We start from the raw sequence: 138,901 nt of genomic DNA, 5'->3' as shown, positions 1-138,901 counted from the left end.
TAGAAAGGATAGAGAAGAAAGCGCTTATTATTTCTACATTTTCTGCTTTCCTTCCATGTTTTCAGTTATCATGTCCTTTTGACCCGTCCTTCCAAGCATGTTTCTCTATTTCCTCTGTGTCTTAGCCTCATCGGGTGATGGTGCTGACGTGCTGAGGTAAGCGTATCGTCTCACTTCCTGTTTCTGGTTGCTGCCTTACGAGTAGTGTGCGTTTGTCGCTCTTGTTCCTCTGAGTGTAATTTGCTCTGTGTTTTGTTACAGCGGCCTTTTATCCGCGCTCTAGAGTAACATTAGTTCTGCTCAAGCACCCATAAGTCTGTTTATTTAGCGACCGTCAATTTTATTTGTCTACACGCTTGTCTGCTCTGCTAGCTATACCAACTTAGCCTAGCAGCTAGCGATGGCTTCTCTCTGTCCCTCTCCAGCTCTCTCCTGCTTGGTGTGTCACATGTTTAGCTACTCCTCTGCCTCCTTTAGTGATACTGGTACGTGTAATAAATGTAGTTTATTTGGTGAGTTGGAGGCGAGGTTTAGTGAATTGGAAGCTCGGCTCCGCACCATGGAAACAAAACCATTAGCTATAGTTAGCCAGGCCCCCGTAGTCGGTGCGGACCGACCAAGTGCAGCTCCGGCTAGCCGTCCCTCGACAGCTCCCGAGCAGCCGGGAAACCAGGGAGGCTGGGTGACTGTTCGAAGGAAGCATAGTCCCAAGCTGAAGCCCACGGGTCACTACCAACCGCTTCATGTTTCTAACAGGTTCTCCCCACTCGGCGACACACCCGCTGAGAAACCAACTCTGATTATTGGCAGCTCCATTTTGAGAAATGTGAAGTTAGCGACACCAGCGACCATAGTCAAATGCCTGCCGGGGGCCAGAGCGGGCGACGTCGAATCAAATTTGAAACTGCTGGCTAAGGATAAGCGTAAATACCGTAAGATTGTTATTCACGTCGGCGGTAATGACACCCGGTTATGCCAATCGGAGGTCACTAAAATTAATGTGGAATTGGTGTGTACATATGCTAAAACGATGTCGGACTCCGTAGTTTTCTCTGGACCCCTGCCAAATCTGACCAGTGATGATATGTTTAGCCGCATGTCATCGTTCAATCGCTGGCTGTCGAGGTGGTGTCCAGCAAACGGTGTGGGCTTCATTGATAATTGGCAGACTTTCTGGGGAAGACCTGGTCTGATTAGGAGAGACGGCATCCATCCCACTTTGGAGGGAGCAGCTCTCATCTCTAGAAATCTGACCGATTTTATTCATGAACCTAACCCCTGACAACTCAGAGTTGAGACCAGGAGGCAGAGCTGCAGTCCAACACGCTTCTCTGCGCCTCCATTAGAGCAGTTACCCACCCAACACTCCATAGAGACTGTGTCTGCCCCCCGACCACGTAAACTAAGTAAACCAAAAGTACAGAGAAGAGGAGTTAAACATAAGAATCTAATTAAAATTAGAACAACCTCTGCAATAGTACAACAAGATAGGAGAATTAAATGTGGACTCCTTAACATCAGATCTCTGTCCTCTAAAGCTGTTCTAGTAAATGAGTTAATATCAGACCATAATGCTGATTTATTTTGTCTGACTGAAACCTGGCTGTGTCCTGAAGAGTATGTGAGCCTAAATGAAGCTACTCCTCCGAGCCATATTAATACTCACATTCCTCGAGGCAGCGGCAGAGGAGGTGGAGTTGCAGCCATTTTTGACTCAAGCCTTTTGATCAACCCTAAACCTAAACTCGACTATAACTCATTTGAAAGCCTTGTTCTCACTCTTTCTCATGAGAAATGGAAAACAGTGCAGCCACTTTTATTTGTTGTAGTATACTGCTCTCCTGGTCCTTACTCCGAATTTATAGCTGAGTTCTCTGAGTTTCTATCAAGTTTAGTTCTTGAAGCAGATAAAGTAATTATTGTAGGTGACTTTAATGTACATGTCGACGTTGATAATGACAGCCTTAGCACTGCGTTTATCTCAGTATTAGACTCAGTTGGCTTCCGCCAGAATGTACATGAACCGACTCACTGTTTTAACCACACCCTCGACCTTGTTCTGACATATGGCATTGAAATCGAAGACTTAATAGTCTCCTCACAGAATCCTCTTTTATCAGACCATCATTTAATAACTTTCGAATTCATATTACCAGACTACCAGCCACTAGGCAAAAATTCTTATACCAGACTCCTGTCTGATAGTGCTCTAGCTAAATTTAAGGATATGATCCCATCAGTATTTAATTCAATGCCATGTCTCAATACAACAGAGGAGTCTTATGCTAACGTTAGTCCCTCCCAGATTGACTTCCTGGTTGATAGTGCTACAGGATCGTTGCGTATGACACTTGACTCTGTTGCTCCCCTAAAAAAGAAGAAAATTAAACATAGGAGGTTAGCTCCATGGTATACTCCTCAAACCCGCAAATTAAAGCAAACTTCATGGAAAATAGAAAGGAAATGGCGTTCTACCAATTTGGAAGAATTTCGGTCCGCCTGGCAAGACAGTCTTAAAATATACAGGAAAGCCCTCCGCAGTGCCAGGGCAGCCTATTACTCTGCACTAATAGAGGAAAATAAGAACAATCCCAGGTTTCTCTTCAGCACTGTAGCCAGGCTGACAGAGAGCCATAATTCTGTTGAACCATGTATTCCTTTAGCTCTGAACAGTAATGACTTCATGAGCTTCTTTAATGATAAAATTCTAACTATTAGAGACAGAATTCATCGACTCCTGCCGTTAACAGGTACTGTTTTGTCTTCAAACGCAGAAATCGTAGAAACTGTTACTCAGTCTGTCGCAGTTTTAGACTGTTTTACTCCTGTTGACCTTCACCAACTAATTTCAATAATTTCATCATCAAAATCATCTACCTGTATTTTAGATCCTATCCCGACTAAGCTGTTTAAAGAAGTATTACCTCTAATTGACTCTTCAGTTTTAGACATGATCAATCTCTCTTTATCAACAGGCTACGTACCACAGTCCTTTAAAGTAGCTGTGATAAAACCGCTACTGAAAAAGCCTACTCTTGATCCAGGGGTTTTAGCCAACTATAGACCGATATCCAACCTTCCCTTTCTCTCAAAAACTCTTGAGAAAGCAGTTGCCAATCAGCTGTGCGACTTTCTAAACAATAATAGTTTATTCGAGGATTTCCAGTCAGGATTTAGAGTGCATCATAGCACAGAGACAGCACTGGTTAAAGTTACAAATGACCTTCTAATTGCATCTGATAAAGGATTTGTCTCTGTACTAGTCTTACTGGATCTTAGTGCTGCATTTGACACCATTGACCATGGCATCCTATTGCAGACACTGGAACATTTCATTGGCATTAAGGGAACTGCGCTAAGCTGGTTTAAATCCTACTTGTCAGATCGCTCTCAGTTTGTACGCATTAATGACGACTCCTCTGTGCTAACTAAAGTCAGCTATGGAGTTCCGCAGGGTTCTGTGCTTGGACCAATTCTATTCACCTTATATATGCTTCCTTTAGGTAAGATTATCAGGAAGCACTCAATAAATTTTCATTGCTATGCAGATGATACCCAGCTATATTTATCAATGAAACCGGAAGAAACCAGTCAGTTAACTAGACTACAAGCATGTCTTCATGACATAAAGACCTGGATGACCTGCAATTTTCTGATGCTAAACTCGGACAAAACTGAAGTTATAGTATTAGGCCCTAAACATCTTAGAAAGTCACTTTCTGATGACATAGCAGTTATGGATGGCATTGCGCTGGCCTCCAGCAGCACTGTAAAGAATCTGGGAGTTATCTTTGACCAAGACATGTCCTTTCACTCCCATGTAAAACAAATTTCAAGGACTGCCTTTTTTCACCTACGTAATATCGCAAAAATCAGGCATATTTTGTCTCAAAATGATGCAGAAAAACTAGTCCATGCATTCGTAACTTCCAGGCTGGATTATTGCAATTCTTTACTATCAGGCTGCCCAAATTCGTTGCTGAATATTCTCCAGTTGCTCCAGAACGCTGCAGCACGTGTTCTGACAAAAACCAGGAAGCGAGATCATATTTCTCCAATACTCGCCACTTTGCACTGGCTCCCTGTAAAGTTTAGAATAGAGTTTAAAATTCTCCTCCTTACTTACAAAGCCATAAATGGCCAGGCACCTTCTTATCTTAAAGAGCTCATAGTACCTTATTGCCCTACTCGAACACTGCGTCCCAGAATGCAGGTCTACTTATGGTTCCTAAAGTCTCAAAAAGCAGAACAGGAGTCAGAGCATTTAGCTATCAAGCTCCTCTCCTGTGGAACCATCTTCCAGTCTTTGTCCGGGAGGCAGACACTGTCTCTACATTTAAGAGTAGGCTTAATACTTTCCTTTTTGATAAAGCTTATAGTTAGGGCTGGCTCAGGCTGGTCCTGGACCAGCCCCTAGTTATGCTGCTATAGGATTAGACTGTCGGGGGACATCCAAAGATACACCGAGCTCCTCCGTGCTTCTGTCCCTCTCCATCCGCACGCTCTCATGTCCTACCACGGCGTGTTACTAACTTAGCTCCTTCCCCGGAGTCTCTGTGCTTTGTCGTCTTGCAGGTTCCCATGGACAGTGGCTGAATCTGGATTGTGGATTTCAGCAGCATCTCCTGCCTTGGCCCTGCCTGACATCCACTGCAACTGCTACTGCTGTTATTACATCCACTGTCACTGTTACTGTGACTGCATGTCTGTCTCTCTGTCTCTGTCTCTGTCTCTCTCTCTCTCTGCTTTTCTGTCTGTCTGTCTGTCTGTCTGTCTGTCTGTCTGTCTGTCTGTCTGTCTGTCTGTCTGTCTGTCTGTCTGTCTGTCTGTCTCACTCTCCCTCTCTTGCTCTTCCTCTCTCACCCAACCGGTCGAGGCAGATGGCCGCCCACCCAGAGTCTGGTTCTGATCGAGGTTTCTGCCTGTTAAAAGGAAGTTTTTCCTCGCCACTGTCGCCAAGTGCTTGCTCATGGGGGAATTGTTGGTTTCTTTGTAGATAAAAGAGCTTGGTCTGTACCAGCTCTATATAGAAAGTGTCCTGAGACAACTTCTGTTGTGATTTGGCGCTATACAAATAAAATTGAATTGAAAATTGAATTATGGACACATGGAGGCACAGGTCGCCTTAACAAAATGAAGTTTGAGTTTGTCAGAAATATGAAAACATGTTAACAGAGGAAAAGGGTCCAAAAATAGGTGACGTCAACAAAACATACACTTTAACAAAAACACATTAAGACCTTGACTACACATATACAGATATGCTGCAAAGTCAACATTTCCCCTGCATTTAGGCCTCAAACCTGAAGCAGTGTTTTAGGATACTGAAATGGAGATTTTTTAATATTTTTCAGAACTCCAGCTTAATTTAATCTTTGTGTACATGTAAAATGATGGGAATGAGAAATGCTAACTCGTCATCACCTTAATGCCCATTGTAACTGTGTCTAATGAACATACAACTGAATTAAAATTGCTTTATTTACAGTAAAACATAAAAACATTAAGACATGATATAAAAGAAGTAAAATCAAATAGAAGATAAAAATAAGCTAAAAGAGAATAAAGACAAATAAACAGAGGAGTAATAATAAAAAAAAAAAACACAGTGCAGCCACAGTGCAGTGCAAGATTGGATTAAATAGTCCCAAATTGTAAAGATCTCTGTGTAAGATTTAACGACATCTAGTGGTGAGGTTGCACACTACAACTAAGTGAGTCCCCCTCACCTCACCCTCCATTTCTGTGGCTGCTAAAAGCAAGGAGGCTCTCTCTGGAGCCAGTGTTTGGTTTGTCTGTTCAGGAGTAAAGAATTAATTCTAAGTTAACGAAACACAACAGTTCTTATTTTCAGGTGATTGTACACTAATGAAAACAACACAACAATGAATTTAAGATTCCATTTTTGCCAATAGACCCCCCTAATCTTACACTCTAGACCTTTTATCTAATAAACGACTGTGGGAAACAGACACCTCATGCTCTGTTTTGTTTTAACAAGGCCATCCTTCTCTGGGCTGGATTCAGTCAGTTGTCACACTTCATTAAATGTGTCCTCTCTCTTGCACTTTCTGTCCAACATATCTCTTGTTTCTCATTCAACTTCAACAGAAACGTCGTGCCTCTCAGGCCAAAGCCTCTCCAACTACTGACTCCCTCTGCTTGTGATTCACTCTGTATTCGACACAGCTCCAGGGGTGAAGAGGAGCCACCTTTAGGGACAGAAAGTGGAAATAAAGTCAGCATTATTAGAAAGAAGAGAAACAGATGGGCATGAAATAGGAGAGACTGCTGAAAATGCTTTTGAACTTCATAGTTTGAATAATGAAAAAGTTCCTCTGACCTCTCCACACCTCAGTGTCCTGCTCCAGACTAAGTCCTGGTTTGGCGTCTTGGTCCGACTTTTTCTGCAGATATAAAATAGTGACCAAAAATGAGACCCAACAGCCCTTTCCAGGTGCTTCAGTCACATAATTAAATGAGATTGAGTAGGTTCAGGTCACTGTCACATCAGACACAGGAGGGCAGAAGATCTTCAAAATTCTGGCTTTAGAATATTCTTCAATTATGAATTCCTGATGATGAACTAACTGATTAATCGACAGCGTTTCAGCTCTAATTACTAGATTGTTCATACTGATGTTCATACTAAATAGTAAGTGTACATGTAGCATTACTGTTGTAGGGTCAGGCCTCTCCTACAGGTCACGAGACAATTATAGTGGTAGAAGGGAAGAACACAATTCTGATGCAGGAATCTGTTTTCATCTTTTAGACTTGTGTAATGTGAGGTGGCACAAGTCGATAATACGCTTTTGTAAGGAGTCACAAACAAGAAAGGAACATTGCATTGTATTTGCATCCTGTCATCATGCCACAGCAGCAGACCCTCCAGTGTATCAGTGTCACATGAAAGGAACAGTCTGTGGTCAAGTTAGCAGCAATAAATATTGCAGTGATCGGTTACACTTTTAAAATAACGCGTCTTGAGTCAGGTGACAGTTTGGTGATATTTAGGCATCGAAACTACAGGTCAGGTTTTTGTCAGGACTTTCAGTTTGACATTTGACATGAACCCTGGCCTGCAGGGTGACAGTCCTTTATTTGACCCATCCGTCCACCCTGACCTCCTCCACACAGTCACTTTTTATGCGACGTTCGTCCTTTACTCTCATCATTATCTGTCCCTGTTGATACTGCACTTTCATACAGGTGTGTACTTTTGAGGCAAACCGTCACACTGACATGATATTGTCTAGTGGATCAGCGGGTCTGTTAGACGTCGGCATGAAACTGGGCTGGTAAGTCATCCATGTGTTTCATGTTAACCCTGAAATTTAAGAAGTAGCTAAATGGAGTGTAAATGCATACAACCTCTACAGGATGACAACAGAAAATAGCCAATACCTGAAAATCTGCTGTTCTTCTGAGTTTGTCACTGGAGCAAACATCCAGCTGGAACTGTGACTGGGTCATTTCTTTGTCTTTTGCTTTCTTCATCAGTTTCTGGTTTCCTCTCTGATTCTGTCTCATCTCCCTCACTCTGTTCTTCATCTATCACATTCACTCTGTCCTCTTTCTCTCATGTCCTGATCTCTGTGAGTTTGTCGCCCTCTGTCTGTCCTCCCAGGCTCTTCATGAAACGATTCAATGAACAGGAAGTTTTATTTTAGATCGGCTAAGATATTCATATTCTGACATTCATGGACGCAGCCTGTTTGTTGTGCAGACTCGTGCTCTGATTAACAGATGGAGGAAGGCCACTCTTAAATATATGTCTATGGTAAACACTCAACTCAAGTTCAGTATTCCTGAACCTTCCTGATTCAAACAGTGTCACTCTGTTTCTTAAACACTGCATACCTGCAGCTCGTTGACATTAAGGCACTGACTGGATCTTTTTCTTCTTTTAACAACACATGCACGTTTCTTGTTATAACATACCAACTTCTCATATTATAATGAGAAAAAAAGTCTTGTTTTAATGATACACGTCTGTTTGTCTTAATAGGAAGAACCTTCTCTGGCTTAAAGACAATTTTGTGATTTAAAAGATTCAACAAGATAAAGTGGCATGTTGTTAAAACAACTATCATGTAGTGATAGAGAGAAAATATGCCATTATAAAGTGAAAAGAAAAAAAACGGACTAGAAACTAGAAACTGAGCAACAATAGACTCTTTTCACAGCAGACATTTTGACTTGTCAAAGCAGGATAGTAGCAGAGGTGGAATTCATCACATTAATTAAGGTTGCATTCCATTTCGATGAGCCAGTGCCAGGGCTCTGGTGTTGTGCGTGCTCACTCACTGACGTGCTTTAGTGGGGAATGAAGCCATTGTTAACAATCTTTACACTTGTGTTTTTCCTGATTTGAGGAGTCAAAATGTGCGCTGTGAAAAGGGTCTCTGCAGTAACTGACATAATATCAACTTCCCATGATGCAATGTAAATAATTTACAGTTAATGTAAAGAGTATTGACAACATCATACTGTGTTAAATATATTTAGTAAATGTAGAAAATGGAAATGAGCTCACACTTTGGTTACAATACAGCAAGAAATGGTGGAGGGAGGAGAAAATCATCGGTAGGTACATGAATTAGTTTGTTTAAAGATAAAGCACATGCACAATGTGACTTGTGTATTAATGGCATTAGGCTACAAGTATTCACATGGAACTAAATCACTAAAACCACGAAAATCACTCACCTGCAGAGGCAGACAGCTAGAGCAATGGCACATAGAAGCAATCCAATTACAGATGTGAGTATGTATAGAAAGCTCCACGAAGAACTGATTTCTGCACACAAACAAATATGAATGAATTTATGTAGCATAGTACGCAGTGGGAGCTCTGAAATGCTCTGAGCCTGGTGCAGAGGTGACTGCTTTATGCTCTACCTACCTTCAGGTTTCTCAGACACCATTAAATTCCACTTAATCATCTCTTTACCCTTTCTACCATTTACAGTACATGTATAGAGTCCTTCGTCATCACTCTGAGCATTAACGATATTCAGCTTTGAAGGCAAGTTTAGGTCTATTCTCAGTCTGTGAGAGGTCAAATTTGAAAAAGTCAAATTCATTGAGACTGCATGAGAAAAAACAGATGTGCCTTTGGTCCACCGGATATATGTCATATTTGCCTCTGATGTGTTGCAAGTGAAACTGATAGATTCTCCCCTTGACACCAGTATATTCCTTAGGTCGTCTCGAACAATCCCTGACAGTGAAGGAAACAATCAATCAATATAAAATGAAATCTGTAATTACATCTGGAAAAGGCATGCATCGTAAACACAGATCTCCATTGTACCTGCAAAGACTTGGCCCAAAGCTAACAGCTGCAGAGCGAGCAGAGCTGCTTGGTTTAGGCTGAACATGATGACCATCAGACAGAGAGCGTAAGATGGAACTTCACCACCTGCTTTCAGATGTCTGTGTGGAGGAGGCGCAGAGAAAAGGATGTGGTTAGTCGCTGTTTGACTGCTCAAAATGTGTCACACCTTTCACAGAACATAAAGTTTAGTCAAATGAAAGTCCAGTAGACAATAATTTAATTCAAATTGAAATGTCCAGAACTCAGACTTGCTCTCTCTTGAAAATAACCTGTTAGATGATTTAATTAATAATCACGATGAACTGAAACGTAAAATGCATATGATATACATGTTCAGCTGCAGGAAAACCACCACCTGCACAGCTGAGCAGACTTTTGGGACCCTGCTGCTGACTGTGCTTTCAGAGCATGTCGAATACTTTTTGATGCTAAGAAGAAGAAGAAGAATCAGCAGGTCTTGTTGCTCAGTGAATTACACATGCATTTCCCTCGAGGAGTCAACGGCTTCTAATTTGGAATAGTTCACTGTTTTGATCACAGGGACATTTTGACACTGTTACAAGAAGCAAATCTGTTACCTTACATTTATAAAATGTCCTCTCTCTCTCTGCGGGTATCCTACACCACACTGTATCATTTATCAGAAAACATCATTTTGTACGGTTTTCTGTGGCAGCATGATTAGACAATAAATCTTGTCCATGTCTTATGTCCACTCAGGGAAACAGCAGAGCAGTCACATTTGTTCTCCACTGTAGTAATTGAAAATAAAGCTGCACTTCTTTGTAGTCAGCATCATTTGTTTTAATTGAAGTGGCCCCCTGTCATTCCCTCACACAACCCCAGGGGGCACAGAACGCCTATCAGCTGAGTTCACTTCACTTTATTGCCATTACAACAAACAATATGAGGAACTTCCTTTGCTGAGGACATAGTGTATGACAGATTGGACACATTCATAATAAAACCATCATATACATTAGAACACATTGAAATACACAAAGCAGCATAAATACAAAAGACAATCTAAAAACAAAATCCTTTAAAAGTGCTTGTTCTCATGTGTTAGGGCACCAGTGACCCAGTTGTTCTCCCTCTGATTGCCTTTCCTTGAAGCACTTGGTTTGAAATTGAAAAATGTAATTCTGGTCAAATTTGATGTCTTGTTTAACTTTCATTTGAATGACTTGTCAGGTCCTAGAAGCCATAGATTGAATTGAGCCTCTCCATGTACTGTCTCCTCTGCTTGTTATTTGTCCTTCCGTCTGTGTCAGCCTGCGGTTGAGGGACCACCTGTAGAGACAGAGAGTGAAAATAAAGTTCAGCTCTTTCTCTAGAAAGAGAAAAGAAAAGCAGAGAAGTGTCACAACCAGCTTCCTCTGACCTCTCCTGTCGACTCGAGATGAAGCTGGTCCTGGACTGGGTTCCGGTTCAGCGTCCAGGTCCTCAGTTTTCTGCAGAGAAAATGCTGTGACCACTTCATAGCACATGCCAGGTGTTTCAGGTGCATTGTAAGAGAGTGAGTTCACACATGGCACAATGGAGAATACACCAAAATCAACTGTTCAAAAGTTAAACACATGAAAGATGCACTGTATGAGAGGTTGCGATGTATTCACAAGTAGTTGTGGGACGAGTACCCAGATCTTTTACTTAAGTATAAGTATCAATACCACAATGTTAAAATCCTCCATTGCAAGTAAAAGTTCTGCATTGATTGATGTCTTTATTTCGAACATGTAAAATGAAACAGAAGGTAGTTTAAAAGAAAAAGAAAAAACAAAAAAACAAAAAACATGATTAATTACAACAGTAACATAGACAATGAAATTCCATTCACAAACACTTAAACCTCTTAATTTACATGCGCGAAAAGGAGGAGGAAGAAGTGTAAACTTATTTAATCCTACCCCTTTATACAATGCATTCAAAATGCTTATGTAAAAGTACTGAAGTATTTTCAGTAAAATGTACTCAAAGTGTCTAAAGTAACAGTACTCATTCTTGAAAATGAGCCCCTATGAGTGATATGTCATCATAAGCAGTGTGACATTATTAAGTTGTACAAAACACAAAGGAGCCACTGTGTCAGGTGTCACTGTGAAGTATAACATAGCGTACTCCTACATAGGACTGCACAGGAATACTTACTGGTTACCAATGGCAAATTAACCAAATATATTCTAGTTTGTCATTATTTTCATAACACAAAGACCACAGACGTGGAGCTATGTGCAGTGGCAGACTCTCATAAGTCATACGGCTGCATTTACTAACATTTGGTTCTGCTTGAACATGGCTGTAAGCCTTTTGCTGTTATGGTTTTGAGGCTTGCTTAGCCTGTTTCCTGTTTTATTATGAAAGTTCACTCTTGTCATTTGTTATGTTTTGTTTCACTTCCTGCCTTTGTCCTCTCCGCTGCCTGTTCTGTGTATCACCAGTGTTTCATTAGTTCATTTGTTCCTTATGTTTTTGGGCAGTGTGTTTTCCCTCTTCCAGCTGTCAGGTCGCCTGCGTCTGTTCCATAGTGCTGCGTCTGTTTTCCTTCCTGTGTTTCTTGTGTCATCCCACTTTGTTCCCAGGTCAGTTTTAGTATTTCTTCTGTGTTCTTGGATTTGCCTCAGCCTGTTACTTCCTTTTTTGTTGCTTCCCTGTTTTTGTTTTTTTTTTTTTGTTTTTTTTTTCACATCAGCTTTCTGTTATTAAAGCTTGTTTTTTTGCTTCTTCTCCCTGCCTGCCCGGTGTTCTACATTTGGGCCTTTTGAACTTTTGAAATTTGCCAGCATAAATTAAAGTTCACTGCATCAACTGTCAATTCTTTACAATAATTCTGTTTGCATGACTTTTCATTGACATCCGAACATCTGTACATTCTCAGTGCATGTAGCTGCCCAGTATAGCATCAAAACTTTGGCATTTCTAACTACGAAGCTCTTCAGCAGCCAGGGCCAAAGCCAGGAGTTTGGTGGCCATGAGTGGAGCCCCCAATCCAATATGTTTTGAGGATTTCAATTTTTCTTTTTTGTTCAATTATATTCATATTTTATGTTACATTATTTGTGCTTCCCAGCGTTTCGGTATAAATACTATTTCAAAGCCTTGCACTGACAGGTACAGAAATTATGGTGGAGAAATACTGATAATTGCAGGGTTGGATATCAAAATTCAAGCCTCAATCCATGAGCACTAGACAATGTGTTGATTTCTAATGATAGGACATGTTCTTGTAAAAAACCACACACACACACACACACACACACACACACACACACACACACACACACACACAAAAAAAATAATACAAAGGACAGGAGCTCAGTGTCCTCATTCACAGCTATGGCGCTGACCTCATTTTCACTCGCATTATTTTGTGCATTTCCTCCCAACTTTGCACTGTCCTCTGTGCATTACAATACCCTGATGAAAGACATTTCAAGGTCAGTAAAACACCTTATGCTCCTTTTTGTCGTGCCATAAAAATAAAGCCACAGAGAGTCAGTTCACCCAGGTTACACATTTTAAGATTTCTGCATCACCTTGATAAAATGCAGATAAATGGTCCAACGTCTGTTGGCTTCCCAGAGTTTCAGGGACCGCTTTCAGAAAAAGGTGCTACATGTTATTTTTCAATTTACAAAACAGTCTCACCACGAGGTCCATTCAAAAGCTGTTCTCAAGAAGTTAATTTCAAAAGCAACACACTCTTTCTCACTTCAGTGCACTTAGCGCTGTAGCACCTACTGCCTCCCTTGGTCTGCTATGACCAGTAGCTCATACTGGCTAATGTATTATGTTAGCAAGCTTTGGATAAATATTTCTGTTTGGAGACATTCCCGAGTCATTTCACTGACTTTATGACTCTGTTCTACTTGTGTTAATATTACACTAAATTTCAACTTTTACCATTATCTTGTGATTTGTGGCAGCAGTGGCAGAGAGGAGTGAAATTCATTTGTACATGCTTCTTAACCTGAAATTTTAAAGGCGTTACTCACCTGCAGAGGCAGACAGCTGGAGCGATGGCGCATAGAAGCAATCCAATTACAGATGTGAGTATGTATAGAAAGTTCCACGAAGAACTGATTTCTGCACACAAACACGTGTGAATGAATTTATGTAGCATAGTACGCAGTGGGAGCTCTGAAATGCTCTGAGCCTGGTGCAGAGATGACTGCTTTATGCTCTACCTACCTTCAGGTTTCTCAGACACCATTAAATTCCACTTAATCATCTCTTCACCTGTTCTACCATTTACAGTACATGTATAGAGTCCGTCGTCATCACTCTGAGCATTAACGATATTCAGCTTTGAAGGCAAGTTTAGGTCTATTCTCAGTCTGTGAGAGGTCAAATTTGAAAAAGTCGAATTCGTTGAGACTGCATGAGTAAAAAAAGATGTGCCTTTGGTCCATCTGATTTGTGTCATATTTGCCTCTGATGTGTTGCAAGTGAAACTGATAAATTCTCCCCTTGACACCAGTATATTCCTTAGGTCGTCTCGAACAATCCCTGACAGTGAAGGAAACAATCAGTCAATATAAAATGAAATCTGTAATTACATCTGGAAAAGGCATGCATCGTAAACACAGATCTCCATTGTACCTGCAAAGACTTGGCCCAAAGCTAACAGCTGCAGAGCGAGCAGAGCTGCTTGGTTTAGACTGAACATGATGACCATCAGACAGAGAGCGTAAGATGGAACTTCACCACCTGCTTTCAGATGTCTGTGTGGAGGAGGTGCAGAGAAAAGGATGTGGTTAGTCGCTGTTTGGCTGCTCAAAAATGTGTGTGTCACACCTTTCACAGAGCGCAGTCACGTCAAAATCATACATTTATTCAATTCACCCTGGACTCCTGCGAGACAGAATAGCATTAGTAATTATTTTCCTGTGTAACTTATCCTGTGAAATATATATATAATATTATTTTATATGCTCTTTGATTATAATGTACATAGCCTCTATCTTTTTTATTGTCTATTTGTTCTACTTCTATTTTCTTCTTTGTTCTATTTTCTCCCTCTCCTTTTTATTCTACTGTTGTAATGAGAATTTCTCAGGCATATGATCACTAAAGTCTTATCTCATCTTATATATGAAACTGAAATTAGAAAATGAACATATAAATTTGTGATGTTCAACTGCAGGAAAATCATAAATGAATGGAGCTTGACACACGTAGCCCACACAGTGTAATCTGAGATTCATAATGTTGAATGAGATTTTACAGTTGCACGGCAAGTTGAGTTCTTTCCACTGCTTATCGTAACCATGATCGCAGATCTTGACAAATGTTATGTTGCTCAGTGTGTGGTAAAAACATCTGCATCAAGACCGTGAAAATCACAAATCTTAGGCATCAATAGGCCTTTTTCACTGAAGACAGTTTGACATGTTGCAGCAGGAAAATCACAGGTGTAGATAATAAAATGAATGAGTCAGCTCAATGGCTGGATTCCATTTTGCTGCTTCAGTTTCAGGGTCCAGGTATGATGCCTGCTGACTCACTGTCACCCTATCATGACATACTGGGACAAATGAACAGAGCAGAGCTATCATTATTATCATTAGTAACATCTCTGCCCCACATGCTACTCTGTAATAGCCCTGTGTCTTAGAAATTATGTTTATATAGAGCTAATTAGCAACAGCAAATATGGTTTGAAGGAAACGTAATGCTGACTGAATTAAAAATGTATTAATATTATGAGTAAATGCTGACAATTAACATACCTGACAAGTCACAAAAATGTTGATATTGAACATATTTCATGTGTTTTCTGCCAAAATCAGCAGTCTTGCACGATGCACTCGTAGTGACGACAGCATTATTCAGCTTTTTTATGGTTATGTTTAGGCACTGACAGCGGCAAACATGATCTTTTCCTACAAAGTGCTTTTGCTGCCTAAACCTGACCATAGCATGATCGTAAACCCTCAAAGTTGGCATTGTGGTTGTGCAATTTCTACCCTCGCCATGCACCCTGACCACTTCCCTGTGACTCTGGCACAGTGCATAAAGGTGTTTCATTCACTCAAACAAACGTTGACTCCAAGCCACGATTATAAGCACAAAGTAAAGGTGAATACAAATTAGTTGTAATCAAACAGAATTTCTAGGGGTTGTGGTTGCTGTAATTAACTGTTTGTTTGACAGTTTCTCTCTGAAATACAACTAAATTTCCAAAACTCCCACCTTGGAAAAATTCCCTGTTTTGATCACAGAACACCTTAACACTGTCACAAGAATCAAATTCATCTTCAAAATGGCTTCTCTCTCTGCAAAGAGACAACGTGTATCCTCAGATGATGATTCTCAGTGACATCATTGTTTACTCTTTGTGTGCCAACATAATTAGATTATAAATCCTAAGAAATGTACTCTGCCACACGTCCTGCATTGGAATGACTGAAAATAAAACTGAACTTTTATTTCTTCTTCTCAGTCCTGGATTGTGCTACTGCTAACCTGCACTTGGGGGCACAAAAGTCTGTTAGAAACACAAAGGTGAACTTACAACCGTCCAGATAAGGTCAGCTATATTTTGATTGGCAACCCCCACCTCACCCATGTTTCCCTCATACAACCTCAGAGGGACAACGACCTTCAGCAGTCGGTTGCAGACTAAAATTACAGAACAAATATCTAATGTTAGACGGGTCAAAGGCAGCAATGTTTCCTCTGATGGCCTCTGAAAGAATAAAAAAGTGTTACAGGAGCTGAGCCTGTTCTGTTGAGCCCTTTGCTTTAGTGATGCAGTTGTGCAGAAAGTGGGTATGTCTTTGTTTTACGCATAAAATGGTTTCTCCGATGTAATAAAAAAACACATTGCACAGAAAGTGTCTGAGTATACCGTATTACAAATGACGCATGGAAAACATGTTATATCTTATCATTGTTATGCATCAGTCACAGCTTCCTATTTGTGGGCTCCCCTTAATAATGTGGTGAACAAAGCATCGTCATCTAGATATGAGCATGGAGAATGCTGTGTATAATTTTTTTGCCAATGCACAGGTGCTGGAACTAGCTAAGAAACGGTACCTAATAGGCCGATAAGATAAAGGTGAGGTAGAAGATGATGACCAGCGTCATGTGAGTATCATTTATTTCAGTCTGTGTTGCAGCCTTGCTGGAGCGTAGCACCTTGCAGGTGTTTTCTGCTCCACTTCAGCTTGATGGTAACAAAGAGAACGGCTGAAGAAAAGGTTGAAGAAATCATTTTAATGAGCTTGAAATGTCATCATCTGCGAACCTGTAGATCCAATTTGGATTCTTCTGTGTGACAAATAAGAACATATGTAGATGAGTTACAGCAGACTGTAGCTTAGCGTACCCACATTCATGTATATATTCACCACCCACACACACGAACAAAGGCTCAACCACTATATGAGGTGACTCTTGTTTCCTTTATTTATACACACACCGAGAGGCCACAGACTCAACCGTCAGAAAAGGATAGGAAATTCAGACATTTCAAAGGTGACACATGATTAACAGCACACTTCAAATAGATTGCATTTCTGATGGGATTTGCACAGCCTCCGGGGAGATATGTCACAACCATGTTGCTCTGCTCTCTGGCCTGCTGTTCAGTTTGATTAGTAATCATAGTGTCTGTCATTATGTTCTGCCAGGAAGGGCTATATATAGCATGAAAAAGGCCAGCCTGTGCATTTTCCAGGCTTTTCAAAGCCGAGTTGATTATGTTTGAGGAGAGGGAGCAGTGGTGGAGGTGGATAAAGAGCAAAAGCTGAGAAGGCTTTAAAGCAGTGAGGAAACGCTTTAATTGTACCGCGCACCAGCAGGGGCTGCTGTAATCGCCTTTTTACTTCTTGCTGCTACACATCACAACAGCAAAGCAGTAGGCATATGCAAAGAAAGCGTGTGTGTGTGTGTATGTGTGATTGTATTTTGACAGCTGGAGGCATAATGTCATTTGCATTGCTAAAGAAGCTCTGAGTTCTGTCAGGCAGACAATAAAGTCAGTTAATGAAGCCTTAGTCTTCCCTGTGCTTCCACAATGGCTGATTGGTGCCTTGCTGCCGGCTGGTATGAGCAGTAACACTTTGTAATACAGCCCATGATTTACAGTTTGTCCTATTTCAATATGTTTTTTTTATTTATTTATTTACTGTATCAATATGGCGATGGATGGGACATAAATGTTGGTCAGGGTTCTCCTCTTTAACAAGTATATTACAGGTTTTCACCAACATGGAGAGTCAGATCAGGAGACTAGACTTGAATTCTGAAAATTTTATGAAAGGTTTAAGGCATCAGGTGCAGAGGCAGTCTTTTCATTCCCCTTTAAGTGCATTGCTGTACCCCAGCATTAGTGAGAACTCCATATATTTTATGTGTTCTTCAATCATACCCTATCTCTGAGAGACTTTCCCAAAGTCCCTTTCATCTTGGTAACATATTGTAACTGTGAATTACATTATACCAATAATTACTTTATAGGTTCTGTAAAATTATTGCTAACTCTGCTTTTTCCATTTTTTTTTCCACAGAATTGTACCCCATAGCTCCCCAGTATTGACAAAAATAGTATAATTTATTTCTCATTTCTTTTAAAATGTCAAATTGTCACTCCCTTGTTCCCTGTAAATTTCCTCTGCTGTATCTACATTTAAGCACCACTAAAACTCAGCAAGTATTTCTCGTACCTGATTCGTAGGATAAAATTATGCTGTAAATCTCAGGATGTATTATGAGGTGCTACCATACAAGCTTCTTCACTGTCACAGGTCTTCCTCTGCATCTCTCTCTCTCTCAGTGCAAGGCTGATGGAGCAGAATTTGATTATTGGCTGAAGATCTGTTTAAAAGGTATAGGTTGACAAAAGGTCTGCAGAGGGCTGTGACTGCCAGAAGGAAAAAAAGAAGCAAGCTTAATCAATTTATTTGACGGCTGGGAAAAAGGTCTTTTGAATGTGTGTGTGTGTGTGTGTGTGTGTGTGTGTGTGTGTGTGTGTGTGTGTGTGTGTGTGTGTGTGTGTGTGCATGCATGGTGTGATCAGTGCGTCACTGCTTATAGATGTTACACGTCTGATGCAATATGGATGTGTGAGCGCTTGTTACGCGCCCCCTCCCAGCTCACATGCCATGCAAGTGTATTGGTTTGTTGTTACAGATCACATTTGCAAATGTGTGTGCGTACATACATCGAAGGTTTTCTTTGTCCGAATGCCAGGTTAATGAATGAGGTCTTCAGAAATAACAGACAACAGGCGCCCTTGGCCATATTCACCAGAGACTGAGTGAGAGGAGGCCGCACTAACAAGCAAGAGAAGAGAACATTGCTTTTCACCAACATCAGCATAAGAAAAACCTCTCCAAACTGCATGTCTTAACTATGATGAGCACCGATTAGCTGTTTAGATTGCATTCGCTGCCCCTCCTTCCTTCTCTTCAGTATTTGCAACTGGGAAATTATGAGGGCAAAGCAATATTGGAAGCATTAGAATGAAATGGGAGTCCTTAGGCATGATCGTAATGTCAGATTCTGCAGGGCCCTCACACACACAAATAAACCTACTACAAGAAGCCTCAACCCTCAAATCTTATCCACACACTTTGAAACGCATATGTATGTTGTCACATATACGCACAAGATATCAAGAATATATCTCTTTGCAAGACACTCGGAGCCCATGGGATGTACCCACACATGCATGCACACACAGATGCACACACACTCCTTCTGCAGGCCTCAGAGAAAGAGATGGTTGAAAAAACGTGATTAAAGAAAACTCCAGAAGCAAAGAACCTAATTGAATGTGCATGCTACATTTGTGTGTATGCCTTTTATTGCCTGTGAGTGTGTGTGTGTGTGCATGTGTGTATGACCACAGCTAGTCTCTGACCCTTTCAGGCATTGATGGATCTTTGTGAATATTTGAGATGCCTCTCGGAAAGCCCCTGGCAGAACGCAGACAGATATCAGACGAGCTAATACCTCTGTTCTCCATCCTGAACACTGTACGATTCGCTTGCATGTGCATGCACAGTGCATGAATTTAAATCAGCGGTAGCAGAGAACAGATCTTACATTGAAGGCTTGGAAAGGGAATGTGAATTGTTTGTTGGACGTTGCAGCAAGAAGAGGGATTAAACAGTTTGTCTGATTAAGTCTTCATCTTGTCGTGGCCCCTTGAAGAACACGGTGAAAGCAAATCTGCTGTAAATTTTCTGAGTCTGTGTTTACAGTATATTTCACGTGTATCTGTATGTATTGTCTTGTGTGCATGTGTGTCTGTGTGGGTGTGTGTGTGCAAGTGTGCATCGGAAAGAAGATAGAAGAAAGCCAGACAGAAGTGGCAAAAGAAATCAGATGACAGGATGTACCATCAGTCAGCTTTTGCACTGCATATTAGGCAAGCTGCTCTTAGTGGCATTCTGTTTGCATTATTTTGTATTGACAGTAGAAGACATAGATATAGAAAAAGGGCATTAAATGGTTTGTCGGGGGTGAGTAACAGGTAAATCTAGTGCTGAATTCAATTAATCTTGTATTTTCAATTAATTCATGTGAGAAAAAAGCTCATTATAGTGCTGTTGCAACCCTTTCACAAGAAGTTATGTTTATATACCAAATTCCTTCTCACAATACGCTTTGATGGACACGTTCAAACTGCAGCATTTTGTGACCAGACACCAGGGTTTGCATCATGACTCAAGTGTGTGGTTAGGTTTAGGCAAGACTGTAGTTTCAGGTAACTGTTCAACAAAACCGCAGCGTCTCAGGTTCGAGTCGCTTGAGACTGTTTTGCAATTTAATCAAAGTGACAATGTGTCCCTTACCTTAACAATGTGATGGGACTATAAAATCAAAACATAAAATGCACTAATCATGCTTTAGCTGCTACAAGGGATTGCTTTATTGCATGAGCTTGGGTTGCAGGGAAAACAAAATGCACATATTTGTCTTCCTTGTGAAAACATGGTGCCTACATGAGCCGTGATGCAACTTGACTGCAGATGGTTTGGCCACAGATTCCGCTGTGTTATGCTTGTACTGGCTAATGTAGCTTCGAGCCATTCGAGCCTCGAGTTCATTCGCTTTTGAGCTTGTAGTTTTTCAGCCTCGACCGACGCTGTCTTGAGTGACATCTTTTGAGGTAGTTTATCAGACTTCAGACATCTCTCTCTGGAGCACAGATGGTTCTATACAGCTTTTTTCACATATTGCATGGAGAGGTACTCCCACAGACCTGATGTGTAAAATCTAAAACCCTTTAAGTATTAATACTTTGAGTCTTGGAAAATACTTTTCTTTAAAAATGTTTCTTGGTAAGAGAATTTAGACTGGGTTATAACGTTTAACCTGGAAAGTAAGTAGCAACAGTATAGTCATCTGAGAAGCATGCTAAATTAAGTTTGTCACTGCTGCATTGGTTCACTTCATGCAGCTTCCTCAATGCCAGCAAAACAGGCAGGCAAACAAAGGTCATTTAAAAAGGGAAACATTAATGAAAAATAGTCAAAATGCCTGACAACAATTATATTCATGGGACCGTCTTAAGAGCATGAAACTAAATTCGGCATGTTTTTCACTGCTTGTTATTCTACATCAATACAAGTAGGATGAGAAACACCAGAACACAAACAAGCATGCACACACACGCGTACACACACACCTTCAGAGACACACACAAGCTCATACAAAAAGCCCTGGGGTGTCAAATAATCACAGCATCTATTTAAATAGGTAGATTTCCTCAGAGGGGATGAAGTTATATATAATTGATAGCTTGCAGTGGGAGAAATTCATTCATCGTCTCCTTTCTATTCAAAATTCAGTGTGCTGGAGTGTTCAGTGCCTCAGACCGTCCTTCTTAATCACTCTTTAATTACACTTCGCTGGAGCATGCACACCAATAGTGGTTTGTAATCCTGAAATACTTAAAACCTAACAATCATTGAACGCTAAGCTTCCAGTATATGGAGGAAAGGTCTTTCTACATGAGGTGTCTGGATGTTTCTGACATAGATCGATGATGTAACAGCCTAGTTACAGCTGAGACCACATAGAAACAATAAGAAATATCAAGGATGTACAAATGAACTCCCAAACCTGATCCTCCTGACCTCAGTCGGTGTCATTTTCTTCTGAAACTGAACTTCTCAGCTGACAAAAGCTCACTTACTGTTAATGACAAAAAAAGAAAACAAACCAACAAAAAAAACAAGTCACCTTGTTGAATTAAACATGCTTAAAAAATGGTATCATAATGGTCAAATTTCTAGAGACAAAGTCAACCAATAGCTGGATAAGAAATCTGACAATCAGACCAACACATTTTTCTGTAGGCCTAAAAGGAGAGTGAATCCTGGACTTACAAATACAATATATAATGGAAATGTAATGTTGCATCATGTTGGCTGTGTCAACAGACACAGAATGTTTTTTTTACTTTACCCATGACACGTCTGTTTAAAGATGCGCATCTGTCACTTGGTTTTCTTCTGCCCCCTAGTGACCAAAAATCAGCAAACACAGCCTCAACTGGTTAAACCCTCTTAAACACTGGATTGTATGTGGTCCATGCGACAACTTGGGCCGCATAGTTAGATGGAGTACAAACTGAAGACTGCGTGGGCTTCTGTAAAAGCCTCGGGACGTGAGGGCCGTTGGTGTCTTCTCAGTTTGACAGAGCGACAAGAAGTCAGGGTCTTTAGCATCTGAGCAGCCTATTGCTGTATTCTGGGGGGCATACAATGGTGAATACAAAGATCGGAGGGATGTTAATGCACTGGTGATGGATCCACACACACAGCTGCATTAACGTCTCTTGCAAAAAAAAAAAAAAAATAGTATATGGAGCAACCGTTTAGTATAATGTAATGTTTAGGAGACTATGGTTGCATCTACACCACACATACACACACTTTCGTCGGTTCCTCCCCCTCCTCTACTCCTCTGTGTACGTCCTCGGAGGACTCCCGACGTTTTCATTGGCCACGGCGGAGAGAGAGGAGGAGGAGAGACTGACGGACTGGCACGAATTCCTCAGCGCTCCTCAGATTTCTTCAGATCGCGGACCTCCTGCTCGCCTCCGTCCCAACAAAAATCCAGACCAACTACCCTCCTCCCAGCACCTCCGAGCGGAGCAGCTTTCTCTCCTTCTTTCCAAAATGGTAACGCAGAACATTAAAAGTAGCCTCTCACCTTAAGTTTTCTCAGCCTGCTGAGGAGCTGGTGTGTCTATCTCCGCTTGATTCTTACTTTTTCTCCTTCTCTGTCCAGATGTCGCGAAGGGTCGCTGCGCTCCTTCTGCTGGCCGCGGCTGTCTGTAACGCCGAGGTAAGTTTGGCTTAGAAAAACTCAAATTGTTTTCTTTGTTGGGTTTCAGATGTTTATCTAATGCTGTTTTCCATCTGTAGACTAAGTTAGTAAACGCTGTGTAACCTCCCAGCACCAAGCTGTCCGCCTGGACTCACATGAACACAGCAGCTTTGTTCACAGATGAGCTAGAAAACATCTGGAAAGGGTCTGAGTCACTCTGATATCCAACACAACACGGTGCTGTGGGGAAAACTAGTCATTTAAAGCTGTGTTTTCTAAACTGTACTCTGCATATAGCTTGTTATAATGTTTATCCTTTTAAGAAGAACCAATTATGCCTTTATTTTTAGCACAATTATGAGCTTCATTGTGGAGACAGTGAGGCTCACAGTTGAACTAAATTGCCACTGGAGCAGTTTTCTTCAATAGGGACATCATTCTTAATCCTAAAAATCATTGCACACATAATGTGCTTTGATATGTGCAATTTTCTTTCTTTCTTTCTTTGGCCTTTTTTTTTTTTTTTTTGAGTCGTGAAGTCAGCAGAGGACCAGAATGACACAAGAGTGACAGACAGCTGTGAAAAGCAAAGATGGGAGGGCTAGTGTTTGTGTATATCTCACAAAGCCCCCTGCCTTGGGGTTTGATGGCCCCTCATCATCAATAGTGTAAGATGCTCCGGGTGCAAAACACTCTGCCAACTGGCAGCTGCTCTAATGGCATACAAACAACATGTTTGGGTGGTCAGTCAAGAGAGTGTGTACTCAAGGGTTGTGAGAATACTCACCTTATGGGTCTCGCACTGCAGCGCTAAGTAGTCCAACCTCTGAGTAAACACAAAGATAATGGGCTGTTAAAGACTGGTGGCCTGATGGCACACAGGGAGACCACCTCCAATATTCTCATCTGACTCTTGGTGAGGAAGCAAACTTCAAGCAAAATGTTAATCCATTCATTTTAGAAACAGCAACACACACACACACACACACACACACACACACACACACACACACACACACACACACACACACACACACACACACACACACACACACACACCAGGTGGTGGTTGATGGCTCTGTACCCTCACAGCTGTTGAACACCTGGCTTTGTGTTGACTCATTTGTTGACCTGCACAACAGTTGCACGGTGAGAAAATAGCTGCAGCCTAATTAGAGGATAGATTTTTCAAACACTTACAGCTACGTCAAATGTGAAACACAAGATAAACCAATTGTCTGCTGCCTGGTCTATCCTTATTGCTTCACGCAGATGGCCATTACAGCCTCAACTGCCACGACATTACTCATGGCCCGACATGCGGGCCCCATCCCCCCCTGACCTTCTCCTGTCGTCCCTACCTTTGCCCGCTGGCTGGAAAATGTTCCATTGTGTGCTCCTTTATTGGATTCATGGCTGTGATTTGTGAGCTATGGTATGGTGAAGGCACAGCACACAGCAGAGTCTGTACCCACCAAGTTAATGGGGAGGCATTAGAAAGACATCTATTCTCCAAAGGTAATTACGCTGATAATATACGGCCTGTTGACTGGCCGTGGGAAGGGCCTGAACTGGCATTCCAGTGTGCTGTCTGAAGGAGGTCAACAAGTTGCAGCAAAGCTATCGCAGGAGTCGATCTGATGAGCCTGCAGGCTGTGCATACAAGTTAATTTCAGGGGATGTGCATTAGATGTTCTGTACACACAACATGAAAGAGCTGTAAAGACTGATGAAAACACTTTGCGTGTGAATTGTGTTTATTCTCTGGCATGAAGGCAGGGTATTAAAATCTGGACACTAACTCCTGATTTATTATGAAGGACGATGCCTTTGTGCTTCCTGAGGTGAGAGATTGCAGCGTCTGAAGACAAGCAACTCAGAGATGTGGTGTGGCAGGGTGGCCAGGCTCGGCACTCTGTGTGGATAACTGTGTGTTTGTGTGTGTGCTGGCTGGAAACGAGATATGCATCTTGTGAATAAAATGTTGGCGTCTTACTCAAACGTACCGGGAGCTTGGTATGCTAAGGAGGGCAAGATGCAAGTATAGTGAAAGCCATAAGAGTTTGCAGCCTCGGGGGACATGTGCACACACTCTTGCATATAAACAGAGAGAGAGGAGTGTTTATGTTTCTGTTTTTAAGGCATGCAGTGTTATTGTGTTATCCAGCATCGTCCGTCGTGACAGGGTGGAATGACACAGTGGTTAATTTGGTTATCTGAACTGGCTCTGGACCTTGAAAAATACAGACATCAAGAAAATGAGTCCAACAAGGCGAGCACACAAGCTCTGCTCTCACAGTCCAAGAGTTGAGTGGATAAAGAAGACAGGTTGAAGGGATGAAGAAGAAGTCAAGAAGAAGAAGCTGGTTCCCTTGCTGATGCCCTGGATTTGGAGCAGACTGATTGAGCCATAGCCTCTCAGGCACCCTGCCATGTTGCCATGTTGATGCCTGTTCTCTCTCATCCAAGGTGGGCTAAAAATATCTGCCCAGGTGTAGGGAACGCGAGCATGAGGGGACGCTGTGTCCTCTGCCTGTATCAGCCTGCTCTAATTAACTGTAGCCCAACATGCAGTCATGATCCTGCGCAGGGATGGTGGAGGACGGCGAGATAGAGTGATGTAAAACAGAAAGGAGATGGAGCCACAGTCATGCAATTATAGCAGGGAAGATTGGGGGGTGAGGTAAGACTTGGCGGTGTAGTGAGGGGGTAGAGAGATAGAACGAGGGGGGTGTGCTGTGTTTCATGTCCCTGCAGTGTGTTCTCTTCACTCTTGGCTTGGCATAAAAGGAGTCCTCATTTAGCTTAGCAGCTGTACTGGTGTCTTATCATTACCGGCACGCTGCACTCAAAGGCACTACACACATGAGTTAACACACACACACACACACACACACAGGCACAGAAATGACAAGGAGCAGCACTAAAGTCTACTCAAAGGGCTTGTGAGTAAAAGATAATGAATATGTAACACACTAACTTACTCATGCATGCTAAAAGTTAAGCGTACATATAGGTGGCGAGGCTCGAATCAGTTCGCTCGGGAGACGAGGACTCAGCGATGCATCTCGAATGCAGGTTATAAAGGGCGACAATTTCCCTTTGTTTTCCACTTTTTAGCTCACAGTCAAAGGTGATAAATCAACATCATTAGTGTGACATGTTGAAAAATTGTTTGAATTTCAAGGACAATTTCAAGGGAGATAAAACTGGCACATAAAAACAACTGAATATGGAGATCGTCCTGCATCCAGCGGCCTGTGTAGGTTTACCTTGAGATCAGGCCCTGCGTCTGAAATGCAGCCTGCTTGGTGAGAATGGAGGCACTTTGGGATGAGTGATTAACTGGCTGCCATTGTTCTCTCCGGTTATAATTGTTCAGTTCTACCACCATTAACCAGAAAGCCTTGACAACTGCTGCAGCGTAAAAGTGGCCATTTACACCGTTTTAAACCGTGAAGCGGTTTATCTAACAAATGTAATTGTCTTGTGACGTCTGCGATCTGAGATTTGTTTTATGCAGTTATTGTTATTGTTCTGTGTGTTGCATTGCCCATCCGCCAATGTTCACCAATCCACAGAACACACTTTTAGAGCAACGAAACAACTACTTGGTATACTGTTTCAGTTTGGGAGTGATTTGATAATGCTGGGTACCATTTTAGTGTCTCTTTTTTAGGAGCTAAAACAATCGGTCCATTGGCAGGAAAACAAAAGGCAACTATGATGATAATGATTCATCGTTAAAGTGATTTTTCAAGCTAAAAATTTCTTTGTTTCTGCCTCCAAATTGTGAGGATTTGCTGCTTTTCTTGCTTATAGAAATGAATATCATTCAAGCCCTTGTCAAACAAGCTCACGCAAAGCTCATTAAGCCCATCAGCGGCAGGTTTGTCTCCTTGTGTTTTGCAGTAAACCAGAGTTTTTAAATCTGGTGTCTGTGGAGACATTTGCTCACTGGTGCACCGTAGGGATGCGTTCTAGCCAACAAAGATTGAGTTGAGTTGGCTACAGCAATTAGTGTAGTATGGCAAAGGCTATGGTGTCACAAGCACATCAACAGTGTTTGTGCAATGACTCTCACTACCAGTAGGGGGAGACAGAAGCTCTGCACTCCAGCTTCAAATAAAAGTCGCAATATCACAATGTAAAAATGCTGTAAGTGAGAGCAGGGTGGCACGGTGGCGCAGCAGGTAGCGCAGCAGGTAGCGCGCGTGCTTCACAGCAAGAAGGTCACCGGTTTGATCCCCTGGTCAGGCAGGGCATTTCTGCGCAAAGTTTGCATGTTCTTCCCGTGCTTGCGTGGGTTCTCTCCGGGCACTCCGGCTTCCTCCCACAGACCAAAAACATGCTCATTAGGTTGGTGACTCTAAGATTGTCCTTAGGTATGAGTGTGAGCGTGAATGTTTGTATGCGATCGACTGGCGACCAGTCCTGGGTGTAGCCCACCTCTCGCCCGTCGACAGCTGGGATAGGCTCCAGCCCCCCCGCAATCCTGAAAGGGATAGTTGGGTATAGGAGATGGATGGATGGATAAGTGAGAGCCTTGCATTGTATTGCATTATTTCTTCAGTACATAGGTATTATTAGCAAGATGCACTAAAAGTAGTAATTAAAAGTAGTTATTATAATATTGGATTATTGTTATTGATACATGAATGTGTAAGTAGTGCTACTGTTGTCGAGGTGCAGCTAGCAATAACTTCTCTACATACTGTTGGGTAGTTGAATCTATGACAATGCATCTTATTTCAAAAGCTACTGTATGCTAAAGCTAAATAAGCAGAAGGTTTGTCTGTAAAGTATCCAGTAAGTCAAGAGTCAGTCAGAAAAAACAAGCAGGTTGACATCACTTTGGGCTTTAGGTAACTGTGATGGATGTTTTTTTTGTTTTTTTTTTTGCTATTTTCTGTCATATTAGACGTCTCTAAAATAATCAAGAAAATTATCTGCAGATTGATTAATAATCACTTACTTTTTAATTTTTAAAGTCCAGGATCAGGTTTTAATGTATTCCCTGAATAAAATAAACAAATGCATCACAGGGTTTATGTGAAGCACTGACCAGTCTGTGTCCCTTACCTGTGTCTTGTGTAGATGACTTGAAATGGGGATATTACATGTCAGCAGGTTTGGTGTTTCGGCAGGGGTCAGAGTGTTGTTGGGAAAAGCATGTTCAGCACAGGTCCTCTGAGAGCATCTGTTCACAACACTGAATTAACAGGCTGTCCCCTTCAAGCCATTTTATTCGTTCATTCTTGACCTTTGGTAACAATATATTTGATGCGCAGTAGTCTAAGTTCAAAGGTCCACTTACTAGCTTTTCAACCACATATCAATGTCATTCTCTCAGATGAAGTTATTTCGTTATTTATTACATTGTTGCTTTAGTGTGTATTGAAGTGAGAAAGTGTAAAAGAAAAGATATAAAGCTGAACATCAAATACAGAAGAAGAAGAAGAATGAATGAATGATTTGCCCGTAAAATCAAAAGTTGTGATCAAAAGACACTGAATTAAGGGTTTCATCATCAATGAATCTGCTGATTTTTGTCTTGATTTATCGATTAGTCTTTTTGTTTATAGATGTCAAAAATTGCAAAGAAAAAAAAAATCCCATTATTTTCCGGCTCCCACAGCCTGAGATTGCATCTTCAATTAGCTTGTTATCTGACCAACTGTCCAAAACCCAAATATGTTCAGTTTACTGTCATACACGACAATGAAAAGCAACAAACCCTCTCGCTTGACAACCTCTTTTTGCTTGAATTACAGTTCTAAAAGTAGTTGCAGATTTTCTGTCATCAGCTAATTGGCTAAACGTTTTAGCTCAGCTTGAATCCTGACTGACATGAAAGGCAGAAATCTGACAGGTCTTTGATGAACTGTGAGGAAAAATAAGATATAAACATGCCTATTTAGAGCTTATGAGACCTGGTCTGTGTCCCATTTGAAGCTGTATGTATGTATCATCTTGATGCCACTGACAGATTTTTAATGGCTGCACACACTGAACATATCCTCCACTCTGTAAATGGGCCCTTTTCCTTCTACAAACATGTTCCAGCCCTCAGCCCCAATACTGGCCTCAAAGAGGGAGCAGAGAAGAGGGCAGGGACTCTACTCAATCTCCTGGCCTGCATGCCCCCCCCCCCCCCCCCCCCCCCCTTCCTCCCTCCTGTCCTGGCAGTGGAAAAATGCCCAGAACAGAGCAGGGGGTGGGAGAGAGGGAAGAGGGGAAGAGGAAGGTGGCAAAGTGGATGAAGAGAAAAAGGGAGGAAAAGCTTTGGGGAGAATTGTTGGATCAAGAATAAGAGAAAGACAGACATTGATGCTGAAAGAGATGACAAAATCAGGACTTTATGAAGAAGAGGATGACAGGACAGACATGTAGTGTAGAGGGCTGGATGGATAAAGGTGGAATGGTTCTGTATGGGATTGATGTGGGTCAGGTGGTGGGGACACTTTTGTCCCAGCAGTGTGTCAACAGGGTGCACAGGGAGGGGAGGGGTGGTGCTGTGTTCATGGCATTTTATGTCCTCTGGTGACGTTTTTAACTGCTAGCAGATGTGGCTCTGCCCAGACTGTGACTTATTTCCTGCCTTTCTTTAGGCTCTCGCTTTCTCTCTGTGACTTTCTCTGCATCTTTCTTTCTTTCTTTCTTTCTTTCTTTCTTTCTTTCTTTCTTTCTTTCTTTCTTTCTTTCTTTCTTTCTTTCTTTCTTTCTTTCTTTCTGTCTGCATTCCATTTTATTTCTTCTTGTTGTTTCTTTTTGGGTGTAGTTGTTAGATTTCAGCTCTTGACGGGCCTGGTGGGTGTAAAATAAGAGGCAGCAGACTGGGGTGACATCATCGTGTCCGTTGGTGCATTCCTTTCACGCTGAATAAGAAACAGAAGAGGAGAGAGAAGAATAACAGGCAGTTCAGTGTAAACTGGTCGTTACCACGGGTCCTTTTTGTTTCTGCAGGTTTAATCTCAGACTCGGCCCCTCAGAGAGCGTTCGAGACCACCCACAGAGCTCTTACAAAGAGCTCATATCTTTACAACACTCAAATTAGTCTTACTTTGGCCTCATTTTTCCAAGGACACTGCCAGTCCCACTATCAACTCGTTCTCATTCTCATGTAAATCCAAGAAATACAAACCAGGCATCTCAGCTCAGAGGGAGTGTGTCGGTAGTGTTTCTCAGTGGAGGCTTTACTGTATGTCTGATCTCAAGAGGCTGTCAAGTGCAGAAGAAATGTGACCGAACCTGTTTCGATATGTATGAAGATACAGCTGAATAGATTCAGAATGAAGGAAAGAATGGATGCACTTTAATTATTGAGGGCAAGTGCGAGAGCTTACTGTAATGATTCACAACCATGGCTGATGATGGTTTGTTATGTTTCTCCCCTGTGAAATAATTTCCTTAAAGGAGGAAACTGGTTCATGATTAGCGTACAGTGCGTGGAGTAAGAGCGCTTCTCGCTCTTCTTTGGCTGCGCTCCACTTCTCTTCTGGTAAGGCCCGGTTAGAGGGAAAGAGACATGGGAGGGAGGTCTTTGTGGATAGAAGGACACGAGCTGTTCGGTTTGAGTCCTCCCTGTCCCTCTCGCTCCTGGCGCTGAGCCCACGTCTCATGAAAGCTGACAAGCATTGGACAATCCGGAGCCGGAGAGACAACACAGGAGGAAAGCGGGAAATGCTGGAGAGGGGGGAGAGCAGGGGCACCTCTCTGACCTAAATACTGAGGAGATTTTGGCTCAAGACGAACTCTGTTGGACCCCAGCTGAGGCACAACATAGCTCAGGAATGTAACCCCTGCCTCCTGATCCTGTCTCTTGTCTACATCCCTCCCCTTCAACTCCCCCCCCCACTATTTTACCTCAGTGTAATTAGAAACAGGCTTGTGAAGTGCTGGGCTGCTTTTTGAGGTTGTGAGGGTAGAGTTGCCTTGCTGTGTGCGCATTTGGCCATCCATCTGTCAGTCTGAGACTCTCTGTTGGCGGTGGTGAAGTACATGATGTAGGGAATGGAGTCACTGTTGGTAAGAAGGAAACAACATTAGCCTTCAAAAGGAAAATACAGCATGTTTATACATGAATATACTCTGCACATACTGCACACAACTAGGATTGCAACTAATGATTATTTTCAGTGTCAATTAATCTGTTTTCTTGATTCATTGATGAGTTGTTTAGTCAGTGTCAAAACAATGGTGAAAAATGTTGATCGGTGTCTCCTAAAGCCTAAGATGAAGTTCTCAGATGTCTTGTTTTGTCCACAACCCAAAGATATTCAATCACAAAGATGTAAAAACTCTTGCTTTCATGCCTTCATATGTACATTCTGCCCCAACAGTTGTATAGTCCACCCTATGCAGTACAATGTTCAGTATTACACTTCTGTTTTAAGCACAAAGTTTAAGTTTTGCTAATTATATACGCCAGCTCAGAAGTCTCTAAATGGAGACAAATTGTTGCCTTCAGGACACAGTTGGGGTCTTTAATGTCTGCCTAGAATTGACTGCCTCATCTGTTCGTGTCTGTATCATTGTTATAGCTCCCTAATGGGTTCTGAAATATAATTTCTTTGATGAATAACTGTGTGTTTTGGGGTTAAGTGACCAAATAAAACATCTGAGCAGTTTTTAGTTTCAATGATTTACCCGTTTTCTTTTTCTTAATTCAGCAGTCATTGTTTTTGATGTTTTGGATTTTTACAGTTTTTGCTTTGATAAATCTGATTGAGAAGGAGGTCAAAGAATAAAACCACACCTGAAAACACTATTCTAGTGAACAAAATGAGCAGAAACAACCTTTTATTGTCATGCAATCATCAGGAATGATTTTGTTTTCATATTGCAAATTGTTAAATAGCATAATATCTTATTCATAAAAGTACTTCGGGGCAAAGAGGAAAATGTTTTGTCAAGGTTGCAGCTTACTCAGTACATCTAGCTACATCATAGAGATGTTGACATAAAACGAGCTGAATCACCTTTCACCTTTTTGTAATTCAGAACGATTCAACAGCTCCATAAAGCGCAACCCCCACAGTGATTATCGTGCTGAATCAACATCTCTCTAAGACAGTCTCAACAAAAGCTAAATGTGAGAAGGATTTCATGTCGGGTTGTCGTATTGGACTGCATTAAATGAATCTCTGTGTGCCCAATAAACTGATCAAGGTGATTAAACTGGTATAATTCATTAACAGAATATTGCAATACATATGCAATATCTAATACGTTTATTTTCTTGAGTGACCTCCATTATGCTGTTTGTCACTGTCGACATATTCAGGACAGGGTGTTTACGGTCGGTAAATCAATGTTTTCTATGCTAATGAGAGGCATGGTGCATTGTGGGAATAGAATCCACGGTGGCTGTAAAGTGACACCCACAGGGGAAAGGCATTGATTGGCCTGCTAGATCAATGGAGCATCACCGAGATGCACACGTACACAAACACACATATGCGCAAAACATGCAGTTGAAGGCGGATAGGCTCCATTACTCATACTGTTATGTGTATCGACAGATGCAGAAAGACGTGGAGAACGATGTTCTAATGCGTTTTTTATGTGGTAGTGAGTACAGATTTTGCCTTGTTGCTGTTGTACTGCCTAGATCCTTATCGGCAGTGGAAAATAAAAGAGACTTTTTTCTCTGAAGTGAGAATACATTGCCCTTTAACTCCAGTCTGCCTCAGCATGGAGCCATTCAACACATAGCAGGGGAGAAATTCACATCCCCGCCTCTCCTCTTGTGTCTTCACCATTTACCTGTGTTTTAATAGTCAGACTTACTGCACAGCTTCCTCCACTTTTTCTTCATCTCTCTGCTCACTTAGGTTTCTCCTCAGACTTCCATCTAACTCTGCAAAGCTGGTCTCGACTCACTGGCGTGTCTCTTGCACCCGTAAAAGGGCATGGCACTGGGAATAAGACAAGACAGAGAGAAATGAAAGTAGACTTGAAGATGAAGATAAAGCACTGAGGGTTTTGAGAGATATCACTAAAATCTTTTAATCTTCTTAAAACCTTTAAATAATATTAACCTCCTGACAAAAATATTAAAGTGGAAAAAATGGAAGAGGAAGGGCAGGAATTGAGGAAAAATGAACTTTGGATTGTGTGTATATATGCAATCAGTTTAATGCTAGAGGCCACTTGTGGTATGAAAGGCTCTGCTTAGTCTACTATGATTCACTAGTCACTCATCAGAGCTCCAGCTCCTTTGATTGTTTTTAAATGGGAGAGATGGAAAATAAGGCAGCATTTGTTGCTGCAATGAAAAATTTATGTCATTTAAGTAGGACACCCACAGCGGGTGTGTTTGTCTTTGTTTGTGTTGCCATTTGTACATTTTTTCTATGTCTGCACTGATGGTGGTTGGGTTAATGAGTATGTTCACATGCACTAGTGTGCCAGTTATGGAGGCGTTTGTGGAGAATCCTGTGTTTTTGCATGTAAACATCATATCTTGGTTTCTGAAATAACCGCTATTACTGTGATAGAAAATGGGATATTGGGTGTTTAGACACCTTATTCAGTTTTTCTGCTATGTGTGCATGAATGCTCTCAAATGGAGTTGAATAGTAAAAACACAAAGATACAGTGGTAACCGATGCAACAATCATGATCTAGATGCTACAATGAAATGATGTCTTAAAACTGGTTTGACGTTTTGGTAAATACATGTATTCACTTACTTGCTAAGAGGTAGATGAAAAGATTGATTCCACTCATGACTGTGTACAGTACATAAGCTACCACCAGTGGCTGATTAGCTTAGGTTAGCTTAGCTTAGCTTAGCATATGGCTGGAAAGTGAGTGGAAACAGCTGGTCTAGCTCTGATGAAAGATAACGAAATCTGCCTTGAGGCACTGCTAACACTCACTCATTAACATGTCTCAAAGAGTTATGACATCACTGTAAGTTCACCAGGCAACCGGCAGAGACTCCAGGAAGTCACTGCTTCCGCCAAGAAATAGTGTAGCACACAACCCACTGTTCACCTGCAAATTGTATATTTTTTTTGCAATTTTTTCAAATAGACTAAACAAACAAGATCACATCTAAGAGTGGTATCAATGTGTCTGAGCAAGAAAGCTAATTTCTAACTTGGCAACAAATACATGATACTGGTAGCTAAGAGTTAATAGCTAATATCAGCGAATATAGGAGCTTGGCGAATTTTATTGGTGTAGGTCTAGGAATGAGTGGCAAGGATATGGCGAAATAAGATGACCATCCAAACACCATGCCCTGAATTATGATCAAAACCAGACACAGGTGGACAGGTAAATGTCCTCAATGATTGTGCATGCAATAGGGTGTTTCTACCCAGTCCTGTTCATGGCAACAATGAAGGCTACATGCAGGCATGATTTATGACACATAAGGCAGCCAGACTTCCCTGGTTTGTTGAAGGTCCATTCTTTTCTGCTGTCTGTGCCATAAATCATATAATTTGATCAACAGGCTCTGCTGTGATCTCATTATGGGGCTTGGTTCCATTTGCCGCTTTTGATTGACACTTCTGTGATCTTGCCACAACAGGAGCCTGTACATGTTCTCACCATAGCAACAATCCACTCGAATCAGCTGAAAAAAAGAGCCGTGTGCCTCTGTGTTCATTAGCTAAATGTCAGGAATCCTCTGCTGGTTCTAGTAGAAGAGAGGTGGACAGACAGAGCTCTACATTTATACCAGATTTACTTAAGGAGTCCATCCATTATTCATGTTCTCATTGGAGGTTTCTACAGGTTTCAACAGGCTCCTGGCCCATCTGTGTCTAACAAACTGAATTGTCCAACATGCTCAAAGCCACGGGGATTGCTTTGAAGATTTTCCATGACCTCAACTTTGGAGTGCAAGGGTGTGTGTGTGTGTGCAAGTTTAAATCATGCATAGAAATGAACTGAAACCCTACAGTCCCTCTCCTCTCAGCACTTTGGGGTTAAAGCTGCTACACCGCCGTGTTTGCATGTGACCCCCCCCCCCCCCCCAACCCCCACTCCCTGCATCCATCTTGTTATATTCTATCATTAGTGAGCTTAGTGAGTTCGGTCAGAAGAATCCAGCTTCGTTTTAACCTACATACCAGAACCTGGGCTCACAAACACACACACAGCAGCTTGGAAGCCAACTCACGTGCATTTGTGCACAGAAGGCCAACTCTCTGTCTCGCTCTTACAGGAAACAGCAGCTTAAGGGGTGGGGGGAGTCTAGAGAAACAGGGAGGAGAAAAGATTTCACAGAGCATGGGAATGAGCCCAAAGGAAAACACAGCTCAGACTCCAGATGTGGAAACACCCTGTACACACACACACACACACACACACACACACATATAAAGACACAGCAGATAGGGAAAGGAGGAGGTAATGAGGTTCATAAAACAGCTCTTGGAGCGCCGCTTGGCGGCCTGTGATTGGTCGGTTTGTAGGTCCAGTGAACTCATTTTTTTGGCAATCACGCTGGTAATCTTTTACAACAAACAAGGAAAAGATAAGAAACTAAGGCATGAAAGTGTCAACAAGCAAAAACGAGACTGACGACATATACTAGAAAGTTAAACTGCCACAGAAACATTAGAAACTTTGGCTTTTAGAGCTGACAGTTTGGCTATACTCTACTAAGGTCTCATCCTGTTTGCTTAAATGGTTCTCATTCTGTGTTCCCACAGCACGCATACACACAAAGATAATGCTGTTGTAAGCGTCCCAGCTGTTTTAATCTGCACCACTGCCTTTTTGTATCCACGCTAAAAACATCAGCTTCACCATTTACATTATTTTTTAAATCAAGTGTAGTCAGCTGTCACCACTTGAGCACAGACTGGCCATCGTTGACATGGCAACAACTGGCAAGCATAAGTAGGTCTCTAGAGACCTCAATAAACATGTAGACATGAGAACATAAGGTAGGTGTTTTAAAGAACAGGGATGGCAGTAATAAGGAAGCATAATAATCAGGTTTTGTTGTTTGAAGCACAGAAATGTAAAAAAAAAAACAAAAAAACAAAACCCTGCATCTTGATCGAGATCTGAATGAAATACACAGTGATCCTGTCAGTAATAACGCTGGTTTGGAGATTGCAGTCATATGTGTTGGGGAATAGCCAAATCACGCCCAAGAGTATTAGGACTTTGTGCAGGGATGATGTGTGCAAAATGTCAAGTGAGTCAGAATAGTGACCACAAAGTTGTTTATCATGTTAGTGAGGTGAAACCACAGAGAGGTGGGATCTCATGAAACTTTGCAGAATGGCTCAGTTTTGACACATCTTTTCAATTTGGCCCGAAATTAAACAATGTGTTCAAGAAGCAGTTAAATAGGCCACATGTATAGTTGGATTTGTGGTTGTCCAAGTATGTAAAGTACCAAATTTGGGGTTGAAGATTAGATGAAATCTGTTTTACATTTCACAGTTAAGGCGCTTGAAGAGAAAGCAACTTTAGATGACAACAAAAATGAAGCTAAGCACTCGTCCTCTGCCCTTGGCCGAACTTTCCCCTAAATCTGTGAAGTAGTTTTTGACATATCTTGCCGAATAACAAAGAAAAGTGCTAAATCGGTGCTCCTTTTTGGATTTCATCAAGGGAGATTCCATACTGTCAGTACAGTGAGGAGGAAACAGTCTCTGTAGGTCTGTGACAGAGGCTCAGGTTGATTAAACATGATTGAATGTGAAAGAAAATAGGGTGTGTGATTTGGATCCTATAGAGAATTTATGTTTGGTGTGTCTTTTAAAATCTGGTCAACGCCTTCGCAGCTCTTTCCGAATGGGCCTGTTAATAGGGGAACAGCGCCGCCCTGTGAGTGAAACCTGTAGAAACCATTAGTATTTCTAAAACAACAATGACGACGTGTTTCCTGTCTTTCAGGAGCTGCAGAGCAAAAGCAAAGTGTGTGCCAATGTGTTCTGTGGGGCCGGCAGAGAGTGTGCTGTGAATGAGAAGGGGGAGCCCAGCTGTCTGTGCATAGAGGTGAGTGTTGGCTCTGCAGAGACCAAGCGACATGACTTCAACACAAAGCTGGAATGTAAGAAATAAAAAAAAAGACTGACCCGAGATTAAATTTTCCACTAATTCTATTTTCTCCCTCTCTGTTTCCAGAGCTGTAAGCCCCACAAGAGGTCAGTGTGTGGCAGCAATGGCAAGACCTACAGGAACCACTGTGAGCTCCACAGGGATGCTTGCCTGACTGGCTTAAAGATCCAGGTGGCCCACGATGGACACTGCCAGGGTACGAGCAGGAGGGACACAAAATATAACTACATGGTCCATTAGCAGCTGTTTCAGAGTTTCCACTCAAATCACACAATCGTCCTCAGCAGGTGGCTTTAAATGACATTTCAAGTTCCCTCGTCACCTTGGTAATGGTATTGTCATCTTCTGTTTCCAGTATCCCTTTTACAATCCCAGTGGTTTATACCTCCAAGTGTGCTTACGACTATAATAATATTGATGTTATCATTAATAACACAAAAGATTTTCTTATCAAAGGCAATAAAATTTTTAGAGGAGGTGCCATATCTGAACAGCGTGGAAGACTAGATTAGAAATATATTCCTACAATTTTACAGGGATGTTTGGAACACGTTTTACGCTGTGATGCTCGATATGTTGAAGACTTGAGAAACTTTCCTGCGGTTACTGTGCCTTCAGTAACTTTGGCAGGATGAGATAGGGCTTAAAAAAATACCCTTCACCCTGTTTATGCTACTATATGTATATATTATGCTGCTATAAATCTATATATGTATGTATGTGTGTGTGTGTGTGTGTGTGTGTGTGTATATATACATATATATGTATACACACACACACACACACACACACACACACACACACACACACACACACACACACACACACACATATACATATACATACATACAAACACACACACACACACACACACACACACACACACACACACACACGCACACACATATACATATATAGATATATACTTATACATTATAAGCTCATGAATTTATTATCCCTGCATGCCTTTCTACTGACACTAAACTTTGTCATCAGACCACATTTAATGTAAAGTATTAGATCACGAATGTCAAGATCTTGCCAAATTTTGAAATAATAGGTATGAGGTAGAGAGTCAAAAAGCCAGACATTTAGCTCACCTGATAAACTGATGTCAAGTGTCATCTGGTGCAAGTGCAGATAATACTCTCTATAGCTTATTGAACTGATTAGTGTGTGATCTCTGATCTAGCACGTGCAACTGATATGAGAGGACCAGGTTTATGGTTTACCACACAAGGTCTCCCGCGCTCCTGGCTTTAACATATGTATCACTGCATCTTATAGTCTTGAGTGAGCTTTCACTGCTCCCACTTGGTGATGTCACACTCTTTGTGTCGGGCTGAACATTGATCAGAGCTGTGGCAGAAAAAGTAGACGGAGAAAATAATTATGCCACATCATCCTTTGTACAGACCTTTGACCGAGTGCTCAGTGACAGCCACGTTTATTTCCGTTTATCTGAATCAAATCAATGCTGTTCAATCGATTGATTTTTTTTTTTTTTTAAATCTCAAATGTTATACTCTTTCTCTCTTTTTGATCACCTTTAGAGAAGAAAACAGAGCAGGCAGCTGCCAGTCCAGGTGAGTTTGTGTGTGTATTTGTGTGTGCTGTTTTATAAATTTATGGTCTTAGGATTTAAAGTCTTTACAATCTTAGTGAGATAAGAAAACCCCCCAATTTAATTATTTTTATTGATGCACACTTTAGTCACTTAAATTCAGTGTGTGAACTCAGGTTGCAGTTCACTGATGGGTTAAGCTAGGTCTTGTATAGAGATTGGTATGTCTGTGGAATAACAGTATTTTATGGTATGATGGAACGGACAGGATGAACATGGTTGATATATTCACAAAAGACCAGAGTCAATTGTAAAATAGCTTGCAAGGCAGAGTGCTGTATTTTATCTATTGGATTATGCACTAATGCTGTTGACCTATGGATCTGTTCCCACCCCTGCAGTGGTGTGCTATGCTGCTGACCGCAATGAGCTGAGGAGTCGTGTGATCCAGTGGCTGCAGACTGAGGTTGTCCCAGACGGCTGGTTTGTCAAAGGATCCAACTTCTCTGATGTCCTGCTCAAATACTTCAAGGTGTGCTTCCCTCCTCTGCAGAATGGACCTTGGTCTCAATTAATGTACACAATCTCTCCAGCATCAGTCTTTTTCCAGAATACTCCGGATTATTTATCCATGCGGGCCTCCTCCAACCACCCTGATCCTTAAAGCCGCCTCAGACTGTGTCTAATTATTCATGTGACAGATCTTTCAAGTGTGTCAGCTGATGGTCATAATTCAGTTTAATGAGGATCTCTGTCCTGCAGAGGAGGACCCCTGCCACTCTCTGGGCTGACATGAATGACATTAAAGCAGACGAGTAGATGCCTCTTTGAACAGTTTGTTTGAACATCAGAATTCATTTGTCTGGTCTTTCCCATCTTGAAAATATGCTGCACATTTTTTAGAACACACTTACTGCCTGCTCACTTACTTTCTATCGCATCTCATATTTTCAGTTCATCTCCTCCACAAACACGTGGTCATATAATGGGTCTTTAGTCATCTGAAAAGGTCTACCAACATAACTGCCAAACTATGTCAACAACAGTGTTACAGAGCTTAAAGATTAACAAGCGGCACTGATTAATTCAGTGTGAGTATTTCTATTAAGGTGTATGCCTAAAATTACAATATGTATAGAACTGTTCATACTCGTGTTCAGGTCTGCTCCAGTCCCTTTATATAATATTAAAAAAATAAGTACATGCTGTCAGCAGAGCTGGTACAACAGAGCTGTGGAAGGTTTTGTCATGGCAACTGGTGCACTCTTGGTATTGTCTGTGGCTGTAACTGCACTTTCACTGACAGCCCAGACTGACCTGTCTATCAGAAAACACCACTGATTTCTTTCAGACTAATATTTTCAGTACACACACGCACATGACACAAACTGATCAAAATGCACCGTGACCCCTGAAGATGTAAAGTTGTGCATGTCCATGCTTCCGCAGTCATATGACAACGGTGATTCTCAGCTGGACTCATCAGAGCTGCTCAAATTCATCCAGCAAAATGAGTCGGTTGTGGAGCTGCAGTCTTACGCAGACCAGGAGAGCAACAAGCTGCTCAGGTCAGTGAGTGTGGATTTCAGTGCTTACGTGTGTATTAGTATTAGCAGTATGTGCATTCTCCCTTGTTTTCGCACAGTTTCACTTCCCACCAAACCTCTGTAGTCTTACATTTACTTCTGCGGTAATGCTTGCACATACAGATGCATATCAATGTGCTGCAGTGCCATTTTAATGTATGAGGTGCAAGTTATCGAAACTATGCAGCCAGTGCAAACTTTACTGAAGGCATCCTGTGGGAGTCTGCACTGGCATAAACAGCTGTGCTCTGTGGAGTGTCACACTCTAACCAATTATCATTTCCTCTGTGTGCTTGTTTTTGTCTGTAATGTTCTGCTGTCACTGTATAGAGCAGCTAATATTTATTCTGCATGTATGTTTGTGCCTCCCAGGAGCCTGTGCGTTGATGCCCTCATTGAGCTCTCTGATGAGAATGCCGACTGGAAGCTGAGCTTTGATGAGTTCCTCAACTGCCTGAAGCCTGGCTTTAACCCACCAGAGAAGAGTGAGCTTAAAGTGACCATTTGTGTATTTTGACATAATGTAACATAAAGTCGCACACCAGTAGAAATGGTATATGGATTCACTGAAATGAGCTTCGTCAGACAGTCCTGACACCCAGCAAACTGTGATAATGAGCCTCAGGTTGCTTCTCTATTCAGCGTTTTGTGGTGTCACTTCAATCTGCACAGTCATCTGATGTTGATATATCTGGGATAAAGTTCATAGGAAGTGGAGAGAAAACATTCACTACGGAGCACTGAACCCTGGAGCTTTACCAGACTCAAGGACGCGCGCACGCGCACACACACACACACACACACACACACCCCAAAACTTGCTTAGGACACTTTTGGAGACATAGAATTACATTCATTTCCTGGATACCTGCCTAACCCTAACCACTATGTCCAACTATTGACTCAAAAATCTGGAGTTTTCCAGTTTTGGAACATGGCTCGTGTGCGTGTGTCCCCGATTGCCCCAGCTCTCCTCAATTAACTGGTCTTGAGTCTGAAATGTCATACCCACATACACATTTGGCTGGCTTTGTGTGGTTTTGTATTTAGAAATTCCACACTTACCACATACACAGAACTCCTTTGGTCATGAGTATTGCGACTTTCAAGCCTGGACATTGTAAGATAATGAAACACATCTTAAAGGTTTTGGAAATGGCTTGAATTTTTCTGACACTTCAGACTTTCTGCTTAGCATGGGTGTTGGCAAATTTGCTGACTGTTCATTAGTAAGCTGAAATTAGCCAAAGGCATGTGATTTTAAAATTAACATACTGGATGAATTACATGGCATTCTGAAATGCTGACAAATCTTGGTCATGGCAATTGATTACAGTGCAGTGCTGTTTCTGTTATCATTCTGCTACAGTCGATTATATGTGGTCTTGGCTGAATTGTTAGTCACATGTCTTTCTGCAGAGTGTGCCTTGGAGGATGAGACATATGAGGATGGAGCAGAGACCCAGGTAGAGTGTAACCGCTGTGTTTGTGCATGCGGCAACTGGGTCTGCACTGCTATGACCTGCACTGGTAAGTTAAAATACCAGAGGTGATTTATTCTTTTGATTATTTTTTCAACTTACACATTAAGGCAAATGCCCCCTGAACATTAATAATGATTTTGTTATCTGTCCAGATAAAACGGCAGCTGTGGATGAGTCAACAGACGCTGGGGCAGAGATGACTGAGGAGGAGTGGAACCTTCGTGTGGCTGAGCTCAACAAGCACCAGGTTGGTCTTTGCAATCTGAAAACCCCTGTAAATAATAACAAAAATGTCATGTCAGCAATCATGTCAATGTCATCATAAATCAAAACCAAAAGTGCCTCTCAGAACTTGTCTACCCAGTCACAACTTTTAGCGTACTTCAAAGTACCATCATTGCCCACAGCTCATAGGATTCCACTTGGTTATAAGGTCCATGAGATATCACTGACATGAGCCACAACCCAATTGTCTGCCTTTAGATTCCTTCAGGATATAACCCTGATGACTTGCAATGTGTTTCTGGACAAAGAGCATTTGAAATCAAACTGCTCAGCCAGCACAAAACAATTCAGAGAGGAATTGGTAGGTGTAAATTTTTATGTCACTGTGTACCAACCTAACACAGCTCAGTGAGCCAGTGTATCAACAGTTTTATGACTTTTGGCTCGAAGAGTGAAACAATAAATCAAAAGATGTGAAATAAAGATATGTTTTCTAAATTAGTTCAATAAAACTTTGAAATGGGCATGGATATGATAGAAGGCAGATGACAGAAAAAAGTGCCAAATGATCATTAACCTTTTCTCTTTTTATTATGGATTGTAGCAGGGAGGGGTGTCATCAAGATTTTGTGTGGATGATTCAGAATCATCAAGCTTTATAGATTGTTATTCCTAGTGAATGTCAAGTAGCTTACACTTCACTGCTGGAATAAGGAAAACAACATCACTACGTGAAGCTAGCGACTTGAGGCTAAATTAGCCGCTACTAGCATAACATACCAAATGGAACTCGTGAGCTAGGCAACAATACCATGGAGGTTACTGTTGGTGTCTAGAAGCAACCAAGGCTAACAGTTTAGCAAGCTAACAAGCAGGTCACGTAATGCAGGAAGTACAAAGTCATAATGACAGAGGCAAAAGATGAGGCCACTGGGAATATCTGAATTTTCCATATATGTATTAGAACATTACAAAGAAAAACACTATATGACAAAAATTACAATATATTAAATTACCGTACACTGAAAAAAGTACTTCCGTGGCTTCCAAGTCAAAGTTAGAGCGCTCAGAAAACTTCCACTAATGAGGGTGTGGAAACCACAAGAGGGATGCGTTCAATGGGTAATGAGGGTGCCAACTTTTTCACAAGGAGGAAGAATATTTCTGGTTCTGCTGCATCGATTTCGATGTTTTTATGACCTGTGCATTGTGAGTCCAACAATGTTACGATGATGCTAAATCAGTGAGGTACTCTTCTAATTACGTAGCCTATTAAGAGGTAGAACAATAGAAACACTTTGCTACAGAAATGCTAAAAACAGGGGTTGGTATTACTGTTGGCTTACTTAAAACACAATGCGATGCTTGTTTATATGTGTATGAGAGCATGGGGCTCACAAGATAGAATGAGGGCTCTGGCTTGAGGCCATGGCTGAGTCAGCAACGTCATGTGCTCTGTACTCCAGAAGGGCAGCTTATAATACCACTGTAAACAAAGTATGGTGTGGCCAGCTGTATGCAGAATTCAGACAGGATGACCTTGCATCAAAATACAATGTTGCTTATACAGGATAAAGCATTCAAGTGATATGTGAACTTCCAAAGATGTTCAGAACAAAATTTAAAAAAACCTCCAGATGCTTATACAAATATGTCCTCACATTATTAACTCATTATGCTAAATGATACACTAGATGTCACTTTTCTGACAACTCTTTTCATTGTTTGAATACAGGAAACAGTTGAGAAGATGAAGAGCAGCACAAAGGAGGCCTAAAAAAGGACACGATAAAGGAGAGGATGCACGTCATCACCCTTCCTCCATACTTGATTTACCTTGTGGCCATTTGTTATTAAACTGACTTTTTCATGTTTCTCTGCTATGTTAATTATTATACTTTTTTTTTTTTTTTACATGGTTTAAGTGTTTGTGTTGATGTTTGTTAGATTCAGGGGCAATCAAAGAGTATTAAAGGATTCCCTCGTGTTCAGTACTGTCATATTTGATTGCATTACTGCGCCTCTACGCTAGCCCTGGGGCTATTTTTACTACAATCTTTATATTTTTACAGTTATTATGGAAAAACAATGAAGTTGTCACTGTTTGGGAATATGGAAGGTAGTGAGGTGAGGAGCTTGGAGAATCCAGCTGTTGAAATGAGGGAACAGTGGGAGTATAGAGAAAGCTGACCACTTGACATTTGGCACAGCATGTGTCTCTGCACTGTCATGTGTTTTCACCGCTAGGATGTTGTTTAGAGAAGCTGAGATAAGAGGGTAAAGCTATGAGTGAATTTTGTTGCCATTTTGAACTGCCACAGTAGGCCACTACTTGACCAATGCACTTCTCTTTCTTTCTCTCAAGCTTTCTTAGGCTTTAGTTTATCACAAGCTTGAAATTTGTTTATATCTTAGTGCTAAAGTAATTATTTTGCTGCAAAACCATTTGTTTCTGTGTACAGTATGTTATTGGCTTGAGTTGGAACTCAATCTTGTTCCCATGTTATGCTCTGGCAAGTCTCTCTGGTGCTCTTCAGTTAAACATGTCTCTGTCTTTGTCTTACATTGCTGAGACAAAGACATTGTGGTCGATCTTTCATCGTGGAGAAGCACAACTGCACCCAGGTGAGACCTGATCTGAACACAGCATGGTGAATAGTAAAACCAAAGTTTTGATATTTGAATGATGTACAAAATTATCCAGGTAAAACATTACTCTGGACCCAGCAACAACACTATACCTGTGCTTCAAGATCACTCTAACAGAAGGACTAGCCTCATTGTCTGCTAAAGTAGCTTAGACGCATCAATAACCGGGTGCATATCAATTGTTTGTTTGTGTGTGTGTGTGTGTGTGTGTGTGTGTGTGTGTGTGTGTGTGTGTGTGTGTGTGTGTGTGTGTGTGTGTGTGTGTGTGTGTGTGATGCTGAGAGTAGTTTGTTAAATGTGTTTATTTGTTAAAATTCTCTGTCTAAATTGGGAGGTTTGACAATATCAATCAGTGCCTTAGACCTGCAAACAGCATAGGTCTCAACCTTTGCCTGCTATTATGCCATGTGGCATAGCAAGAATGAGTGTGCTTTGCTGATGTTTAGCAGTAAACTAGTGCTGTGTGACTATCCCTGATAAATGTCTGTGTGAAAGTTGCATTACTAGGTTCAGGCTAAATCTTTATATTCCACTAAAAGTGCAGAGACTGTAAGGAATACGTATGTATGCCAATAAAGCCCATACACCACAACACAGCTTTGTCATTTGGTACGTGTGTGTGCTTTTATTTGCCAAATTTCCATTTCAGATATTGTGAGCGCAGTAAGTTTCTACTGGACAAAAATAAATAGGTGTCTGACTGAATTTGAGAGCATTATATAAAGCCATACATACCCTTACCTTACTTACCCTTAACTTTATTAACTGACATTTTACTCTTTGTGTTATTTTATTCTTTTTTGTTCTTCTTGTGTGCATTACTATCCTGCTTGTTTAATATTGGGCTAACTGGTTTTCATTGAGAAGCACTTTGAAATTTTGTATTAGAAAATTTCGAAACAGGTCTACCCTTAAATACATACTCTATTAAAACACTTAGAGGTAATGTAATTGCCAGTGGTATAAAGCATTTTCAAGCCTACAATGTAAGCATGTAGTACAAGTCTATTTTCATAGTTTGAACAATCATAATGCATCTTATCTGCATGTCATGTTTTGATTCTAAAATCCTAGTCTGCACATTAACAAGTAATGCCAGCTGTCAGAACCAGTTCCTTGAAACTCTTAATATACACTTCTGAAGTAAATCTCACTTCCCATTCACAGAATTTATCTGAGTTTTCCCCACAAAGTAACATGAACTGAATAGAGCTGTGTCAGCCTCATGGATGGATCTGAATACGGTGGAATGAACCTAGTTATATCCAAACTGTTTCTCATTCTATGCACGTCTAAGTCAGCAGAGTATTGCATAATGTAACAGAGGAGTGGTGTTGCACAATGACAGAACGAGCTGTGCATTTGGCATGGTGGATCACCGAACAGCATTCTCCCATTGTTGCAAGACTTCAAAACATAAACAGGGTAATGGCACACACAGTGAAGTTGTGTACAGCTGTAAAATTGCAATAAAGTGCAATAAACCAGAAGCAAATCCCTTAATTAATACCTTTGTCATATGACAGACTGAGAGACTAACCAATCAACGCCTGTGCGGGCGGGGTTTGTCTCAAGAATTAGCCAATCTCTAAATAGGAACGCAAACATTCCTCTCAAAGAACGGCTGCATTGTGGGATTACGACCCAGCATTCAATGTAGTGACATGTAGCTCCAGTTGCTTGTCCTCAGTACGAAATTAGTGACCTGGACTTGTAGTAGAGATGTGGTTAAATGTCTCGGGTGGGTGTGTAGAAATATTTACCCTCTCCATGTCGAAAACAGACGAGTCCTGAGCTAACTCGCTGTTTACGGAGCGTTCAGCAAAACTTCTGCAAGAATTTTTTCTAGAGTTGAAACTGACTATTAAATTGCCGAAATGGAGATTCACGAAGGGGCAGCGGCTGTGGGCGACTGCGTGCTTGACTTTTCTCGTTTGAGCCTCGGCACTTTCAGCGCAGACACAATCAGCGACGAGAGGAAAAGGGACACCAGACAACTCTACCTGAACTACAACCGGCTAACCTCGCTGCCCTCGTCAGTCAGCCTTTTCTGCAACCTCGAGTTTTTGGACATTAGCAACAATGGTCTTTCAGCCATCTGTGAGGGCATTACGCGACTGACCAGGCTGAAAACACTGTTAGCTAAGAACAACCGCCTGGACGAGTTTTCGTTGCCCAAAGAGTTCGGCTCCCTGCAGCTGGAGGTGTTGAACTTTAGTGGGAACCGCTTTGAGGAGATTCCACTTCAGTGCACGAAACTGCTGCGTCTGCAGTCGCTTTCACTCGGTGGAAACAGACTGAAAAGTATACCTGCAGAGATAGAAAATTTATCCAGGTAAGTCATGGAGGTCAATGCCTCATTAATAGCGGCTACCTAACTTAGAACCAGTACCAAAATAAGTAACAGGGCCAAGCGTTTAGCAAGGGGCCGCCGACAATTAACCTAGCTAACGTTAACGTATAAATTAGCTTACTTGTAGCTAACGCTAGTTGGCAATTTAACCCAATTCACGACATTCCATAACTAGCTGAAGTTAATAAACTACTAAATATGTGAAGACGGAGGAGGCTACCAAGCTTCATTCCGGTCTATCAAATTTTAATAGAAGAGCAACTGGAACCCAAGTGCCGTTGCTATGGTTACCAGTTGCGCTGTACGATTGTGCGCTGCTGAGAGGCAACTGCCTTAGCAGCCAATCAAAAGAACTTTCGAATTAGAGCCGAAATGATGGGTCGATTAATCGGTTAGGCAAGTGTCGCTAAATGAATGTGCTTTTTATTATTATTATTATTATTATTATTATTATTATTATTATTATTATTATTATTGTTGTTAGTAATTCATTTGTCCATGTCGTGTAAGTAAATGGATTCCATGCTTTGCTTGTGTGAGTTAACTATACATCTGAAATGATTAATCAACAAAAATATTTTTTGGGTTTTTACTTTTTTTTTTCTTTCCCTTTGCGATTTTGATAATATAGCGATTAATGGTTAAGCCCTAATTCAAACATGTCCCCTTCATGATTGGCAACTTAAACAGATTTTTGACTGTTAACATTAATGGACAAAATGATTAATAGAATAATTAAGAAGATATTCAAAAGTTTGAAAGTAATCATTTGTAAGTAACAATCAGTCACTAACATAATGACAGACAAAAAAAGTAGCCATACATTAGTACCTATCTTCTGAACATTGCAGAAGTTGATCCTGATATTTGAAATGTTTGAGGCTTTCATGGTTTGCATTTGCCAGCTTCAGCTTTTGTCTGTTGCAGATCTTATCTGCATGCTACATGTGCCCCATATGAGAAGCTTTTATCAGTGATGACGTAGAAAGCACCATAAACCCACTTTAGTCAAGCTTCACCTGTTGTTTCACATGAGCCAGAGTAATTTATCCACCTCTTTGAATATATAATTTAAGTATCATCAGTTGTTTTCACAGGTTTAATGATTACTGTTACTGTAGCTTTTATGTCTGTCTGTCTGTCTGTCTCTCTGTCTGTCTGTCTGTATGTGTCATGCTCATTTCCAGTTAGTTTATCATGTAAACATCATGATTCACAGTGTGTGCAGGATAATTATGTACTCATGGTGTTCCAGTAACTATCTCGGCCTAGTTTTGGAGATATACAAACTAAATGGCTTGCAGGAAAGTGGTAGTGTCATGGAATATGGACACATTCAACAACAGGTCTTGTGTCAGTGAATTTAAAGCTTTTGGAAGGTGTATGACCAACAAGCTGGCCAGCTATGACATTATTTCTATCTTATCATGTCGTTTAACAGTAGCAAGTCAGAGTGACCCAGTGCTGGGCCAAGGATCAAACGTATAAACCTCTTCACTTTATCACACACACAAACACAGCAGTGTGGCTCATTCTCTAAAGAAGTGAGTAAGAGGCAGAGGATGAAAAGTGGCAGAGAATGAAAAGTGCCACTTTTGTGATGAAAAGTGGCACAAAAGTGGCATCACCCGATTATCTACATACATTTTTGCTGCCTGGAACTGGTCAGCTGTTGGCACAAAAATCTCAAAAAATCAATGCACATTAGGTATTAGCTTGCATTCACTACAGTATATAATTATACAGTATGTCGATGAGTAACCTTCATGCTGCAGTGTGTAATGATAATCATCAAACTCTAGTTTTTAAGTGCAGCCTATGACAAATTGACCTTTGTGATAGAGGACATTTTGACATGTCACAGGAAGAGGGCTATAGGTGTAAATAATTAAATGAATGATGGCTTAATTCCATTTAGGTACTTCAGTTTCAAGGTCCTGTTGTTGCACTCACTGGCTGTTTGTCACACTGTCATAGCTTACTAGGACTCTTGAACAGAACAGAGCTATTGTTAATGCTACTAGTAACACCTGTGTTATATCTAGGGACACACATAACTGTAATGCATGTGTGACCAAAATAAGACATATGTAATGTCAGTTCTTTCAAAACTCGTCTTTCTGAGAGTTTAGAATTCAGACTTCCCTGAATTTATTGAACCGAGTACTGACCAACAGTGCAGGCCGTAACGGATGGACCCGTGAAACTCTTCCATGATGCCCACTTGGATGACTGGAGGACAGAGTTGGTGCATAGACGGTACTGCTGTCAACTAGTGCATTGCAGATACTCTTGAGAGCTACGCAAAATGAGTTGAGGGCAAAATTCTTTACTGTGAGACCAGGCCTGGAATTAAGTCATTTTTAGGGCAAGGCCACTTTCGCCTTTGACAAATACAAATTTACTGGGGCATTGCAGCCAAAATGTAGGACAGCAAGACCAAAACCAATGGTCCAATAACAATAAGTAATAATTATCACAAATAAGCAATAATTAAGGGTTTTATTTCGACCAAACCAAAGTTGATTGTGATTGTTGAAGCAGAGGAAAGATGAACCAGAAAGGTTTTGTTGAGTTTTATTTTGTTTCTGTCGAGTTTGAATGAAGTGTGTTTTACATAGATAAAATGACAGTTTCTGTGAATGGAGTCTGGTGGCTCTGGTGAGATCGATTTTAGTGGCTGTTTCTGGTTAAACAAGGGTCTTACTCTGAAGCTAAAAAGACATTTAGAGTAACAATCTGAGCCTGTGAATGATAAAAACAAACACTAACACAATCACTATAGTTGTAGTGCTCTCTCAATACTGAACCAATTCCAGAAATTGTTATCTGAAGTAGTCATTTGGACTCAAAAGAAAGGTTCATAAACACAGATAATATTTCACCATGATTTTTCCCGTTTGTCCAGGACACTGAAATCTTCAAGGACATGCGGACGTCACCACGTCACTTTCATTGATTGAAAATGAAATGTTGGTCAAGCTAATAAGAGCAAATAATTCAACAACACGGTTTAGGACATTATTTTGTAATCTGTAGCTATGTCGATCTTTTAAAAGACGTGTTTCTGTTGAAATAGATATACCAATACAAGTAGCATGCCTCTACGGCAAACAATACTGCCATGCTGAAGAAGAAGAATTTCCTCTTCAGTACCTTGCAACATATTTGCACGGAGAGTTTTCAGTGTTGTCTGGCAACATTTTGAAGGCCACATTCACAGGACACACTGTCTCTAAAGCTGATGCTGACAGGGGCAAAACAAGTCTACCCTGGGGTTTAGCTGAAGAGTTTGACATCCGAGTCATGTAATGAATTTTCAGTTTTTGATCCCTTACTGGCGCAGCAGGTAGTGCGCGCGCCTCACAGCAAGAAGGTTGCCGGTTCGATCCCCGGGTCAGGCGGGGCCTTTCTGTGTGAAGTTTGCATGTTCTTCCTGTGCATGCGTGGGTTCTCTCCGGGCACTCCGGCTTCCTCCCACAGACCAAAAACATGCTCATTAGGTTAATTGATGACTCTAAATTGTCCGTAGGTGTGAGTGTGAGTGTGAATGTTTGTTTGTCCTTGAATGTGGCCCTGCAATCGGCTGGCGACCGGTTCAGGGTGTACCCTGCCTCTCGCCCATTGTAGCTGGGATAGGCTCCAGCCCCCCGCAACCCCAAAAGGGATAGGCGGTATAGATGATGGATGATCCCTTACTTTGGCCTCAGAAAATGCAAGACTTCCACCGTTTGGCAACACACTTATGTGCACCATTCTTCAGAATTATGAGGCCACCTTGCAACTTGACAGGAACTCCAGTGTGACAGAATAGATGCACTTAAGGCAAGAAGGAAAAGTCTTGGCAGCGTCCTCTGTGTATGACTTGTTCCAAAAAATAAGCACAAGCCTTTGGGTGGTGCAGCATGTGAGGGGGGAGATTCCCACATCTCGACATAATGAAAACCAAGTCCAGATTTTGTCTGTCACATACTCATCTCTTGGATCTGATGCACATTCACCTGTCAAAGATAACCACAGAGACGTTTAATCCAAAGCCAGCTGCTGTTCTGTGAATGGAGACAGCTAATCAGAGGCTCAGCTGGGGGCTGTCAGGTGCATCTTCATGATCTACCATGTACAAAGCTGGAGCAGAGGATATTGAGGGAGTCACAGAGGACGATTGCATTTATTAAGGCCACGCTATGAGACTGAGCGCACCCCCGGTTATATCTACTTTTCCATTTTGACAATTATAAACGGCCGCTGTGAGAAAGGCACATTTGTATGCAGTTTGCATACATTTTTAGAGATTGTTTTCAGTTTGACATTCAAAAGTTTATATAATGTCTTTATGTCTGTAGAGAAGCAAGCTCGACCCACTGTTTCTTGGATGGAATGGCCCAGAAAAAAGGCATTAATTTGTCTTGTGAAAATTACTTTGTATATTGCCCTCGATACGCACCATAACTAAGCATTTCTAATATCTGGTGGCTGATTTGTGTCATGTTGTAGGTGAGGGCAGTCAGCAGACCCTGAATGTCTCAGTTCCCATCACAGAGAGGGCTTGCTCAGTGCTCAGCCACCAAGGACAGTATAATGGCTTCCTGTCTCGCAGCCGCTGTGTCATCAGTTCCAGCAGGCAGATGGCCTGACAGCTTACTTTCGCTGACCAGCCATCCATTGCTCTCCCCCTGTCTCTCTTTTTCACTCCCAATTACCCCCCTGTGTACTCCATACCACCATTAACCTACCAGGGTCCTTTGTTGTCTTAATAAAACAAACATACATAACATTTTGTTATCTATTAAACTTGGAAGCAGTAGTTTTCCAGTTATACATGTGTAGTTATCTTTGTTTAGAAATCAATGTGGGAGGTAAAAATATATTGCATATATAATCTTACATACTGACACTTTTCCTGTCAGTGGGTGATGTGTAAATCTGTGTACTATACAAAAAATGTCCTCACGATCTGAGATCATTTTATAAGTCTTGTTGTATTGGCTCACCTCTGTCTTAACCTCTGCCGTTTTGATGATTTGTAAGAGTGGACCCACAAACAGATTTCAGCACTCTAACTCACAAGCACATGCATACAAGCTCTTCAGCTTGAAGCCATGCATCTTTAGCTCCCCCTTGTGGTATATATTAGTTTTAACCACTCCGCTTTGTTGGCTTCTTAGAACACCTTTATCTTTCATGTTTGGCGACCTTGACTGTACCACTGCAGCAAATTTAAGAGAAAACTGCAAATGCAAATCCTCTAAAAACATGCATTCTGCCAGCAGTCATTTGCTCTTAATAATAAATTCACACCTTTTACACATCCATACTTTATGCTGAAGTGCTGAAAGTGAACTTCTGTTTTCCTCTAAAGCTGAGGAAGTTACAAAGAAGACAATATGATGTCAGTTAAATGGGAATGGTTTGGATATCTCTAAAGCGTTGACCAATCAAGGCAGTCTTCAAAAATGCCATCAGTCAGTGCCAGGCAAGATGGAAAACACAACAAATCTTTTCCATCTCTTGAGGATCAGTAAAGTTTTCCTTTTCCAGACTGTAGTTCATGCTAAAACCAATTCATTGTCATGCATCTGTTTAATTACACTGCTTTACAGTCAGAAAAGGGCTTACTTGAATTGAATAGCATTAAGTGGAATAGAGGTGGGACTCCTGGCTGGCATGCTTAAGATTTTGACAGTGAAACTGAGTTTGCATTTGAAAAACATTTGAAACATAAAGATGTCTTCCCTTTTGATGTACGGATGCTTGTGTGATGTTATTCTGTCCTTGAATATAGAAAATTCAAGCTGGACTCTTTTCCTCTCTTCTTCTGTTAGTCTTGAACTGTTGTATCTGGGTGGGAACCTCATCTCAGCCATTCCTCCAGAAGTGGCTAACCTGCCCTACCTCAGCTACCTGGTCCTGTGTGACAACCGCATCCAAAGTGTCCCCCCGCAGCTCACCAGGTAACTGCACTTTCACCACCAGTGTCTCACCAGTGTAACATCCAGTGAACAGTATCCTGAAGCTGTATGTGTTTGTGTGACTGCCCTGCTTTGATCTGATACTCCCATTCCTGTAGTCACATTTTGTAGGTGACAACATTTCAAAATGCCTCTTTATCTCACTCCAGGCTCCACTCACTGAGATCTCTAAGTCTGCACAACAACTTACTCACTTACCTGCCAAGGGAGATTCTTAGCCTTGTGCACCTGCAAGAGCTCAGTCTCCGTGGCAACCCGCTGGTGGTGCGCTTTGTCAAGGAGATGACCTACGACCCCCCGTCGCTACTCGAGTTGGCAGGACGCACCATTAAGAGCCGAAATATTCCCTACTATCCCTGTGACCTGCCCGCAAACCTGCTGCGTTACCTAGACCTGGCCAGCAAGTGCCCCAACCCCAAGTGTGCCGGTAAGACACTTTTCTACAGTAGTTGAAGGAAATGCTGTTGTTGAGTTGTTAGCGTTAATGTTAGGCTTTTTCATTCTTTATTTTAACATTTGCACTGGACCTTTAAAATGAGGCATTGTCCACTTGTGACCCCATGATGCCTGTTGCATATGTCTGACAGTTGTGATCAATCCAAACAAAAACCGATTTTTGAAGTAAAACAGTTATTTTTAAACAAAAAAAGGGGAATGTCTGATATATAAATAAGCATAACTTGATGATCTGGCGACACCTTAATTTTGTCTTGTGTCCCTTTGTGGAGGTCACACTCCTCAGGTTGAGAACCAGCCTGATAACATACCCAATATTTGTTCAGTTGAGTGGTTCAGTATGCAAATATAGCTGTACTGTGTTGATGTGTACACAATGCACAAGCCGCTGACCTGAACGTGGCTTTGTTTTATCCATCTCCAGGCGTCTACTTTGATTCATGTGTGCGCCAGATCAAATTTGTGGACTTCTGTGGAAAGTACCGGCTGCCCCTCATGCACTACCTGTGCTCCCCTGAGTGCACCTCTCCCTGCAGCTCCAACCCACAGAGTGACGCGGACTCGGAGGACGAAAACAGCGTGCCCGCTTACCGCCTGCAGAGGGTGCTTCTGGGATAGTACGACATGAAGGAGTCTGTCGCTCTGTTCAACATTTATTGAGAGATGATCTTGGCTGTCAGACTTCTGCAGACTACTACACATAAACACACATACTCACATACATACACACACACAGACACAGACACACACACACACACACACACACACACACACACACACACACACACACACACACACACACACACACACACACACACACACACACACACACACACACACACACTGTTTTCCAGAGGCTGCATGTTACGCACAAAATGTGGGACTGTGGTCCTTCCTGCCGTGGCCCTGAACACATCTTCTTGGAACAGAATCCGTTCCTCCTCGCCACACATCACTCTATATAATACAAGGAAACCTCACATTTCCCATGTAGCCATGCAAATTCACAGTCTGCCAATCATGACCACATCACAGTGCTGGTCTCATGGTTGAGCATAAGAGGGCAGTAAAACTCAGTGAAGACTGAAGGAGCTGCAGGATTTTTTTTTTTATCAGGGCAACATACTTTATCTTTCATTTATCTTTTTCACAGAGCGTCATTCTGCATATTCTGAAACTTTATAAAAGAGCATTGTGGTTTTTGGCTGCTACGCCAGCTAGGAATAACAGTCAGGGATTTTTGAAGTGTTTCAGCAGAAGCTATGACATTAGTTTTACACTAAAGCATTCAAAATTGATTGATTACGGTGTGTGAGATGGCCTTATTTACACTGTGTGGGCCTTCTGGGCAAAGGTCTTGTGCATTAAAGCTGTCCCACACAGTACTGAAAGATGAAGGTCTATCTGTTTTTGGTCATTGCACAGCAGCCCTGAAACCTTTTGCCATGATGGCATAGCAGTTTAAAATTAACCCAAAATATGGTTTATGTGAGTATGTGGAAGAAAGCTTGTCCAGGCGTACTCACAGGAAGCGTGAGGTGGGGTGGACCAGGGGAAACCGTTCACTGGGCTAGCACTGAAACAATAGGTATTCAGCAAAACACAGCAGCAGCCTTCATGTTTATGTTGAGGGCTGTTGGTTTTCTCTGAGCAGAAGAATATAGGTGTGTGTAAATGGAACCCACGGCCTGAGGGTTTTTTTTTTTTTTTTCTGAACTGATTCTTTTAGAGACAGAAATGGCTTCATTTTGAACAGGAAATGAGCGTTTCTGTTCCTGGTTACATCTCTGTTTGGAAAGCTCGGAGTCTTTACAGCCTCACAGACAGTTTGTGTCCATTAGTGAGGAGAAACACTTCCTGCTGGCTTCACATTAGTCCTTAAAACAGAAGAGTGCTCCTCCGTTACAATAACACCTACACTAGAATGTTAAGTGCCTTACTAATGGTGACTTCTAACAGCTAAACTGAGTATGAAGAAATGTGATATATGCATCCTGAAATGTGACAAGGTAAACATGAATTATGAAGTCCTTTCTGAGTGATTGTGTACTTAGTAGCTTACAGCAAACAAAGAGAAAGGGTAACCTTTTTATAACAAAATGAACTGCTTTTATAGAAATCCTTTTTTCAAATGTTAAACACTATTTAAATGACCTGCAGAATAGATGGCACTTAAGCAGAAAACATAGTGAGATATATTAATTGTATGTACTTGTACCCCATTCAGATAATGTAAGTAGACTGTACAGTATATAATAACAATAATAAAGACTGATTGTAATATCTTTATAACGTGTTTGTGTTGGGACCTTTTCTTGTGTACAAAAGATGTACCACTACTGTTGGAGAGTTTGAAATGTGTTGTTTTGTGTGCACGTTGACATGAACCAATCCAACCGTTTTGTGGTTTGAATGTGTCCAGGTTTCATTTGCATATGAAGGTGAGTTCATTCTGGAGGCTGAATACTGAGAGACCTTTTCAGTAACCCAGAACCAAGAGATGCCAGGACGAGTGCATTATGCCTCGCACAATCTGCTAATCCCTTAACGTCACCTGCCAAGAGCCACCAGCTACTTTGTTTCCTCTCCTCTGGTCTCTTTTCACACTCTCTGTCCCTATCTCGGCATCTCATTCAGTTTCTTTTCACCTCACTGTTTCTTTCAGCCTGGCTGGCAAGAACGGTGCTTTGGGTTGCACATATTTTGTTTGTTTTGAATGGTAGTTGACCAGGTCACAGCTGGGTTCCAGTGTTTTTGCGGTCTTTCACTATCATTCAAACACGTGCACGTAGGACCCCTCTACCAACAGCAGGCACCAAGGGAACTCTGCAGCACATTGTGTAGAGTTATATTACACCTAAGGCTTGTGTGCACATGCGCTGACACGCTTCGGCTTTGTATGTGACACAGGAGGATGCTGCCACAGATGCAACCTGAGATGCAACCGTGAAGATGTGGGAGCAATGAGTTGTGACTGGCAGATGAGGAGAGTAGCTGTCACCAACTCAGAGGAGTCAAATCAGCTTCAGTTGAGGGCACTAAATGTTACACATAAGTCTTGAATTTGGACCTTGAGATCTAGGATTTCCAGTAAGATTGGTTTCACAGATGGAAGATGCTGCCTTTGTTTTAGCCGTCTGCAACTGAGCAAGGTAAATGAGCCTTTGTGTGGTCATATTTTTCATAGGTCTCATTACCATCTCTGTTAAAATCCATCTAAATTGCTTTTCTCTTGCTGAATTTCGTGGGGGCACCAGTTTCTTGGCCTTCAGTGAGTATGAACAATACATGCAGTATTGCAGGTAATCAGCAGATCAAAGAGCAAAATGCTTTGACAGACGGGATGTTTGATACTCTAAGCCTCTTATCGGTCTCAGTCAGAGGCGCACCGGCTCATTTCAGCTCACAGTATAGCCGGTGCATTACCATGCATGCCAGACCTCACACATGACCAAGTTTCACATTTACACTGAGCTGAGCCTTTACACACGACAGACACACACTGCAGACACCCTCACAACAATCAAACGTTGTCTCCGGAGTTAACACTGCTAATCCTGCAGGGAGAAAGTCTGGATGGAGCCTACAGCCAGGAGGAGGTAGTGGAGGTGCTCACAGGGCGGCAAAAAGAAATGTGGGCAGAGAAAGAGATCCGCTCTATCTGAACCTGAGAGGTTGTCTTAGCCCCTAGACTTCTGTGACACCCAGCATGTAATATATTTAACTGATAATGTCACATTCACTTGGTTTCAAAGACAATCTTCCTCGACTTTTCCTGGGACTTTGATTGCATCTTCTTGCTCAGTTGTCATGGAGATCAAAAAACTTGGTGAAAACTCAATGAAAAAATGTAGTTAAAAGCTGTGGAAAAAGCTAGAAAGTGGACATTGAAATAAAACTTTTTTTTTTCTCAAACTGGTGTTGTCCTAATAAAGCTAGTAAGTGGAGCTTGATTTAAGATTTTTAATGGGGGTCAAACTACTGTTGAAAGCTCTGGATAAAGCTAATAAGTAGGACTGCTGCATTATTAGTACTCATTGTTATTACAGCTTCATTTTAAATACTTAAAATCTGCTTCAGTCAGTATTTTTCTATTTCAAAGAATCAAATCATGTTAAAAGCCACTGCATGCTACCTGGCCAGCATGAAACAGCTGACAGACAAAGCTAACAACCAACTAATGATCATAGTGGAGCATGTTGCAGCTAAAGAGCCGGAGAGAATAATGTGGATACACACAACTGTAAATAAATGCTGATGTGGCAACAAGTTTCCCACATTCATGTTGTGCTTGTGTGACCAAAAAACTCAGCGAATGCAAGTTTAAGTCAATTTGTTTATGTAATAAATACTGGTATCATATGCTGAACTGCATAGGAACTTATTTCAGACCAGTTTGAACTCAATCAGTGGGTCGCCCATCACATAATAGATACGGTTATTGCAGTTGCTATGCTTTTTCAACAACTGCAAAATAATTTTTCAACATAGTAGACTGATGCTCTTCCCCCACTTTTATTATGATCACTGCCTTTCAGTAGAAACACCATGACTGGAGCCTGCTAGGGAGCTTTGATCCTCCTAATCCAGGTCCATAGCAACACCACAGGAGGAGCCCCAGTGCTCCAGAGAGGGATTTGTCTCTGGGTATGTTAGTGGGCAAACCTGGGCATGTCAGGGGAGCGTCCAGGCTCTGGCAAGGACAGGGGTTGCTGATGCTCCACATACAGAACAATGTATTTCCACCCACACAGTCTTAGAGAATCGTGGGACTCACTGGCACTGTGGTCAGATGTTGAATCACAGCTGCAGATGCTTCCATGTCAGGAAACAGTGGTGCTGCCTGTCAGGAGTCGTTCAACAGGAAACAGTGCGTCACATGGTTTAAAAGCTGTACTTGTTTTTTATTTTGGTTGGTGGACTTCCAGCTGAGACATGTGCACAATACGGTAGCCCAGAAAAACATGGCGACTGTTAGTGACACCTGTATTTGGTAATTATGACATCTTAACGTTTGATTCCTGGTAACCTCAGTCGAATGACACGTGTCTTGTTTCATCCAGCTCACCCTCCCTGCCAACTGATCCTCTTTGACTCCTGCTTTCTGAGTAAAGACCTCGTCTACCCAGATGAAATATTCAGGCTCACAGTAATCTGAGCATGGGTGCAGTCCATCTGCTGCTGGTGCAGTCTATCTTGAACCTGATCTTGAGGGAAACCTAAGAGTGTTTGCCACGCTTCTGGTGTAACAGAGCCGGCAGCAGCGTTTCAGTCCTTCAATGGGCTTCTGATGTGGTGTCATATGATCTGAACAGACAAGTGAAAATGTTGAGTTTAAAGGCCATTGTTTCATTTTCTTCTAGAGTTTGCTATGTCTGTGCCACAGAGTCTTTCATCTTCCATTATTGACCAATGAAAGCGGATTAGTTCAGTGTTTGTCATATCTGTTTTTTTAACCTCATAACATGATTGGAGAGGCCACATTAACAGAGGATCCCACCAGTTACAGCACTGCCATCAGTTAACAGAGATCCTGTTGTCAGGCTGCTGTCAGTACCTTCTTAATAAGTCATACTCTCTGGACTGTTTAACAGTGCTACCATTTGTTTTTAGCTTTAAAGCAGTGTGTATTTTGCCAACATGCAAAAGTCTCCATGTATACATGCAGTGCAGTGTGTATTTCATTGATTATGATGCTTGACATGATCTGCCTAATGCTTATGTCTTAAAACTAATAAGTCTTTGATCATTTAATGCAGTAAAATCCTTCATAAAAAACACTTTGATAGCTTTACTTTTGAAAAACCTTTTTGCATTCTGCTGGAACTTCTCACTGGGCTTAAATGGGCAATTAAATGGGGTTACAGTTTAGAGTCTAAGCCATAACAAGTCTAAACTTTAGACTTTCAGTCTTTTACAGAGCTCATATACATATTTGTCCTCCAGTAATGAAAAGATGACACCATGCTTGCTTTGCCAAAAACTGGAATTTGTGCTAAAAAACAAAACAAAACATATGATTGTTGACTGTAGGTGAAAAGATTTATCATAAAGCTGGTGATCAGTGGCTCAAGAGGTTTTTATTTCAATCTGCACAGGCTCCAATTTTTTTTAAATTTACATTTAAAAGAGGAAACAATTTTAGTACAGTCTGATGTGAAGTGTATCCAGGAGAAAGAAAACTTTGTTTGTGCGTGCGTGCGTGCGTGCGTGCGTGCGTGCGTGCGTGTGTGTGTGTGTGTTTGTATACTTTTACAGCTATCTTAGTGAAAACCACTTTGAGTTTCTCTTTGGAAGTGAGGACATTTTGGCTGCTCCTCACTTTGGGACAGACCTTCAAAGGGCTGTTTGAGGGTTCAGACTTGGTTTTAAGGGTTAGGTTAGAATTTGGTTTCAGTTAGGCTTGGGATTAGACATTTAGATGTGATGGTGAAGGTTTGGGTAAAGGGCTGCATTATGTCAATGCTTGTCCTCACAAGGATAGAATTATAAACGTGTGCGAACATGTATTACTCATGACGTGGGACTCACCTTCCTTATGGGGACGAAACGCAAGTCCTCTTAACGTGAATCATTAAGTTTTAGGGTGATGACTTGGGGTAAAGTTAGGTTAGGGTTAGGCAAGTAGTATTTATGTTTATAGTTAGGGTAAGTGTGTGTTTGTGGGGAGGGGTTGGTGATGGATAAGTGAATTTCTGCATATGCTCCTCTTTAACAACCTCTTCTTCTGTCTCTGCGCCTCACTCACAGCTGTCAGTGGTGGTGACACTCCCTCATCAGGAATGACCCTGTGTGTTGGCTCACACTATAAATCTCTGTGACGTCTTAATAACACCTTTATGCCTCTGATGGCTGGCGGAACAAATGCTGAAATATTTCTGCTGGCTCACTGCAGTCAGACAGAAGCTCTTTTTGTTGTCTTTTGATGTACCATCCCTGGTGCAGGCCTGCTTTTGAAAGACAAAATACAGAAGATGTGTGTTTCTCTTTCCACTCAAACGAGTGCTGTTATTCACTGTATTTATTTGCACTGTGGACACAGAGTGTGCCGCCCTGTCCCATATGCCACCCAGTCCCCTGGGCCTCCTGCAACATGTTGCACCAACACTGTCACAACTCTCCTGCACCACATGGGTCACATCAGGCTCTAAAACTCATTTGGTGGGCAGTTGGAGCTGGAAATTTTACAGAGAAAGAGAGAGAGAGAGAGAGAGAGAGAGAGAGCGAGAGAGAGAGAGAGAGAGAGAGAGAGAGAACCCATTAACGCGCCTCCTAGTGCTGACACACACGCGCCTCCCTCCTCCTTCAGCGCGTAAATGACGCTTTGGCACTCTGCTGTACTTTCCTTGAGTGACAGGATCTACTAGGGCTGTGGGTAGTTTGGCAGACGGATTAAGTCGTGGGATTCCTCACAAGTCTGCAGCTATGGCACCTTTGCAGCTATGTTAGATAACACACTATTCAGTCATTTTTGTTCAAGTTTTACTGTAGCGTTTCTGAGTCTTGCGCCATGGAGCCTGGAGCGGGACGAGGCGATGGGATCCTCCACGCGCTTTGGAGACCGAGGTTTGCTTGTGTCCTTTTTTTTTTTTCTTTTTCTTTTACGATTTCTTTTCTTTCCTCCTTCACTGGTCTGGTCTTAGTTTCCTCTGAAGCGGTCTGACTGGCACGTCTGCTGTTTTACCATGCAGCTGCGTTGATGCAGCCACATCTGTTTCACCTAAGAGGGTCGCTTAAATTAATTCGCTGCTGACGGGGACCCCACATTTGTACAGATGTCACATAACGTTCAATTTAATGCTTCAGAACGTTACTAAGATTACAGTATAAGATTGAGATCCTCTCTTGTAATAGTTCTGTAACTACTCCTATGTTTCCTCTCAGGTGTCTTTTCTGATTAGTGAACATTTACTTTCATTTCCATATCACCATCCCCACTGTCAGGTGTCGTCAGGTGTTTTGCTTGAAACAGTCACATGGTTGTATCCCTACACTGACAAATTGGGGTGACTAATTGTAGACTGCAAAACCAGTCTGTAAAATACACCATGTGAAATGACGTGCGCCGGGCCTGCGGCAGGATTTCATTGCCAGTAATTGCATTCTAACTCAGCTTAAAGAATAAACTTATAAACGGATTACTGACTGAGGAGGAATGTTTCAATATTGGCCCCTGAACCGGGTCTTACATCTGGCAGCCTGTGGTTACACAGCGCTAATCTTAAAAGAGAAACAGAGAGATTGACAGCAAAATGAATGAGCTTTAGGCCTACTCCACTTTTTATTATTATTATTTTTATTATTGTTAAAGTTTTATGTTAAACGGCAGGTAAAAATCTTGTCTCTCTGAGCACAGAGACTTGTCAGAAATATTCCACATAGCCATAATAAATAGAATTAAAAAAAATAGGATTTAAAGAGAGGCCGAAGAACAAATGAGCAAGTGAAAGCTAAAATGCACACAGGTTAGGCCCGCCCACATTTAAGTAGGCTAAGACATCCAAGGCCACAGGTAGCTCAGGTATTACTTGCGGTTTAGCCTTCAGGACTTCAAAAGACACTCCTCATGACTATTCTGAACTGTCAAAACATGCCCATAAAACCCAGCTCAGCCCGGGGAAGGGCCCTGTTCTCGCTGCTTGCACAGTGACCCCCACGGCTGGATGTTGGCCGCCCTTTGTTGACCTCTGCAGGGCGGCGGGTTTCGTCCCAAACTGAAACCTATGGAGGTGGGATTTTTGAAAAACGGGCGGAAATGCCTCTCTCTGCCGGCTTTTCCTGCAGGAAGCAGCAGAACTGTGATCTAAACTTGGAAAGTGACGAAAGGATATGCACAGGAACTCCAGACATTTCCCAGATATACTGCTCGGTGGGCTTCATTGTTCTGTTGACACCAGTAATTTCTGAAAATGGGTCACTGTGGCCTTCACTTAACAGCTCACATTTAGGAGATCTTTCAAATATCTCATGTTGGGTGGATTACCATGCAGTTTTTCTTCCAATAACGAAATTGGTTCACTTTTTTAATAGTTTTCCCACACTGTTCTAATTCATTCAAGTAACTCAGAGCCTCGCTGGTATCTTAGTCATTGTACAGACAATGACAAGACATGTGTTGTCTAATAACACGCTACTCACATAAACACTCACCTGTCTGCCGGTTTCTATCGATACAAGTGGTCTTACATTATCTCAGCAAAATGAAGCTGAGTCACTGCAGCATTTACAGCTCAGAGTATCAGGTGATACCATACAGCATAATTAAACTGCAACATGTCAGTGCAGCGTGGGTAGACTCATAAAAATGCCTGTGGCAACAGTGACAAACAGTCGTTTGTGATATTCTCCACAGTTTACGTAGATGCATTAGATAAGCATACTGATCGGAGATGATGTGGCCCTTGGTGAAGGTGCAAATAATAGCTTTGGTACATTGCAACTGTGGCATTTTCTTTAATTTTGCACTGTTTTCTGCTTTGCGTACAGATGTGTGTCACAGTAGAGTGTGATCCTGTGCTGAGTGGTTTACCTCAGTGATGACGTAGTGCTAGTGGAAACTGACGATAAGCAGAAACACACAGACTTCCTCTCACACAGGCAGGATCCTGGCCTCTCAGTTTTTTTTGTGGTGGTAAATAATTTATGCTTTATTTTGGTGTTTTGGCTTGAGCATAGTTTTATCCTAACCTTATTGTCTGTTGGTTGTATCTGTGTTATGATCTCTAGGTTTAATCTTGGTGTAATATATCAGTGTAGTGCAAAATCACATCCATGCTCCCATCACCCCTGCTCTGAGAGGTTTCTGTCAGAGCACCACACAGTGGCCGCTGCAAGTCTTACAACTTGTTAGTGAATTATAGACAGAGGCAGAATAAAATGGGTTTCCTGGTCTTCAGTGCCCTCTGCTTTGGAGCTCAGCGGCTGCTCTCATTACTGAGGTAAATAAAGGAGTAGTGAAAATGGTAGAAACAAACAGCAATGAATAAGTGATGGGTTTTCCCTCTGAATGGCTGCAGGTCAATTTTAAAAAATAGTTCATATTTGTCCCTCATTGTATCTGTCATATCACCTGTTTGTTCCTCAGGATGCGTGTGTGAAACTGGACAGACTGGGGTCAGTCATGGAGCCTGAGCTGAACTGCAGCTCCCAGTGTGATTCCCCACTCTGCTTCATCCACTCAGGAGTCAACAGGCAGGAGGGTCTTGACGTTCTGCAGAGACTATGTGGTCTCAGCACGGTAATCACATACAAACGCACACACATGCACTTACTCAAAATATGCAAATCCAACATTAGTATATAAATATAGTGCACACACAGTCTGGTTGAACCACTGTACAGCATTTTGTTCCCTGTGTTTTTTGCAAACCTTTCATACAAAATAATATCGATTTGTAAAGAGGATTCTCTCTCTCTCTCTCTCTCTCTCTCTCTCTCTCTCTCTCTCTCTCTCTCTCTCTCTCTCATATATGTATATATATATATATATGTATGTGTGTGTGTGTATGTATGTATGCATGCATGCATGCATGCTTTACATGCACACTTGTGGTTGTTATTTTTGGCCTTCCAAAAGGTTAAAGGGTAAAAATATATCCCATGTAGTCCACATTTAGATGGAAACATTTAAACTGAGTATTTAGTGTAGTGTACAATTACATGCAATATAAATTGCATTTTCAAATGACTTTTAATGTTTTCACTTATATGCCACCAAAAACATTCACACAAATAAAATATGTGTTTTATTTACCACTGAAGAAGCCAGCTCAGTAGTAGAGATCTGGAAACTGATGGACTACTGAAGCCATGTTTAGTATCGTCTTGGTCTCTGGTGCCTTTAAGAGAAGAGTGAGCGGAGCCCAGCAACACGAGGCGGGCACTAATGTGACTTTCCAAATAGACACTGAGGTAGCAGAAGCACTGTGTCAGGGAACTCAAACACTCTCCTACAGACTCCTTTCCTCTCTGTGTTGCACGACATAGACTTGAGGTGAGTTATGTTTTTGATTTCTTTCATGCTCCATGATGTTAATTTATGCATGCATCGGTCTAACTGTGCAGACATCATCTTCGCCTAAGGGCAGAGAAACAGTGAGCGGCACTGTGGTTGCTGTCTTCTGGTAACTGATATGTCACGAGATTGTGTTTTGATGTACCGTTTTATTTTATTTTAATATCAGAAAAAATCCTTTTCATTATTATCTGTTGAACTTAGTAGACATAACAGCTGTTCAGCTAAAACGAAATATTGCTTGCAATGAAATGTAACACCATGCATTTGTTGCTATTTGTAGACATAGACAGCTCACCAGGCACAACTGTTTCTAAACCTAATAGTACAGTGGACAGAAAAAAAGGGCTCTGGTGCAGGGACTTCAGCCAACTCATTCCATAAAATCCCACCTGCTTTTCTTTCTGGATGTGTTCCCAGATATGGCTGCAGCTGGCAGTGTGCTGTCTGAGGAGCAGCTTCTTTGCCCCATCTGTCTGGATTTGTTCAACCAACCGGTCTCCACTCCTTGTGGGCACAACTTCTGCAGGGGCTGCATACAAGAATACTGGCAGAGCGCTGATCTGTCACAGTGCCCCATGTGCATGCAGAAGTTCTACAGGAGGCCCGAACTCAAAGTTAACACCTTCATATGCGAGTTGGCTTCTCTGTTCAAGAAGTCATTGGAAAATAAAGACGAAAATGAAGCTAGGACTGTTGACCAGTATTCCGGCCGTAAAGGGGAGGTTTCATGTGATGTGTGTGTTGGTAAAAGAGTCAAGGCTCTTAAATCCTGCCTGGAGTGTTTGGCTTCCTTCTGTGAGACTCACCTGGAGCCCCATCATGTTCTAGGCACTTTCAGGACACACCACCTGATCAACCCCCTGATGAACATGCAAGACAGAGTGTGTAAGACGCACGAAAAACTGCTGGAGCTGTTCTGCAACACTGACCAGATGTTTGTGTGCCAGATCTGCATTACAAAAGAGCACAGTGCTCATCACACTGTGCCTCTAGAGGATAAGAGCAGAGACAAGAGAGCTCAGATTGGAAAGATAAACGCAGAGGTGGAAGAAATGATCAATAGCCGACTGCAGAAAATCAGAGAAATCAATCAAACCCTTCAACTCAGCAGAGGAAACACAGAAAGAGAGATTGAGGAGAGTTTGCAAGTCTTCAACAAACTGCTCCATTTAGTCCAGAGAGGCCACGCTGAGGTGCTGGAGGTGATTGGTGCAAAGCAGAGGCAAGTTGAAAGCAGGGCCAGCAGACTTATTGTGAAGCTGGAGCAGGAGATCGATGAGCTGAGGCAGAGAAATGCGGAGCTGGAGCAGCTCTCACACACCAAAGATGACCTCTACCTTCTCCGGACCTTTCCAGCGTCCTCCACACTGCCAGCCAGCAAAGATGAGTGTGACACCTGCGTAGAGAGTGCTGTATATGTGGGCACAGTGAGGAGAGCAATCAGGAGAGCAGCATTTCAGCTGGAGGAGACAGTAAAGGCTGAGGTGAAGAGGCTATGTGAGACCGAATTTCACAGGGCTCAGCAGTTTGCTGTGGATGTGACTCTGGACCCTGATACAGCTCATCCCAAACTGGTGCTGTCTGAAAACAAAAAACAGGTCCATCATGGTGACGTAGCGCTGAACCTCCCGGACAACCCAGAGAGATTCTACCCTGGTGTCAGCGTTTTGGGAAAGGAGGGTTTCTCCTCTGGCAGGTTCTACTATGAGGTCCAGGTGAAAGGGAAGACAGAGTGGGATGTTGGAGTTGGGCTTGAATCTGTCAACAGAAAAGGAGGGAATATACTAAACCCTGAAAGAGGCTACTGGGCTCTGGGGATGAGAAAGGAGAAGAGCTACTGGGCCCTCAGCAGCACTCCTGTCTGTGTGCCGCTGGACGAGAAGCCCCAGAGAGTCGGGGTGTATGTGGATGTGGAGTGGGGGCAGGTGTCTTTTTACAACGCGGACACTGCGTCTCATATCTACTCATTCTCTGGATACTCATTCAATGAAAGACTTTTCCCCTACTTTAACCCCCGGCGTAATCATTGCGGAGTCAACTCTGCTCCTCTGATCATCTCGTCCGTCAATGGCCAAAGTCTTCCTGTTTCTTAAATGCGTCCAACTATTTTATCATTTCTCATTTTCAGATAAAAGTGTTTGTAAAAGCAAAGTTTGATTTTTGTTGTTTGCCTTAATAAAGTTTGTTTACTCCTCTAAATTCTGTGTACTTCTTTTTGTTGCTTTTTCATCTATCATGTACAAAACTGAGACTTTAGAACCCAAAAACAATAATCAAACTATGCACATTTGTGTGAGCTACATCGGCACTATTTTAGGCTTGATTTAAAGAGGTTTGCATGTGCATGTGTGTGTGCAGGTGGCAGTGGAGCTCCCAAGGCGGACTCTGTCCCCCGTGTTAAGTGCTGTGGTGTGGACACTGCTCTCCTGTGGCATCCTGCTGGCTTTCTGCTTCCTCCTCTTCACCCTGCGCTTCAAAAACAACAGGTAGACCACAAAGTGAAACACAAGAATAAGCATGAAAGAGCTATCTACAGAAATTAACTGATCAGTTGTGTGCGTGTGTGTGTGTGTGTGTGTGTGTGTGTGTGTGTGTGTGTGTGTGTGTGTGTGTGTGTGTGTGTGTGTGTGTGTGTGTGTGTGTGTGTGTGTTGTATTATCAGGATAGTGAAGATGTCCAGTCCCAACCTGAATGTCCTGACTCTCTTTGGAAGCGTCCTCACCTACAGCAGCGGCTTCCTATTTGCCTTTGATGAACGAACGCACTCACAAGGTGGAGCGTCGACAGCTGTGCTGCAAGTAAGACTCACAGTCTGCCTCAATCCTCTGGAGTATTGTTGGATAAGTCACTGTTGGATAACTCTGCAGTGCTCTCTCCCACAGGCCCGGATGTGGACGCTTTGTGTCGGCAGTACCCTGGTGTTTGGCCCAATTTTGGGGAAGACATGGAGACTGTACAGAGTGTTCACCCAGCGAGTGCCCGACAAAAGAGTGGTAGGCATGCTCCACCAGCCTCATGGTGTCCCTGTGCATTACAGGCATTCACAGCCTTCTATTGAGTTTATGTTTGAAATCCAGTCGCTCCAAGATGCATTAATCACACTCTAAATGGGTTTTCAGAGGCTAGTTTTAAGTTGTCTGTTGCTTTAATAGTTAGCAAGATATCTTGAAATAATGTCAGGAGAGTTCAGTAGACATTTAAGCTATGGGCCATAGGCAAAGTCATCAGTTTTCGTACCACTGCAGACTTTAGAGGGTTGTTAAGCCTTGGTTTGTGCTTTCTGTGAGCTTTTTAGTTCATTCTGTAACTTTCTTTTTATGTATCACTTCCAAAAGAGAATTAAAGTATTCTGCAAGTGGCATCTGGCGAGTGTAACGCAGAGGCTCCCAGATTGAAAATGCTGTGTAAGGACTAAATTGGTTTTCTAAATGTGTGACACTGACGTGATTGGCGACTTTCTGTCTCAGATCATCCGAGACATCCAGCTGATGGGGATGGTGGCTCTGTTGATCCTGGTGGACATGCTGCTTCTCACCATCTGGAACCTCACAGACCCCGTCAGGTGTTCACGGTCTGTCGCTGCAGCTGTCAAGGTAGAATTCAATGGGGATGATTTAAAGCACGTTTTAAAACAAGTTAAGATTTGGTTTTGTTCGATTACAGAGCAACATTCAGAGGATTGTGCCAAACATGAAATTGCAAGGGAGTTTGATTTTGTGACTGCAAACTCACAAACTCCATCTTCCTAGGTTAATGTAATTAAGTGTAGATGTTTGCTGTGGGTTAAACTCACTGATATGGTTTTCTTCATCGAGGTGGTGGAGAGAGACATTTCCTACTCTCTGACCCAGCTGGACACATGTGCCTCTCTGTACTCAGATCTGTGGGTTATCATCGTTGCTGTTCAGAAGGTCAGTCATTTCTGTTTGATTGAAATCACACTCGCACTTTTTTGCAATCGGGTTTGTAATAATTTTACATCCATGTAAACATGTAAACCTTTAAAAATAATTTGCAGACACAAATCTATCCTTTGTCTTCTGCTGGTACAAAATGCAACAGCTCTGCATTTAACAAATGCTAGATGCAAGATCGTATCAGCCCTGTTTTTCAGCCTCCCTTCACTGGTTAACAGTAGGTTTGGTTTAGCCCCCAGTTACATTGGTGAATTGTTGCTCTCCTCCTGAATCTGGATTTTCTTTGTCCTTTGTCCTTATTTTGTCCTGGAATTTCTCTGTAGGGTTGCCTTCTCCTCTATGGGACTTATCTAGCTGGGCTGACCAGCAATGTCAGCCACCCTCCAGTCAACCAGTCTCCTACCATTATAACAGTCGTCACTCTGGTCACCCTGTCCTCCGCCGTGGCTGTTCCTGTGTCCATCTTTCTCCAGGCCTGGCCCAACCTGGTCTACAGCACTGTGGCTGGAGCCATTTTCATCTGCACATTGGCTACCAACTGCATGCTGTTTGTGCCTCAGGTAAGAATTAAATAACTCCAGATACACATACAAGATGCATGAAAAAAAAGTATTTCTAAAGCAGAAACGACCATAAAGCGGGGGATTTTATTTTTGAGTCAGAACTGTCAACTCATCGTAGGATAGTATGTCCGGAAACCAGCATTAAAAGCAGACAGTCAGTCAATCAGACAGGCAGAAACTGTAGATACGCAGACGTATGACAGACAGATGAATGAATGACAGATGCTTGTTCAACTTTCTCTTTTTCTTTTGACAAAAGTAGTAAACTCCAGGAGTGACTCTGGTGTCCACACCTCCATTTTCCTTATGCTTGTCAGTTTGCCATGTCTGTCAGTGGAGTGACTCACACAGAAGGTGTTCGTGAGTCAAAATTACGTAGGCTGTTGCGGACAGGTTTATGACTCTCAAAGTGTCTGGTGGTGGGTTTATGTTACAATAAAGGAATGCATCTCCAGTGGAAAGGAAGGAAATATTTGAGCAGTGAGCAAAACGCTCAAACACACCTGGTCAAAAGGTCTACTATCAAATGGTCCTGTTAACATTTACTACTTGTGTGTGTTAGGAATCCCTTGGTGAAACTTAGTGAAATGTACATTCCTTTACTCCTCTGAAACATCACACTCACCACCATGCAGCTGACCCAGTGGCGGCAGTTTGAAGAGGATCAGAACAATCCAAGTCAGATGGCCAAGTATTTCAGCAGCCCCAGTAAGAGCCAGCCCTCAGTGTACAGCCAGGATGAGATCTACTACCTGCTGGGGGAGAACAACTCCATGAAAAAACTCCTTAATGAGGTACTGCCTTGTTTTTTTTCCACAAAATATACAATTCAATAAGAAGATCTATTAGAATATTAATGTAATTCCACAGAACTCAGGTCATCAACTGTCATAATGATACACATTTGTGTTCTGATGTATTGGCAGTGATCTGGGTTACCCTTCTACTCCCAGTGATACCTGCATATAGAAAGCATAGTCAACAGTAACAGAGCTTCTTTTCCTACTTTTAGCCTTCAGCTAACAGTTTTTTTTATGGATTGAAGATTAACATGTGCGTAAGTGAGATTAAAAAATAATGAATATGCTTTAGGTATGTTTTGCTCATCAAATTATAATATTATGGCATCAGTGGACTGAACTACAAATGGTTACCTCTTACTAATGGGAAAAGATTTAGGAATGTAAAATGGACTTTTGATAAGGTGCGATTTGTTTGTGGTGTCCCACAAGGGTCCATACTTGGACCCCATTTTTTCATCATTTACATGAATTACTTGGTCACTGCATCTCAACAAAACCAAATTTACAATACTCGCGAAGGTAGACATGCTGAAATACACATAAATAAGAAGTCAAAATTAGGTGGAATATGTGTGTGTCAGTACACACACATATATATTATAAGAGGTTTAGATGAAACAAGACAGATAGTTTCTCATTAAGTCTTCATGACACTAACTGTTTAACAATATGGTGACAGCTATCTTCCACAGCTTGACTGCTCCGTTTATGTTTTTTGAGACTACTAAAAGGCAGCATGTGACTGGTGTGTGCAAACCTTTTTTGAGACTTACATTTTCTTTGTACATCTCAAAATGTTTAAGCTTCTCTTTGTTGTGGCCATTTTCAGAAGAACGCTGTGATCGACAGTCTGCAGGAGCAGGTGAGCAACGCCAAGGATAAACTCCTGCGACTCATGTCAGCCAGCCAGCCCCCGGAGGACCAGGACATGGACTCCTCCAACACCAACCTCAACTCCTCCTCCACTCAGACCACGGAGCTCCAGTCTGACGGCCCGTCTTCTTCTTCTCTACCTCAGAGAGACACTGAATCCCGGCTCTCACCCACTCACGTTTCCCCTCACCATGCTGCTGTGGTTTCATCATCTGCTGTTACACCATCCTCTGAGCCTTCATCTTCTCCAAACTCCCCAAACCCTGTTACTGCTTCCTCTCCTCTTCCTAGTGATAACTATACAGGTGAAAACCAGAGAGCTGTCTGTAGCACTGGCCCTACATGCAGAGACACAACTGAGTTCAGAACAGGGGAAGATCTCAAACAGCCCTTGTCCCCCCAGTCCCCTGGCTTACTCAGAACAGCAGAAGAGACAGTTCACTTTGTCACTTCCCTACAATCCTGTAGTCAGAGAGGCCTAACATCCCATCTGGGACCAAGTGTCAGACCGACTGGTTTTGTTAGCAGCGAGCAGTTGCAGGAGATCCTCCAGGAGCTGAGTGTGGACGCAGTCATGGAAACCACACTTCGATCTCCTGGTCAGCTGTCCAGACCGACATCTCAGCTAAAATTTCCCGAAGCCGCCGCACTTTCCCCCCTGTCCCTGCGAACACCACGCTCCCCTCATCCACCTATTCTCTTCCGATACCCCAGCATTTCCCCTTATGCGATGAGGAAACGTCGGCCGCCCTTTCACTCCTCCAGAAGAGGTTTGGCCTGCTTCTACACAGGTTCGGAGGCTGCTGGTTGTGGGAGGATAAGGGACAACTGTGGGCACCAAAATCCATGCAAGCACCCTGATGGGGTCACTATGGATGGTACCATCCTGCAGGTTCACAACCCTGACCTCGAGCTGGAGGAGGAGGAGGACGTGGAAGGGAATGAAGTTATAAGAAAATGTCGGAGGTGTGCTTCAAGGACCCACAGATGTTCAGTCTTGCCCTGTGCAGAACGAAATCACACAGCTCCACCTGATGTGGAAGCGGGTGGTGATAATGAGCAGCACCGTAGACACATTAGGGACTCCTGTGGGTCCTGGGACTCTGACTCCAGCAGCTCAACAGACTACTGTTACTACCACCGTCCATACTGTGACTCCTGCCTGCAGCGAGGCTCTCTGCTGTCCTCAGACAGCTCCTCAGACTCCTCTGACAGCGAGTATGAAGGCTACACGAGCCTGTACCGCTCCCCACACCCTGTGGTATTCAAAGAAGACATCAAACCCACCTTTGTATGAGCACAGGTTTACTGCACTTTACTTGTTCATCCATTTCCACCACATGTACTCGTGTCCCAAGAAATGTACAAAATTAGCATTGAGGATAAAGCAGACATGAAGTTCATTTTGCATAAAGCTAACGTGCCTCTAGAATGGGAGGTACTTTGACTGTAGCTTTCAACAGGAATGTCTCTTTCATTCTGTATGAAAAGGGCGTTGATATTCTTGAATCGTGCACCGTGGGACAAACTAGGTGCTTCACTCATGACACCATTAGGATTCAGATCAAAAGCACAATGCTGTTTCCTTTTTGATATTACTTATGGCATTATTTGTATATGTATGCTGTCACATAGAAACAGATTCCAAAAATATCAAAGTCAGACATTTAGAGTTACAAGTAAAAAACCCAGAATGCAAAATTAAAAGGCTTTACAGAACAATTAAAATGTGCTTTGTACTGTGCAAATGCTGTATTTATTATAATATTTATTAGTGGATGTTGTGGTGTACAAAATTACATTCTATCTCACTTTTGCTGTTTTACACTGTCAAACACATTCCTTAAAATGTTAATCTTCCATTATATCATTGTATGTCTGCATTTTGTTGTTCAAGTTATGCTTTAGTTTTCAAACCTCCTGCATTGTCTTATCAATGCTCTACATTGAATGTCAGACGCTTCCAGTCTGCAGCTGGTTTACGAGACTCCATGCCCACATTGTCAGGCAATTTATGAAAGCAGGTCACTGTTATCAATTTTATTACACTTTTTTTCTTTGCACAATTTCTTCTGCAGTATTATTGTCCTGAGAGCATTCAGTGTGCAAAGGTCATATTTTTGTGGGTGAGAGTGCCCTGCGGCCCTTTGATTTTCTAAAACTAAAACCAAACTCCACATCATTTCATGTTCATTCTGTATCTTCTCCTTTTTTAAACTACAGAGGACTACAGGGTACCACAGCATGAACAGCCAAACAAAAAGTGCATAAGCACTGGTTTGATGTAGGCCTGGATTAACCTGCTAGGGGACCACGAGGAAAAAGTGAGTCCCTATTAAGCCCCTGCACTCACATCATGCAGCTTATTTTGCCCAGAGTCCCACAAACCAACCAGTATGTCTATGCTTGCGCACAACCCTGCCCCAGGTTTAATCTGTATGTCAGTTTGTTATGATTTGGGCTATTCAGCATGTAAACGTAATACTAACTCAAATATTAAAAGTAGATTTTTACACAAAACCCCTCCTTTGTACTACAAATCCTCAAGTTTAGGTAATGGAGTTACCTTCAGTTCTTTCAGTTTTTAAGTATATATATATATATATATATATATATATATATATATATATATATATATATATATATATATATATATATATATATATATATATATATATATATATATATATGTATGTATGTATGTATGTATGTATGTATATGTATATATATATGTATGTATGTGTATGTATATGTATGTATGTATGTATGTATGTATATGTATATGTGTATATATATATGTATATATGTGTGTGTGTGTGTGTGTGTGTGTGTGTGTATATATATATATTTATATATATATATTTCTTTGTATATGTATATGTGTGTGTGTGTATATATATATATTTATATATATATTTCTTTGTATATGTATATGTGTGTGTGTATATATATATATATATATATATATATATATATATATATTCCCATCTTGGCCTCCCCCCCTCTCTGTATTTCCTTTCCTTTCCCCTCTCTGTCACTCTGTATTTCTTTCCTCTGCTAATGGGAAACTGTGTGTTTGCCGGGGGAGGTGTTGCTATATGAAGGGAAAAACAGTGTCTCACATTACTTATGCTCTGCTGCCTGTTTTTGAGATGCTGCTCTCTATTCTACATATGGACCACTGAAGGGCAGCCTGGGAGAAATTCCCTTTAATATAGAGCATAACAGAGTATAAATAAACTACACAAAAGACAGAATACCAGCATCCCAAGGCTGGAGGAAAGACTCTCCTGCCAAGCTCAGATGAGTGACCTGCATTCTGCTCACAATGAGGAATACTGATGTACTGAGGAATTTTGAAATAAAAATAGCCGTCAATCAATCACACATACGTTTCTTTTTCAAAAAAACACACTAGTCCAAAAACATTTATTATAAAATGAGGGAGACAAGTTCTGACAGGCCTCACCTCAAGTGACTTTAGGTCACTGGAGAAGCATAAAAGATGCCACTTTGTTATAAGTCATTTTTATGATGGATGTATGAGTTATAACTGGCTTTATTAATGGTTAATAAATCATTTACTAAGACTTTGTTGTTCAGTTAAACAGTTTTGGGTTGCCAGATTGTGGAAAAATTCATTTGGACTGTATTATGTAATTGACCTGTATGCAAAAAAAGGGTATCAGATATCGACCAAAGTTAATTTATTAACAACTTTGCTATTAACTATAGCTGCCAAGAGGAGGTTTTTTTTGTTTTTGTTTTTTTTGTTACAAGCTGGCAACTCAGAATTTGTTCTTACAACTGATCTGTCATTTATGAGTAAAGGTTCAAAGTTCAGCTTTATTGACACACAAAACAGGGACAGACAGACAGACAGACAGACAGACAGACAGACAGACAGACAGACAGACAGACAGACAGACAGACAGACAGTGAAATGCCATTGTACGGCCTTCCAGATGATAGAGGTTAAAAAACAATAAATAAAAAAATATGTGATAAAATATAACAGTAGTATATGAAAAAAAAAAAAAAAACGTCAGTAATAGTAGCCTCAAAAGAAGAATCTGGTGCACTTCAGTTATAGAGGAAAACATTCGATTATTCATATGTACACATATGTGTACGGTGTGGACGGCATCACTGCATTATGCATTATATTACTGTAGTTGTGGTGCAAAGAATTGGGGTAATAGTGGGTACCTTATTAGAAAAGTGTCGCCTACCATATAAACCCTAATGTAGAGGTGAAATGAACCTGAATGAAGGGCTGTTGTGACATGGCAGCCTTGCACATATACACACACATAATTATAATTACTAAGAATTAAGACAATAATTAAATGGATGTGCCAGAGGGTTTCGTGTATTAAAAGTGTGGAAGAGAGAGAGAGAGAGAGTGGGCTTTTGTGACTAACATAGCAACAGTGCTGCATGACCACCAGTGCTCTGTGACAGCTGAGTCCATTTGAACTGACAGTCGGGTTTTGGAGCTCCATTGGCCAACAGAGTCATCAATCCTGGGAAAGGTCCCGCCCATTGTCCCTGTCGCGGCATGGGAAAAAGCCTTTGAAGTCGTGAGGGCGGTGCCAAGAAAATTATGCCATGTGGTGCTGAAGAGCGGCGCTGTCATTGGACAGCGGGAACAAGATCAACGCCTATTTCTGAAGGATATCATCTCTGATTGGCTAAATCGTCCACCCCAGATTCGCCGTTTGCGCGTTCACAGTTTTCCTATTCTCCATCGCAGTTTACGACAACAGCGTGAGCCTCCTCCCCTTACAGCGGAGCAATCCCCGTAACTCTTTACGGAAACGGCGTAGCTAACGTGCGCAGCGACAAAGACAGCGAGCCCGAAACCTATGGGGAAGGAATAAAAAAAGAAATTCAGTATCGTCGCACTCTGTACTTAAAGACCATCATTTTTTGGAGAGGTCGGTGCCCCGGGGCCTCGGTAAAGACACCGAAATTTGACGGCGACGAGGGCGGATTAGGAGTCAGCGCAGAGCCTTTGAATTCGCTGAAGAAGACTGTGGCAACTGGCAGATTTTCCGTTGGACGGTCTGTAGGCTAGGGTATAGCGAGGGAGCCGCCATGGCAGTCGGATCATTGAGCCTCCACATCGGGATATGAAGAGGAACTGCATGTGTCCCGAATTGTCCTGAAAACGCCGCATTTCCATTTGATCCGCACCGGATCGGCACTCTTATCACCTGATCTCACCATTCTTCATCTGTGTGAAACTGATTCCGCATCCAGAAAGAAATCGCAATTGGTTTTAATCGGGGGGCCACAGGGAGAGGCCAGATTCATGACTATTTCAGTCGGAGACGTGTCTTCAAAGGCCCGCTGAAAGAAAACCTGGGGCATAAGGAATAAATGATGCTGTGATTGGCCGCCGGTGGGAAATAAAGGGTAGTTTATTAGGTGATACGAACTAGAGTGAACGATCGCGGGATAAAGGGGGTCGCTTTCTGCCCGTCTTCCCTGTGAATTATAGTGTTATTCATTTACTGTCATCCTTTTTGGATGAGAAGGTTCGGCGAATCGATCAGCCCTGCCGTTTAGCAAGTCACAGTCTCCCGAGTCGAGAGAGAATCAAAGGGATTGGAACATGTCGGGTCGGCCCAGGACCACATCCTTCGCGGAGAGCTGCAAGCCAGTGCCGCAGCCCTCGGCTTTCGGCAGCATGAAAGTCAGCAGTAAGTACACCCCTGTTAATTCTCGTGTAGCCTACCTCTTTCTGCATGCACCAGGCCCACTGTGGGCTACATATCCTCGCAAAATGTCCCCTCGCTAACCAGTCTGAAAATGTGTCAAGCGAGCGTGACGTTAGCTCCGGATAGCCTAGCCCTGTCATGTATCTGTGTCACTGGCTGAGATTGGCCGGCGCTGAGCGGTGCGCACGCTGCTCGCCTCGGAGTGAGCGCACACCGCTGCCCCGACGCGCCGCCCCGGACCGGTCAGCCAGACCAGGGTTAGCAGGCCGCGCCGGGGCAGGGCCGGGCCAGAGGAGGGTAGCGTTGGCACCGGCCCAGGTCAAAAACCAAGCCTTCTCCTTCTACTGCAAATCCGGTGTGATTATGGTCCATCTGAATGCAGATTAGATCTCATAGCGGCGTTGCTACATAGCACCAAGCGTCTGCGTAACAGAGTTAAAGCGATATGGCCGGTCTATTACGCAACTGTCAAAGCGGAAGGTGCGCCCATGGTTGAAACTGACGTGATCCTGGAGAAGGCTGCTCAACTGATACTGGAGCGTGTAGGCCGTGTCGAAATCAGACATCGCGACGACTGGAGGGAGTGTGACAGAGTATCCCGTGGATGAAGTGGCACCATGCCGGAGGCTGGTTATAGACGAAGCACATGCGACTGAGAGGGCCTAAAGTTACCTGCAGAACGAGGGAGCCCGGCAGTGTTGGCACAGTCACATCTCCTCCTCTCTCTCTTTGTTTTTAACATCTCTGCTTAATAAGACCTCAGCTACTGTTTGAAGTCACACTCTCTCACCTTTCCACTGCCTGTTTTACGGCAAATTCCCTCTTTACGAATACATCTAAAACCATTTTATCACCGTGTGTGTGTGTGTGTGTGTGTGTGTGTGTGTGTGTGTGTGTGTGTGTGTGTGTGTGTGTGTGTGTGTGTGTGTGTGTGTGTGTGATAAATTGCAGATAGTACTAATTCAAGAAATATTTAATCCTTATATCTGCAGCATTAATGACTAATGACTGTCCAGACTAGAGACATCTAGCTACACCCCTTTCTTATCATGCGTCTGTGAGGGGAAAAAATGAGGCTGTTCAGGAATGTTGGTGGTGCTTCAGGGCTGTGATGTGATCATGATGTGTGTTAGTGGGGTGAGGCCTGAGGCTGAGGCTCTCCTCTGGGCCTTGGCACTGGAAACCACTCAGTAGACTAGGACACACACATGAACACGCACGGGGAGATTCACTCCCATCCCAAGTCTGATACTCAACCTTGGCCCAGATATGGGTGTGTTCCTGTCAGTGTGTAACATTCACGGTTATGTTGCTGTCAAAGGAAAAAATGCCGCGTACTGTAAGAAACCTTGTGTTAGGCAGTAATTCGGCTAAATGTGAGACCTGGAGGACTCTTTAAGTCTTTGGCCTGCTTGTTCTTCAGACATAAGCTACTGAATTAGCAGGAAATGCGAGGCTGACCATGCAGACTTAGCATTACATGAGTTAAACAGCCTGAAATATTTCTCTCCCAGAGACTCATCTGGTAAGTCAGTACATCATTATCAGCCATTAAAGGCCGGAGCCGGAGTCGCCCAATTAATTGTGTGTTCAATAATTTGATTTCTGCAAGCAGGTGGTGTTCAGCTCTGTAGAGGAAAGAACTTGCTCGTGCAGATGTCCCCTGTGATAATCAGTCAATGCACGCTTGCAGAGGTTTTCTATAGGAGGCATTGAGAGAATGTAGCAGAAGGTGAGAAGTTGTTAAAGCAGAAGGAAATTGGAAGTTTTGAAGAACAAGGAAGGATGATAAGATTTGGGTTCAGAAGGCACCTGTTGAAATGAAAAGTCCTGCAGGGTTCATACAAAGATTTGAAAGTTATGCAGTATCAGATTTTCAACCTAATCTGCTGTTTCATCGCCACAATCACTCATTTAAACCAAAACTCTTTTAATATTTGACATGAAACAATGTCATTGTCCTCTTTGTTTGTTGCCTCCTCCTCCAAAAAGAAAAGCTGTGTGAACGCTGCTTCTGTCTCGCGTTCAGCTGACAGGGACAGGTTTCAGGAACTTGGTCCTGATGCTGGCCGGCGGGATGCTCTGGGTCTGAGGATAGATGGACTTACTGAATAGAAACAATTATACTCGCCGGCTTAAACCAAACCTGTGAGGTAGAGCGGGGTGAGGCTCCCCCTTGATATAATATGAATAATGAAACATCAGGTAACAGCTTTGGCCATGCTAACATTATGATGCGCTGTACTTTAAATTTAGTCTTTTCCTGGTATTTTGGACCACATTTCAGTGAAGAACGACAGTTTTTCCCCTTTGCAGTCACATTCAGATGCTATCACCACTGCCCTTAGTGTGATTTAAATGCAGCATGAAAGCACCAACATAAACATTGTGTTATTATCACTGCTGAATTGCCCATTTTAAAATATTGTAAGGCCTGCTTTTGTCTGAAGGATGTCGCTCAGCTCCAATGTAAGCCTGCCAGTAACATTTTCACTATCAGCTAATCTCCAGATATGTTTTTGTTTATTAGTCAGTAATTGTTCAGCGTATGAAAGTAAACATAAAGTGTGAAAACCGTCTTTCACAATCTCTGATACGGATTATTATTCAAGACAATGGAAACTAGAGTTTGTTTGGCACTTTTGGATTAAAAAATATTTGTATCAAAAGTATTTTCTATCATTTTTCTAATCAGTTAAATGAAATGAAATGTAAGGACTGCTTTTGTAAGAAATAATGGTTTTTCTATCAACATGTGACTACAGAAGCATCTGAAATCAGAGGTAACAACTTGCAATGTCAGCTCCATCATGTTTGGACTTTGGACTGAATTTATATAACTCTGTGTCACCTTAGACTTGCTTTCTCTTCCTGTCCACTGTCATCTCTAGTGTGTCATTACTCTGATCTCCACCACCTCAGTACACGTTACATAGACTTGCATTCATTTCCTGGAGACTTACTGCAACCCAATCCACGTCCATTGCACGCCTCACCATGACACTCACCCTAACCTCAACCAGTGATCCAAAAATCAGCTGTTTTCCAAATGGGGACAAAGCTTTTGTCTCCATTTGGACAAGCTGTCCCCAGTTAACTGGTCTTTAGTCTGAAATTTGTCCCTGAAAGAGTAGCTTATGCCAGAAACGCACGCGCACACACTCATATGTGTGTGAATAACTTTTTTATCTCAAGCAGCTGTAGCTGGTGTGCGTGATCCTGGAGAGTATGCTCTTACCCTTCCTACACACACACACACACACACACACACACACACACACACACACACACACACACACACACACACACACACACTTAGACACCCATGCGAGCACGCTTTGGTTTTGTTTTTTGGGGTGGGCAGCTGGCCAAGAACAACGAGCGGCCTGTTTAGCATTTCAAAGCCCCCCCCCCATTTCCCATCTTTTCTCCCCTTTTCCTTTCTGTCCCTGTCTCACATTTTGCAAGTGATGATGGGAACAAATGAACTAATTAGACTCTCTGATTCCAAATGAAACAGAGGGGACTTGCAGACAAGACAAGGACCATCAGAATCGCTCACAGTGTTGAAAAGGGAGCCGAGGTTTGACGGACAGAGGAGACGATCATGCTGTGGACAGTCTGTTGGGTGTGTGCAGTGTGGTCTCTGGACTGGGAATCATGGCTGTGCAGCATGCACGCCAGTCTGATATCTCAAATCTATGCACCCTCATCGTGCCTGGTCCGAAACCTGACTGATTTCTCGATGTCTTGACATTCCTGTGACTGGATGTTCCAGTAATGAATTATCTCATCGGCTTTGCACCAGCGGTGGAACACTTTGCACTTTGTGTTGCGTGTGCTTGCGTTTCTACACCTGCACACATTTGCTCATACCGCAGTACGTTTTGTCGTCCAGGAATTTAGCAAATCTCTTCATACATTCCTCGCAAACGTCACTTGCGCCCTGCAGTTCACAGCTGGCATGCGCTGAAGCCATTTCACTTACATTCTGTGCATTTTACCTCTTCAGAGCCATAAATATGCCCATCATACTGACACTGCCTTGACCCATGTGACTAAGTGCTTCTGACAGTTTGAAATGACTGAAAGTAATATCAATAATGAGCCTCAAGGTTTGAAGGCACAGTGTGTGACATTATCAGCAGTTAATACACGCTGCGTACATGCTTGTGTGCGTCTTCAGAGAGCAGCGAACACACGGACAGCCCGGCATGTGCACGTTCTGTGACGTTTAATCGGAACGATTCATCGTGAATGGGATGAAAACAATCCCTCCGCTTGTAGAAGATGCTTGAATAATGTTACAACCGCAACCTGGTAGTGTCTCATAGACTAACGCTGCACATTTGTGCCCTTTAGAATATCTTGAAAGCCAATAGAAGGCTCATGTCGGGGAATCGAGTGTTCCTTCTCTGTTTAGACCCCTAAGACAGACAAAATGCATGCGCATAAGATGCAAAGGGGAAAATTACTCCCATACAATCAGTGGTCCTCTGCATAGAAATGAAACTTGTTCAGAATCGTCTAATTCTAGTGTCGCAGTGTCTGACTTTAAGCTGAATCAGTCAGTCTGAAAACACTTGTAATTTGGTTCAACGCCCAGTCAAATTTACTGATAACGCTGGATTATTCGAGCCTGTGTGGTGAACTGTAAACATGCCAGAATGTCAGTGTACAAATGATGTTCAGAAGTAATTTCAAATTGCGATTGTGCGCCTCAGTTCTTAAACCTGTGAGAAAATGCTGCACGTGAAATTACACTAAGGGTCAGGTTACACAGAGACTGAAGAGGTTGCGCTCTTGGGAACGTCTGAAACAGCTTCAGAGCTGAAAACTGAGAGTGAAACCCGGTACTGAAAGTTCCCACGCTGAGTGCGACACGGATGGCGCACGTTGACGACACGCACATACTGTGTGCAAGCATTTGAACAAAATGTGGGCTCAAAATTATTTCTAAAATACAGTTTTGAATTTTATTTCCCCCCATGTCAGCCTATAATACCAACACTGTGTCTGCCAGTAATTGTGTTGTTAATTTCGCACTGATTGTTTGTGCTTCTTTATTTACACTTGGATCATATTGCTGATTAATGCAGAGTTTTGTAGTCTGTATTTGGCCAAACACGAATCAATTTCATCGTTTATATATTTATATTGTTACATCTTTTATAGAAAAGCATGCTAGAAACATGTTGGAATGATACACAGCCCCACATGTGTCCTGAAAGTGCTCAACACTGCTGCTGTTTTGGCCCCTCTGTGAACACGTTCGCCATATTCAGCTGCGGCCTGAACTAGTCTGGTGACCTGAATTGACTATTGACGCTCCCGGCTAAAAGCTGCAGCAGCTGTCTTGTCTGTGGCACTTTGTAGCCGAGTGGCACATCATGTGTACATGAAATTGTGCTCTGTGATAAGTCACAGTAATTATATTCTTGTGGGAGAGTGATTGACAGAGTGACTGTGGTAATGCTGCATGTTGCAGGGTGTTTGTGCTTTGGGCTGTGATTTGAATTGTTTCATCACATCTTTAAACAGGGCCCAAGCACATTTCTAACACTTTCTGATGGTCCACTTGGGGATAATTTGTTTTAATGGCGAGGTGCGTCTAGCCGAAGAACAAATAAACAGTCCTTCACTTGTCATTGGTTGTGACAATTTCCAGGTATGAAACGGAGAGAAATCTGCATGAACGTCTGCAGCTGATGGCAAAGTTTTGAGTGTGTGAATGACCGTGCTTCACGCAGGCCTCCAGTCAATCACTCGAAATGCAAAAAAAATGCCATTTGACGTGCGGTCTGAGCGCTTGGTCATTCCTCATTTGCACCAGTGTGAGATTGCGTGTGTGTGTGTGTGTGTGTTTCTGTCTACGTGTGTGTGAGCGTGCACAGACTTTTCTCACGGTTTGAGGAAGTGCAGAGGCGTCATGGAAGTGGCCCTGCTGGAATATGTAGGCAGACTCCTATTCCTCTCTCTCTCTCGCTCGCTCACACTCTCTTGGAAAGTCTATTTCTGTTGTTATAGAATCCGTCTTCAGTTTCTCTTTCTAGACTCGGCCTTCGGCTTGCCCCCACCCCCACCCCCTCCCCTCCATTTCCCTTTGATCTTAATCACATCGTCAGTAATTGGACCACTCGCTGGTCACACAGTGGCAAAAGGAAACACACAAACACACACAGACACGAGTGCATCAAAATCAATAACCCTGCTTGAAAATAAGCCCAGTGAGCCGGTGTGTATGAAAATGGATAAGACCAGTAAACCTCTGCTCTCACATGCAGGCCGGTCACACGCTGGTGCTTTGCCAGAGTTCAGCATCAGATGGTTGCTTCCTCCTCGTATGGAAAGGATGGAAAGGACACAACGGCAGTGAAGTTTCTATTAGACGACCCTCGATCTGGAACTGTCGCGCTTATTAAGCAGCACTAATCCACCCATCAACATGATTTTGTGCCCACTGTGAGCTGGTGACAAATGTGTTAAAGTGTCTCAGCAACACGCCCAAACTTAGACTTCGATTTAACAAAGATATTTAGATTCTTTTAGTCGCATGGGACGTTTGGCTCATGCGCAAACTTTTTCCGCTGCAGTTCGTGTTAAAGATGAATATTTGGATGAGAGTAGTGAGTAGATTTTAAGGCGAGAGCGGTAGCTGTCAGGATTTAGTCGCATTTAGCCGCACTGTGTGGAAGGTTTGGGGTTAATTGGAAAGCCTGTCAGAGAGTGGATGTGAGGAGCAGGGGCTCACATGTGCGGCACGCGACGCACACTCTTGCCTTTAACTGCCAGCTCATGTGAATTTTGACCATTTGACACTTGTGTCAGGGATGAGGAGGGGAGGCAGTGTGAGACAGAAGGAGAGAAGCCAGTTAGTGACCAGAGAGGAGGAAGGCATGAAGGGGAGGAGGGGCATGCAAAAGCAGATTCTGATCTATAGCGCATTAGCATGTGATATAGGCTCTTATTATAATTGTAGGTGCTGCACAGGTCTGTCTCAGAAAGCTAGGCCATGCTAATCCCTGTTATCTGATGCATTGATATGGATAAAAGCTCCCGTGCTGCAACTAATGACTGTTGTGATAACCGATTAATGTGTCGATTATAACTTTGATTAATCAGTTAGTCATTGGATGAAAAGATAAAAGCTAAAAGTCACAAACTCCAAAATATGACGTTGCACCCCAGCATCTCTACGACGTCATTTCAGCTAAATTTGCCGTCTCTGGCAGATTTGTGTCCGTCTTTTTAAAATGAATCCTTAATCATGCGTTCCTCTGCTCTGTAGGTGCTCTCTGCCTCAAATGTCCCCAGAGACAAAACAGATGCTGTCATTTCCTGCAATTCATCACGTGACGTACGCAAGGCGCGGCATTGGCTGCCTTACTACCCCCACCTTAGGAGACGTTACCACAGCGCGTCGTGCATCATAACAAGTAGTAACAAGTAACTGATGATGAAATTCTTTGCCAGATATTTTTATAATCATTGTAATCAATAAGTTGTTTTAACCCTGAACAGGATGCATGCTGCCTGATTAAAAAAAAACAATAATCTCTAGCTCTTTAACGGGCCTCGCACAGTAGTCAAGTGTCTTTTTAAGATAACAGCTGAGTCAGCGTGATTGTTCCCGCTAGATATTTCATAATAATGTCCGACAACAAGCTGATCGGTGCAGCCAGAGCCTCAAGGAAACGCTGCTGGAACGAATGGATGGTGAGACTGGCTGCAGCTGAAGGAGGAGGCCTCACCGTTCTGTTTCTCTCAGCCAAGAAATCAGCAGACATTCAAAACTGCTACTTGTCAATCACAGATCTCTAACAAGCAGGCTGCCGTGCCCTCAGACGCCCCAGTCTGACAATGGTGAGACGGTGACTAGCAGGAGAGACAAGCAAATGATGACTTGGGCCTTTTTCACAGGAGACGTTTTGACATGTCACAGTGGGAAAAGCACAGGTGGAGGAGATAAAATTAATGATGGCTGGATTCCATTTAGCTGCTTCATTTTCAGGGCTCTGGCGTTGTGCATGCTGGCGCACTGTCACACTGTCATGACTCACAGGGACACTTGAAAAATTGATAGCAACACCTGCGCTTTTAATCGAGTACAACCCCGATTCCAAAAAAAGTTTTTACGCTGCGTAAAACGTAAATAAATCCAGAATGCCATCATTTGCAGACAAACTGTGTTCTCATATACCATTCTTGCTTGTGAACGACTGAGCCTTTCCAGGATGCCCCTTTCATACAATCATGATGCTATCACCTGTTACCAATCAACCTGTTTACCTGTGGAATGTTCCAAACAGGTGTTTTTGGAGCATTCCACATCTTTCTCAGTCTTTAGTTGCTCCTTTCCCAACTTGTTTGAAACATGGTGCTGCATCAAATTCAGAATAAGCAGATATTTACAGAAATCAATGAAGCGATCAAAGTTTTTTGTTATATCATTATAAATGAAATGTCTTTGGACTCTTGGTTGGACGCTACAAGCAATTGAAAATGCTGTCCTGGAAATGGCGATGGATATTTTTCACTATGATTTGATGTTCATAATGCTTCACATTACTTTAACTGCCAAGTCCTCTCTGATTTCCGACTCTTCTCTCCCCCATACTCGTTGATGTACAGAGCTGAATGTGCTCTCAACATTTGCATCTCTCTTCTCTTTAGGGGACAAAGATGGCAGCAAGGTGACAACAGTGGTGGCCACCCCAGGCCAAGGCCCCGACCGGCCACAGGAGGTGAGCTACACGGACACCAAGGTTATCGGCAACGGCTCGTTCGGCGTCGTCTACCAGGCCAAGCTCTGCGACTCCGGAGAGCTGGTGGCCATCAAGAAGGTCCTGCAAGACAAGAGATTTAAGGTAAGACAAGCACACACGACATATCCTCCAGCTTATCTGGCTGTCTCACAAACAAAAAGGACCGAGTACAGCAGCATGCATTAAAGATGCCGATGCACACAAACATGCCCGTGCGCTCTCTTTTCTCCCAGTCATCCTTTTGTCCTAACATTGTAACCAAAGTGGGGATTTGTTGCATTAATGAATGTGACTGAGTAACTGTGAAGGAGACATGAATGGAGTGATCTTTCACAAGAACAGTGAGATCAGCGAAGCTGCGAAACAAGAGAAAACAAAGGCAAGACATCTTAGCATTCAGCAGTTGACACGTCCTCGCTTTAATGTGCGTGTTTTCTTGCAGGGAGTGTGCGTGTGTTGCCTTTAGTGGTGGAGAGGGTTTTTCTCCCACAAACAAACTCGAACCTATTGATACTCAGCTGTCTGTCATGTTTAGTTCAGTTGCCACCGTGGAAACGTCATATTTCCTTCCAAGCAAAGCTCTGCTGGAATCCTCCTCCTGTGCTTTGAATAGATTTGACTGTCCTCTGACTGATGGCTTGTTGGGGGGGCAGGGGGGGCGGCAACATCCCTGCTGTCAGCTCACAGATCAAAGAGCCTGCAGGACAGCTGTTAAGATTCTCATTAAGTTTGTAGTCTTCAGAGTTGAGAGTTATGGGTGCTCTGTGTAACAGTCATATTATTGGCCTTGGGTGATAGCATACATATACATTATGGACATCTACCTGTTCTAATACAACAGCCTTCAATAAGTCCTCCCTTAATGAAGGATGCATGAAGCAGAGTGGCCTACTGCCATTGATATAAACAGGATGGAGAAATTATTAGTAACGCCTCTCAGTGCCATACGATATAATTCAAAACCACCACAAACCGAAGCCTCCAAAAGGGCCATAAAGTTGAATCAACACCTCACTAAAGCATTTTCAGCAGCTGAGCATTACAACCTTGATGAAGGTAAGATTTGCTGCAGGGTTTTTGGATTAGGCTGTGTTAGTTTTAGACGTCTGAGCAGCCTGACGGATGATTTTCTGTCTTTTTTTTCATGAAGGTTGTCAGAAGGTATTCCTGTCTTCATGTAACACGCACTTGTCGATCCCTGATGCAGTCCAGATTCCAGTGTGTCCGTCAACGTTTGTCCAGAGAAACCTGGTGTAGAAAAAGCAAGAACAAAGATTTTTACGCTTTCATTTGTTGTGTCCATATCACACATACCCGTGCACATGTGCGCCGTTAACATGATGCAACACAGTGTGTGACTTTAATGTGTTCCACATGTGCGCTGAAAAACATACACACCATGACTCCATCCTGCACGAGATCTCTGCTCATTTAAACATCTTCTAATTCAATAGAGGGGACTGGAAATTGGTAAAAGGCCCCTTAAGAGACAGTTTGAGACGTAGGCTTTTGCTTACTTGCTGAGAGGACTGACACCAGTCTTCATGTCTGCGTGGCGAATACGGAGCTGCAGCTTAGCCTATCGATGCTGTGGTATGTGGCTTTGGTGTTATGCAGCTTGACGTCTGCTTTGTCCCTTTCAGGAGAGTCAGGGTGTGTTAGCAAGAGGGGACGAGAGGAGTGATGGCAGGACAAGCCTAGGTGTCTCCTTTTGTCTCCTGGAGTGCCAACCTCCAGCTCCGTTTCCCGTGAGAGTCACTGAAGTTTAGTCAAAGTTTAGTCAGATGTTGTTGCCTGTAGCGATTTCGCCCTGGGAACGTTGCGCTGAGCCAACCGGTTCAGCTAAATACTTCAGCGGCTCCGTGCCCTCGGTTTAACCTTTCGGAGGTTCGGCACAGTTTTGCCAGCAGGTGCTTGTCCTTCGCTTTCTGAAAGCAGACAAGATGAATGATGTCACCCAGTGTGTGTGTGTGTAGGGGTCGACCATCTGTCGCAAAACACACAATGTTTGTCCGGGACTCGCTTTGTGGCTGTGTGTGCCGGCCGTGGTGAAGTCATATCCTGCGCTTCCTGTTAGCCTGTCGTTAGCCTGTGGTTAGCATGGCAGCAGGTTGCATGTTCAAACAGAGGCTGGCTGAAGATCACACTTACTGTTTTCTTTCTTTGTGTTCCTCTTTATCGCAGACCCTCTACCTCAGCTGTCTCCCGCACCGTCGGTCTCCTTTTCTGTCCCCCTGCTTCTACTCGCCCTGCCTGTTTTCCTTGTGAACAGCTTGTTACGAAAAATGAAGCAAATGAGCGCTAAGACTCCTCACATGACCGCCAAGCACACACCGTAAAGTGTGTGTGTGTGTGTATGTGCCCCTCACACACAAACAAACCCAAACACCTGCGTTCTATTTTCTTCTTCTTCCCTCTCCTCTTCAAAGGCCGTTTTTTTCTACACTTCTGCTTTCTTTTCGCTGTGATGTGAGACTGGATCAGCAGAACCGTGCTCGTCCAACATGCGTGAACTCTTTCTCACACGTACACAAGTCAAACAGGGCAATCATGTGTATAGGCTCTGTGCTAGGGTACAGCTGATGTGTCTTGGTGGGCTCACAATCCGCTCCTGGTGCATTATGGGATAGGTCCTCCTCCACTCCCATCAGAGGGATCACGTATCAGCCTATTGGAAAATGGATACTTGCACTAAAACCAGCTCACACACACTCAGAGTGAGAGCATGTCTGGGGGTAGTGGTGCTTACTCAACGTTGTTAAAGGCCGAGTCTGGTGATTTTCTCATCAAGTCCAATAAAAAGACAGAAACCACCTGTTAATTTGTCTAATTAATGAGTGTTATAAGCCCGATAAAGCTTTCTCCTCTTTGTCTGTTGAGCCGCATTGTTTTGTTGTTTCATTATGATGAAGATGGTCGCTGTTTATTTTTAGTCACACACACTGTCCTGCAGCTGTAAATAGAAGAAGAGAGAAGAGAAGAGACGTACTTTATTAATCACTCCACACAACCACATGCATTACATGCACACGCCATGCTTATGTGTAATTAATTCTGCCGCGTTTGACCCATCCTGGTGGTCCTTCCTCCGCGGGAGACCAGGAGCGGTGGGCTGCCAGCCAACAGCGGCGCCCGGGGACCCAGTTCCTGTTCGTCACCATTGGTCAGGTGGTGATCTTCTTGCATGTTTTTAGTGGGGTTTTTTTATGGAGGATACCCCAGGTGAACACAGGGAGAACATGCAAACTCCTTGAGCAGCAGGCACCGAAGGCATAGTGGAAGACACGCTCCCAGCTTTAGCCCCAGATGGGAATCGAACCCGGGACCTTCTAGCTGTAAGGTGACAGTGTTAACCCTGTCCCACCGTGCCACCAGCTGGAGACCCAAATGTGTATTCATCCGCTGCTGAACTTAGTTCCCAAGAAAAGTACCATGTGTTCGAGAGCTCGGGGAGCTCTTCCCCCTCATCATTTACTCGTAATTGAATGAAATAATGTGCAATCCAAGAGCAAAATGCCAGAAGGGGTGAACAGCCAGTACAGAGGAAATCAGAAGAAGCTCATTGTGACTGAGTGGTGTCAGCCTGTCAGCTGTCTGCTGGAAACCTCTACAATCACACAGTTTGTGTTTTTCTGGACTGTAGTGACAATAAAAATAGAAGAATATAGAATAACACTTTTAAGTTTCAAGTGCTTACCTCAGCAGAGCAGTGAAGCAGCGTGTGTGTGAGTCTTTGTGTGGGTGGTGTGCGATTGTTCTGATGCTCTTTAGCTTTTTAGAAACTGGATGTGGTTTTGTGTGACAGCACACATCAGCACCGTGAAGGTGTAGCGCCTCTAGCAGCCTGCAAGCTGAGGTATTCTCTCCCTCTGTCTGTCTTTCCGTCTCCATCTGTGTCTCTCTGTCTCTGCTGGCTGGGCTGCTGACACACTGGAGGATGACAGGTCAGCAGGAAGGACTGCAGCAGAACTGGAGCTGGGCAGGGCTTTACTGAACAGCCTGTCTACTCCTCCTCCATATGGTACCATCTTTCTCACACATAACGACGCGCACACGCACACACACACACACACACACACACACACACACACACACACACACACACACACACACACACACACACATGCACTCTCTCTCTCTAAGCCACTGCAAGAAGACGAGGGCGTTGCCTGCAGTGCGCGATGGTTCGATGGCTGGTCTGCGACCCACACGCGATGATGTCACTTTATGATGTGGGGGTTGTGTGTGTGCGTCTGTAGTACTTGTTTAAAGGTTGGAAAAACAGGGGGAGGACTGTGGGAACCATTCATGTGTTTGCCTGTAAGTGAATTAGTCTGGGGGAATTGTCTAAACCAGGCTGTTGAGCTCCAAAATGCTGCCGTCGCTGCTGCGATGATGAGGTCTTGTTTAGTGGACGGGCGGCTCACTCTGCTCCGTTAAAAAATGAATGAGAGGGGATTAAATCGTCAGAAAGTGGCAGAAAAGTGCGGATGGACAGCAGCATATCTCCCCGCGCCAGCCAGCGTGGTACTGACCCACATAACAGCAGATCTCATTAGTCACCCAATCAGTCAGTCAGCTCGCCCCGTTCTTCACTATCTCGTCAATCATGTTCAGACCCTCGGCGAGCTGCTGAGTCGGCTTGTTTTCTTAATCTGCCATTCACTTGACCGCTCATCACCTGCACTCCGGCAATTTTTTTTTCTTTTTTTTTGTTAATCTGTGGATTATTTTGTCCATTTAATTGTTTCGTGTATAAAATGCCGGATGATAATAAAATAATAAGAATGTTCCTGAAATCCAAGGTTATGTTCAAATGTCTTTTTTCTTTTTTTTTTTTTTTTTAACCAGTAATCCAAAACATAAACTAGCTAAGCGATGAAGTGATTTTGAAATGTGCTGTTCGTTACGGCTCCACATAACTAGTCACATAACACTGATTCTAACACTGTTTTCCTCTTTGGCTCAAAGCTGCATCTGTGTTCCAGATGAACAGCTGATATCAAATTAGGATTTCCATTTTCAACTTGCAGTTGCTTTTATTTGTGCAGACACTGGAGGATTTGTGCTGGGTTTAATTATTCATTTCCATACACAAGAATAAAAGCTTTTTTTATTCCACATTCCACACTTCCTTTTCCCTCTTGGGTTGGGTTAGTTGATCATTTTGCCGGCTTCTCATTTAGCTACTCATCAGCTCAGTCTCCCTTTACGTCAAGGCTTGTTGAACCCACTTTAACAGTACAGGGCTGGCATGGTGATATTATTTTACACCAAACCTGAAGCCTGTGTTTGCTTAAAATGTGGGTCAGACGGTGCATCGGATCACTCTGTGGTCAGCCAGTTAATTGCATGTCCTGTAAGAGCCCTATGGACCCTTTTCCACCTAGAAACCTGCACACTGGGACAGCCAACGACTCAACCTGTCCCAGGTTGAGTCAGTGTAAAAGAGGCAAGACAGTTGGTCATTAAGGGTGCAAGGTTTTCTTTTTTTGTCATTTTGTCAGCCAGTTAGCTTGGTTTTCACTCTGTCAGCTAGGGAATTAGTCACCGAGCTAGCCCACTGGTTAGTCCCTCCGTCAGTTGAGTCTGTCATTTCTCAGTAAATGTAGGCCGTAAACTGATTTCATTCTGGTCCCATTCATTATACGAAAAACCTGAAAATGATAGTTTGCATATTGTGTTGGTAGTTATTTCCATTTATGAGAATACCAGGGGAAAAACGAGTGGTTATTTCATGTAAAATCCCACATTCTGACTAAAACCTGAAGACTTGCTATGAATAACATCATGTACATGTGCAACAATCAGTGGTAAAAATAGAAACCTTCTATTAAAGCTGCTTCAAAATCAAAAGTCAGGTTATTATGCAATGACTGTTCTGCTCTGCCACTGTCCCTGCGTTCTGCTCTCTCTTTGTTTTCTGGAGTCCACTTTCTAGAGTGGAGGCCGCTCTCTTGGAAAGTTACACAAGCACTTAAGATCCAGTCAACAGAAAGCGTTCTGATAAAGAGGAGAAGGGAGGCAAGGAGAAATGGACAAGGGGAGAAAATCTCAACTATAATGGAGCCGTTAAAGCTTTATGTAAGGCTTGAATTCCTGCCCACCCTTGAGAACATCCATATGCACAAACCATTGTCTGCATTGACTCACTGCATGTGAACATGCAGTCCACTGAGTGCTCTACTCAGGCGCGTTCTGTTCTCGTGGCCTCATGAAAGCCTGCGGCTTGTCACGCTACAGGCCCCAAGACAATTTTAACTTAAACACCGTTCATGTTTCTGCTCTCTGTCTGAGTTAGAACCTCTTTTTGCTTTCTAAGAGCCTTTTTTTCTGTAATTATTGTTGCCTCTGATGGGAACAGGCAACATGCCACACAGTATGCTGAACTGCGCGGTCATGTTTTAGCCCGTGGGATTTGTCCTTCTCTAAGGGGATGAATGTCCGTTTTTTCCACTTGTTAGCATTCTTTAGCTGCTACCACATCCAGTTTCCTCAAATGCTGATTCCTGACAAACTGGCACATCGAGCTTGTGACAGTGACGCGACAACGAGATGATTGTCCTGCGTGGTGATTGGTGGCAAGTGTGTTTTCTGTCATAAGACACAGAGATTTTCAGTTGTTTTAAGCACAACTCTCTGCAGCTTATGATGGGTGAATCAGCTCGAGACATAACTACCGATGTACCAAATATTTTCTGAATGTCCATTCATTTATTTTAAGCCCTGTATAAGATCAAGGTACACTAATATTAGTATTTCACTGTTTGTAGACTCAGAGGATTTGATTTCCAGTAAGCCAGAGTGTTGTGAAGTCCAAATGTCCAAATTTATTGAATGCCTACGTGTATTGATGTTGACAAACTGATGAGTTACATTGGTTAAAGAAGAAGTCTGATGAATCACTGAGGATTTTGTGTGAGAATTTGTTTTCTGGGTGCTGACGTCATAAAATGTGACGACAGACGTTCAAAGCTTCTAACCCGAACCCCCTCTAAACCTCAATAGAAGCTGTGAATGTAAAAAATGTCCCTAATTCTTCTTTCAAGGCCTCCAAAAGGTCCACAGACTTCTTGAGCCGAGAGCATGAAATTCAAAGGTAACGTGAACTTAAATGTGTCGTTCATGTCTTTGCTTTGTGCAGAACCGTGAGCTGCAGATCATGAGGAAGCTGGACCACTGCAACATCGTCCGCCTGCGCTACTTCTTCTACTCCAGTGGAGACAAGGTCAGTTGGCTGAACGTGCATGGGGGTAAATTAAGGATTAATTAAAGATTCTAAAAGAATCTCCATCCATATGAAAACACAAAAGCACAACTTATTCTGTTCCCTCCACCCTCAAATTACCATCATTGACATATTGTCCCACATTTCTATAAACATATTCAAGGACGGGCCAAACGATGCATTCAGACATCCTGTTTTTCTCATATAACATGGATGACTGTCTCAATGATACGTTCATACATCACAGTCTCTTGCCCTCAAGACACTACCTCTCCTTGCTCTGCCTAAGAGTGCTTGAAGAATATTTCTTTTAAGTACCGGCTTGTTCATCCTCAAGAGCACATTAAAGGTTTCCTGAGCTTGCAATGTGTTTAAATGTGATTGAGCACTTGGCTTCAGTCAGAGTAGTAAAATAATTTAGCTTTTTCCCAAGTTCAGGACTCAGAGTAACGACTATTAATAATCACTGTAGATATAGTGGTAGTGTTTTATGTTGATTGCGTTGCCTTTTGAACTCCTGTCCACTGTGCTGTCTCCCATCATATGTCTTCCTCCTGGCCCACCGGGCCTTCGATAAATTCATTAGCACATACGCTACAGTACAGTACGACAGGGAAGTCCCTCTCTCCGACTGTGGCCTGGCCTTGCTGTCTGTCTCCGTCAACCGTCGGGGTCCCCTGGAGACGACGAGGCTGGACTATGTCATTTAACTAGCTGACAAACGGGCAGAGCTCCATGTGTCAAATATAGACACGCATGAACCTGGCACACTGCTGTTGGGTGCCCATGACACTGCAGCGAGGAATGCTTCCATGCTGCGTGTTCACCGAGGCCACGCGAGGCTGTGGGGGATTATAGGGCAAAGGTGATGATGAGAGTGGGTGGGAGGAGGGACGACTGAGAGATGGGAAGTGGTATCGGTTAATTATAGACCCCCTGTGTGCTGTTAGCTCCACCCAGTTGCCTCCTCTTGCCTCATGCCATGTGCTCACTGACCTCTGGGAATCACAGCTAATTCTTGGTATACTGACACACTTGTCACCACACTGACTCCACACTTTGCCAGCTTGGTTTTTGTTATCGCGGTCATTTTGTTATTCGATCACCCCCATTTTTTTGATTGTATCTTTCATTGCGTTCACATTTGCACCTTTTTAAAATCCCCCCTCCTTCATGTATGCATTTGTGCACCCCTCCTCTTCATCCTCCTCCTCCTCTCCTGCCTCACCATCTCACTCCAGGCTAATTATGGAGACTGGCACCATGTTGTTGGTATGGGGATTTACCACCCATAGAGGCTGGAGTGAGAGGGTCTAGTGAAGTAGGCAAAAGGTAATGTCATCCGCATAGGGAGGTTAGTGGATGGATGGAGAGTCGCAGACAAGTTGATGGATCGATGCAAGAAAATAAAAGCAAGAGGGCGAGTCAGAGAAAAGATGAGGACAGGTCAGGTGTGTGGAGGAGCTGCTGGTGTCCTGATGCGAGGGTTCACGCTGGCTGCTGCCGTGAGCCGGGCTAAGACTACTACTGCAGCTGTAACCATCTGCATGTGCGCAGGTCATCTTATGCAACTGCTGGCATGTGGCGTGCTTGACACACACAGTGTGCTTCTGCTTTTACCCTTTAACCACTTGTATAATACTGTTCAAACAGACGGCCTCTGGTCCAAGCGGCGTGGGCAGCTAGGCAAACAGCCAGTTGACTTTTACCTCTTCAGAATATGCAGTCGCACAGATAATGCATGGAAGACGTTCGGCTGACACGCAGTTGCCCTCAGCTGTGTGTGTACACAAAAGCACACGGTTGCTTTCAGGAGCTTCACTTGAGTCTTTGACATGCAAACCTACAAAACATCAACATTCCTGTCAGCACGGTGTGAAGCTACAGGCTTTTTTCCCCTGTTGCATAAAAACAAAAATTCAGTTCATTCTCAAGGTTTGACATATTTCTTACACTGACATGCATTTCTAATGTGAATTACAAAGTTCATAAAATAGTGGGAGACATGGCAGCATTAACCTACAACAGAAAAACTGTTGTTGGGCCCCTATTGACCCCCAGCTCTCTAATTTGAGTAAATACACCTTTATTTAGGAATATGCAACACAAAATAAAAGCCCTTCAGACTAGATTTTGACACCTGAGGATCAGGTAGACGACTTGCACTGGTTGGTTTCTGGGGCTCAGGGCAAAAACACTGAAGCTTCCATGTTTAGTCTGCGTGTTGCTCTTCACATGATGGTCGCTTGAAGATGACTGGGTGCACAGAGAGTAGGGACAAAAGTGGTTGGTTGACCTCACAGCTTATTTTGGTCCCAGGGCCCATTAGCAGGTTAATCTGCCCCTCACTATCCCAATGTAGCTTTCCAATGATCCTGGTCCTGCTGTGGTGGAGCTACAGGATTTACCACCAAACAGTATTACGAGTGAGAGTTTATGGCTATGCCAATGCCTGACATATATGTGGCTGTGGCCCCTGCACACACTTATAGATTTATTCTGAGATCTAAAGCACCAAGTTGCAACTGTCTTCATTAGCTGTATGTCCCTCTAAGCGTCTGTCTCTCTGTTGTTTCACAGCTTCATTAACATTGATGGTTGTGTATGTTTCTCCAATCATATGGATTTCTACATGCATTATGTCATGTGCTGACTCATGTATTGTGCCGAGCATGATTGAGTATACTCACATGTGACCAGGGAGCGCAAACCCACATGCTAATGTGAGCTGCACTGGAAACTGACATGCACACAGGCTATTACGTACTGTACAGATCCCACCACTGCCCTCCTCCTGGACAGCGCAGCATGGTGATTGATAGATTGCTGAGCCAGTCGTTCAGGTGCAAGCCATTTTCTCAGCAAATTAGAGGCTGAATTATTTAGCCGGGAGCAAGCAAGGAGCCAATCAGATCTCCCCCTCCCCCCAAGCTAACCATCTGGGAACAAGCCAAGGAAGTGGCTTTGTGAAGCAGGAAGTGAGTCATCGCTGTTGCTAGGCTAAATATAGCTTTGGTGGCGCTACCGGGAGGTGGAGTGGGCCTTCTCCTCGTCACAAATGTTATCAATGGGAGTTTTGCTAGTGGAGAAGGAATGGCTGTGCACACACGCAGGCAGAGTGTGGGGGGAGGGTGACAGACAAGTGTGTAAACGAGTCTACCGATGTCTGAGAGCTGTTTGGGGAAATGCTGCTCATCGTCACTGATAGCTGCACCCGTTTGCATTAGCCCCCCTCCCATTCTCCCAGTCCTCTCAGCCCTTTCGCTCAGTCACCATATATGTGTCTAATTGAGTAGGAGAGAGCAGTCAGTACAAAGCAGGGCATTGAGCTGACAGAAGTGTACCACGCAGTCTGTCTGGGAGCTCCTCACACAGCACCAGCTCACTCATTGCACTTTGCAGACCTGCAGCTCTGTCCACTCTGTCCTCAGCTGCCGGGCAGACTGTTAGCACTGCTAACAGACAGGGGAGAGGAGGCCAAAGGAAAAGGATGCTCGAGATAAGAGGGAGAGAATAATTAGGTGATTGAAGTCGTGCTCTGCTATATCACCCTGAGGCAGCACGTCTAACAGGCCCGTGTTTGATTGTTGGACAATGGTCAACCATACTGGTCAGTGAAAGTATTACATGAGGCTTTACTGATTCATTTCCCAGCTCTGGTGCTATACTCTCAAACATTTAGTGAGCACAAAGCATATAATGTTGCAGATATGCTAAGATAGGCCAAAGCATGTCTTCTGAAGGCTCAGCTTTTCCACCTAACAAACCTCCAGGGACAGACAGGCTCGCTGTGAATGCATGAATGGGTGTGCGAGCAATGAGTTACGAGCGATGAGTGTGATTTGCAGTCTTGACTTGTAGGCCTCAAACAATGGATTCACAAGAAACACCCGATGACTCAGTGCTTGCTAACTCTGGTAAGAATCAAAGGAAGTCCTGGAATAATTGGGTGGAGAAGCCTCACATACAGCATCCTTTCAGGGCCGGTGTGCTCCAGAGTAGAACGTGCACAAGCCCGCCCTCCAGCACGGGCCGCGTCCAACCAGGAAATGAGGAAATGATATCATTGTCTGCGGCCGCTGTTGGAGTACAGGCCTTTATGACGCACGGTTGTGTATTTCCTGTCCTCAGGGGAAGAGTCCTGTACAATGGATCCCCAGTTAGGCTGTGAGGACACATCATTTACATCAGCTCACAAACGGCTTCTTTCATCAGGGGAAGACCTATCACGTTCATTTTGACATATGGGGCAGCTGGCATGTGCATGGATGTGCGTGTATGTTGTAGTCACATTCTGTCTTGTCAGGGGGACTCTTTTCCTTGACATTGCAAACTCTAATACTTGTTTTCAAAAGATTTTTTTGAACTGCTCTCCCGATTTGTGCGTGTGCATGCACGACCTTGATTTTCTCTTTTTTGCTTCTCTCCAACAGAAAGATGAAGTTTATCTGAATTTGGTTCTGGATTATGTTCCTGAGACTGTCTACAGAGTGGCCAGACACTACAGCCGAGCCAAACAGACCCTGCCCATGGTTTATGTCAAGGTATAGAAGTGTGTGTGTGTGTGCGTGCGTGCGTGCGTGCGTGCGTGCGTGCGTGCGTGCGTGCGTGCGTGTGTGCGTGTGTTTGTGTGTGCATGTGCATGTGTTTGTGTGTCGTAACCACCGTTTTTAATCAAACTCACAGCTCGTATGTGTTTGTTGATGGTTTTAGAGTTCTAGTCATCGAGTTTTAGACAGACACCCCCTAACTCTGCATGTTATGCTGTTTGTGACTAATAAAGGATGTCTTCTTCTTCTTCTTCTTCTTAAGTCCTGTATATTTTTGGATAAAGTACCGAGTGTAACATTTATTTTATTAAAACCTGAACCCAAAGCAACAATTTCAATGAAATTAAAATGATGTCCCCAGCTTTAGTCCGCTCAGTATCAGCACTGCCTCTGAGTACATAAGGATGTACTGATTTCTGCTTAAACGTTCTCAGTTTCATCAACTTCCTTCTTGCTTTACTGTAAAAGAAAATACTTTGCATAAAGAATATGACGGGATCGAAGTGAAGGTGTGACCAGATATTTTCACAGCGCTGTATTTTACACATCTCTGCCTCTCATGCCATGTTTCTCTTTCACACTGTGTGAAACTTGTCTGTTACTTTTCAAGTTATTTCTTGGCTGTGACACATTTGTGAGACAAATGTGAGAATAATTTGCGAAGGCAAAAAACTCATTGGACATGGCCTCTTCAGTCGAAATGATTTTCCTATTGCAGTGAAGTAATTGAAAAAATCACCTCCAGTTAATTATTCCCACAGAGCAGAAGCACTCACAGTCACCTTTTTAACTACATCACTGATATAAATATTCATTAACACAGGAAATGTGGGATGAGAAGGCACATATTAGAAGGCACATATTAGCTGTAATAAGACAAAGAAGCAATTTTTGTCATTTTGCAAGAAAATACTTAGCTTGATTGAGATACCTAAATGAATAACTGAATTACCTAAAGATGTGATGCATTAAAGCTGCAGTAGGTGTATAAAAGTAATTTTTTGTCATATTTGCACAAACCGTCCCTATGCCCAGACCATGAAACCTGTAATCTGTGGAAAAAAACCCCCCAGCTCCATTGGTCCCACCTACTGCTCCTACTGCGATTTGCAAGAATCTACTGCGCCCGACACAAAACAACCAATCAGAGCCAGAGGAGCGTCTGAGGGAGTGTCTGACATCTGTCAATCACTACTCACACGCTGCGAACCGCTCCCTCCCTCCGCTCATGCTGCCGGCTGCCACTCAGTCAAACAGCTCTGTGAGCGGCGTCAGGAGGCGAGTGAAAGCTGGCAGAACAACAGTCACACGCATAGGAGAAACTGCCCATACCACCACTGCCAACAACAGCATATCCGTCCTGTCTCAAAATGATTCTTAAGTGGTTGTTTCCAGACACTGCACTTGCTGTTTGTCATAACCTGTGTGTGTTTCTCTATGTAGTTGTACATGTACCAGCTGTTCAGGAGCCTGGCCTACATCCACTCATTTGGGATCTGTCATCGGGACATCAAGCCCCAGAATCTGCTGCTGGATCCAGAGACCGCCGTGCTCAAGCTCTGCGACTTTGGCAGGTGAGACTCAGTGATTTACAGCCCACAGCTGGTTAGCTTAGCTTAGCATAAAGATTGGAAACAGGGGGCTAACTGGGCTCTATCTGAAGGTAACAAAATCTGCCTACCAGCACTTATAAAGCTCACTGATTAACTTGCTATTCAGCATCTTTTGTCATCCTAGAGTCTCCAGAGAGTCACTGCACCCAGACAAGAAATAGCACCCTCCCCATAACATCGCTACATGCTGTTGAATAATGCAACGTGTTAATTAGTGAGCTTTAGAGGTGCTGGGAGGTGAATTTGTTTAGCTCTGGACAGAGCCAGTCTAGCTGTTTCCCCTCTTTTTCCAGTATGCTAAGCTAAGCTAATCGTCTCCTGGCTGGAGAGCCATGTGTAGTGTAAAGACATGATAGTGTCACGTATCGATCTTTGTATTTATCTTCGTAAGCATATTTCCCAAAATGTTGAACTATTCCTTTATAGCTGAAACGTGTGGACAGTCTATTGTGTTCATCTGAGGAGTTTAAATGTGTGAACAGTTACCGTGTGAAGAGGTAGTGGGCAGTAGTTTATTGTTTATCCGGAACTCACCTGCGGAAATCCTTCATTTTAGGTCACATTTGGCTTCTTTTTGGCCAATTTGCCGCAGAGTATGGCAACGACAATAATCCCGTGCTTTTATTTTGTGTGCAGTGCTAAGCAGCTGGTCCGCGGAGAGCCTAATGTGTCCTACATCTGCTCTCGCTACTATCGAGCCCCTGAGCTCATCTTTGGTGCGACTGACTACACTTCCAGCATAGGTAGGCTCATCACTTCAGCCTTAAGAAGCACTTCAAGCTTAACCTCAGCACCGATGTGGTTTCATTACATGTTAAAAGATGAACACACTGCTGCTCATCCAGGTCATCTCTGCCCCTCTTTTACTTGTGTCTGACTTCTCTCTCTTTTTGGTGACCTCTCCTTTTACTTCAGATGTGTGGTCAGCTGGCTGCGTGCTGGCAGAGTTGCTGCTAGGGCAACCAATCTTCCCCGGTGACAGTGGAGTGGATCAGTTGGTTGAAATTATCAAGGTAATCCCCTGGGTGACTCACAGAGGGTAAAAGTGTTCATATCTGACACAGAGGGTTCTTCAGAATGAACGGGAATTCAACTTGAAGATGTGACGCCGTGTCCTGTTCTTTCATCCTGTTCTTCCCAGGTTCTCGGTACCCCCACCCGAGAGCAGATCCGCGAGATGAACCCCAACTACACTGAGTTCAAATTTCCCCAGATTAAGGCACACCCTTGGACTAAGGTGAGTCAACAGGTACAGCAGCTCTTTTACTTCTCTAAGATCCACCCCTGCATTATGCTTGTGCTGCTAACGTGTCGCTCCACAGCCATCCAGCCTCATCACACCTACACAACACGAGGCCTGAACAGCCCCACACCTGCTCTGAGCCTTTTAAGACCCCATGAAGCATCACTGGTACAATGAAAGGCTAAAGGCTTACGCATTTGGTAGTTTGCTGCATGTGAAGCATTCTAAACGTGCCATCAAATAGTCTGAGCAGTGTTTATCCATGCAGTATGGCTGCTTTGTGTTCTTGTCAAATGTGTGTTCGCTCCTTTCTGAACAACCTTGAGAAAGCGAAGGTAGCAACTCTACACTGTCGCTACTGAGTGAAGGTTTTTCGCCTGCCTGTGGATACACAAACTGCATTAAAGTCTTGTCAGATCCCAACCGAAAGTCTCTGTCAAGCTAATGTTACGTTTTGAATATGTATGCTATCTGATTTTGTTTTCTTTGCGTTTCAGAGTTGAAATGCGGCTCTGGAGAAATGCATTGCACTGCATTCATTTGAGCAGATGCTTTTGCCTAGCTGAACATGTTGTAAGGGTTGGTTGAGTATACCGAACCTGTGACATGTCAATTACAGCACAGTGTCAGACTGACTGAGGAGTTCACCCTGCTCGGTCAGTCCTTCATCTGTCAGTCTGATGTTTTCAGGCCCAACCTGACTTAAACTGGCAGCGTAGTGTATGTTTGAAGTCGTAGTGTAAATGAAACAGGTGGGAAACAGTAAAGGGACATTCAGTCTTCCTGGCCCCCCGTCAGGAGTCCCACCCTTAGCTCTTGCATTGGATAACAGAGTCGTCCAATCAGCAGGCAGCAGCGTGTCCTCCTGTTGGCCTCTCAGGCGCCCTGCTGTGGTCACCCTCTGCAACTGCGTTCAGTCACTACGACCACGGTTCAGTTCCAGCAGTCAAATACTTTCATTGATTCAAACCTCGACATACAACCAGGTTTCATAAAATCAGGACACAAGTTCATTTTGTATGTGTTTGTGTGTGTGTGTGTGTGTGTGTGTGTGTGTGTGTGTGTTTTAACCACAGTGGAATGTCTTCTTTCCTTTGACAGCGCTGGAGAGTCGACTTCACGCGATCACTGCTGACGTCCGTTCTTTGTGTCTAATTGCTGTTCAGGTGTTCCGGCCGCGCACGCCTCCAGAGGCCATCGCCCTGTGCTCTCGCCTGCTGGAGTACACGCCCACGGCCCGCCTCACTCCTCTAGAGGCCTGCGCGCACTCCTTCTTTGACGAGCTGCGCGACCCCAACGTCAAACTGCCCAACGGGAGAGAGAAGCCCTCGCTCTTCAATTTCACCACCCAGGGTACGCAGGTGTCACTCATGTGCACTCAATCAGAAATATAATTGAAAAGAGTGATTCAGCCTTTTTCTTAGAATGTGTGCTCTCATGCTAGGAAACTTTGGAGGAAACTTTGTAAAAACACCACCTGTTCACTTTTCTTTTTCTCCAGAGTTATCCAGTAATCCCTCTTTGGCCTCCATACTCATCCCTGCACACGCCCGCAGCCAGGCCGCTGCCTCTACCCCAACTAACGCCTCTGCTACCACAGGTTAGAGCCAGGCTTCCTCTGACAGACACCTCTTTTATGCAGCTCGAAGCCGTGCCTTTGTCACTCTCACACTAACTTTCCGGACCTAACTGTAAATGATCATCTCCTCTTCCCGTCCGTAGATGGCAGCAGCACAGAGCGAGGTCCCAGCACCACCACCGCCTCTGCCTCAGCCTCCAACTCCACCTCCTGAGCCCACAGACCACCCGCCCTGCCCCGGTCTCAGCCCCAGCCCACGGCCTCTCCATTGCCCCGGCCAGGGGGTGAGCTCCGCTCCGCTCAGCTCTGCTCTGACCTGCTCTCCTCCCTGACAGCAGTGGAGCGATGCTGACGCAGTCTGGGTTCAACAGCTAGCCAACAGCCCCATGCCATGACCACAAACCAAGCATCCCCAATCTTTATCCCTGACTGGCCCCCTCATCCAGCTGTTTGAACTCTCCTCCATCCTCCGTCAAAGACATCTCTCCGTGCCCTTTCAGCGGGGGAAGCGAGGCGCAGGGCCCGAGGTGTTGTCAACTGTACTATTGATAAAAGTACACTGTACATGTATACACAATGCTAGCCTGCTAATGTTTGTAAGAGGACAATCTGTAGAAAAAGTCCTAAGCTGTTCCCCTTGGCCCTCCTTTCCTTACCTGGCCTCCCTCCTCTGTCCTGTCCACCTCCACATTGTTCCATTTTTCTGCAACCTCAGCCTTTGACCTCTGACCCCAGCGTCCCCTGGCCAACACCCCCTCCCCTACGGTTCCTCCTGTAGTGCATGGCCTGAGTATGGTTAGGATCACCCGGGCGTCACCCCGCCCTCTCACTTCTCACCTCCACTTCTGCAGACAAGGCATGAGGCTCACGCACGGGTATACACACACACACACACACACAGACACTCATAAACACACAAGCACATCCTCACGCACATGGATGCATGATGATCATGATGTATGTGGAAAGACGCAGCCCACTTGCGGGGGTAACGTTTGGACAGGTTGTGCTTTGTTTCTTTGCCTGGGGTTGTTTTTAAATGGTTAGCAAGCTATTTTACTCGACTTTGTTTTTATTTTTTTTTTTTGTTTGTTTTGTTTGTTTTGTACTCTGGGCAGATGTTTTTGGATTGCCATGTGCGATGGATGTGACATGTATCCGGTCGTGTGTGCTTGTATAATATATACATACAATACAAAACAAACATGCATACATACACACACAGTTTATATATTACTTTTCCTTATGTATAAAAAGTATATATAGATATTATGTATATTAACTACAATGGTTCAGAATTCATTTATGGTGAGCTCATATCTGGCAGAGCAGTGGCAATATTTGCTGCTGCCTAAAGACAATAGATTTAGATAAGGTGGTGTCTTTTTTTGTTTTTTCTGTTTTATTTGTTTTGCTGGAGTGTGGTTCGATTCCAGCAGTCACTTCCTTGTTCTCCTGTGTTGTCCGTATTAAGGCTGTAGATGGATTTTAGGGCATTGCTCTATTCCCTGTCTTTGTACCGACCCTGTCTGTAACAGTGTTCCTGTGGCAGTGCAGTGTCCAGACAAACATCGTCCCCCTGTCCAGCTCTTCCTCTCTCTGTCCCTGTGAAGAATCCAACATGTTTCTCAACACTTTTCTGCCCTCGACTCCTCGAGAAGTCCCGGCCGATGGTCTCCGGCTCACCGCGGACCGTCTCGCGTGTTGTGACCACTGACTTGCGCTCTTTCTCCTCCACCTGCCGCACATAGAGCCACTCGGTACAGTCTGTCGAAGCGTCTTATTTACAGAGAATACTCACTACATTTTAAAGTTAAAAAAAAAAGAAAAAGAAAAGAAAAAAGCAGAATTTGTATATACAGTATAAATGCTCCTCACCAAAATTCTGACTTGTATGACTTGTATGTTGTTTTTTTATGTTGATTTTTTTTTTTTTTTTTCCATGTTGTGTTCAAGGTATGTATATATGCAGACCCATGTACTGTTTATGAGCAAAAACAAAGATGACAAAGGGTAGGGAAAGACATGAAAAAGATTTAAAAAAAGAAAAAAAAGAAGCAGAATCAGGGCAAAACTGATGTTGTTTATGGATATTGTAGATGATGATGATGATGATGATCAGCTTTATCCAGCCATATGTTCAATCTTACCTGTACAGTACAGTAGATGACAGCTGTATTATTGTAACAAGAACTAGTCATGTATAGTGTAACTATAGTTTGGAGTGCCTTTGCTTTCATACACCTTCGCCTTGTTCTCCCCCCGCCCCCCAGCCCTCCTCACCCAGCCCCCGCCATCAGCCCCCACCCCCCTGATATTGTGACTCTCCCTTTGGTGCTGTTGAATGTCCTGCTATCCTGCAACACACTCTCTCTCTCACACACACACGCACACACACGTTCGCACTCTTCCACTTGATTTTCAGCCCCCTCCACTCGCACCTCTTTCCCTGTTTCATTGCACACTTAATGTAATATAGAGACCTTGTTCATTGTAAGGATATTTTCCTTAACTGATGATACAGTAGACAAGTGTTTATTTTAGATGTTTTATCTTGGACACACACACGCACAAACATGGAAACCACAGTCCTGGCACGGACTCCGGGGCATGAAGGTGGGTGTTGGTGGTGGCGGCGGGGTGTTGTGGACGGCAGCAGGGGTTAAAAAGGCCTCATATACTGTATATATACAATACAGTACAGTTTCTGTATTACTCACAGTGTTGGTTCTGTTACCAAAGCCAAACTAAGATGTAGTTGTGATGAGCCATCCTCAGAGGCAGTCAGTGTATTCTGTCTCTCTTCTTCTCTCTCTGGATATTTTGTTGTTTCGCTGTCCTCTTGCTTGTTCTCCTCCCTGTCTGCATATTCGGGGGGAATTCAGTAGCACCTAAGGGGTCGAGTCATGTAGCCTCTCTCCTGTCTCCTGCTTGCTGTAATTTAGCATTCATGAACGTGTTGCTACCACCAGACAGTTTGACCACCTCACCCTACCCCTAACTCCAGTTCAATAAAAACACCACAAAGGTTACCAAAAAAGAAGGCAAGCAAGTATGTATGCTAGTATGATAGATTATACTAGTGTATGTACTAGTTTGATACGCTAACTGGGTTTAACTGGGGTTAAAGAAAAGAAAAATCATAGAAAATACTACAAAAACATCCTGTATAACAGTACTACTACTTGAATGCCTCTGTTTGTGACTGAAATTTTTATTTCATTTGTTTTTGTTTGTTTGTTTTGTTCTGTGAAGGTATGCTAAATGTGCACCTCTGTAAATATTCCCTCTGCGTGCTCTGAGGAATAGTTCCCTGGTACTGTAATTTGCATTAAATAAAGAGTAGGATAGCCTGGAAATGATCAAGCACCGTGTCCGCTCCGTCTTCTTTCAGTCAGCGTGCTGCTGTCTCCTCACGTCTTCTCTTCATTAAAACTTTGGAAAGCAAAGTGGACAGCGTCCTATTTTGGAAAAGTGTGATGGGTAAAGAAAACTCTCACTACTTGTGTAACATGAAAAAGATGGTGGCTCCAGCATGAATACAATCAAATGCTTTAAATGTGATTCTTCCATATATTCACATTAAATATTTATATTTATATATAACAGGGGTTTACATGGCAGTTTCATGGCAGTGACTGTGAGGCTGACGTTTTGAGTGAAATGCTTATGTTAGCATGCTAACATGCTGATGATTAGCAGGTATAATGTTTAGCATGTTCACTAGCTTAGTTTAGCATGCTAACATTTGCTAATTAGCATATTACACAAAGTGCATGTGAGGCTGATGGGAATGCCATTACTTCAGGGATGACCAAAGTTATTGCAAAACATCCTATGAGACAATTCATCCAACAATTGTTGAGACATTTTGATCACAACCACAAATGTCATCCTCATGGTGGCGCTAGAGGAAGGCAGTAGGATTCATTGTCTGAGGATCGTGAATGTTGGTAATTCATCCAATAGTTGAAGAGATAAGTCTGCTGGGACAAAGTGGTGTTCTCACAGACTGACACTGCTATCAAGATACTTTTATACTAAAGAGGAAATGATACAGCGTGTGACTATCAGTCAGTAAAACTGTCACTTTGGAAAGTCAGTGCCAGTCAAACTTCTCAAATACACATCAAAAGTTTAATACTTATTCTTTTCTGGAGCTGTTTCACTGCCATGCAGAAGTGCATTGTGGAAGAATAGCATCCATCAACAGCACACTCAAAAATTGATTGTATTTCTATTACTTCTACTTTTTGACTAATATGTGAAATATTAGGACCATTTCTTAAAGAACCAGATCAGTCTCTGGCCTCGCCCCAATGTCCCCCTTAAGGCCTTAAGCCCTGAACCCTGACATCACCTGGTAAGAGCTTGAGTGGAATGGCAATTTGCGACATTTTGTAATCTTGTGGGTTTTGGACTTTTTATTTCACGTTTTTTACTTTCTTCACGGCCACGTCTTCTAGACTCCTGCCTCACAGAGTGGATGAGAGGTAACTGTCAAATAACAGCATCATACACTTTCATGTGTTGTTAATTAACAAAAGGGTAATATACAAACATTCAGGTTAACATACAAATTAAATTCAAATGACACAAGAACATAGAATGTAAAATGAAAATGCTGAAAGACCATTACCTACAAGTGAAAAACACAAGTACACATATACAAACATAAATATAGTCAGAGGTGTGCATGATGTAGGCCTTTGATAAATCTATTACTTTTTGTTGTTTAATAAACTGAGTGAGGAGGAGAAAAAGGGAAATCTTAGGTTGAGATTTACAACATTTCTGTGAATAAAAAAAACATTGCTAATATCCATCCATCCATTGTTTATACCTGACTATCTCTTTTCAGGGTTGTGTGGGGTGGGGGGGGCTGGAGCCTATCTCAGCTGTCAACGGGCAAGAGGCGGGGTGCACCCTGAGCCAGTCGCCAGCCGATCGTAGGGCAACATATACAGACATACAACCATTCACGCTCACACTAAGGACAATTTTAGAGTTTAGAATGAGAATGAGAATGTTTTTGGTCTGTGGGAGGAGGCTAGAGTGCCCGGAAAGAACCCACGCATGCATGGGAAGAACATGCAAACAGAACAGGCCCTGCCCGACCCGGCGACCTTCTTGCTGTGAGGCATGCGCACTACCTGTTGCGCCACCATGCCGCCCAACATTGCATAGAATAGAAAAATCTGGATTATTATCTGGATGTAAAAAAAAATGTTTAAACAAAGTCTGCAGAAATGCAGACTTACAGAAAATGTGCATAAAGGGTTAAAAATGTCTGTGAGAGAGCCGTCATGCACTTGACGATGGGACACTGGTACAACCCTTTAGCCCTCATGGAGCCTGTGAGTCATCGAGTGTGGACACTGGAATCGGCCCACCTATTTACACTCTTGTAAACCTTTGCCTCAGTACGGTTACAGTGGGGCCATGTTTGTTCTGTAAAACCGTTAATGACTCTAGAAGCACCATCTCACACTCAGTCTGAGGAGTGCCCTCAGTCAATCAGGGTAGAGCATTTTAAATTCACATGATGCAAAGATCATCTTTGCAAATTCAGATCTTTGCAGTCACTGAGAAAATACATACTTCACGGACTGACAATTTTACAAAAAATACCATCGCAACTTTGAATCATCATCATTCATAGGCACATAATATATACAAACTGTAAGCAAGAGTGACAAATCCACCATAATCCACTGGTCCTGTAACCAGTCAACAAAACAAACCACATGCTGCCTTACTCATGGCTTTGACTTGCAGGTAGTGTGCAGAGAGCAGATGATAGTTTACATTTCAGCCAGGCTTGAATGACTCTGAGGTTAACAATCATCTTCATCTGTTCCAGATTTAGTGCACTCTATTCAAGACTGCTGTGTGACAGAAATGCATTCTTCAGTACTCCGACACATTTGTTCAAGAGCGAAAACAGAAAATTAAATCAACGATCACATTCAGCTGGTTTTCAGTTAGGGGTCCCGACAGAGGTGGACCCCAGGAGTCTGAGCTGTCTACGTACAGTGGATGTCAGTATTTCAGTCATTAAAGGGGTTACTGACGATTTCCATTATGAGAGGAGAGATGATGTTAGGCTGGATGTCCTGGATCTGCAGAACCTGCTTGCTGTACTCCTCAGTCATTGTTCTCATCTCGGTGAGACAGGCCATCACTTTGGGGTACAGTAAGCTGGAGGCACAGAGGCAACAAAGGAGGTTCAATCTGTGAAAGGTTTCCATCTGAATGGACTGAGAGTGACACTTGATGGTTTATCTGATATTGGTATGTCGGTGTTGTTAAACATTTTAATTTATGTCGCTCCAGGACCATCACTGCAACTGAGCAAAAAGTGACAAAGTCCAAGTCAGAAGCAGGTCATAGGGGACAAGTGGGCCAAGCTCAGGACTTTCACCTGGAGGCTGGGGTTCAAGTCCTACGTGGAATTTATTGTTGACTTATTATTTTCAGTTCCTTTAATTTCTTTTTTCAATTTTCAGTTTTCTGTCACAGTGTGGTTACTTTGTTAGGTTTAGGAAAAGACTGTGGTTTGGCTTAAAGAAGATCCTTTCATCATGTTAACCACGTGTTAGAAAGGCAAACTTCTCCCATGTGCACATTTTTCCGGTCTTTTTCCAACGTGGCAAAGCCGTAAAATCACAACAATGTGATTGGTCAGTTGCAGTGATGATCCTGGAGTAACATGATTATGATAAGGGATGAACACCAACACTGTGACATCATATCATGCAGCACATGACATTTCGCTCACTGCTTTTCTGGTCCTGTTCTCTTGCAGTCAATCCAAGTTTTTAGTGTCAGCGCCAAGTTTTCACGAAGCTCGTCAATCACTGCGTGCTGCTGCACACCCGGACGATCTGACAGATCAAATAAAACAAAAATCTCCTAATCCAAAGCAACCCGGGAACTTCTGAAAACACATTTTAATAGTTGGCTGGACACAAATGCACACTGTTTGTTGGGTTTAAATATTTACATGGTTGATAAATGATTTACTAGCAAGAACTGGGTTGAACTGATGAAGACCTGCTGCTACCTGGGGAAAACAGGGACAGGGCTTGCATGAGAACATACTCTTCCTCCTGCAGGCCCAGTTTGCGCAGTGTGTGGTGAAACTTGAGCATAGGCTCCAGGAAGAGCGGCTGGAAGCCCGCTACGAAACACAGGTGAACAGAAGATGACATGACATACTACAGACAATGATTGATATAGCAGAATCACAAATATCCTCCTTTTTGTTCCACACATTCTTCTTCCTTGTCAAAACATGGTGCTTACATTACCCACAATGCAACTCAAACAGTTTGGTCAGAGATTCAGATGTGTTATGCAAGCAGCAGACAATTTGGAATTTCCCCATGTGGGACTGATAAAGGACTATTGGATTGAATTGAACTGAATCTGGCCTCAAACTGATAGCCTCAAGCAGAGATAAGGAGTAGGCTAATTGAATCTGGCCTCAAACTGGTCTGGTAAGGTCCACTCTCTCTAACTCAAATGACATCACTTGAGGTAAAAATCCTTCAGGGGCAGGGGGATACCCTGCAAGGCTTTTATTGTGAAATTTGGGAAATGTTTCTTTGAGTTTCATCGACAAAAAACACCAAAGTGGAATCAATATGAATTAGTTGCTGAGTGAAAAAAAGCCTTTCTGGGATGACTTTGTTGTCATTGAGTTCATCGCTAACGTAGGTCTAGTTTAATATTCCTTGCTATGTGAAGTGTCCTAATAAGAATTTTTAACAGACACCAGACGGCCAATCAGAATAATAGTGCGCGTGGCTTGAATGAGGTCATAGGCAGTCAGAGGCAGTGAGTACAAAGCTCAAAGGTGGATGCCAACTGCATTTTGCTTGATCTTTACAAAAGCAGCAGACGACACCAGTGTGACAACATTCTGGTGAGTGTTCCTGCAGGAGCCACGTTACACCTCTGAGAACATGAGATAAGAAGTACAAGCACATTTGACATGTCTGATTGCCCACAAATAAAAACAATTACCTATAAACACGTCTGGAGTGTGATATTTACATTCACGTTAGTACTTTGCAACTTTGTACAAACCTTAAAGGTGCAAGGTGAATGGAAACCAACATGAGTGATATGGCAATCTAATGACTCCACATTTAGTCCTTCATCAGGGCAAAAAACTTACTGCAACTATAAAACAGAGGTACCCGACATGCCGTACATGTAACTGACTGCCTTTGTTTTGATTACGTTCAAACAATGTCAACCACATTCCTCACATACAGTACATACCTCTTTGCCGCTGACTCTTTAGCGTATCTGTCACTTAAAATATATTGTCTCCAGTGCTATTGTATTTCCAATCCATGCTAGTTAAACTAAAATCATCACTGAACATATTTTGTAATAACTGAGACCAGTCGTGAAAAATCCGGCTGCTATAATCAATATTTATATATCAACAACAGCTCAAATCAGTCCTATTACTAAATTCACCCGAGTCTGCAGTTTCCCTTTGATTTACTGAGCATTTTAGCATCTTTAGCATCTAACAACTGTCCAACTGCTATGGTTCAGTCTCAAGGCTCTCATTAGCGTTGTTCCAAGCAGCAAACAGCTATTTTTAGCAAAAAACCTCTGATAAACTCACTGTACAACATCAAGAGAGACAGACAGTCACTGTTAGCAACTAGCTAATGGAGCATTTGGCAGCCAAAGAGCCATATATTTGCCTCAGGAGTTGGTAGAGACCAAAAATAGAGCTAAAAGGAGGGTGAATATTTAACTTACACTTATTAGGTGACCAAAAACACAACTTTAAGTAAATGTTGCTATGTGTGTGCTATGTGTGTTAATGGGCAACTGTTTGCTAGTACGTTCGCCATATGACCAAACAATTAATCAATACAGTTTTCTTTATGACTTGTCTGTCATTCACGCAAACACAATATATGTGATCTTCCGCCAAAGCTTAGCAGATATTTATAGACTGTTATGTAGTGCAAATCTGTATAGGTCCAAATTTTAAAATGTTGTTTGTGATGTGTAAGTATGCTTTGACCTTTGTTTCCATAAGTAGTCTCACCTCGTACAGCGTCATCTATGTAGTATGTCATATGGCCACATTCCCAGATGCCTTTTTTTGAATTGAACACCATGTTGAAGCGGATCTGCATTACTTCAAATGTGGCTCCCTTCAACAGCGCAATCTGATCCGTCATGATTAAAGTCCTGTAAGAGACCGGTGTGACACACACTTAACGGTGAATAAGTTGTTCCAGTATAAAAACCACCCACTGAGACAAATTGAGTATGCATTTAGGCACACATTTACCGGAAGCCCTGAAGACTTTTGGAGAAATTAATGATGTCCTGGATCATGTAAGTTATGAGGTCAGTCACGTGTGGAAGAGCAGTGTAAACACTGCTTTTTCTAAACTGTTCGCCCTCTTGGTTCTCCTGTTTTTCAAAGGAGCTGCAGACACTGCAGGAGGAGGACAAGGAGGAGGAAGAGGAGAGGGAGCAGGTGCACGAGGGCTCACTTGCAGACTGGTTGTGTTCACTCGCAGGAAGAATGTTTCTGTCCATAGGCTGAAGAAAACACCAGTCAGATGGGTTAAAACAATGAAAAAATGATGCTGACAACGTGCTTGAAGTCATTCACGCACCCTAAAGCCACTGAAGCGGTAAAATGCTGAGTCAAACGTGCTGCGGTGGCCACAGAGAAGCTCGCGCACGATCTCCTCTTGTTGGGATGAAAGCTGTACTGGTACGTCGTATATCTTCTTCTTCTTGATGCGGATCCTCCTCTCCTGTACCTCCTTCTCAGACATGACCACTACCAGGACACAAAAATACCCGTGTGTCACCATGGAAATATTGCTTTGACACCACTGACAGTTTAGAAATCGAGTTTTACTTACATGTTTTTAAATCACTCCTGCAACTTATAATGTTGGATTGAAATAGAATAGACCCAAAGCAAATAGGATATAACATAAATATGAATTCCATATCAATATGCACATTTAATAATATATGACCAGAACACCAGCAATTGCGTGATGGGCTCTTCACATCATATAACTCTTACTGTCACTTTTATGTAAAAATATTCATTATAAATCACAAATAAAGGTTGTGTGAATAATGAGGAACCATTTGTTGCGTCTGGATGCTACTTACTTTCTTGGCGCATACCTATGGCCTGGCATTTACGGAAGCGGCAGGCTTGACACGACCGTCGGTTGTCTTTGGTTATACTGCACTTATTCAGGAACAGACAGCGGAGCTGCGTTGACCTCTTTATGGCACGTCTGAATTTATTTAAGAATCCACTTAGTAACAGCAAACAAACATCAATCGACATTAGAAATCACATGTATGAAAACACACATTACATTACAGTATTAGGTTACAGTATAAGTCAGTGTGAAATCTGAATCTTTTGGCTGGTGCGTTTTTAGCAGCTGATGAGAGAGATGTTTTTCTGGTGAAGACCAAAACAAGCTCAAGGCAAACTGAATATGTGACAGAAACATCACTCCAGTGTGATGATAATGCTGATGTGTATTTGCTGAATATTCAAATTGGCAACTGTTGGATAACAAATTAGCTATAGTGTAATAGGTATCATCTGGCCACATAGTGGTGGATGTATGTTTCTCAGCTTGTTTTTGGCTCTGTCCCCTAGTGGCCAAAAAGGGATTCAAATGAAAAAATAAAAATGTGAAGATTCACTAATTCTAACATTTTCAGACATCACAGAAGGACAACAGTCCGTTCATGAAGGTTGGGAAGTGGGTGTGATCACACAGGAAGAGACAAAGGACAGAGTACATGCAACCTGTGAGGACATCACAGCAGAGACACAAAGGACAGCTGTGAGATGTGAGATACAGCAGGACAGGATTTCTACAAGAGTCTTTATTTTCATTATAGATTCATCTGCTGATTATTCCTTTACTTAATCATTCAAACGCAAAAGATAATCAGGTGTCTGTCATAGATGACAAAGGAAGGCATCATATTCTCACATTTGAGAAGTTGGAAGCAGCAAATATTTGGCATTCCTGCTTTAAAAATCAATCAAGTCTGTTATCAATGATTCATTTTCTGTTGAGTGACAGTTTGATGAATGGTTTCAACTCTAGATTTGTCTTTAATGTACAATGTCATTGCATTGGTTGTAATTGTTCCTCCAAGTCCTTCATCCCCTCTGCTATCTGTCAGTTCCAGGCAGGTCTTTTATTCTGCTTTTGTACAGCTTCAGTACTTTGTGCATTGTCCGCTTGCAGCCTCTCACCCAACAGAATTGAATTGAATTCAAATGTTGAATTGAATTTAGTTGAATGCATTCATTCATTTACTCTTCAACATGAATGAGTGAGAGAAGGCCTTATAAGATCAATTCAGATCCATGTGATGATTTTACCTTTTTAGGCGGCAGTGTTTTAGAAAATGTGCTTCAGCAACTGAGAAAACTAAATCTGCCTTTGATGATGAGCGCAGATATGTTTCTTGGTTTCGAGCCCACGCAGCTACATTTACGAAAAGTGAGAAGCATTTTGTCACCTCTCTGTTATATCACAGATGCTCATGTTGGTTGTTAGAAATAATGTCACAACCAGAAAGTAGAAACAAAATCTGGGGCATCAATGATTGGACGAGCGAGACGCTGAAGCATGTGTGCGAAAGAGGACAAGACTGAAACAGCCTCACCTGAAGAAGCCTTTGCAGCCTTCGCATGTCAAAGCATTGAAGTGGTAACCCTTGGCCACATCTCCACACACACCGCAGGCCTTGGGCTCCTCATCTTCTGTCACCTTTCCTTCCTCATCCTCATCCTCCTCAGTTCGCTGTGTGAGCGCGTCAAGGATGGTCTGCGCTCCAGCTGTCCTGTCACTCATTCTCAAGCTTTTATCCAACACATACGTTTGGAAACCACGTTCTTAATGTGTATTGTGCTGTATTAACACCGTGTGGCGCTGTGTGTATTTAAACTAAAAGTAACACAAGTTGCACAGTCGTGTTCCAACAACTGGACAAACATGTCGACTGGCAAGAAATCGCTCGTAAAAGCAATTTCTGTGTGAGCGCCTCTACCGTAACGCCTTTGACTCGGCAGGCAGCAGTAACTTTGTGACACAGCACGTTGACATAAAGTTATAACATGTATGAGACTCTCTGCCAATATCAAGATTAATCCTGCTTTACCAACCTCTTCTTCACCTGGTTAAAGGTCGAGTTTGAATCAAACCGTGATCGATATCATTCAGCTCACTGACGGTGACTCCAGATGTCCGAACAGCTGTCTGCAGCCCGCGAGGATCGGCCTCGCAGGGGTCACCTCGGTGGATTTTGGATTCACTGAACGCTCAACAGGTGAGGAGTGCTGCACGAGCTCCTCCGCAGGTCGCCTTGTTTCATGTTTGACTCCAGTCTCGTTGCCACAGGTGGATTTGGCTGTCAGCCTTTGTGTACCAGCTGATCTGCTGCAGCAGGAAGTTCACTGCCGTCGGGTTTGTAAAATCCTGCCAGCCGTCCTTTAGATTTTGTTGCGCGTCTATTCATACCAAAGGTACCGGAGCTGGGAGTGGCCAAAACTCTAATGTAAATAGCCTTCACAATGTGATCCACAGAAAATGTAAAAATCGTTCCACAGATTTGCTGAAATTTTCAATGAAATCCTGTTCAGAATGACGCTGATTATGACTGTAAAATCTGAAGTAAGTATATGGTAAGGTTTTGAATAGAATTACAGAGAAAATCACCCCCAACATCAAAATGTGCTGTAATACAGATCATTTCCCTTCATATCTGAACTCCGAGACTTTTCATTAAGAAGTTTGCTGACAATCCCAGTGAATAATGACTACGACCATGTCAAATCTGCAGTCATTCTACAGCCCAGCACTGGAGTAGATCAAAGGGAAGCTCACTTCCAAAGTCCAAAAATACCTGGAACACACTGAAAACCTCCTCATATTTAAGCTCTCATGAAAACACTGAAAGGTTTAAAAAAAATCTTCTGAATTCAATGGAGTTAAATTGTTTTGGACCTACAAAACACCACTGCATTTCTGAAAAGTAATGTTCTAAAAAATGTGAATCGCAACACTTAAAATGAGAGAGAAGTCGTCAAAATGGGCAACCTTTAAAGTGAATCGTCCATTCAGCGCCCCAGCTGGTACGTACTCTGCTTTAATTAACCCATAAACACACAATGATGATTATGAAACTTACTCTGCATCTCAGTACACTTTTTATATTTTTAGTCCTCTGCTCAGCTTAAGTGTGGAGCTGCTCCGCTTCCCTCCCCTGTGCCTGCTCCACTTGGCAGATCATCTCCTTGAGACTCGGTTGGAGGCTCTAGGGTATCAGGAAGAATCCCAGAATGCTCTGCAGTCTCCTGAATTATACTCTGAGCTGCCTGCAAGTGTTTCTGCTGCCTCTGGTGCACTGGGAGAGAGAGAAACCTCAAGGTTAGACCTATGAGCAAAGCATCTGCCTTTAACTTCATTAATCAATTGTTATTCTTGTTCTGTTTCATCTCTTACTTTAAAGACATGTGGTGCCTTTCATGTGTGTTTAATTGTTGCTATAACTAATAACAACACTGTCGACTCATAAATAATTATCATTTTGATAGAATATTTTTGTGAAAATAACGTGTGAATACAGTGGAAACAGAAAAATATCCCAAACCTCTTTGTCTGACCCTGATCTTCTCGACCTCTGGGATAAGGAAACTGTACACCAACTCAGACACAATCTCCTCCGACTGAAGATTGTTCCTGCTACTCGCAGAAACATAGAAATGACTTATGTTTATCATCCTTGGGTTTGAATCTCTGAATATAAAGCATCTGCAGATGCTGAGGTATCCATTACCTTTTCTCCATGGCATAAGCGATGTCATTGACCTCCCTCGCCCTCCTGTGGATCTCCTCTCTGGCCTGCTGGTCAGCTGCCTGCTCCCAGGTCTCTAGGATGGTGTCCTCCAAATACAAATCTACAGTTTCCTGGTGTACCTGCACCACCTGTGACCCAGTGTTAAGGACACACACAGACACATTCTTATTCTTATACGTACCGATCTTTGCGCACTCATAGCTAAAAATGTACACATGCACGCACTTGTCTGAAGATCTCATCTTCCTCTCTGCGTCTACGCTCCTCCACCTGTCTCCTTCCACTCTCCTCAGCCTCTCGTAGGCGACGGTCTCTCTCAGCCAGAAGTGTAAAGGCATGGATCCTGCGCTCTTCCTGGAGACGAATCAGCTCTTTGGACAAGGTGTCGAACAAGTGTTCAAGTTCTGCGCCTACCACTCTGGCCTGAGACGCCTCCTCTTGAGAGATCTGGGCAGGGGGAGAGAAGGTGTAATGAGACTGTTTGGAGTTTGTACAGTTTTGTAAATGAAAGTGTCTTTGTGTTTCACCTTGTGTCTATTCTTGTCTCTCTGCTTTTTCAGGGACATAATGAGCTCTTTCTCAGCCTTCTGTAGCTCCTGCTCCTCCCTCTGTGGGGCGTGTACGGTCCTCAGTTCCTGGATGAGCTCCAGATGGTTCTCCTTGCCCTTAAACATCTGTACAACAATACAGACAGAAATAGAAATGCCCTCACAACTTTAAACACATGCACCAGTTCTGCAGGCACTCAGACACACACACGCAGGCCTGTAGAAATGTTCAGACCTCATATTGGACACTTTTTCCTCTCAGTAGCTTCTGCATGTAGATGACTGCAAGCTCTGTCTCCTCATCACCCTAACAAAGGACATATACATTAACAAACAGCATCTAGGATGAACGAGTGTCAGTGTCGATTAAAGTCAGAGACGTTAGCTGACCTCTGGTGGCTCCTCCACTCTGGGAGTGACAGGACGAGGAACAGGCTTGTCCTTCTTGACTAGAAAACGCAGAGATTTCTCTGTCACATCCTTGTTCTCCTCCTGCCTCAGGGCCTGTGGAGCCACAATTAGTGATCCATGTGCATGTAGAACTTAAATGATGTGTATAATGAACATATTTCTTTCTGCCTTACCCTGTATTTCTCTATCAGTTTTGCCGTGCTGCACACTGGGGGCTTGATTACATCCTTGACCGTGCTGACTTTGGGCCTTTTCAGGACTGAGGCAGAGAGTCCTGCTTCTAGCTTTATCAAGCCTATGGCAGACAAAAAGTTAAAAGTTACCTCAACAATAAAGGGATGCTGTTTCTCTGAGGTGCTATTTGTCCAAAAGCATTTAGATTTATACCTTCATATGTGTCTAAGTAGTGGCTTTTTAACTTGTTGGGGGTGTTCCCATTGGTGAATGTGCCCCTGTGGGTCCAAGAACTTGTATAGTCTCTGACAATGGCAGACCGCTCGAGCTTCCCATCCACATTTCTCCTCTTAGCTTCCAGTTTTCTCAGTGCTACAGACAAAAACAAAACAAATAAAATAACATTGAAAGAGAGAGATGGAAAAGAGTGAAACAAAGCCTTGATACGTTGATGATCGAAATATAATGCAGAGGCAGCATTTGTCTTACATCTGATGTAGTCAATGTGAATCTTGTGTAGCTTGGTCTCCTTATCTTTTTGGTGCTTGGAATATATCTGGTTCAGTCTCTCGCTTGTGACCTCTTTCTGGACCTCATCTCTCTGCCTCAAGAGGTCCTTCAGCACAGCAAGACGAGCCTCCTGCAACCTGGCCACCACCCACAGAAACAGTAGGGTAGGTTTTCTATGGTTAAGACAGCAGGAACATCAAGGGGGAGCCTCACCAAGATTGTTTCATAAGCTAACTGGATATATCCTGCATATTGTTCTTGGTTTGACATATATTAGACCTAAGCAGTATATGGGTGTGGTATTTTGAAGTTTACAGTGACCAAATTTTATTTAAACCCATGTGTCAGCATGAACTCACAATGCTTAAACCTCCAATGTCTCATTGCCTCATTTCCACTTGGGGGCAGCAGAAACAAGCTATGACCACAACACCAACACTGAGTGCACAGTAAATGAAATTGATGGGGAGCAGCAAAACAGTAGTGCTGCAGCCGGAAAAACAAACAGTGAACTGAAAAATGTAAATAGCTTTATAGATCTCACGGGGAACTGCAGTGTCAGGCGATATTTTCCCTTCCCATTTCCAGATAGTACTTTCATCTATTGTAAAAAATAAACAATATTTATTAAAGTTACTTTAAAACTATGTGTACAATGTGACCAACTTTGGTGTCCCCAGCAGTATTGTGAAAAAAAGCAAAAAAAGCAAATGTATGTCACTTGGCTAATTAATAGCAGTTGAGCTGCAACACTGCTTACTTTTGGATTTCTCCCTCTCTGAAAGCCCACTCTTTGGCCTCCATCTCCTCCATCATACGTCTCCTTTTGTCCAGCTGACTAAGATCATCCAGTGGAGGAAGAGTGGCCTCCCAAGCTCGTTTGGCACGTGCCCGCTCTATCATTTCCACTTCTGCCAGGCCTGCAGGCAAACCACGACCTAACGGGAATTGAGAGGGCTTAAATGTAAGGTGGTGAGAGACATTAGTAAACTAATAATAAGAGAAAGACTACTCAGCTGAGAGCACCAGCAGAAAGGCTGGAGACGTATGCTTTTAACAAGACAGTTACACATTATTCTCTTTAACTGGTGAGGGTCTGAACAGTTGATCATGTACCCCAAGTCAAAGCTGCCAGCTGCAGGAGCTCTGAGGGAGTTGCTCCAGGTCGTACCACATACTCAGGGCTGTATGGGTCTGTCTGTGCCTCACTTTCCCTGTAGTCTGTCTGGACCCCCACAGTGATGTGGGCTGGCTGTTGCTCAGCATTGTTTCCACCAGTGGATGTGAAATCTTCTCTGAGGGGACAAAAAGAGAGGATGTATCCTCACACAGCAAAAAAGGCACAACAGAAATGGCTGGCAAATACAGACATGTGAGGAACCTGTTGAACTTACTTCGGCAAAGTGAAAATCACAACCGGGGGAACGTGCTGTGCGAAGGGAATCAGAGGACTAAAGGAAACAGAATAAAACACTATGTCAGAGACTATGTTAATATTTAATGTAGAAATTGGGGTAGCAAGGCAGTCATCTTTTGTAAACTGTCATAGTATCAGGCGAAGGTGAAGTTAGCAGGATTGTATTCCACCATATTCAAAGCTTCAGAGTGTATGCTGGCTATTCGAACCGTTTAAAGTATTTCCAACGATCAGCTCCGGTCACATGGCACTCGTCCCTTTTCAACCATGACTGGGCATTTGGAATGACCCTGTCAAGAAGATAATCAAGAGTCACAGCCACAACAACAGTTTATACTTGTAATGAGTAACAGGGATACGCTTTAATTATTACAACTCAGTAACTGCTGCTGCTCATTAAAATGTTGTCTGTTACCCAGCCAGTTGCTGTAGTGCCTCTTTGCGTTGTTCTGTTTGGCCTTGCCAGCGATGATCAATGGAGGCTGGGACTGGGTCTGCAGGGTCCAGCTGAACAGTATATTGTGGGAAGTGGGGCAGAGTACTGAACATAGACCCAAACTCGGGAACTCTCCTCTGATGAAGGCAGAGATAAATGCTCTGTGAGTGCATTTCACATTTGATTCATGTCTTTGTTTTCCTGTGTAAAAAGTAACAGCTGAGAAACAGTAACAGCTGTGGGTCACAGTTTGGCCATAGGGCACTACAGGGGAGACAAGGTAAACACAAAGTTATGCAGGCTAAGAGCTTGCTATACATGCTATTATGCAATTAATGTATTTATCATCTTAAAAAATGGCATTTTTAACATCTGTGTACATTCTTGGGAGATATAAGTAACCAAACCCAAACAAATCAAAACCTATAGTCTTAACAGTTTAACCCAACATAAAGTCTTGTGTTTAAGAGTAACTGAGACAGAATGACTGTTGCCGTTGACTTGGGAACAACTTAATCATTAGTTGCCTAACGTTATCTGATTACATAATCGCTTAAATGTTAGCAACACAAACAATAATTTGCTGTAGGACGAATATAGTCATAACTTACTACTCGGTCCTTAGACGCATAGGCCTTGAGGCTGGACCTGGCATGGTCTACCTCCGATGACACTGTGTAAACTGGATCTGTAGCAAAACAGTCAACCAAGTGAGCAAGTTTTCAGACGGTAACGTTAGCTCGCGTCAGCTAGCGTTTCATCAAGTTTACTTACCATACAAGTAGTCATAAAGCCGCTGCCGCCTAGCACCTTTAGCAACACCGTTTTTCTTAGGAACTGTGCGAGTGACAGATGTGGACATTTTGTTTATTTCAATTAAAAACCGTGTTTTACCAGTGAATTTATCTCGCAGACAGCTGTGTCAATGACCTGATGCGGTTAATAATGTAACCATGGAGACGGTAAACGGAGTGTTTGAAAGTGGGAAGGACCATCCTCTCCGTCATTTCCTGCACTGAGGACCAGTGACACTCGGAGCGGCTACGGCTTAATGGACATGAAATTCTACAATGGATGGGCAACTGCGTTAGAAAATGTGGAAAAATGTCAAAAGTACACGCCTGTGTATCGAGCAATACAAGTGGAGAAGTCAGTTACTACTCCCAAAGTTCATTTCGGTAACAACCATCTAATCTGAGTTGACAATTAAGTCGCACAGCACTAAACACGAGCAGAAGCTAAAATACGTTATTTAGAAAGTTAACTAACACATTAGCTGGTACAAAGCACTCATATTGTGGCCACTGCGTAAGTGTAAACACTTTGTAGTAACGACCCGGTTTTCGTTTTTCTCTTCTCTTTTTCGCTATAGCTTGACTCGTGTCCCTGACTGCCTTCCTGACTTTTTTTTTTCCCCATAGCAACAGTGGCTGAGACTCATGGGTATTGTAGTATTAGAAGTCATTCCCCGTACCAAACTGACGAAAAAGAAAAAACTTTTTTTTTTCTTCTCAAAAACAGACAGGAGGAGATACTGAAAACTAATTACAATAGCCTAAACATAACAGCATTATATTATGGACGAGAGTCCCGTGTTTTATAGTGGCTGGGAAAAAAAAAAAAAAAAAAATTATTAATTTAAGCTAGAATGGGTTTAGCAGGGTACAAAACAGTCTGTTACTTTGTTTGACTTTTACTGAAGTACTAATCAAGTGCTGGCTTGAATGGTTAAAATAACACTTTTAATTTAATTTACTTTCCCAATTTTTTGGCAGTCACTCCTTGTTATCCAAGGAATGCATTGCTATACTTGGTACAAATGTAGAAGGTTTTTTTTTTTGTGTGTGCCTATGATTGATTTTCAGAAGACGTGCATTGTTAGACTTCACACAGCTAACTTGTTTTCTTCACCCCTCAGAACTTAATTTTGAGTTCTGAGGGGTGAAAAAAGACTGATTTTGTCATCAACAGGAAGCTGGTGTTATCAAGGGGAAACAGTGCGTATACACACACACACACACACACACACACACACACACAGAATGTGTCACAGACTATTTCTCTCCTCCTCAAAGTCCCTACCCTCTCAGCTTTTTCATTTTTTTTCCTCAGACTTTTTTTTGGATTTGAGGAACACAGCTTAGCAGCTGGAGGGTTTTGCAATTGCAAGTGGAAAAGCTAGTTCCTTTGTGCAAAGTGTGCCAACTCAGAGTCACCTGAACTTCCGCTGCTATATGTTCAATAAACACTGTCTAATATTAGAGCTCAGAAAAAGGAGAACGGCCTTGTGCCTGCAATCGAGGTTACTGCAAACGTTGCTTTATCACATTAATGTCAGTGCTGTTTCTGAAATCCTAAAACCATCAGGTGTTTTATGAGGACCTTCAAGTAAGTCAAGATGTTACTGTTCCAGTCTTATATCTGTGTTCAAAGGTACAGATCATATGCACTTTTCACAAGTTGTATATCTGCACTGACTGTTAGTTTTCACAGTTTTTCTGTGGGGTGCGTATGCAGACTGAGAATGCACTCAAGAAAAAGCTGACCTTTTTAGTTTTCATCCGCCCTCTCTGATCTTATATGGGACAGTTAATATTAAGCCGTCTCTTCGCAAGATGTACTTGTGAACCACAAACTCCGCATAGAGCTTGCAAATCATAACCACATCCACAAAATAACAACCAGAATGCATTGTCAGCAGTTAATCTCAGATCTGTAAACTGGGGCTTGAGTCAGTAATAACGGCTGCACCCACATTACCACTTCATTAACGTACATGTAAGCAACAGTGCAATGTGTAACTTGAACTGCAAGATGTTCTGATACCAGCATATATGAGATCACAATCAGCCACTTGTGCCAAATTACACCCGCTTAGCATGAAAGGTTTCTTCTGAAATCTGTACACTTAGGGAACGGATTGTTATCTAAAATCTTACCTGAACTAATGCAGTCTACTACTATAATGTTTTTGTTTTGATAAAACTGATTTAGAGAGGTGTTGATTCACATGTATGGTACGTTTGGAGGGTGCATTAGTGCTGTTGTGTCACTGTAAGCAGTTTTTCTAAAATGTTGTGCACAACAATTATATCAGTGAAGATAGACTTAATATCAGAAACACCTCTCATTATAATGCTGTACAGTTTAACTGCACCACAAACTACAGCCTCAGCAATGTCTGCAAAGATTAAGCACATATGTCTAGTTTCACCAAAACCTGACCCTTATGACCTTGAAGAAGGTAAGATTTCTGCACTGCTGTTGTATTCCTTTGTGTTAGTTTAAGCCAGGTGTACCCTGGGTTACAAGGTATGCTTATAGAGTACGGCTATCTGACAGCGAAAGCCATGTTGGATTTTATGAATGATACAATACAAAGACTTTTGAGAATGTGTTTAATGTGTGTGCTTTATGCTGTCTAGCTTGAAGTCACGTGACTAGCAAGAAAGGAAACTGGTGTTCTGACTTAGACGTCATCCTGTGTAGCAGATGTTTGGGTGGAAAGCGGTTTGGAGAGGGGGAAGAGAAAGAAGAAGGGAGGGATTTATTAGTCACATGTCTTCTGTTTCTTTATCATGAGAGGTGTCAAGGATCTTCGGTTTGTCTGGATGTTGGGGGAGAAGCTGCTTTACCCAAACCCTGAGCTTATTGGGCGTAAATAGAGAAAGTGAGCTTGCTGAATTAGGGTAAATGACATGATAGCTCAGGTGGAACCACTCACTCAGTCTGATGTCTCTGTAGGCAGCGTTCAGGACTGAGGATTTAGTTAAAGACAAGACCTGATGTTTTTCTCGCTGGTTTGAGGGCACTGTGGTAGCCAGTTTACAGAGGAACCTGAAGACAACTGGAGATGAGAGACATGATGTGGATTTATGGCGCGTTTATGCTCTTGTTGTCTGAAGCATGGAGCCAGGATCCAGGTTTGAATATTAACACATTTTGCTCACATGTGGTTTTAGTACTTTTTGGGGTTTTTTGTTTTTTGCCATGGTAAGATACAGCTTTTAGATGGATAGAAGATGACTTCGTAAGGAGTTACATGTTCATAAATACTAAGCAGCATTATGTTACTACAATGCAAATTAAAAATATGTCATTTATGGTACTTATACTAAATATGGTGAGTGACTGTATTGCCTTTGATGTACATTGTAATTCAAATGTCATGCAACCACAATAATATAGTTCATTACTTTAACTATACTTGACTGTAGGAAGAGTGGGCAACTGTATGTGTAAGTGGTTAGCCGCTCTGAGATTGCAGGGGTGTGACTCAGTGTAGACAGCCAGTGGAAAGAACATACATGGAGGTGGGGTAATGCAGAAACAGACATGGGGGGAAAATGTTCCATCGTTGATGTATGAAAAGGCCAACCCATATTTTGAGAGAGAAAAACTCAGCCGCTTGTCTCTGCAGTGGAAATCATGAATTCAGATCAGTCACGCTATGATGCAGCTTTTTTCCGCTGTCAGATCTCTGAAAGATGAGACAGAGAGAGACACTTCTGTGGTTTTGCCCCCCACCTCATCAAGACTCTGACCCCCACAACACTCAGCAGTACCCTGAATTTCCTGATTCATTTCTTTGAAACAGCAATTCTCAGGTCATGAGTCTTTCTAAGGTGCAGGCAAGTGAATGGGGGAGATTAAGACAATAACACCTGCCTGTTTTATATGTTAAGGTTTAACTGTGAGTGATTTCCAACCTTCTCCTAAGTTTTTATTCTGCAAAAGCTCACGAAACAATTTTCTGCAACAACAAATAGGATTCTCTGTCACATCCGTCTGCGGTGTAGGCCTGCTGCAGCTGGTCATGTCAGACCAGTATTAATGGCATCACTTCACACTTTAACCAACTAACTTCATTAAATAATTGATTGATTGCTCTGCTGATGGAACCACTAACTGCTGCGTTCTGAAAATAACCCTTTTCCTAACTCTTTCTTTTCATCTATCTCAGGAACTAATCAAAGCACCCCTGTGAACTTCACTACTTCTACTCATCCTCTTGGAGTTTATGGTAAACAAATTTCCTCCTTTTTCTCTTTGGCTATTTAGAAAAAATTGATTAAAAAAATCAAATATTATGAAGAAAGACGAGTGAGGCCGCAGGAAGTTGAACACAGTGCTGTGTACATTTCTGTCTCTCCTTTCTTTATTAATCCTTATTTATTTTTATTTTTATTTTTGCTGAAGATTTAAAATAAATGCTTTGAAACAAGTTATTTCTTTATTCATTAGTTTTAATTTATTTCAAAAAGTAGGCTTCTACCAAAGGTTTTCCCACTTTTTTCATTCAATAGCTCTTACACATACATGTTGGATTTTGTTTGCCCTGCATCTTTGTTCTTAGTAAACTTTTATTTTGAAAGATCACAATTTCTAGGGTTTTTAGTTTATTTCAAATAAACTGGAATCATTATCACTTTAGACTGATTGTAATCAAATGTTTAATCCAAATAAATGATGAGGTTTTCTCATAAGACAAGTCTTACATTACATCTTGTATATATGAGGATATTTTATTGTCACTAATCAACATAAAGCAACTACATGAGTTATTCTAGAACTGTGTCTTTATCCATAAATCTCTATTTTATTGTTTTGGTGCTGCATGTTTTTGTCTCTATCAGGTCATGCATACTGTGTATATTGTTTTTTAACAGAATAAACCCAAAAATATTTAATTAGCACAATCATTGCCCCAGTATGTGTGAAAATAATGCAGCTCTTCTGTTGTTTTTTTCAGTTGTCAGACATTCAGCTTTCAACTTGGGGAGCAATGCTGAGCTGATGTGCAGCAATAAGACATGGAACGAGACGATATTTGTTATCTGGAATATATTTCTGAAAGATAAAACCTGCAAGATATCGTTTAGCGATGATGGCCAACGTGAAAACTTCTGTCATGGTGGCAAGTCACTCAGAAACACATCCAGGGCTCAGTCATACCTGTTCATCCCAAACTTCTCACATGGTGACGTGGGGATCTACAAGTGTGAGTCGGTTTACAAAGGAGGAGTTGACAAATATGAGATCAACGTGAATATCACAGGTAAAACTCTCCTCCTCATGGAGATGAATGAGTTAAAAACCCATGTGGTTAATAAGGTTAACTTCTTAAAGGGTCCATTCAGGCAAATCACACACACAAAAATTAATAAAAACAGCAAATTCTGCTCACCTCGAGTGACATCTCCTACTGTAGATGCTTGTTTTTACCTGCCTGGATTTTTTCTCCTCCACTTCACATTGGGGGGACAATTGATTTTATAGTCTGTTGTGCTGCTTATTCGAACAGTACACAGTAAGCCAAGCTGGTTCCGGGAGCAACTGAATCAGAAACAAAAATCGCACACATTGACTCCAACTTCTCTTAACGTGAAGCTCTAAACACAGTCCCATCACTGTTCGTCGGTGGTTAGATACTATGTGGTGTAATTCATTTATTCATTTATTTTTAAGACAGCAACGAAGTACTGAGCGAGTCTTATTTCTCCGGTTTTGTCTTTCCTGGCTCAGTTCCTCCCAGTGCATCTTCCTGGTTAGAGCATGAGGGCAACAAGATGGTGGCAGTGTGCGTAGCCAAAAGAGGAAAACCTGCTGCCCACATCAGCTGGAGTCATATGGGAAACTCGTCGTCTGTGAAAACGCAGCTCGACTCACATGGATTTTTTACTGTAGAAAGTCGCCTCGAGCTCCCCAAAGGAATGGACACACAAAACCTGAGCTGTGCTATCAGCCACCCGTACTGGGCTGAGAAAGAGATTTTGATACCAAAACCCAGAAAAGGTCAGGCTTTTGCAGGATGGATAGCATCCGTTCATGTTTTTTGGGTGTTTGATGTTCTATATTACTGTAATTCTAACTTAAATAGATGTATTGATGTCGAGCACTTTCTTAACAAACTGTCCATCTTCGCTCTCTCACTGCAGGTTACGCTCCTTGGTTGTGCATCCTTGTTGTTGTGGTCGTTGTCGTGTTTTTGGCAGGATTTTTATTTTTTGCACAGAAGCAACTAATTATATTGAGGTAAGATTTTTCATTTGATGAAAAATATATAACAAAAATGACTATTTGCCAGTTTTTGTTGAGTCACCAAGCAGCTTTGTGTATCCGCCTTTTGTCAGGCGATGCCAGCACTCCGACATCTCAACATCTAAATCTGCACCGGTAAATAATCTCTCTGTAACTCTGCAGTTAGTAGTTGTGTGGGTTTTACTGTACATTGTTGAGTTTTGTTCATGACACCTTTCTGTTTTGTTTTTTCAGATAGAGGATGTGGAGGAAGTGGAGCCCTATGCCAGCTATGTTCAACGTGTGAACTCTATCTATAACTCATCTGTAGATTTGTTCACATAAAACCCCGGGTATGCATCACACACTCACACTTCAATGCGCATAGCTTTTTGTGAGAACCCGAAGGCTGTGAAACTGAGAAATGGTGAAATAGTAAAGAGAAATGAGAGTGGAAGACTTCTGATACGAGAGGGAAGCCTCTCAGTCTAATCCTGCCCTAAACCTTTGACTGATGGAACAGGGGGTGTACCTAATGCCATGCACTGGCGCCTATGCACCACATATGCAACCCACTACTCTCCGCGTGTGAGTCTGATGGAGAACATTATTAATAACTACAAATGCAATGAGCCGCTGAATTGGAAAGAATACCGTCTTCAGCCGGATGTAGCACACTGAGACTACAGAACTAAAGATTTTTGATGTTGGTGTGAAAAACATGGGCTGCAATTATATAATGATGATGATTGTTGTCATTATTCCTACTCATATTTATAGATCAGCTGCTGCAGTCAACCCAGAGCAAGTATTAAGTTGATAACACAGGTGTGTTTTCAGTGAAATAATTGCCTCAAGATAATAATATTCTACATCTTATTGTATAATTTTGTAATTGTGTGTATTAAAAATACATGTGAACACATGGATCTCATATCTAAACTCTACAAAAGTAAAAGGAACACTAAAAATGGTGCATAAGAACAAATATTGAGAATGTGTTACTAGTGAGACACCAATGGTGAAAAGGCATTTCTCACTGCTTAATATTCAAATAGATATGGCGTCGACATGACTTTTACATGCAGACATTGCTTGATGATCGTCAGCACTGGACCATCAAAACAAATGGTGAGTGGTGGAATTTGGTTCTGTAGTCTCATAGTGAAAGTAAACCGATTTCTGAAGAAGACCATCATGGGGAAAAGGAAATGGAAACTGGAAAGAGGGACTGTTCTGCCATCTGCTGGTGGAGATCAGAACACAGTCCACCATCATGATCACTGACTGGATCACAGTCCCTGTTGAAATGTTTCAATAATGCTGATTTAAATGCACTTAGATCTGTAACTGCTGAAAGGTTTTTTTCAAGCGTCTTAAAACATCACTGAGGTGCTCACATGTACCCTGAAACTGGTTTTGCTTTGCTGTAATAACTCCTCCTGTTCACACTGTCCATTGAGATAGGCGTTCCTATTACAGTGTAAGTGACTGAAGACAAAAACCACAAAAGCCTTCTCGGGCCAGAGTCTAGACTTTCTCTTTGAGTTCTGTTATTAAATAGAAAGCTGCAGCAATTATAACTGTCCCTCGTTCAGTATTTAGGTGAACAGGAAAGAGGAAACCACACAAATACAAGCTATTTCTGTCCACAGAACATGACACATGGGGTCCCCTTAATCTGCTTCTGGTGTACACATTAACATGATTTCTTCTCTCCTCTCATGGCAGAGAGGCTTACTGAAGGTTTGAACTTAAAATAAAGATATTACTTGAATGACTTATTTCAAACATTTTCAGTGATACAGTTGTTTAACGCAACCGAGTAATGAACGAAAGAGGTACTTTGTAAACTTTTAATCAATAAAAAAGACCAATAAATCAACAATGACACAAAGGCTGCCTTCAGTAAATTACATTATTTACAATTTTATTTGCATCCATTAAAACATATAAATAACCCTGTAGATACAGGCATAGACGAAAATGCACAGATTTTCTGCTTATACATACAAAATATAAAGAATATAAATTCTCAAATCTTAAATATCTTTTCACAAGTCTTAAATATTAATTATTCTCAGCAACTCTCAGGATCACTAAGCAGAAAAATGAGCAGAAACTCTGAAATTTAGATTAAGGTATGTGTCTGAACATTACATCCTTCAATCATGTATTGGATAATGTTGGGTTATGTTTAAGTTTAGGTGTATAAACATTGTTGAGGCTTAACCTGGAGTTAAGTTTCGGCATCTGTAACTTTGGTTAAAGGTGGAGCTGTGACTGTTTCAAAAGACGATAGATAAAGATCATACGTTTCAGCTGTAGTAGGAAACCATAACCATGTCACGAGTCAAAGGCAAGTCACGTTGTGTTTCCAAGGTCACAGAGCTGTTCTTTCCCTTCACGGTGGAAAAAAGTACACACACCCACTAAGAGCTGAAAGTAATTAAATTTGAAGACTAATATCTAAACAACAATAAAGTAATAATTAGAATATTTGACACATAGTGGCTTTAAGATCCTCAGTCAATCAGGTCATGTTGTAACTGTCAGTAGTTTGTCAGAGGCGAAACTTCTTGCATGAAATTCTTTAAGCTCAAACACCAAAAATATATGCAAATTTCATATTCTATGCAGTATGTACCTCATACTAATCATCAAAGATACTGTTTTAGTGTCAGGAAAACAGGAGATGACACAAATGTAAATTAAACTGCAATTTTGGAGAGCTATAGAGTCAGTTCAACTTTACAAAGAGGAAGAAAAATCCTTTTCCAATGATTTAATACTTATTTGGAGCTGTAATTGTTTTAGCTCAGCTATGAGCTGATCCTCTGTCTCCTGTCTGACCTGCATTGTGGGAGAATAGTATCCATCAACAGCATGCTCAAAGATGGACTGAATGGTCTGAATACTGTGCTTTGAGTGTACTTCATTTTGTCACTTTTCCAGTGTGAACATGCTACATTCTGAAAACCCTGATTGGAACCTGTAGCATGAATTTGGGACACAGAGCAAGTTTAGTTTCATCTGGCTTTGGCTGCTGCTTGCAGATATTTTGCAGATTTATAGTTTCAGGAATCTGTTTGTAGTATATACACACACCAAGTACGACAATTCTGTTTACTCCCTTTTCTGAGCAAAAATGTATGCAACCACAATTCGCTCAAAGATGCTGTGATCACGTGGAAGTTCAACACATTCAGGTCATGGTGTAACCAGAATCGTGTATGTCAGGAGCCACTGCAAGTCCAGTTTCCTTTGACTTACTGATTCCAGATAATGTGCTAATGTCATGATGTTTCAGGACTTCAGGCATATCAGACTAAAGAGCTGCAGATTCTCCTCCTGAGGTCGTGTTTCATCGATTCATAGCTCAAATGTGGTACACGTTTGTCTTCTTGAGGGAGGAACACCACACCTGCGTTCAGGCTTGAGGTTACCTCAGAACTGGAGAGACACATCATGGGCCTTGACATTTCCACGACCAGCTATCACAGTTTCTTCATTGAAGATCAAGATTTGATTGACAGCTCAACTGGAAACTTAGAATTATCCAATTGTTAGATGCCATTATAAAATATTACTTTGTCCTGTTTGTGATGATGGTCTTCCAGCAGCCTGAAGGAGCCTCTTGTCTCTATTTACCCCATGAGTACATAATCGTCTTCACATTCGTCTTTAGATGAGGTCTCAGACTCGGGTTGAAGTGCTGCTGGGATATGAACTGTTGCATAGTCACAATCATCATCAGTGGTCGCTCGGGTTCTTCTTAATTTCTTGGCAGCGCTGTGGTCAATAGAGGCATACATTACATCCTCCTTCGGCTGTCATGAGATAACACACAGAGTTAGATGGTAGTCCTCCATCTTGAGCATTTGTCACACATATTTTCATACAATGCGTCTGCAAACAACACATTTGTTGATGTTATTAGTGGCTATGCCTTCCTGTGGAAGAAATAAATAGCCCCACAGTTTCTTTTACAACATCCCACACACTAATGTTCAGCATGAATGCAAATTTAAGAAGGCAGCACCTCTGACTGGGCTACCATAAAAGCACCGACACACACAGATGCCCCATGGAAAGCTGCAGCTGATGACTATAAAGATTTATGCTGCACAAAAATAGAATACACTCAGCACTGATGTGGGCAGGTTTACCTTATCATCTGTGTTGTTATCATCTGGTGCAGAATCCCCTGAAAGATAATATGTAAATATATAAGGATTAGCAAAACTGTACAAAGTTTTTATGTGCTATATATACTAAATACTAGAGATACTTCTGGAAATGTAGTTTTACCTTTCCTTTTCTTCTTTATCCTAAAGCAGAACAAATAGATATAATGAGACCATAAAAATGACACAAATATCCAGATATACATACCACTAAACACGGAACAATAAACAACAAACAATAAAATCATCACTGCGGGATAGATGAAAGAGACTGAAAATGTTAAGCTAACTTGTGCTTTGCAGTTAAGGATGTCTTTTACATCATAAAATATAAGCAAGTTATATCTGCAACAGCTTTTTAGAAATGTAGGTTTTGCCACACAGCAGTGTTTCCTTGACAGCTTAACAGATGACAGCATATCTGTGGTGTAACAGGAAGCACTTTGCATATACCTACAACCCTCATCTGTCCATGTCCAACTGTCTATGTCAGTGTCTAACAGCACAGGACATGAAACTTTGCATGCTTCTAGTCAGCATCTCTCATCATGTTATAACAAATACATATAGTACTGCACAGCAACGCTGCCATTTCAGAATGGTTGACCTGTTGTTCTTGTTGACACTGGCTGAAACTTGAGGCTTTTCTTAGCATCTACTATTTCCTTGCTGAAGTAAATGCAGAAGCTGTTGCCACATGGCCAAAATTCAACAGTTATTCATTTAGATGGATGGTCACTTACCCTGCAGTGCAGTTGCCCATGATGCACCCGCAGACTCTGGATGATCACACTGTGTTTCTGAGCAGGTGGCAGGTACCAGTGATGTGTGCTTCAGAAGAATCCTAAGCCTGACAGTGTGGTAAACACTGATCACACTGATCTCTTTCCGGCTGTGTCTGAGTGCACACAGGCCACAGCAGAGAGAGAGAGAGAGAGAGAGAGAGAGAGAGAGAGAGAGAGAGAGAGAGAGAGAGAGAGAGAGAGCATACAATGACCTGTTTGTGTGTTATTTTGATTCCCTGTGCATCATGGTTTCTATCATCACACACACACACACACACACACACACACACACACACACACACACACACACACACACACACACACACACACACACACACACACACACACACACACACACATGTTTTTATCACTTTATCACATAGACTTTCATTTCCTGGAGCCTTACCATAACCACTATTTGCCTATTCCTAACCCTACACCTAACCTAACCTTAACAATGTGACTGTGTAAACAGATTTTTGTCCCCACAATGTGATAAATACCAGGTCTCACATACACACACGCACGCACGTACGCACGCACACATCACGGTGGGGCAAGCTGGCCTTTTACTGTGATGTTCGCTTTTGTTGCTGTGTTGTCTCATTTGCATGATTGAGCAAATGTTCTTGATGAGGAATATGAAAGGGTCACATCCAGGTTACTTTAACAACCGTGTCTCTGAAGTACATCTCTATGGATTCAATGATCTTTCAGAGATATTTACATGCACAATGCAGAAAAATATGTGCAACTAAATATGATCCACTGAAAGTTTTGATTGTTTCAGCTGTAAAATATCAATTATCTGAGAATTAATTTTTAACCACCATGTGCAGTAGACAGGACCATGTTGTACACTGGAGGGCGCTGTTTGAGCAGTCACACACCACTGCGTTTCATCTTACACCATCTGCTGGTTGCTTTGAAACAATCTAGAAATAAAAAACACTTGTGCTATGAACAGTATCAGTGCACCAGATGTCTACTGAAAACACACATGATGATGAAGTACATCCACATCCACCAATCATACACAAGTGTGATGAAAACAAGTAACATACTTTGTTTTTTTTAGAAATAGTCTTGTGTTGAAAATTGTTTACCCAAGCCACAGCAACTGTTTGTGATTGCACCCTGGCAGACTTTTGCCTATTTCTTCATCTGCAGCAGCTGCAGATATTTGCACTGATTGGATAAGAGAAACAAGCAAGGATCTTATTATTTCATAAAGATGATGAGAACATTCAGGCGGCCTCTAGTGTTCACTGCTGACTAAGCCATTCACATACTTTTCACTGGAATAATATATACTATCTGACTTTGAAGCCAGGATGTCATAACTTCCTGCTGGGCTGCTTGCAAAGGTTGTTGTCCCCTGCAGTGACAAGCCCACTTCATGACCTTTACAACTTTGAGCCTCAGATTTTGTATTGAGGAATGTAAGTGTTTCTGTAAGGGCAGATTACAGAATGAAACTGCAAAGATAAGAACACAATACATAATTTTCACACATGTGCAAAGTGTGAACTGTGTTATGTCATGACAGAGTGAAAAATACACATGTGCACGCTGGTCTTCAAATGTATGTAGGAGGTCAGGAAGTGGTGAGCTTGTCACAAGCCAAATGAGCCCCTGCAGCAGCAACAGTTTTAGATTATCAGTACAGTCTCAGGTGATGAATGTGTCAAGCCTAATGGATAGACTGCCGTACACCTGCCTGCTGACATTTTACTGTTTTACTGTTGTCTGCAACTATGGAAGAGGTCAAGGTAAGCCGTAACACTCTCTTATCTTGTAACACACTTTCAACAGAGCATGGCGGGACATTTTGAACAAACTGGAGTCATTAACTACAACCCCGTTTCCAAAAACATTATAGTGTGTGTATTGTATTATTCAAATAAGCTTTATGAGGTTTATTGCACGTCATACAGTCTAAAAACTAGCCTGGTGAGCAGTAACAGTAAACTATGATCTTGACAAAACACTAAAAATATGGGGAAAATTAATTTAAAAAGTACCCACAGTGTACTTTAGTTTAGGTCCCTCCGAAATACGGATTGTTACTCCCTTCTTTCTTCTTCATACAAAGCCAGTAAGTATAGTATTTTATTGGTACATTTTATGTGCTAACACTGTAATTTGTGGACAAAGGAAACTATAATGGAAAAATAAAAGGTATAAATAATGACATTAATACGTTTTACTGGGTAGTGCTGTACTCCACCTGTAGATACATTCATGATACATTTGTGATTTAAACTCCAAAATAAGAGCATGAGGGAGCATTTCATCAACTGCACAAGACAAAACAATATAGCTCCTAATTTATGATTTATTTGTAGGGTATCAATAAAGTAAGTTTGTGATACCTAAGTAAGTACAAGGAAATAAAGAGCAGGTCTGGGAGTAAGGAGGTAACTGTGTTTAAGACAGACCAGTTTTTTTGATAGTTTTAATATATTTTGAAAATGTAACTACATTTCTTACATTAAAGGATAAACCAAACAAATTTTCGATTGTCAGATTTTGCTGTTGCACTGAGAGACAGTTCTCTTTCATCTTTTATTAATTCCTGAAATGATGAACAGCTTTTCCACAATTAAGATGTTTGATCGAATGTGAATAATTCAAGACAAGGCAAAGGATGAGTGATTCATTTATTTATTTTTTTAATTTCAGGCTTGTTTCCTTCATGTGAAGTTGAGCTGATGGTACAGAGAGGCACAACATGGAAAGCTGCCCCTCGACAGCGTCTGACAGTCAGCTGTCCTGTCAAACACTGCAGAGAACCACTGAATGTCACCTGGTGTAAACTGCTCGACTCAAACCTGTGTGAACGGATTAATTATACGGAGAATATAGAAATAAAACTGCATGACAAAGACGTTAAAGATGAACTGATCTCATTTTTGACTTTCAAACGGATTTCCATCTATGATGACGGCCTGTACAGATGCTCTTTAAATGGATACAGACATGATTCCATCAGTCATATCATCAACATCTCAGTTTCAGGTAGGAGGGTTTTTCTGTCTCACTGGCAAAATGTGGATGTAAGATGTCAAACTCCAAATGGTAATTCTATATTGTTTCCAACAATACAGACCTGAACCAGGGGGTGAAAAACTCAGATAATAGTACAGGTAAGAAACTGTATTTGCTCAATTATGTAGTTACATTTGAATGGATACAGACTAGGACTACTGATCTGGTCCTTCTGTTTTCATAGATGAGTTACCACCAGTTGCTGGTGATGAAGACGTGTCCTGGCTGCCCTACCTCTCCATCTGTGTTAGCATAGCTCTTCTGGTTGCCGCACTGACAGTGGTAACCCTCTTGAGAAATTATAGCTGGAGACGTAAGAATATTAACTACTGATTCACAGTCTGAATTATTGTGATGACATTTCTAGATCCAGAACATTTGTTTTATGTCTCCTTCACAGAAATCCTGACCCCCAACATTACAAAGGAAAAGGTAACATGATGCAGTGTCGCTAACTTAAAGGAAAAGGGTTTTTTGTGAAATAAACTTGCTCGCTTTCTTGCTGAGAGTTCGATGAGAAAATTGACGTCACTCTCATGTGTTATGACGATACAGGCAGCAGCCGCTTAGCTTAGCTTAACATCTCTAAAGCTCAAAACATGAACAATTTTTCTCTCGTGTTAAATCCGGACAAAAATTAAGCATAAAAATTATTTTCTGGAAACTTTGACCAATCACTGGTCATTTCAGAAAGAGAGAGTTCCTGTTCTACAAATGCAGAGGTGCATTCAGGTCCCGTCAGATGCTGTAAGCCCAATTTAATGGCAGAAAATCCTGCAGAAAACTATGTGACTTATGATAAATTTCCACCGACTCCTTTGCCTACAACAACATATAGAACACGTCCCAGCTCCATGTGATGAGCGTTGGGTTCATTATGTTTGATGCCATGGCGCTCGCATTGATGAGTGCCAAAGAGGCACAATGACAAACAGTGAGGAGTAACTTTTGTGGGCTGAATGTGTGTGTGTGTGTGTGTGTGTGTGTGTGTGTGTGTGTGTGTGTGTGTGTGTGTGTGTGTGGTGGATGAGACTCTCATCCTGCTGTTAGACTGTTACAGCTGCCTCTGAAACCTGGGGTGCTCTGCCCTGAGGCCTTGAAGCACCTGAGGAATGTCTTTGAGAAAACAAGTCACGCAGAGAGGGATCGGGGTATTGGCAAGGCTCACGCAGTGGACTTTGGGCCCTGTGAGGCATGAGGTCTCATCAGGCAGCCCCTATTCAATATATGATTCAATTTGTGTTATATCAGTGTTGGGTCACTAAAGCCCCGAGGCATGTAGGAATTTATTATTATTATTTATTATTTGGAGGTTAATTAGTGAACCTTAGACATGCCGGTATGCAACTTTGTTACTGTTGAACAGAGCCAGGCTAGCCCCTGTTTTCAGTTTTGTTGCTAAGCTAACAGGCTGCTGGATTTCAGCTTCATATTCATTTTAAGGACATGATAATCTTCATCTAACTCAAGATAGCAAATACGTAAATTTCCTAAAACACTGAGCTATTTCTTTAACCCAGATGATCAAGAGTCATAATGATGTCAAGCAAGAGTATTTCATTAATTTATTTGATCTTTTGGTGTTTTGGTGTCATAGGAGATTTCCACTCATAGTATACCTGACCTCCCTCAGAGGAGTGCTTCTTCCGCTGCTTTCCTGCAAACCCACTGCAGACCACTATCACAACCTCCCCCGCTGACCAATGGAAACCAGCCTGCTGTGGCAAACACAGCAGATGAAAGTCAAATGTCAGACCGTGCAGTGTACGCTGTCATCAACCACCGGCAGGCCAGGATACCTGTCGAAGAGCAGCACCCTGAGACTACGCAAAATAAACACGCAGAATATGCAATCGTCAATGTTCCCTGAACATTTTAGACACACGCAGGTGTGACACGAGTGGAAAAGTGGTTGTGTCATGGAACAGAGGAAGAGGTTAAGTGATCAACCACACTGCTGAAGAGGGGACAGAGGATGCTTGTGGTCATACAGATGCACCGTACAGACATCTTGAATTGACTGGGCTTGAGAAGCATATAAATAATATATAAAAGCCAGTGGCCAAGTAAACTTGTCGTGTGCAGACTCACTAAATAATTATGCTTCTGTTTGATGTGGTAGTTTGGAGGCTGAAGTTTGGGAGGGATCTATATTTTGTAAAACAAATCAGCATTGTAATATAATGGCTTGGCTGTCTGTGACAGTGGAAACATTTTGTTCTTGCATGTGGTGTCCTTAATATTTCTTTTTGCATTCCTTTCAGTTGAGATTACTATTTGAATATTTGAATGAGGCCAGCTCATCCTTTAGTTCTTTGTGAGAGAATACTACACTGTAACGAATTTCTGTAGATTTACGGTGAATTTACAACAGTATCTTACTGTTTTTTATAATAATTGTAAAATACTGTTAAATATTCATCCACAGCATGTAAATTAACAGTTAAATCAGTAAATTAACAGTAACAGTAGATTAACAGCATAAATCTGTAATTTAACAGCATAAATCTATGGATTGCTGTAAATTTCCAACGCTAGAACAGTATCTTACTGTGTTTTTTAAAAAATTGTAAAATACTGTTAAATATCCATTCCCACATGTAAATTAACAGTAAATACTTGGTTAAGAACAACAAACTGTAATTTAACAGTATAAAACAGTATTTTCTGTCAAGCTGCGGAGACCACCACATTCCTTCTCATGTCGTGACACTATCCATCAGCATTTGGACTTCAACCAAAGAGGTAAAGTTATTTTTATCTCCAAAAACTGTCAATGTCCAGTATTGTTTTGTTTGCATGATTATTAAACAGTTGACATTATAAATAATAGCCTATTTCATTAGGTGTGCTTCACCTGGTCAGGCTGCTAAAATTGGCAAAGCAAGCTCTGTAACTTAGCAAGCTTGAACTCAGTTAGCTAACGTTAGCAATCTGGTGTTGTTTCTGACCTTTGTAAGTGTGTTAGCATCTTGTCACTTACTCATTTAATTTCATACGTTCTTACATACGTTCTTACATATTCGAAGCAACGGTTGTGCACGTCTTCAGAAATTAACGCTACGCATATACGCGAACACAGACGCATGGTTAAACAGCAAGTAGGCCTATATCTCCGACCTTAGACTCAATTGAAGCCAGCTAAAAAATAGACAGTAAAGGTAACTATTTCAAAGATCTGAATTTGATTCTCTTTGGTGGCACCTGTGGTGATAAACAGTAATTTTGGATTTCACTCGACCTGAGGATCCATTGTTGACCGTGTGATTTCGTGCTTGCAGAAAAAAAACAGTAGACCACGCGGCTTCACCTTCACACAGCAAATGAAGTCTGTTGCCTTAGCTCTGTCTACTTTGTTTTGCAACGGCTGAGTGGGGTAGAATTGTTCTTCTTTTATAAATCCATGGGTAATGTTAAAACACACTACCTGTGTGCAGTCTTTGAAAATTTCCCGGGAAAATCATCACTAATACCCTGTTCATATGAATACAGGGTTTCCCCCAGTATATTATAAGCCTGGTGGGCCGCCAGGCTTTACCTGCCCCCCCCCGCCAGGCTAAGCATTGTTTATACATTTTTTTACTCACTTTTCCCACTCCATCAACACATGATCAGGTGTCTTTTTCATCACCTGGCAACGTCACAACTTCGCGCTTAACGGGACATGTCACGGACGTCATGCTCATCAGACCGCTGCTTCACCAGCTGCACCGAGCCGACCGCGTTGCCGTTAACGAGAACAGAGCTCAGAGCTTCTGTGAGCTAAGATGCTTTCACCACATGCAGTGTTGCCAGGTGTACGATAATTTGGCCCTCTGTACGATCAATAATCCTAAAAAATGGGCAAATGTACGATAATTTACCATTTGATATTATTGCCTGCGAAACTTGTCTGCTGGAGGTTTTTTTTGTGAACCCTGAAAGCATCTGTTCCCATGTGACATGTTACAAGCCAATCCTGCTTTGCTGAGCGTAAGATACGAGTGTGTGATTGGTTGAATGGTAAGCTGCCCGCCCCAGGAGACGCTCACAGAAAGGAAGTCGAGCGAAATTCAAAACAACACGAAGGAGCAGTGTTACCCGAGGGCTGTAGTACGACGCGAGATTAATGGGTTAGCAAGGTATGTTGAGTCTAAAGCCAGGGTTTTCAGTGTCACGAACCTGGCTAGATCAACTTATGCTAAACTCATAACTTGTTCGGGAGCAGGTTATGTTCCGAGTTTCAGATTAAATCGGCTGTAAAAAGCGCCGCTATTTAACTAATTATTGTTCTAGCAAGATTGTTTTGAGCAATATTAGCCTATAAACTGAGGGAAGACGTTAAAAATGAAAAGTTGCTGAGCTGTATGTTCGTAACATCACGGAACGAATCGGTATAATGTAGAAATCTAACATGGTATCACAGCAGCACGGACTGTGCATCGCGCTGTCATGGTAACCTCAGTTTGGTGATGCAGAGTCATTTTCCTCGTTTGCTTCAGGTCATATTAAAACTTTAAATTTACATCATATATAATCCACACACTAAAATAATGATGAAACAGCTACAGACATTGAATACTTTTTTACTTATTGTCCGTTTTGCAGCTCAGAACACTGATTAGAAAATTCCTCTTCATTTATCACGGAAAATCTTAAATCAGTTTACAACTGATGTGATGTCCACGGCTCTCTCATCACGGGACAGAGTCAGACTGACATCGTCATGTTTAAATCTGCTGTATGAAGTTTTATTGTTTAATGTTCAGTTTTCATGTTAGAAATAAACGGCAGCATTGAGATCGCATTTAGTCGATCAGTAATTTTCTGACATCATTCTTCTTCTCCTGCTTTATTTGCAGCAACAGTGTAGCTTTTGCCGTCATATATTTTGTATATTTTCCAATTATAACAACTTGATCATTTTGACTGAAGTGTTCGGCTCTCGATCGCTTCACTTTGTGCGGAAGAAGAGTCAAATGACACAACAAACGCCCCTCTTTATGTGAGCGCGCACAGAGTCTGAAGATGAAAGCCTGAGTTAACAGAGCAAGTTGATAAACACCGTCGTGATACCTGTTATCTCTTCTTCACACTTTTTATTTTCTCACTCCCTTGAACAGCTTATTGCTCTGGCCCTTTTCTCTCCCCTCATACTTATGTTTCTTCCCCTCCCTCCATTAGTCTGTTTCACATTTTTATATTTTATCAGTGACGTTGTGTTGCTAAATTTTTGTTTGTCTGTTTGTTTTACAGGCACTATTCATGGGGATGGGAATACCAGCCAAAAGTCAAGTACTTTCACTGTATTTCTCCTTCTCGTCTCTTTCTCTGTCTAGACTTTCACTGTTTCACAGTTTCACTGTTTCACTGTTCACAAGCTAGACTGTTCTTCCAATGAGATGACCTTTTATTTTTGTAATCCAAATGTTTTAATGAATGTTAGTCTGCTGATGTTTTTATTAAAATGCAGTAATGTTATGGAATACATATTCTCTTGTGTTTTATACCTGGGGTTCTCAAAGCTAGTCTGATCTGATATTTATTCAAGCTCAGAGTTCAGGAATGATTGGCAATAACATTTAATCAACATTAAATCAGTTCACTTATGATTTTTCTGGGAA

At 42.4% G+C, this 138,901-nt stretch overlaps 9 protein-coding genes across 10 annotated transcripts; 6 read left to right on the top strand and 3 right to left on the bottom strand.

Annotated features, from left to right (window-relative positions):
- Positions 1–22,313: 22,313 nt before the first annotated feature.
- LOC139340532 (follistatin-related protein 1-like) lies at positions 22,314–44,782 on the top strand. Its single transcript, XM_070976399.1, has 11 exons — positions 22,314–22,491; positions 22,601–22,657; positions 36,518–36,619; positions 36,749–36,878; positions 38,236–38,268; positions 38,648–38,778; positions 39,696–39,814; positions 40,205–40,317; positions 41,252–41,362; positions 41,469–41,563; positions 43,277–44,782. The coding sequence occupies exons 1-11, from the start codon at positions 22,489–22,491 to the stop codon at positions 43,316–43,318; spliced, it is 936 nt and encodes a 311-aa protein (XP_070832500.1). The 5' UTR covers positions 22,314–22,488; the 3' UTR covers positions 43,319–44,782.
- A 1,041-nt stretch (positions 44,783–45,823) lies between these two features.
- On the top strand, positions 45,824–55,261 carry LOC139339846 (leucine-rich repeat-containing protein 58-like). Its single transcript, XM_070975232.1, has 4 exons — positions 45,824–46,525; positions 52,366–52,494; positions 52,662–52,939; positions 53,393–55,261. Exons 1-4 carry the CDS (start codon positions 46,068–46,070, stop codon positions 53,584–53,586), a joined length of 1,059 nt encoding a protein of 352 aa, XP_070831333.1. The 5' UTR covers positions 45,824–46,067; the 3' UTR covers positions 53,587–55,261.
- A 5,111-nt stretch (positions 55,262–60,372) lies between these two features.
- On the top strand, positions 60,373–71,746 carry gpr156 (G protein-coupled receptor 156). The gene is made up of 10 exons (XM_070976234.1): positions 60,373–60,534; positions 63,053–63,205; positions 66,344–66,471; positions 66,648–66,783; positions 66,868–66,978; positions 67,453–67,578; positions 67,801–67,896; positions 68,226–68,462; positions 69,101–69,259; positions 70,098–71,746. Exons 2-10 carry the CDS (start codon positions 63,089–63,091, stop codon positions 71,436–71,438), a joined length of 2,451 nt encoding a protein of 816 aa, XP_070832335.1. The 5' UTR covers positions 60,373–60,534; positions 63,053–63,088; the 3' UTR covers positions 71,439–71,746.
- LOC139340589 (E3 ubiquitin-protein ligase TRIM68-like) lies at positions 64,405–66,078 on the top strand. The gene has a single exon (XM_070976499.1). It carries the CDS (start codon positions 64,405–64,407, stop codon positions 66,076–66,078), a length of 1,674 nt encoding a protein of 557 aa, XP_070832600.1.
- Positions 71,747–74,990: 3,244 nt separating the features above from the next.
- On the top strand, positions 74,991–104,211 carry gsk3ba (glycogen synthase kinase 3 beta, genome duplicate a). Of its 2 annotated transcripts, none has more exons than XM_070975260.1 (11): positions 74,991–75,849; positions 84,541–84,734; positions 91,777–91,860; positions 96,294–96,404; positions 97,854–97,984; positions 98,660–98,766; positions 98,939–99,036; positions 99,165–99,260; positions 100,433–100,619; positions 100,768–100,866; positions 100,989–104,211. In XM_070975260.1, the coding sequence occupies exons 1-11, from the start codon at positions 75,762–75,764 to the stop codon at positions 101,057–101,059; spliced, it is 1,266 nt and encodes a 421-aa protein (XP_070831361.1). In that variant the 5' UTR covers positions 74,991–75,761; the 3' UTR covers positions 101,060–104,211. The 2 variants fall into 2 exon arrangements, with proteins under 2 accessions (XP_070831361.1, XP_070831360.1); XM_070975259.1 differs by having other exon boundaries at positions 99,165–99,272.
- Positions 104,212–106,895: 2,684 nt separating this feature from the next.
- On the bottom strand, positions 106,896–112,760 carry nr1i2 (nuclear receptor subfamily 1, group I, member 2). Its single transcript, XM_070976102.1, has 8 exons — positions 112,567–112,760; positions 111,031–111,161; positions 110,514–110,683; positions 110,180–110,436; positions 109,931–110,076; positions 107,912–108,028; positions 107,627–107,732; positions 106,896–107,046 (listed from the first exon to the last, which is right to left on the bottom strand). The coding sequence occupies exons 1-8, from the start codon at positions 112,752–112,754 to the stop codon at positions 106,896–106,898; spliced, it is 1,266 nt and encodes a 421-aa protein (XP_070832203.1). The 5' UTR covers positions 112,755–112,760.
- Positions 112,761–114,030: 1,270 nt separating this feature from the next.
- On the bottom strand, positions 114,031–119,223 carry cfap91 (cilia and flagella associated protein 91). Its single transcript, XM_070976232.1, has 17 exons — positions 119,030–119,223; positions 118,867–118,943; positions 118,235–118,392; positions 118,029–118,109; positions 117,797–117,853; positions 117,519–117,697; positions 117,163–117,340; positions 116,382–116,539; positions 116,106–116,264; positions 115,892–116,013; positions 115,698–115,811; positions 115,543–115,614; positions 115,287–115,433; positions 114,985–115,206; positions 114,739–114,887; positions 114,553–114,644; positions 114,031–114,306 (listed from the first exon to the last, which is right to left on the bottom strand). The coding sequence occupies exons 1-17, from the start codon at positions 119,115–119,117 to the stop codon at positions 114,131–114,133; spliced, it is 2,229 nt and encodes a 742-aa protein (XP_070832333.1). The 5' UTR covers positions 119,118–119,223; the 3' UTR covers positions 114,031–114,130.
- Positions 119,224–122,088: 2,865 nt separating this feature from the next.
- Positions 122,089–126,181, top strand: LOC139340505 (cell surface glycoprotein CD200 receptor 1). The gene is made up of 7 exons (XM_070976356.1): positions 122,089–122,178; positions 123,219–123,278; positions 124,008–124,313; positions 124,781–125,050; positions 125,194–125,290; positions 125,389–125,431; positions 125,531–126,181. Exons 1-7 carry the CDS (start codon positions 122,109–122,111, stop codon positions 125,618–125,620), a joined length of 936 nt encoding a protein of 311 aa, XP_070832457.1. The 5' UTR covers positions 122,089–122,108; the 3' UTR covers positions 125,621–126,181.
- A 942-nt stretch (positions 126,182–127,123) lies between these two features.
- Positions 127,124–130,366, bottom strand: LOC139340541 (uncharacterized). Its single transcript, XM_070976425.1, has 4 exons — positions 130,206–130,366; positions 129,587–129,606; positions 129,445–129,482; positions 127,124–129,105 (listed from the first exon to the last, which is right to left on the bottom strand). The coding sequence occupies exons 1-4, from the start codon at positions 130,223–130,225 to the stop codon at positions 128,923–128,925; spliced, it is 261 nt and encodes an 86-aa protein (XP_070832526.1). The 5' UTR covers positions 130,226–130,366; the 3' UTR covers positions 127,124–128,922.
- Positions 130,367–138,901: the final 8,535 nt, after the last annotated feature.

Source organism: Chaetodon trifascialis, chromosome 12 (genome assembly GCF_039877785.1).
Source record: "Chaetodon trifascialis isolate fChaTrf1 chromosome 12, fChaTrf1.hap1, whole genome shotgun sequence".
In the NCBI taxonomy this organism is placed as follows: Eukaryota; Metazoa; Chordata; class Actinopteri; order Chaetodontiformes; family Chaetodontidae; genus Chaetodon; species Chaetodon trifascialis.
Note: the sequence above shows the minus strand (reverse complement) of the source record. Positions and strands in the feature narration are given on the sequence as shown.

Coding starts and splice junctions, on each gene's coding strand:
- LOC139340532 (XM_070976399.1), top strand. Junction 38,779..39,695: donor TCCTGCTCAAATACTTCAAG/GTGTGCTTCCCT, acceptor ATGCTTCCGCAG/TCATATGACAACGGTGATTC. Junction 41,363..41,468: donor CACTGCTATGACCTGCACTG/GTAAGTTAAAAT, acceptor TTATCTGTCCAG/ATAAAACGGCAGCTGTGGAT.
- LOC139340505 (XM_070976356.1), top strand. CDS start 122,109: ATGAGAGACATGATGTGGATTTATGGCGCGTTTATGCTCTTGTTGTCT. Junction 124,314..124,780: donor GATCAACGTGAATATCACAG/GTAAAACTCTCC, acceptor TTCCTGGCTCAG/TTCCTCCCAGTGCATCTTCC. Junction 125,432..125,530: donor CAACATCTAAATCTGCACCG/GTAAATAATCTC, acceptor TTGTTTTTTCAG/ATAGAGGATGTGGAGGAAGT.
- LOC139340541 (XM_070976425.1), bottom strand. CDS start 130,225: ATGGGCAACTGCACTGCAGG. Junction 129,483..129,586: donor GATAAAGAAGAAAAGGAAAG/GTAAAACTACAT, acceptor ATTATCTTTCAG/GGGATTCTGCACCAGATGAT. Junction 129,106..129,444: donor ATAACAACACAGATGATAAG/GTAAACCTGCCC, acceptor ATCTCATGACAG/CCGAAGGAGGATGTAATGTA.
- LOC139340589 (XM_070976499.1), top strand. CDS start 64,405: ATGGCTGCAGCTGGCAGTGTGCTGTCTGAGGAGCAGCTTCTTTGCCCC.
- cfap91 (XM_070976232.1), bottom strand. CDS start 119,117: ATGTCCACATCTGTCACTCGCACAGTTCCTAAGAAAAACGGTGTTGCT. Junction 118,110..118,234: donor GCACTACAGCAACTGGCTGG/GTAACAGACAAC, acceptor TCTTCTTGACAG/GGTCATTCCAAATGCCCAGT. Junction 114,645..114,738: donor GCTTATGCCATGGAGAAAAG/GTAATGGATACC, acceptor TTCTGCGAGTAG/CAGGAACAATCTTCAGTCGG.
- gpr156 (XM_070976234.1), top strand. CDS start 63,089: ATGGAGCCTGAGCTGAACTGCAGCTCCCAGTGTGATTCCCCACTCTGC. Junction 67,897..68,225: donor TCATCGTTGCTGTTCAGAAG/GTCAGTCATTTC, acceptor ATTTCTCTGTAG/GGTTGCCTTCTCCTCTATGG. Junction 69,260..70,097: donor TGAAAAAACTCCTTAATGAG/GTACTGCCTTGT, acceptor GGCCATTTTCAG/AAGAACGCTGTGATCGACAG.
- nr1i2 (XM_070976102.1), bottom strand. CDS start 112,754: ATGAGTGACAGGACAGCTGGAGCGCAGACCATCCTTGACGCGCTCACA. Junction 107,733..107,911: donor CCTGTCCCTGTTTTCCCCAG/GTAGCAGCAGGT, acceptor TTGATCTGTCAG/ATCGTCCGGGTGTGCAGCAG. Junction 107,047..107,626: donor AGAACAGGACCAGAAAAGCA/GTGAGCGAAATG, acceptor CTGTGCCTCCAG/CTTACTGTACCCCAAAGTGA.
- gsk3ba (XM_070975259.1), top strand. CDS start 75,762: ATGTCGGGTCGGCCCAGGACCACATCCTTCGCGGAGAGCTGCAAGCCA. Junction 99,037..99,164: donor AGTTGGTTGAAATTATCAAG/GTAATCCCCTGG, acceptor TGTTCTTCCCAG/GTTCTCGGTACCCCCACCCG. Junction 100,867..100,988: donor TAACGCCTCTGCTACCACAG/GTTAGAGCCAGG, acceptor TCCCGTCCGTAG/ATGGCAGCAGCACAGAGCGA.
- LOC139339846 (XM_070975232.1), top strand. CDS start 46,068: ATGGAGATTCACGAAGGGGCAGCGGCTGTGGGCGACTGCGTGCTTGAC. Junction 46,526..52,365: donor GAGATAGAAAATTTATCCAG/GTAAGTCATGGA, acceptor TTCTTCTGTTAG/TCTTGAACTGTTGTATCTGG. Junction 52,940..53,392: donor CCCCAACCCCAAGTGTGCCG/GTAAGACACTTT, acceptor ATCCATCTCCAG/GCGTCTACTTTGATTCATGT.